Genomic DNA, 144,179 nt, shown 5'->3' on the forward strand with positions numbered 1-144,179 from the left:
TGTGATTTTAAATCTAGCTCTGGTTTTTCTGGTGTGTTGGTTTTGGATGGTGCCATATTGCCTTTATTTCTGTTGGTAATGTTCTTGCATTTGCCTTTTGCTATCTGGTTATCTCTGGTGTCAGCTGATCTTGCTGTTTCTGACTGTGGCTTATCTGTCCTACAAGCCTTTGTATCTGTACTCCTGGGATTCCGGTTCTCTCTGTGCACACTCCTATGTAGGCACTCCTGAGAAATCAGCTCTCTTGTGGTGGTGTTTTTGTATGTACCTCTGGGGTCCAGGATCAGCTCTGCACTCTCGGGCCTCTCCACAGTCCTGGGAGGTTAGCTATCTCCCTGTGCTACCTGGATATGGTGCTCTGTGGCAGAGGATATTCCCCAGCCAGAGACAGAAACTGGAAGGCTCTGGCCAGAGGTTTCTAGATGGGTTCCTCTGAGCAGCAGGGGTAGTCCTACCTGTGCTCTCAGGCCTCTCCACACTCCTGTGGAGGGACCAGGGATTGGTGGTGGAAAGCTCAAAAGGAATGGAAGGGGAGTGGTATTCGAGAGGGTGGGTGTTTTGGTGGTTGATTGGTAGGGAGTCCAGCTGGGCCTCCAGCAGCAGCGCTGGTAATCCAGATGTGGGAGGGTCTTCTTACCAACTGTTCTGAGTGCAGCTGGTTCTCTAGGATGGATCAGGAGATGGAGTCTTCACTGGAGCAGACCAGCCAAGAGTCTCAAACTTTAGACTTTTAAACTGTTGGGACTGTGATAGACTATGGGGACTTTTGAAGTTAGACTAAGTGTATTTTAATATTATGATATGAATACAAGCCTTTAAGGGCCAGGGAGTGGAATGTGGTTGTTTAAATAAGAATGGTCCCTATAAACTCATATATTTGCATGCTTGGTCATTATGGAGTACGAGTAAAACTACTTGACAGGGATTAGGAGGTATAGCTTTTTTGGGGTACCTGTGGCCTTGCTAGAGGAAGTGACTCCATGGGGTAAGTTTTGGGGTTTCAAATGCTCAAGCCAGGACAAGTTTCTCCTTCCTGCTGCCTATGAATCTAGATGTAGAACTCTCAACTCCTCCAGCACTATGTCTGCCTGCATGCATTATACTTTCTGTCATGCTAATAATAGACTAAACCTCTGAAACTAAGGTAGCCCCAATTAAATGCTTTTCTGTGATCATAGTGGTTCTTCACAAAAACAGAACATTGACTAAGACAGCAGACACGATAATGTATAGGGCAAGTCTGTCCATAAAAAAAACCTGAGCATAGTGCAGTCTCACTAGCAATGTATTTGTTTTAGTTTTATCAACATCTTGAGTAAAACATCTCTTAATTTATGGGTTTACAGCCACCCTCTTTTATAGTGATGGTATCTCACTGTCAATTTGATCTGGACTTTGCTATTTATATTAAACATTAGTACTTTATTGGCATATGTTTCTTGACTGAATACAATTCAGACCTGTTGCCCATCTTAGATTGGGTTACTTATTTATTCCCTGCCTTTTACCTCTTGGAGGAAAAGCCAGTCTTAAATCTTAAGCTATTATTCCCTTGCATTTAAAAATTGCCTTAGGATATTTTCCAAAGTAAAACATTTTCATTGTTTGCTTTTTTATAAGATTCAGAAAAATGAATTTGTGTTGTAGAATTCTTTCCCATTAGAACCCAGAGTATTCTTCTAAATTTAATTTGGCAAAATCAATTGTTTTCCAAAGAAGAAACAATTAATTTCTTCAAGATGAAAGTTAACTTCAAAAAATAAAAGGAATAAAGATGACACACATAGCTGCTAGTTCTTCTTCTTTAGAAGCCATAAGAGGAACAGAAGGATGTCTCTGGTATTTGTGAACATCACCCATTGACTTAATTTGACATTAGAATATAGAGACATGTGCATCTATGTAGTCCTATTTAGTTAGGGTTTTTTTCAGTTTGTTAGACTAATTTCTGTGACTTTTATGTATTTTATTTTTAATCTCTTAATTATATCCCTTATTCATCTCAGTGATTTTAAAATGCTGTTTCCTATCCAACAAAAATTTGAAAACTGGTGAGCTGGAATTGTGATTAGGATTAGGCTGAATAGTATCTGATTAAGGGCCTGAGGACTCTCTTGAGGATGTGTTAATGAGTTTGAGCAAAGGGAACTGGTGACATTTATTTTGGCTCTTAATCTTTACAAACAGAGATGTCAGATTTGGACTTGAAATACATTCTTTGAACCCTTGCTCTGCCTTTTTGATTGATTAAGAACAAATCAGTCCAATTTAAAATTCTTTAAATGTGGCTAACAATTCATTAATCATAGAAAAATATAAAATATCTCTAAATCACATAGTAAATTATATATATCACATAAAGAAGCTTATCAGTGTCAAACTGTCAAGTGACTCTGATAAAATTTGAGTGTATGAAAAACAAAAACTGTTTAGCAATGAAGATTGTTATTCTCCAATGAGATATGAGTCTTAATAGGTGGCACAGGGGTGGACAGGACTGGTAGTAGGTGCTTGATTGGTAGGAGGTAACCCTGATAGAAGTGGCAATGGGAAAGGCCTTCCAAGAGACCAGATAAGAAAAATTTACATATCTTTGGACTTGATGTCACAAGTTGTGCTGGAGGAAAATTTCTCTCAAATGAAGAGAAATCATACTTCATGCTGGAAACTTACCCAAGTTCTTGGAGATGATAAGGCATGGGTTTCAGAAGAGAACATTCCACCACCATTTAAAACAAACATTATTCCTATCAAACAGCCATAATTCTAAATATCTTTTCTCACACCCACAGATAAATATAACACTCAAAAAGGATGTCTTTGTAACTAATAGAGAGTATTGCAAAAAACCCAACTGATTAAAATATGGAGAACAACTGATTGTGGAGTGCTCAACCCCAGTGAATAAACCTACAATCCAACTTCTGTACCTAAGGCTTGAAGAAAATAATAGAAGGGTGGACAGGATGATTAAAAGAGCCCAGGAAATCTGCAGTGAGATTTGTCTTCTGGAAATGAGAGTGAAACTTCACTCAGAACCTCAACAGTATGGCTGCTTAAACAAGCTTGAATAAATACAACACCAATAATTATGCTAACATGGAAGAGAGAAGTGTCACAGGGACCCACCCCTAAACAAAGAACAATGGATAGTAAATAGCTTCCAAGAGGAAAAGAATTAGTATAAAAGAAAGCTTGTTGGACTCTGGAGAAGAGAGTATGTGTAGAGAAAGGGAAACAGAGAAGGACCCCCCCCCCAAAAAAAAATAAGAGGAGAGAGGAAGAGAGAAAGAAAGCAGGCAAGAGGCTTGCCAGGGACAATACAAGAGAGAAAGAGATGTATAGAGTATGGAGAGAGAGAGAGAGAGAGAGAGAGAGAGAGAGAGAGAGAGAGAGAGAGAGAGAGAGATGGAGGAACAGAGGGAGAGAGAGACTGAGAAAAGAGAACTTTCTTATATGCCAGTTAAGCATATACCTGATTGTTGCTGTTGGGCTGAACCTAGAGGAAATGCTAACATTCCTCCATTTTGGTTTAATCAAAAAGGAGGAGCTAGATAAATGAGGAATTAGAAAAAGGTAAGGCAGAAACGGGGTCTTCATGTTCTATAAATACTTTCTGCTGACTTTGGGGCAAATGTTGTGTCTTCTGGCAACCTAAGAAAATTGGGATGGAGATGCTGGTTAAGTCATGGGAGAGCTGACTGTTTCATTGCTGTCTAGTGTCTGTGGGGCCATCTGTAGGTAGGAAGGTGCAAGCCCAGTAGGATCATTTGTGAGAGTAGACCAGAGCACCTGTGAGTTCCTTCTCTGAAGCTGTCCTGGATGCATATTTTGATGAAATGCCTGAACTTGGCAAGATGTTGAAAGACATATACATATTAGAGGCAGAAAATAAAGTTAAGTAGGTTCAGCAATTTGTAACTCATAGTTTCATGGTATTGGTGGTTAGTGAAGGTGAGTCTCCAATCCAGTGAACAGGGGAGAAATCCCACCCTGTGGAATAGGCAGCAGGTAGGGAACTTGTCCTATTGGTTGACAGGGGTACTTATCCAGATGGAGTCTATTTGATCCATGATAGATTTGAGTGGTTTTCCTAGAGCTTTTTAAGTTTAGAAAAGCGATAAATTTGTAAGAATCTATTTCAATTTAAAAGTATCTTTGGCAACCTGCTTTTTTGGTCTGTTCAGGTCACCATCTGTTGTTGCCCTCAAGCAAGATGGCATGAAGGAAGGATTTATCACAAAAAAGATGGTTGGCAATCATGTGACTGCTCTCTAGGAAGATGGCAGTGGGGCTATAGCTCTGCCTTTTCCAGCCCTTAGGAAAGACAGTAACCAGTCTTGTGTTGGTTACGTCCCAGGATAGAATGTCAAGGGATTTAATATTACCTGAGCATCGATTTCTAATTACTATATTGGCCCTGGACTTTAAAAACATGTCTGACTTTGAAAAGGGTGAGCAATATTTTTAAAAATCCGTGAAAGAACAATAGATCAGTATGAAATAATTTTAAGTTTATATGTTTAAATAACATCTAAAAGGAATAGCATTCATTTATACAAGCATGCATTGGCTATGTGCTAACAAAGAAACAGATGACTGGAAATACATTAAATTATTTTAAATTAGCTGTTGTTAATCTGAATAGACCTCTATGATTGAAATTTTATCATCATATAAGAAACATTTTAAATCAGGGTTTAATTGTATTTATAGCATGTTGTAGAAATATAACTTTTAATCTTTATAATCATATGAAAATCTTTATTAATTTAAAATAAGAGCTGTATTATTTTCTTAGTCTAAAAGGAGATTTTAATAATAAACAGTTAAATCTAAAAGGAGATTTTAATAACAAACAAATAAACAGTATCAAGAAGTTTTATAATTGTTATTTTATTTTTAAAATATTTAAATAAAGGCAAGGTGGAGAGAAAAGAGGGATAAAAGACATTTAGGAAATAGAAGTTTAAGAGCAGGCAGAGTAAGTTAAGTATAACAGTTTTTTGGATCATTTGTCTGTGGCAGTGAGAATTTGGAAATCAGAAATAAAATCTGAAGAGAACTAGTGGAGAATTCCAACGCTTGCAGCCATGTAGCCAGGCAGTTAGAGGGCAAGAACAGAGGCCCAGCCAAAACGCAGTGAGGTATAGGAGCTGGGGGTGAGCAGGTCCATATGGGCAGGCTGAGAGCCATACCATGTAGAGGGAATGGGCCTCAGTAGAATTTAGAATTAAAGCACAAAGAAATGATCCATACATCTTAGGGGTAGTTTGATTGGGACCAAGCAAGAAGAAATAGTGTTTAGAGAAAGAGAGAGAGACTTGCTGATTTCCTTTTCCTGATCATTAGTATTATTTATAGACATTTTATTGGAAAGATGAATGGACTGAAGTTTTGTTTAAGGAGCCATTCCTGTGGATGAGAAAGGAGACATAGACAGTTACTACAGCTGAGTCATAGGTTTTCCCAGACCCAGAATGTACAAAAACTGGACACAAGATTTTCAGTGGGTCAACACAACTCAACGGGCATCAGAAATTAGCCTGGCTAAGCCTGGGTCCCTGTGCCTGGTACCAGGACTTTCAAAAAGGCAGAGGTGGAGAGTTGAACTCCAGAGACAGGTTTTATCTATGGGGAAGATATAAAGATGAGGATAACAGAAAGAGGGGCAATGGCTCAGCAGGGCCTAAGGAACTACAAATTTGCTTTGTAAAGAGAAAGGCAGGAAGGGTCACAATGACGCAGGAGGGCCTATGAGGATAGGTGGAATGGATTGGAATCAGTCTTAAGAGCTGTGGCAGAAAGCAACAGAAGTGCACTGGACATTGAAAAGTCCTTTGACTCTGGGAGATGCTAAAAAGACCAAAAAGGCTACCTAGTTGTTGTTAGTGGGTGAACTGATAAGTGAATGATGAGCCCAAAAGCATAGTTGTAAACATCTGAGTCTTTAGGCTCCATTGTTGTGTCATCATTGCTGTGTGGTGGAAGGGAGGGTCTGAGTGGGTCCTATGCCAAAATGTTCCCTCAAAGAAATCAGCTGAAGGGCAAGAGACTTTATTGGGACCTGGAGAAGAGGGTAGAGGCAGAGAAAGAGGGACAAAGAAGGACAGAGAGAGGGAGAGAGAAAGACAGGAAGATGCTGTCCAGGGACATATTGGAAAGAAGGGGAGGGGGAAGATAGGAGAGAGGAAGAGAATTGAGAAAGAGGAGAGTTTTCTTATATGTGAGCCTAGAGGAAATGCTAACATATAGGTAATGATAACAAAGAAAAAGATGGAGTAAGGTAATGGATTTGGGGAGGGTTTAGAGGGAGGAAAGGCTAGTCAGGGGGCAAATGGTATAATTATATTTAATTTTGAAAAAATGAAAGTCCAGGAAAAAAGTTGGAGGATAATTGATTTCAGGCTTCAAATATGATCACTATCAAGACTTTATTTTACCATTTTATTTCTGTGTATACTATTGAGAGCAGTTGTTTGCCATGAGATGAGATAGACTAATGTATGTAGAAAGGAACCTGTTAAAAATATTTGTCTCCATTCTCTTTCTAGAGATGAAGAGGAATATGTTGGTGTTGGAGGAGCTTATAGAATAAGGGTTGGGAGCCCACGGACTAATCATCTGCTTGCTTGACCAGGTTCCATGGGTCTCTTTGAGCTAACATAGACAGGTTTTCCACCTTCTCTGCTTACCACAGCTTAACTCATCTGGAACATACCTATGGATTTAGGTGTCCCTGAATCTTGCATAAGGATCTGCCTTAGTAAGGGTTTCCATTGCTGTGAAGAGACACCATTATCAATGTCTAATAAATGGCAACATTTAATTGGAGCTTGTTTAACAGGTTCAGAGGTTTAGTTCATTATCAGCAAGGCAGAGAGTAAGGTAGCATTCAGGCAGGCATGGTGCTGGAGATGTTGAGAATTACACATCTTGTTCTGAAGTTTAACAGCACAAGCCCAGCATCCTTAGGCAGCTAGGAGGAAGCTCTCTTTTCCTACTCCCAAGTGACATACTTCATCCAAGGCCACACCTCCTAATAGTGCCACTATCTGGGTCAAGCATATTCAAACCACTCAATGGCCCCTCTAGGATTGTTCAAACACATGAGTCTATGAGGGCCATACCTTGTTATAACATGAATAGAAATACACTTAATCAAGCTTTCTATAGTCCCAATAGTTTACAGCAGTCTCAACAATGTTAAAAGTCCAAAGTTGAAAGTCTCTTCTATGTTCATCCAATCACTTAACTGTAATACTTATAAAATCAAAATAAAAAAGCATATCACATACCTAAACATCACAGAATATGCATTACCATTCCAAAACATCCTGGTAAAGGAAATACTGGACCAAAGAAGGAAAGTGAGAAAACCAGCAGGTTACACTCCAAACTCCTCATCTCCATGTCTTTTGTTAAAGTGCTTTTCAGATCCTCAACTCCTTTTATCATTGTTGATTGCTGTTAGGAGATATGGAATGCAGCAGCAACAAACTTTGTTCCCTTGGGCTGATTCTACTCCCAGTTTGCAGCTTTCCTCAGAGGGTATCCCACAGCTCTGACATTTCTAACATCTTGGGGTTATCTAAGGCAGCTTCAACTTCACACCTTCTTATTCCAGTGTCTAGGGTCCAGACATGATCTTTTGAACTCCTCTATAGGGCTTGGGTCACTTCTTGAGCTTATAGGTTGGGGTCTTCTGATTCTACAAGGCTTCATCAGAAGCCTCTTATAGGCACCTTCTATGGTGCCAAATCTCAACTTCTTTGCATGACCCCTTTAGTTCTGGGCTGCCAACTACAACTGAGGATGTTCTTTCCTGGCCTCTCAAAGTACCAAGCCTCTCAGCTGTTCTCCATGACCCCTTCATGCCTTTAAAATGAGTACCATCTAGGTAATTCTTACACATTACCAAGTCCAGCTAAAACATGATGTACAACCCTGGCTCTCTCTGGAATACAGCTTCTTTGTGCTCTCTGAAAACACTTCACAGTTTTTAGTTCAGTGATGCTATCTCTTCTTAATTACCAACCATTTCTTAGCTCCAGCTAGCCAGCATCAATTTCTCAGTAGTCCCTTATATTCTTGATTCTAAAGCCAGAGTCACATGGCAGAAGTTGCCAAGTTCTGCTGCTTGGTGGGGCTGGAACGTGGTCCCCCCTGTTCTATTGCATTATCACCAGTTTTCTGTTTTCAAACTCCTTCTCTGCCTATGCTTAGATGTTCTGGAACTTGCTCTGTAGATTGACCTTGAACTCAGAGTTTTGATGGCCCTGTGTTCTGAAAGCTGGGATTAAAGGCTTATACTACTATGCCCAGATCTTAGCTATTCTCTATTTGGAACTTGCTTTCTACTAGGCTGGCCTTGAACTTAGAGACTTGCCTCTGTCTCTTGATGTATACCACCTTTTCTTGGCCACTATTTCTTATATTCCAAATCAAAAGCCTGTGTCTTTCAGCGTCAATATTTGGATCAAAAAGTACCCTCCATTTCTGGACTGTAGTTCATTCCAGATTAAAAGTTTAAATGAAAACAATAAAGAGGTAATAATGCCTAACATGATATAACTATTCCTTGTTCAACTGAAAACACATAAACAATAAACTTAGCTAGGTGCATCTTGCCCTGAAGTCAACACTCCCTTAATCTGTTTATCTCCCTGAAGATAGGATTCATCTTCATTCTATTTCCTGGTACCCAGTTATTCTTTGAACTATATATTTTTAACTTTTCCTTTTGAAGCTTGCTAAGCTTGATCAAAATTTTTGTCATGAGACCTAACCAGAGGACAAATTCTATAGGGGGCTTTTCTGAGACTTCCTTTGTCAATGAAGTTAACTGAAATTGCTTCACCTTAGTCCTAGATAGACTTTCAAATAAGAGCAAAAGGCAGTCACATTCTTGACCAAAATATCACAATTCAATATTACTGAATTCGCTTCTAAAACCTCTAGAAGCAGCTTCCACAGTCTTTCATATTCCTACGAGGATAGGCGATTAAGCCCCACTTGAAGCATTCTACCATTTTCCAAATCCAAAATCCCCAAATCCACATTTCTCCAATCAATCACATGGTCAACTGAGCCTATTGCAGCAATACCCTAGTCCCTGGTACCAACTTCCATCTTAGGGTTTCTATTGCTGTGAAGAGACACCATGACCAAGGCAACTATTACAAAGGACAACATTTAATTGGGACTAGTTTGCAGGTTCAGAGGTTAGTCCATTATCATCAAAGGAGGTAGCCTGGCAGCATCGAGGCAGGAGGAGCTCTGGAGGAGCTAAGGGTTCCACATTTTGTTCTGAAGGCAAACAGGCATCCTCAGACAGCTAGGAGGAAGCTCTCCTTTCTCAGCTCCCACAGTTACATGCCTATAAGGCCACAGCTCCTAATAGTGCTATTCTCTGGGACAAGCATATTCAAACCAGCACAGTATCAGAGAGCTTCCTTCCATGCCAGGCTACATCTTAAAAATGAACTCTACATCATCTTAATATCTCAAATGGTTTGTCAGCCAGTAGGTACCTCAGGGAGACAGGAGAAAGAAACAATTTAATTGTTCTGTGGACATTTTTTGTAACTCTTTGAAGATTTACAGGTACAATTACTACCTGTAACTAAGGATTAAGACAAAAAACAGGTGACCAATCAGGTATATGTTGGTTGCAGTGAAGATATAGAGTAATTCAAATTCACAAACGAGAAAGAATGTAAGAATTTTGAATTATATATTAATTTAGGATTAAGTTAATAGTTATATATTTAATAACAATTAAACTAATATAATTAAATTCATTGGGAACATGCTACTTTAGTTATATTTGTGTTGTCATTTATGTGTCGGACCCTTGTGGGTCATAGCTCAAAGTGTTTTACCATCTCTAAGGATCAGTTCATTTCTTTCATTCCGATGTAGATAAAGGATGAAACCTGATAAAACTAATGTTGGAACTTGCAGTTGCTTCTTTATGATTGCCTTTTCTTTTTAAATGTGTGTGTGTGTGTGTGTGTGTGTGTGTGTGTGTGTAGGGGCTGCATGTGAGTACAGATGCATATAGAAGCTATAGATGTCAGATCCTGGAGCATGTTGAGGTCCCTGACATGGAATTAAGGTCCTCATCAAGAGCAGTGCACACTCTCTTTACTGCTCAGCTGTCTCTCCAGATCCCCAGGTCTGTTTATGTGATTGCCTCTCTATTGCTCTTCATTTCTTCTAATCACTTTGCCTATCAGTATCCGATAGATGTCACTACAAATATACACTGCAGCAGTTGGGTGAGCTGGCAGTATGTGTATCCATCTCAGTTCTAAAGATGAACATATTGTGGAATGTTTCTGGAGGTGGGGGACACTGGGGATGAGAGAATCTCAGTTGACTTTTGTCAGCATATTTCTGTGGAAAAACAAAGATTCAAGGCTTATTTCCTGTCTAAGGAGTCACAGTAGTGACTAGAGAATACAGGTGCAGCCTGAGCTGAGTGAGAGCTACAGCAATGACCTAGTGAGTGTTACAGGCTAGCCGGCAGAATGGAGAGCAGATGGGATCTGGCTTCTGCATTCCACCAAGGTGCTCTGGGGGCAGGGCACCTGGAGCTTTGTAGCAGAAGGCAACTGCCACTCAATCTGTTAGTTTCAAGCCAGTTCAGGCAGATGCAGTTCTACGGCCATGGCAGGGGAGTTCTCTCTTGTGCAAAGAGAATCTTTCCTAAATTATGGAGAGTTAGAAGATGTTCAGTGAGGCCTCAAATTTCAGAGATGACCTCTGGGGAAGCATAGTGAGATTTTCCTTCACTCAGGGCATAGAAACAACGGTCTATTTTCTTTCCCTTGTTTTGATGTGTGATCAGCTAGCTATCTCTTTAGAATATATGTTAGAATTCAGTATGAGTCAGATGAACATTTAAGTGATGCTTTAGTCATCTAAGTTATCTGGCAAGAGAAAAAAATGATGTCTAAAGAGAGAACACTTAAAGCAGTTTTTAAACTGATACATTAAAAAGGAAGCTTGTGTGTATTATTGCAGCAAGTATAGTTTTGACTTATTCATGGTGCCCATTTGTTGAGATAGGTTAAGCATATTTGTTATCTCTAACATTTATCTTGTCTATGTATGGAAAGCCTTCAAATTCTTTTCTTCTGGCCATTTGAAATCAGTACTGTTTTCTATGGACACTGTAGAAGCAATGCTTAATCAGAGCTTCAGTATCCTATTTACTGACAACATATTGCCTATTCACCCACAATCAACACTTTCAGGCAGGAAAGATGGCTCAGCTATTGAGAGCACTGGCTGCTCTTTCAGAGGTCCTAGGTTTGAATGCCAGTATCCACATGGTGGCTCACAACTGTTAGGTTCAAATGAAACTCCAATTTCCCAAACTCAAAAAGGCACCCATTGAGTTCAACCTGGACTATAGAGTTTCTGATTATTAGATAAGAGCCAGCATGCCTCAAGAACTTGTGAAACTGGTTCCTCTCTACCGAAGGTGTTATTTCCCTTTTGGCAGAAGGAACATGTGGCTACCCACAGTGCCTATCAGTCTATCAGAGCACATGCTGGTCTCCAGGCTCCCTCCATATCCTAAGCACCTATCACATATTTGAAAGTCCATCCTAACCCTTCTCACATCCTCAATTGCCCTAAACTCACCCCAGCTCACAGGCTTCTTCCCCCTAGCTGCTCATTTTCCTTATAACTCAGCCATTCTTTCTGTGGTTCCCCACACCCCCTCTCTGATCTGCTCTTGCCTCTCTCACTGTGCTTTCTCTACTTTCTATCATTGGCTATCCTCCCTTTTCTTGTACATAGCCCTGGCCCTGTTTAGTCTAATTTATGTAGTAACCAACTGTAACTCCAGCTCGAGGGTATCTGATACCATCTTTCGGCCTCCTCCAGCATGGCATGCATGTGTTACATAGACATACATGCAGGCAAAATACCCAGATACATTTTTTAAAAAGTCTTAAAAAATCAGCAATTCCCCACAATCCCTACCTTTGTTCCTGTCACACCAGTCAGCCTCTGAAAACCACAACTGTTCTCTTGATTTCTACAAACTTAACTTTTCTTTTTTTTGTTTGTTTGTTTGTTTGTTTTGTTTTTAAGACTTAAGTGCATTGTAATAAGTGTATGCTGCCATTCTGCTCTGTTTCTTAGTAAAAATTCAAAGTTGGCTACCAGGAGCAAATCAATCATGGTATACCAATAAAAACATACAGCACAGCTAACTAAGATGGGCAAGGAAAAGAGCTGCTTTTTTTTGTTGAATAATCTATTTATGAGAATACTCTATCCCAAATATTTGCTCTTTTAACCTTATACTGTTGAGGTTGGTCTGTTGGTATGTTAGTCCTATACCTTAAGGTCTAGTTGCCTACATGTGAATTCTCTCTCATTTACTAGCTTCTGTTGTACAAAGAACAAAGTTTTAAATTAAGGAACAGTTGTTCTTGTTCCTTAATTTAAAACTATTAGTTAAATAAAAATGATGCAGTCAATGTATGTAATTAATGGAGGGATTATAGGTAGGCTGGTTTTGAGTTACCTGACTGGGGATTGGAGGAACAGGGAGGGTGGGGAAAGAGGAAGAGGAAGAGGAAGAAGAGGATGCCATGCGAGGAGATAGATCATGAGCACATGGGCAGGAAAAACGGCACGTATTTGGGATACACCACTGGGGAAGGAGCCAGGCCAGCAGTTAGAGAACTGGATTAGGGGTAATTGTCAAAACCAAATAAAATAAGCACAGTCCGAATCTCATTGATTTCTAAGCTGGACAGGGATAAGTTTACATTGGTTCAACTACTTTGCAGTAAAGTTACTGTCATTTTGCTTTGTTTCTTTTTCAAATATATGCTGTCAAGTGAGTTGCATTTCTTTTTTTTTCCTTTTTTCTTTTTTTTCTTTTTTTTTGTTTTTTTTGTTTTTGTTTTTTTTGTTTGTTTGTTGTTGTTGTTGTTGTTTTCGAGACCGATTTTCTCTGCCCTGGCTGTCCTGGAACTTATTCTGTAGACCAAGCTAGCCTTGAACTCAGAAATCCACCTGCCTCTGCCTCCCAAGTGATGGGATTAAAGGTGTGTGCCACCACTGCCTGGCGTAAATTGCATTTCTATTTACTTACTATTTTTTTAATCTATTCCATGATGTGTACCTTCTAAGATACTTTTAATTTCTCTGAGATATTTTAAATTCAAGAATTTCTTTTCCAGCTTTAAATTGCTTGTGTTAATACTAGGGTACACTCATAGAGAAATGGATACTTTCCTGTGTTTTCTTCAAATTTATTGTTTCCCCCAAACAGCTGTATTTACCTTTTTTTAACTTAAATAGTTTTCATATGGTGTATGTTGACTCAATTCTTTCTCCTTTTCCAAATCCTCCTGAGATAGGCTAGGCTGACTGCATGGCAGGCTTCAATAGGAAGTTCAGGAGACTAGGCCTAAATCTCTGTTTCCAAGAACTCGGCAAGTCCAGGCAAGTGCAGGCAAGTCCAGACAAGTCAACCAGACAGATAGACAGACAAACAAACAAACAAACAAACAAACAGGTCTCAGGCAGCCAGTGAGAAACTTCCCTGCCATCTGAAGCTGTACTGCCACCTGGCCTGACAGGTCAGCAACAGTTTCTAGACTTCCTCAGCAACAGTTTCCAGACTTCCCCACAACAGTTTCCAGCTCCCCCAATACCCAGTTAATGGTTCTGGAATGTCCCTAGAGAGAGCCAACAGATTAAGATAGAAGTCATCTACCCTTCCCTAGAATTCCCCTAATGTGCTTTAAATCAGGTCTTTGAGTTCACTGGGGTGCCTCCATCTTGGTAGATGGTAGACCCCAGCGTGCTGGACTTCTGAAGAAAAAAATGCTCTTTGCTTTTGCATACTATTTCTTTGCTTTTGCATACTATTTGAGTCTGGGGTATCTTTTTTTTTTTTTGTGAACCATAGACCCTTACACTCCTAGTAATTCCTTACCCAAATTCATGTCCATTCTCTTTATTTAAAAACTAGTTGGCAAACAAATGAAAGCCAAAACAAGCCCAAGAAAACAAATAAAAAGCATGCACATACAAAATAAAATAAAACAAAAACAAAAACATGGAATCTGTTTTGTATTTGTCAATTACTTCTGAGCATGAGGCCTTCCCCGGAGTATGCTGCTTTTAACCATATAGACTTAATATAACTCCATTTAAGTAGCCCTATTTTCCTTTTGTTATCAAATATTAATTACAAAAAGCTTCTTGGTTAGAGATGGCAGCCCTTTGTCGCCTGTCCCCTCTTCCAAACTGGGTTTTTGTCTGGTTTGAACTTGTGCATAGTACTTTTGTGACATTATAGACTCTGAGTTCATGTGTATCAGTTCTGTTGTATCTGGAAAACTGTTTTTCCTTGAAATTGGCTAACACATTTGGTTCTTACCATCTTTTTTCCCTTCTTCCATACAGATATCTGAGTCTTGAGGGAAGAATGTGATAAAGAAATCCTATTTGGGAATAAGTGTTCTAAAGCCTCTTGTTCTTAGTACATTGTCCAGATGTGACTCTATTACCATCTATTACTATAAGAAGCTTCTCTGCTGAAGGAAGAGCAATGCTCTAGTCTGTTAGTATCACATGTCATTAAGAATCCTTTTATTGCTGTGTCATTTACTAGAATAATAGTAGGTTTTCCTCTGGGCCTATGATCAGTCTAGTCTCAGGTTCTTGGCCTCATTAATAGTTGGAGAGATGAGTTCCATCTCATACAGCAGGTCTTAAATCCAATAAAAAACAAAGAAAGAAACCAAACTAGCTTGTCACTACTGTATGTTTGTGCCTTCTTAGACTTCTAAGAAAGTACAGGTTTAGAAAATGAAGACTTTTAGGTGCTGTTTCAGAGATATAAAAGAGGATGTTGTAAAAACTGACAGTAAAATGATTTAGCTACTCTCAAATCAGGATCAGATGATTTAGACTAATCCTTAGCTGTGGTTCTGGATTCCCTTTGCATCCCCAGGCACTGCTGTAAACCAAGTGGGTAAGGGTGGAGTGATCTGAGAATGGATGATGGGTCAGCAGGATCCTAGTCCAGCAGTGAATCTGGTGAAAGAAAGCCTTCTCTAAGGATTTTAAAGCTACAGCTCTTTTACAGTCTGTGTGCGTGCACTTTATTTGTGGTGAAACAAGGTATATGTACCTTTTAGCATGGGAAGGGCTTCCTTTTAGGGTAAAGTTTCAAGGGCTGAAGCTTAAGGTTCTGGGGATACCCCATTTGCATGGAGAGTCATTCCAGGAAGTTGAACCTGTAATTTCTGCCAAGGATTATATGCCATGCCACAGGTAAAAGACTGGGGTTCAGGCTCCCCAGATAAGGCAGTGAAGAGGAAGCCCTGCTAAGAAAAGGAAGTCCTCCATTTTCCATTGAGCTCTGAAAAGCTCTCCAAACATGATAGACTATAATCTTAATAATGAGGTGCAACACTTCTTGAATGATTAATCTATGTGTTCAATTGAACTTGAATCTGACTCCCAAATAAGAAGACTAAACAAAATTAAGGCACAGATGCCAAACTTTAGGTTGCTTTTTTTTTAATCTATTAGATCTGTGACTCAAATGAGGAAACAATGTTTATTAGCAAGATTTGTTTCTAAGGGGCCTCTGTAACCTGACCAATATTTTAGTGTGTGTTTGGGCTCACAGTGTAGCTGGCATTGACGTAGAGTGAAATACAAGCCTCTGTAACCTACAAGACCTGACAAATATTTTATGGTGTGTTTGGGCTCACAGTGTAGCTGGCATTGATGTAGAGTGAAATACAAGTCTACAAGTTAGGTTCAGGTGTTTGCCTCATGCCAGAAAACTTCTAGAGTTTCATTTGTAAGCACAGGCCTGACCATGCCAATATTGCTAGATACTGAGGTGGGGGAGTTGGACGACAGTGCATTGAATGTGAGTATCAAAACTATTGGTGGGTCACAATACAGTGAAGAAGAGCACAGGTGTACTTCTCAGTCTAAAGGCTGGAATTTGTGTCTGAAACTTGAGTCTAGCTCACTTGCCTAGATGTCTATACCTGATGCAGAACTGTTTACAAGATTTATCTTTGAGTCTGGATTGAGCCTATAAGTCTGTAGCTTCTACCAGGTGCTAGAATAAAAGGTCTTACCATGTGATGACTGTCTGTGATCTTCAAGACTAAGCCCCGTGCTAGCTAGCCATGTATATACTGCCTTTTCATTTTGACTCCTCATGTTGGAGCAAGGGAAATGATGGTCAGTAGCATGGCCAATAACTTAGATTCCAGGCGCTATCCTGGAAATAGGGATCAAAAGACTTTTCCAAGGACTGGAATTTCCTATAGCACATCTGAGATTGTGTTTCAGCTCTAAGGTCTTAATACTCTCTCCCACTCTGGAATGGAAAGCGACTTCCAAGTATAGATGCATCGTCTTTAAATGGCATCTTTCTGGGTGTCTAAGGAATCTTTTTCTTCCCTACCTGTGTTGAATGCATGGTGAAAATAGGAGATATTGAGCACATCAGAATGAAACAGACTTAACCCCTACACTGATCACCATGGAGAGACATTCAGGTTTACCTCAGGTCTATGTAGACTCAAATGCCATCTCTACTAAAAAAATTTTGAATGTATTGGCTATGTGTCAGTAAACATTGATGTTACAAGGTCATTTTTTTCTACATCTGGTGCACTGCTATACTGAGAGGAAACAGTGAATTCCTTATAGAAGGAAGATTAAAATTATCTGAGAGATGGCAAGGTGGCTCAGTTTACTAAGAGTATTTATTGCTTTTGCAGAGGACCCAAGTTCAGTTCTCAACATCTACAGTGAGGTGACCTACACAACCTGTAATTCTACCTCTAAGGGATTATATGTCATCTTTTGCATAGTATTAAGTACTGTCCTGAAGGTCATGACATTCAACATGTTTGCTGAAAAACATAAACACAACTTTCACTCATGGTCTCATGCTTTTTCTAATTGTCATGGAGTCATTGACCTTGGCAGGGAAAACATCTCCTGAAGGAGGAACATAAAGTAAATTATGTACATTATTATACAAACAAGCCCTACATACACAACAACCATCTGCAGTGGCTATTCAGGAGTCATATCTTGACATAACTAATTTAGCTTATCTGCTGGGTTGGGGCAAAGTATTTCCATTTATGGATAAGATATCTGTAAGCAAAAAATAAATATGATAAATTGTACCACTTTGTGAAAGAAGAGTACAAGGCATATATTTTCATGAACATTATGGCAACTTAGTTTTTATTCTGCACCAACTTTCTTCTCTTTTATTAAAAATCACTATCATACAATAAAGAAAACATACCACTATATATTTCAGTAAAGGTGATTCTTCAGAATGGTAGGGTTTGTGCTTCTTGATATAGGCATCATTAAGATAAAAAGATCCTTAAATCCAAAAGTGAGTTTTGGCAATTTTGAATTTTGAATCTCCACTTGAATGAAATGGTGCTGAATCAGCTTTCAATTGTAATGAATGATCTGAACAAACTGAATACTTTAATCCAACTCAAGATAATTATTCTAATTTCATTTCTGTTTTGGTGGTATATAAAAAAAATCCTAAAATATAGTGACTTAGGCAAGAAAGGAGTTGATTTAAGCTTATGATTTCAGTTTGTATACTGTCATTGTGGAGAAGTCAAGGCGGTGATTTCAATAGCTAGTCATATTACATTGGCAGTCACAAACACTCACCTTTTTGCTAGTGCTTACCTTGATTTCTTTACTACTATACATTTTAAGACTCTTTCCTAGGAAACAGTGCTGCTGCCTGTGTTGTTCTGAGTCATCCCATTTCAACTAACTTAAGACAATCCTTCCCTGAGACATACCCACTGTCCAACTTAATGTAGACAATGTTATATTGAGACTCCCTTCCCAGATGACTGACTATACATTGTGTATAGTCGACAATTAAAGATGACTGTCACACTTACAGTCTCAAATTTTCTGTAGGTTATGATACGGCTTACTTATTTGCTCAAACTTTGCTTGGCAGAAATCCAGGGTCATTATGATAAAGGAAGCATCTCTTCCCAGAACACATGGGTTTTCAGTTAAGCTCACTGGTCATTGGCAGAATTGATTTCTATAACTTTAAGTAGGACTAGGTTTCTATTCCTTTCTATCAGCTAGAGTATTTCTTTTTAGGAACTAGAGTCGAGCGGAACATTTGCAGAAGTGTGTTCTGTAGGTGGGTCTTGGAGCATGTGACTTTCTTCCAGGTCAGTTAACTAGAAATTGACTCTCGGACCTTTAATTACAAGCTTAATTAGAGAAAACTATTTTTAATAGCTTATAATGATTGTGTCAGACACAGATAATTGTATTTTAAGGCCATCTGACCTTGGGTTCAAATTACTTGTCACAGTCATTGAATAACTAGGAGAAGGCATGCATAGTCGGAAAAAGAAATCTTAGGACTACCTTGAGATTTTTTTTTTTTTTTTTTTTTTTTTTTTTTTTGCTTAATACAGTGATCAAGAATGAAGCAAAGTTGGCTTTTCTTGCATTCCCTGTACAGAGTCTGATGTTATTTACCTCTAAAATTTGTTGTAATTAAGGGGCCTCTAGAGCAGCATTAGGTACAAATGCCTTTGAGGCTATACAGTTCATATGGCTCAAACACAGCAAGTACATTCTTAGTGGTGGTAACTACATAAAGCTTGGAAGTCTTCCAATTGCTTCAACCACATATAATTAAAAATTGAAAATATAACCTCAATTCCAAGAGAAACTGTCCAGTCTCATGTGACAATTATGTGAACAAAGATGTAATGCCCCCCTTTTTTTTATGATTTGAGGGTTCTCCTGTTGCATGATACTGTGGTCTTAATATATTTTGTATACCCAAAGGGAATATTACGACTGAAGAATTTGTGTCCAGGGTGGGACCTTTGGGAAGCAGAATCTGTTTTCAGGTCTTTATGTAAATAAGCATGGAGGAGAAATTATGTGATTTCTTTGGTAGTTTTCACGACAGGGTTGTTATAAAGGATCAAACTTGCATTCACCCATTCTATATAGCTCTCTTCTTATTTCAACACATAATCACATGCTTACTCATACACATGTGTTTATCATGCTGTTGCCAGAGAATGGAGCTTAAACCACTGTTGAGCTCTTGAATCTCCAAACAAATGGGTTAGATCAGCCTCTTTTTAAGTAGCCAGGGTCAGGTATTTCAACAGAGTAACATCAAGCTGATGAATGTATAGCCCTGTGTAGGTCACCTGATTTTGACATTCTTCTACTTTCCAAGGTTCTATTTTTGATAGTCTTGGAGAAGATAAGGAAGTGAGGAGAACAGAGGGATCATGTTTTGCTGGGGGCGACAGTCTCAGTAGTGTCAGGGGTTCCTCTCTAACTGATTACCATGGCTTCTATAGACATTCTAAAAAAGGTTTCCTCTGCAGTCTCATGTAGACTCAAATACCAACAGGTAGCTCTACTTTGTAGATCTCTTAATAAGGTGAAATAGTTTATCTTGACCCTTTGACGTAGACACCTAGGTCAGCCTCTAGCAACGTTGAAGTTCATTTGTCAGCATTAAACTGATTCAAGATTTTTCTCTTCTACTGATCATCTTTCAAAGTAATTTGTAGGTGTCTTCCCATGTCTTAGATAATAATGTCAATCATGTAACTTTGCTAGCAATTTGTGTGTAGAATCATTTTTTAAAAATCATATCTAACGCTTGAATTCTGATGTAGTTACAGTTTCTAAGGTTGTTTCCCACTTTCTCTTTTATTGAACTGGTAACATTTTATATGAGTATTTAACTTTATCTTATAAATCAGACTTGATGTGTCAAAATTAATCACAATCTTTTCCTACTTTTCAACAATCTGACAACTGTAAATGGTTGAAGTAGTGCCTGTCCTCATGCTTCAAACAATAAAAGGAAATAATTTACAAGTCAAATTTGATGTCTCATAGTCATGTTTAAAACTATTCTTAGAATTGTCTAGATTTACAAGAAGTATAGTGGGTAGAAGAAAATGAGAAAACTCTTAGCAATACAATGATGAAATTCCACCTAAAGAGAAAAAACAGCTCAGAGGAATTGGCTGGGGGTGAAATTATTTTGACTATCCAATTTAATGTCTACAGTTTTGAGAATTATTGCTATTCTCAGTTTGTAAACAATATTCTACGATTCAGAAAATTAAATTACTTAATGAAGGAATCCAGCTTACAAATTTGAAACTGAGATTTGAACAAAGGGACTGTTGGTACTAAGCCAGAGTGTTTACGCTGCTTCCTTTTGATAATCTAATATATATGTTTGAAGAATTTACCAATAGGAAAAGGATATGTTACTAGAGGTAGTGTTCATTTGCACATATCATCATCTGAAGTTCATGTAGATATGAAAGTGCTTATATAACTGCTTAGTATGTATACCATTTTTTTATTTTCATGATAAATTGAAAGAATATAGAAAACAAGGAAATACTTTCCAGACCTTCATGAAATCTATCTTCCTTCTAAACAGAATTTAATTGAGGTTTGTAAAGTGGGAACAAGACAACTTTAAAAAATACTATTTTGAAGATTCCAATCCTTTCAGAGAAGCACTTCAAGCACATTTAGCTTCCAGGCAGCTAGGATGAAGGTATTAAAGCCACCCCCACAGTGACACACCTACTCCAACAAGGCTACACCTTCTAATAGTGCCACCATCACATTCTACTCCCTGGCACCCAAAGGTCTGTTCAAATGTATGAGTTTATGGGGACCATACCTACCCATGAGATAATAAAAACTACCTTTAGTCTAACTTCAAAAGCTATAGCAGTCTTAGCAATGTTAAAAGTTCAAAGTTCAATGTCTCTTTTGAACTATAACCTCTAAATCAAGAGGAAAAACCTGCTGGGTGAACTCCAAACTCTGCATCTCCGTGTCTGATGTCCAAGTGGCCTTCAGATCTCCTTTTCCATCTTTGTTGACTGTAAGAAACTTCTTTCTCCTGGGCTGGTCCCACTACTTAGCAGTTTTCCTCAGTAGATAGCCCACAGCTCTAACATCTTGAACATCTTGGGGTCTCCAAGGCAATTTCAATGCTACAACTTCTTTTTTCAATGTCTGAAATCTACACATAATCTTGGCTCCACCAAAGAGCTGGCATCACTTCTCAAGCTCTGTCCTCCGTAACACTCTAGGCTCAGGTTCATCTATTCCACTGCAGCTGCTGTTTTGGGTGATCATCCCATGGTAATGGCATCTTCAATATGCTGGGGTTTTATGCTATAATTAGGCTTCACCAATAGCCTCTCATAGACTCTCTTCATGGTGCCAAACCTCAAGTCATTTGCATGATTCCTTCAGTCCTGGGCCATCAACTGTAACCAAGGCTGCACCTTCACCAATGCCCTTCCATGTCCTCTCATAGTGACAAGCCCCAGCTTCTCATCATGACCTCTTCAGGCCTTCAAAACCAGTATCACCTGGGTGAGTCTTTCACATTACTAAGAACAGTTGCAGCACAAGTTGCAATCTTGACTATCTATGGGTCCTCAGGTAGTACTATATCCAATTTTCTGAGAAAGCATCAAACTGATTTCCAGAGTGGTTGTACCAGGTTGCAATCCCACCAGCAGTGGAGGAGTGGTCCTTTTCTCCACATCCTCACCAGCATCTGCTGTCATCTGAATTTTTGTTCTTAGCCATTCTTACTGATGTGAGGTGGAATCTCAGGTTTGTTTTGATTTGCATTTCCCTGATGACTAAGGATGTTGAACATTTCTTTAGGTGATTCTCAGCCATTAAGTATTCTTTGGTTGAGAATTCTTTGATTAGTTCTGTACCCTATTTTTTAATAGGATTATTTGGTTCTCTGGAGTCTAACTTGAGTTCTTTGTATATATTGGAGATTAGCCCTCTATTGGATATAGGGTTGGTCAAGATCTTTCCCCAGTCTGACAGTGTAATTTGCCTTACAGAAGCTTTGCAATTTTATGAGGTCTCCTTTGTCAATGCCTGATTTTAGAGTATAAACTATTGGTGTTGTGTTCAGGAAATTTTCCTCTGTGCCCATGTGATTGAGGTTTTTTCCCACTTTCTTTTCTCTTAGTTTCAGTGTATCTAGTTTTATATGGAGGTCCTTGATCCACATGGACTTGAGCTTTGTACAAGGAGATACATATGGATCGATTTGCATTCTTCACTGTATTGACTGACAGTTGAACCAGCACCATTTGTTGAAAATGCTGTCTTTTTTTCCCACTGGATGGTTTTAGCTCCTTTGTCAAAGATCAAGTGACCATAGGTGTGTGGGTTCATTTCTGGGTTTTTAATTCTGTTCAGTTGATCTACCTGCCTGTCTCTGTACCACTACACTACTCTTCCTTCCTTCCTTCCTTCCTTCCTTCCTTCCTTCCTTCCTTCCTTCCTTCCTTCCTTCCTTCCTTCCTTCCTTCCATCACTATTGCTCTGTAATACAGCTTGAAGTTAGGGTTAGTGATTCCCCTAGAAATTCTTTTTTTACTGAGAATATTTTTTGCTATCCTGGCCTTTTTCCCCCCAGATATCTTGGTATGATCCTAACAGAACAAGTGAAAGATCTGTAAAACAAGAACTTGAAGTCTCTGATGACCTCAAAAATCTTCTTTGAAATCAAAGAAGACCTCAGAAGATGGAAAGATCATCCATACTAATGGATTGGCAGGATAAATATAGTAAAAATGGTCATCTTGCTGAAAGCAATCTACAGATTCAATGCAATACCCATCAAAATTCCAACTCAATTCTTCATATAGTTAGAAAGAGCAATTTTCAAATTCATCTGGAATAACAAAAATCCCAAGATAGTGAAAACTGTTTTCAACAATAAAAGAACTTCTGGCATAATCACCATTCCTGATTTCTAGCTGTACTAGAGAGCAATAGTGATAAAAACTGCATGGTATTTGTACAGTGATAGGATGAGGGTCTTAAAGCCCACACCTACACAGTAACATACCTACTCCAGCAAGGCTACACCTACTCCAACAGGGTCACACTCTCTAATAGTGGCACTGCCTGGGCTGAACATATACAAGCCATCACAGGAGACAATCCTGCAAGGTTTTGAAAAAAGAAGATTTTTCTTCATCAACAAGAGGTAGTTTTATTACTGCCAGCCCAGGTGAGGCAAATTATGTTGAAAAGACCTCCTCTGGGCATTTCTCAAACCTAAAGGTGTAGATGGTAAGAATGATTGGCAGAGTGCTTTATAAGGTGACCAATGATCTAGTGTTGCCACCCTATGTCCAATATTCGATAATGTCTCATAGAATGGAGATGCTGGAAGCTTAACTGGGTCAAGAAAGGTTATCCTAGTGTAGAGAATTGGGTAATAGCAGCTCTAGGAACTGTTTGACGTTGAGACAGCATGTACTAGGATGCACATGTTAGTTGGGAGGACTGCATGGCTCCACAAAATTTTGGAGCAGTCACTCTTTAAACTCTTTTGTGTTTGAAGTTTAAGGCAAATTGATTCAATCTTTTTTTGAAAAGTTTGATTTTATAAACCTTATACAGATATCCTTTACCATTCTTTGATAAACTGAAGACAGATTTAAGGAAGCAAAAGGGATCAAAATATAGTGTTCATTTAATTAATCATCAAGCCATTATCAAGGACAAGGCTGGGCTTTCTTTGGTCTTCAGAGAATCAAGATGACAGGATCCAATAACTATTCAAGAGCAAACAGGTTAAAAGTGCACAATAATAATGTAGGGACCACTCTGCTTATAGTTCTATCAGTACTAATCTGTTAGCTATATCATCACCCATGCTTGTGCATGTGCACACTCATGTGCATACAGGCCCACAAAAAATAACATAAACACACAGATATATTCTCTCCCCACTACTTTACTCTGGCAAATGCAGGAGAACCTGTACTTATGATAATCAGGAATAATTGTTGTTCCAATTAGAATTCTATTCTAATCTAAGGAAAACACATTTCTTTCATGGTCAAACAGTTTTGTCTTTACTGCACTTTGCAAGTAGAAAAGTGTTAGGGGATCTAGTGACACCATGTATCCTGGACTAAAAGAACATTTCGACAACAGAGGTGATAAAAGTAACAATAATAGAAGCATAGTATACTTTATTTCATAGTATATTTATTATGTGAAGTGAGATGCAAAAAAATCATATTTCAAAAAGTTTTAGGACAACAGTAGCTAACCAGTTGAATTTTAAGCATCAGTATTTTAAGCATCCATTAGAAAACCGACTGTCAAATAGGGTTGGGGTCTTTTGTCAAATCATTATCTTTCTATCAACATGACCTTCCATCTTTATTTGGGAACAATGTCCAAGATATGATAACTTTCTTAAAGAAGTTATTTTATGATCTTTGTAGACAGACATGATTCCATAACAGTCATACTTTGCATTTTGAATATTACTGTTTCTCCATTGATTAAACATTGTATTTCATTTTGATCTTTCTTAGTGGATGTACACAAATGGTTGTCATGTTGAAAGAATTCCCAGGTGATATTTAAATTCATATGCATTTTTCAAAAGTACACAGATTTCTCTTATGCAAAAAACAAACAAACAAACAAACAAACAAACAAACAAACAAACTGGTGAACATCAAGATCTCAGTAGTTCTATTCTCATCACAGGTAAACTGGCCAGACACAGTCATTACTCAGTGTCTGTACGGTTGCTTAGCCTTTGTCCATTTCTCAGGTGTCAGGAGATGATTTATTTCCTAATCTGAACAGGAGTTACAGATGATTGTGAGCTGCCGTGTGAGTGCTAGAAATCAAACACAGATTCTCTGGAAGAAACAGTACATGCTCTTAACCACTGAGCCATCTCTCCAGCTTCAGCAGACACAGACTCATAAATGCCAACATCAGTTCAATTTTCCCCCCAGGAAAATATACTAGGAACATTCAAATGTTAGGGAATATATGCATATTAATATTATTCAGAATAATATTCACCTTTTGTGAAAAGTTGTATTTGTAGTTTTTGAAATGAATTCTTCATCAAGGGGCAATTCTCATATTTCCATTCATGTCATTAGCCCAGCAACTAGCTAATAACACTTTTTAGTGTCATGGAGCCAGTGTCAAGTTGAACTAACTTTTAACAATGTCAGTCTCTGATCTTTATTCAATACATAATTTTCCTTGAGAAGAAATTAGAAAAATTTGATCAGTTTCTTAAGAAAAACTGTGATAAACTGGGTATTTCTGTTCCAAGTTACCAGTAGTTGGATAATGTTACTAGCCTTGGTGTTATTCTGTGCAGAGTATCAGTGTCTTTCTTAAGGAACTCCCAACTGTCTTATTATTATATCTTACTATAATTTGTTTTCAGTTCGATCTCTTATTTCTCTTTGGTCTGGGCACACAGTTTTACTAATTTCATGAGAAGGCCCGTGTTTGTCTCTTCTTTGAGTCACTATGCACACTAGAGAAATCCGGAGATACTTCAATAAAAGTGTAAGCTTTCTGTCAGGCTGTGCAAATAAATATTGGTAGAAGCCCAAATTCAGCTTTCAAAATAGAAGTGGTTTTTCTCAGTGTGTGTGTCATTTCCAGATATGGTTCTGGACTTAGAAAATAGCATTAATATCTCTGAATCTGTTCAGATACCAGACTCTGAGATGCTAAATAGCCTGGGATTTTATGACATGTAAAAACTGCCATTTGGGTTAAGGAAGAGCATTTATATTTTCAATATTAATATATGCAAAATAGGAAAGTCATGGAAAGATGTAGCTATTAATTAGTTGTTTTGTCAATAATTCATTCAAATTAAATTCATTTTGTGTGAACATCTATTTGAATGTGCTATTTACATTTGGCTATATACGTATTTTATGTGTAGAAAATGAAAATACATCTTAGTTAGCCATTTTGAGGCTTTTGATTTATTATTTCTTTGTTCTGCTTTTCTGCAACTGTTTAAAGAATGTTGATAATTCATACAAGGTATGTACACAACCACACTCATGTATGTACATACTGTCACACAATTAACACAGAGCATGTGTGAGGAATGTAAATCAACCCAGTGGTCAAAGAACTGACCTTACTTGTGACTAATGGCATATGAAATTAGCTCTGGCATATTTAGTAACATGCCAATGTACCAACCACTCCATTCAGCCTTTGTGGTAAATCTGCTGGCAACTCTTATGATGATAAAGAAACAAAACATAATTATGCCCAGTTCCTCCTGACTTTATACTGAAAGAATCAATTCTGTCATTGAATACAAACATACACACTTTTGTTGATTTTATTAACTTTCCTGCACGTACCTACTTGGTGATAAGAAATAGCCTTTAAATTAGCTTTATCATTCTATTTTTGTCTACACATAAAAGTGCCAAAGCAATCACCCACAGACTCTACACACTTACAGAATGTATGGATGTACCACAACCAGCTACAGTATTATCACACATTACTACAACAGAGGTAAATAAATATAGAGATTTAGTAATTGCTACTTGAGAGTTTTCCTTGAGTTTTCAAACATGGTTGACTTTTCTTATATTTAATAGCAGGTATCTGTAGATCGCCTTATAACAAGCCATATTAATCTCTCCTCTCTTTTAAGGACAGAGATGCAGGTCTAGAATACTGCCATTTTCCAGTGTATCTGAATCGTTTAAAGACATGATTGAAAGTGAATTATGCCAAGATGTGGCCTAAAATGAATACTAGTGAGCCTACACTGAAATCATCAAGATTGCCTTTGGATGAAGACCAGTGCCTTCTGCCCAACTTCACAAAGTGTCTTCAAATGCCCTGTGATTCAGTAGAAACTGCTTAACTACTTAGAAGTTTTTCTAAATAAGAGATATGTTATTTTAAAAAAAATAACAAAAATAAGTTCTAGCAGCAATGTAAACAAAACAAAACAAAAAACAACCTCAAACAAAATTATAATTTTCCCCCTACTTGAGGGAAAATCTCTGATGACATTTCCACATTGAAGAGATCTAGATTAGACCTTCTTTCCCATTTAACTCTCTCTTTCATACACATAGATCATGAGATAATCTCATCATAATTACTGTTTTGTTGATCATCAGTGTCTTTTCCTGAGGGGCAAAATATATGACTTAATTCTCAATACTTTACAGCCAATTAACTTTGAACTTGAGCACAGAAAGACACTTGATGAGTAGTTAGTGTTCAGAAGTCATCTAAAACATTCTCTGAGAATTGTTCAACATTATTTGAGATTCTTTTGCTATAAAGGGATGGTGTTTTAGTACTTTTTCATTTGGGAGCCTGTTTTACATTGCTAAGTCTTGCAATCCACTAGGCTGAGTTAAGTTAAGTGAATTGTATCTAGCTGCTAGTATCCAGGAAGAGAAATTTTTGTAAATTCAATTGTTTTGACAACGTTTCTAGTTGAAGCTGATTTGAGTTTGAATCAGTGGCTTCTCTTCTGTCATGGTTGGCATGAGACATGGGCTAATCTTTGCTCATGGTTATTGAGCTGCTACTTCATGTGAGGCATTTAATCAGGCTTTCCAACAGAAAGCTGAATCTGTGCTTCCATGTGCCCTCTGAGCTACCGCCAATCTTCCCAGAGTAAACTATAATTACATAATGTGTGATTACAGCTGATGCACTTGCTGGTATAACTGCCTCTTTTTGGCATGATATTGCTTGGCTTTAATTTCATAGTCAACAGTTTTTATTCTCAAATTGGTTTCTGAGATATCTGAGTCTTAGAAAAAAATGTTTAAATGACAACTTCTTATGCCATTCTGGTCCCCACTGTTATCTTTCTGAGTCCTCAGTTATTTGAATGTCCTTTATAATTGCTGTCACCTTGAATTTTTAATAGTAAGTCTTTTCCAGATTGTCTTTTGTTTGTATATGCACACAGATGGACTGGAGTTACTTGGAGAGAGGTTATTCGGTTGTGGCAAGTGAAAGCTGAGCTGGTGAGTGTTCACTGTTAAACATAGCAACATATCATTGTGAGGCAGAAAATCTCCACTCCAATTCTTCCTTCATGTTCTTGGTTATTGCAAATCAAAAATTTGATTTCCTTAGGCAAGGAATACTTTCTGTTCCAAAAGTAAGATAGTGTTCGTGGAAGTCTGTTTCAGTATTTACAAAGCTATTTTGCAAAAAAAAATGTTCAACATTGTGTGGTTCTTCATGAACCTGCATGTCTGCAGGTATGCCTTTCAGAATCACTCATCAGTTGCAGAATTTTGTTAGGGGAGGGTATGGTCCCAAGGATGGCAGGAGATTCCCAGAATGCAAGTTTCATTTGCCATGGAGTAGCAGCTGACCTGCATTCAGAAAGAGCCAACCAAAGAGGCTGCCCACACATCAAGGGACACTGCTAACAGAAAACAAAATGTTCAGGTATAATTGTGATACAGTAGGTACTGACATGGGCAGAAACAAGGTTTCTGATTAATTGATTCACCATGTTGACAAAGCTGTGGCAGTGACAATGTCATCAGCTTGCTTTAAGATATTTCAGAGTTCAATGTCACCACACCAGGGAATTCACAAGCTTATTTTTCACACACCACTAAGAACAAAGCAGGAGAGAAGAGACAGCCTCATCTCCATGACAACCTTGTAGATAATTAGTACATCTTAGTCTATATAAGGCCATGATTGGCCAGTATCCAATAAGAACACATAAACTATACACAAATGTTATTCTAATATGTTGTTTTCTTTATAGTGATCTGAAATAGTAGACAGGAGATATGATGACTTATGTTACACTAGAAGGGGATCTTTAAAAACCACTTTCACTGTACAAATAAAGGGAAACTGATTTCTCACGCATTTTCAGTGAATATAACAGTGAATACAAAGAAGGCTGTACAAGAGACATTAAAAGCATACTTTCACATATCTCCTACTAATAAAAGTGGACATCCCCTAGTGTTCTGTTTTTGGTGTGGTATATACATCATGGCCAGAATAATGAAGCAAAACAGTACAAACTGGGAACAGCAAAGCCCCAAGACTTTGAGATCCAGATAAACTACAACATTCTTATCCTTATCTTTCTGTGTTAGGATTCGGGTTCAAAGTCCAGACTTTAAATAGAGGACACACATGCACATTCAGTCCAACTTCAGCTTTATACTCAATCTATAACATGAAATACAGATATCCAAAATAAGGCGTATTGGATGATTTTGATTTGGAAGAATAAAATAATTGTATCCAAGATCAAATTCCATTCAATATAGTTGAACTTGGCATGGAAGGAAACATGAATCTGGTTTTCAATGATTTCATCTTGACATACATACACATGGGTTCAGATTAATTTTGACACAACAAAATATTCATTTTATGCCACTGATTCAAAACAAAAGTTGATCAATATTTTACTTTATGTTACATAGGTGGCCATGGCATCAAAACCAACTAATTAAAAATGATGTTCTTATAAAATCATTCACAATAAACAAATTACAATGGAAGCTAGAGTGTTTGTCTCATGGTCATAGAAACAGAATAATAACAGTTTAAATAAGAACTCTAGTATTTCTTGGTAAGTGGTATAACATCGTTAAATTGTAAATGGTGAATGAAATACCAGACCCTGAGTTCCACTTCCTTTATTACTGATGCCAGAAATATTTTCTATTTATTTTCTATTTATTTCATTAATAAAACATTTACTACCTATATTTCAAAATCTAAGATGTATTAGGAAGGTATAAATGACATGTGAAAGAAATTAATGATGTAGATTTTTGGGTAGGTCAACTCAAAGCCCCAGATCTGGGCTTCAGTGATATCTGAGCTCTACATTTTCTATGAACTCTTGGGGTATATAAAAGGGCAGGTCCTGCTGATCCAAGATGAATGATTCCCATGACACAGGACAACAACAGGATAACCAGGGGGAGTCCCAGTGAGGAGCCAATACTGATGGTATCACAGAAGCCAGAGACCTTGAACCAGACCAATGACACATTGCTATAAACATTTGCAAGTGAACATGTGTGTACAGAGAGACATACTGTGGGACACATTGTGCCATACTACAGTTTTCATGATGAGATGGTTTTTATGTTTTGTTTTATTTTGTTTGTGTGTTTGTTTGGGGGTGAGATTGCAAGGGTAGATAGATGGCAGTTATGAGAGGAGATGAAGATGAGTCAACTGGGTACATGATGCAAAAATCACAAAGAATCAATAAAACGTTTTTAAAAGAAAAAATTAATGATAGACATAAATAACTCTTAAACCAGTGTATGTCACAAGACAAAGCAAGAAGAGTGATAGAGTGATATCACTCTATCTTGGCAGATAGAGTGTTCCAGGACAGCCATTGTGTGCCTACTTGGATGAAGAAGACAGGAGGTCTCAGTGAAATCCTGAAGGTTGGATTATGTGTCATGGGCTTATGAAAAGGGAAAGCTTCAAATAGGGATTTGTACTTGTACAATTTGTAATTGTACTATGTGAGTGTCTATGGGTAGGTACCATAAAATAAACACCTGATCAGGTTTGCCGCTTAATGTATACATTTGGAGAGGCAACTTCCATGGATGTTTCTAAAAGCTCTCAATTCTGTAGGATGAAAAAGGAAAAAAGCAAAGATCTATTTGTACCATTTTGTGATGTTTATAGAGTCTTTGTACAAATTAAATATTTAATTCTGGTATCAAAGAAAACCAAATTTATTAATCAAATATTTCTTCTTAAGGTTTTGCTTTGAGAGGCACCATACCAAAATGAGCAGTTTTGATTTCCTGAAGTTGGGAAAGATGCTTACAACTTTCTCAGGCTTAACAATCTATGTATTGCATGTTTAGTTGAAATCCACAAACATTATTGCTGCTCAGAACTGTCTTTTCTCTCCTATTAGACCATAGGAACAGCTTGTTGTAGCTCTTTGCAGGAAAGGATTCCTAGGGCCATCTGGAGTGGACCCTGTGGACAGCTGCTCTTGTGTATGTGTATGTGGGGAGTGTGCTTGTGTATACACAATATGGGTGCTGACATGTGACAGAAGGCATGGGTGTGTGTAAGATAGGAGACAGATAAAATCCCTGCACGTGTGTCTGAGACAAATGAGTACTTAGATTAAAAGAGTTTTATACTAAATCTCTAATCATTAGTATAACAATTTGATCAGTAATTTGACAGTAATTCCTACTTTATAAAGCATCCTTAATAGAAGCCAATTAGTAAGAAGCTGAAAAATGTGCCTTATTAAGAAATTCATTATCAGTTCCAAGTATAACACTGTAATTATCATTCTCCAACTTGGAGAGTACTGTCACTGTGGCTTACTTATGCAGCTACATACTCAGTTAAATTGCTCTTGTAGAAATCAAACGCAATGTAGCTCAGGATTTGGAACTCAGGTATAATTCTTATGTTTTTAATCTATAAAATAGAAATAAACTTTAAAAAGCCAAAATAGATGTGTGGCTGCACCACTGATATTTGAGTCTCTAAAGAAAAAAATGATGCATGGCAGGTCCTCTTTTCTAGCTCATCAGGAGTGATTTTAGCAAAGGCTGTTGCTCTTTCTTCCACAGCTAAGTCTGAAGTGTTTACTGCAACCTTCAGATTAGCATTGTCTAGACCATGAATGCTCGGAGGAAGGCCTTCCCTCAGCCTGGGCCGTGCTCCTTCTCCATCCTATCTCAATGCTCCAGCTGCTGCCACCACCCCAACTCGGTGTGCCAAAGATGTTCCCATGGCTGTCTAACCTTTTGTAGAAACCGGTGAGGGAAGATGGCCAACCAGCGTCCAAACTATAATTTCATGAAGATCTCTGAAGTATAACAGCATGCCACTTGAAAGCAATAAATCTGAAGGAGTCTAGATTGTGCATTTATGCAAATCAGAAACTGTTAGCAGAGGACACACTTTCAATACAAAATTCACTGTCCTCCTTAGTTTCAAGACTCCAGTCACAGACATTCCCTCTAGTGTAAGAAAATACCATTTTAATGTGGCCCGGAGCACAGAGATGCACTTCCGCTTCCAATGCAGGAAGATGTACACATAGAAGTTCACGTTTAGTACAGGGAATATTCATATTTGGAGGAATAGCTAACTTTTCTAACAAGAACTTGTTCACATTATAACTGTTAGCTTTAGATGTATATAGCCAGTTCATATTTTCATATATTTTTGAATATTTTCATTTCATTTTATTTCTTTCAGGAATAACATACATTTTTCTCAACTTTTCACATTAAGGTTCTTATAAGCTACTTAAACTTTTATGGTACTAGCATTCTCTTGTAGTACTACTATCCTCTTGTGGTACTAGCAACTTTTTGTGGTACTAGCATCTTTACTTCAGTAATTCCAGAAATTACCAGTGTTACTAATAGCTGTTTTTGCTAGTTTTAACATAAGCAGGTTTTTTTTTTTTTTTTTTTTACTGGAAATAACACCTAATAGACTGAGGTGAAAATACCAACTGACTTGTGTGTAATAAAAATGTGTGTATAAATGATAATGGATTAAAAAACCGCAGCGACAACCATTTCTTCTGAACTCAGACTATCTGCAAACTTTGCTCTGCTTCTGGTATTTTATCAGTGTGAAGCGGCATTTTATTTGTGGAGAACCCAACAATTCGTAATAGCTAATTTTTAAACTTAATCGTTGCGTTTACTCTTAGTCTCTCAGAAAACAATGACAACAAATTCACACCAAAACAGAAATCCAAACTTCTAAGCTTTAACACGAATAGACACAAGGAATACCACAGCTCATACACCGGTGCAGTTCCCTTTTAGTCCAGCACAGAGGACGGGGCAGGACGGACACAGCAGTTGGGACGCCGTAAGTTTTGCAGCATGGACTGCAGAACACCCTGTTGTCTCCCTTTAAGCTTCTTACTTGAAGAAGAATCTGAGGAAATCGATCTTCGAGTCTGGCCACTTTGTGTTTTAACTAACTTCTCATGTTCCCTAATTTGTCTTTGTAAATGGTTCTGGATGGCAACTCCCAGGGACTCTGGGTCCAAGGAAGCACCGTACACTTCCCAGGTCATGCCCTGGTCATCCCACACCACCTCCCTCACTTGCTTGGACTGTTTCAGCTGCAGCTTGGAGTCCGCACCCAGCTGTTTCTTCTTCTCTCCAGGGGTGAGCCCCACCTGGGCAGCCGCAGCTGTCACATTGAGCTCCTTCAGGAACTCGCTGACCCGGCTGCCCCTGCGTGGGCTGGCCTTGACTGAGCGAGAAGGGGTCCTCTTACCAGAGCCTGGGCTCGAGTCACCTGTGCCATCTGATGGCAGGCTCAGACTTGCGACTGTCTTGGTCTGCTTGTGTTCTTCCAAGGCGTTCTGTTGGCTCTTCCTCCCTGGGGAGGGTGCAGGACTGACCTCTGGTCCTTCCCCTTCATTTCCTTGAGATTTGGGATTTAGCAGTAGGGTTTTGGCATCTAGGGTGTTGGTGCCTCCAGGTGCCTGGTCCTTCAGGATAAGAGGAGAAGCAGGCTTCTTGTCCTTTGCATCTCTTTTATCAGTGGGGTCCAAGCTCTCAGGGGTGTGGTCTTTCTTGGCTCCTCCAAGGGAGTTGGATGGTTTGCAGCCTGGCTCTGCTTTGTGGTCATTTGTAGTTTTCACTACAAATTCAGGTTCCCTGGGTCCAGAGTTCCCCAGCCCCTGGCTTATCTCGGCTTGACTCCCTGCCAGGAGGGAAATCTGGCCAATGGGGCTAGCTTTCTGGGAGTCAGGATTCGTACCTGCAAGTTGTCTGGAGGTTGCCTCTTTGCTTACTGAAGACCGATGGTCTTCCTCTGTATCCGGGTTTTGGCTGGAGGCCACATGGATCAGTGGAGATTTACGGCCTTCAGCTGGTTGGTTGGCTGGTTTGTATCCCCCTTTGAAAGCTGCAGGAGTGGGAACAACTGCCTGGATATGCACCTGTGGTACAATGCTGGGGCCCTGCCTTGCCTCCTGGGGGTCTACCATGCTGTTCGATAGTTCCAACTGGTGGCTTCCACTGCCCTTGCTATGGCAAATGACTCGCAGTTGCTCCTGCCCATTCTCCTGCTCCGGTGCAGGATTTTCCTTCAAATATGCAGGGAGGATACTGGGGCTGGTAGAGACAGACCTGCTCTCTACACTTGCCACTGCCTGCACCTCAGCATCTTGCCAAGCCCTGCCAGGGACCTCCTTAGCCTCGCTTTCAGCTTGGCAGGTCATCGTACTGGCTTCTTTGAACCTTGACGCTGGATGCTGTGCGGGCAGCAGTGCCTGCCTTGCCTCTGAAGAACATGTGGCCTCTCTGCTGGTGAGGGGGGTTAGTGGAGGATTTTCTGACCTTTCAGCTGTGCTGTTCAAGGCAGTGGCTGAGGGCTCTTTGTTCTCTGAGCATCCTCCTGTGGCTGGAGATTCACTGGACACCACTGTGGTGTTATTGATGACTTTCTGCCCTTCCCCCTCACGTCTCTCTGCAGAAGGGGATGAGTGAATCCTCATTGCTGTATCTGGAGTCTGTACAATTATTGCCTGACTGTTTTCTGCAGAAGGAAAATCACAGTGTACTTCATTTTTGTTGCGGCAACAGGTGACCCTGGTAGGTTTCTCATCGTTTGAGTTTGCCTCTGAGTTCACCAAGGAATCCTCAGGTACTGGACAGGTGCTAGTATTTGGTGGGTCACTTCGGATGTCATGGTGACTGGGCTGGGCTGCAGACATTAAAAATGGCGCAGATGTAAGTTCCTTTTCTGTAGTAGTATTCAGACCTGGTGCTGCTGACTCCTTGCTTCCTTGAAGCTTGGAGGCATCGGGAGTTTTCTGTTCAGGAGACACTTGCTCTGCTTCATTGAAGACACCAGGAGATGCCATGTCTTGCTGGCTGGACTCATGCATGCAAGCTTGCATCAGGGCCTGAGCAGCTGCATTGAGCCTGAGGCCGAGTTCTGCAGGAGCATTGCCAATGCCGCTAGCATTTTTATCTGGCTGAGTTGGCTGTGGTGAGACACTCTGCAGCTCTCCTGGAGACTCTTCCTTCCCTGAAGCTGCCACTATTGAAGCTTTTGTCACCCTCAGAGGGTCAGGTACAGTCCCCATGGAACCTCTCTCCACGAGTACTCAAGTGTCTGTTCCAAGTATGCTTTCCACTGGGAAGTAGTCGAAACTCAGAAGGAAGGCACAGGGATGAGTCCTTGAATGAACTGGCCTGTGGAATCAAGAAAGCAGTACCATTAATATGCTTACCTTTTGGGGAAAAAAGTACAGAGCTGCCACTTTTATAAGATCACATAAGCTCATTTTCTACTTGAAACTAGATTGATGGTACAGGCAAGTCTTCCCAGACCTCGAAGGACAAAGGCAGGAGAGTCCCAAGTTCAAGTACTGCCTGGGCTAGAGTACAAGTGGAAAGTTGGCCTGCACAAGGCAGTGAGACTCTATCTTAAAAGGTAAGAAAAAAGTTTAGAGGTGTAGCTCAGTATCAGAGCAGCTTCTAGCATGTGCAGCTGATATAGGTTTAATCCCTAGGACTGAAAAATGGATAAGCATATGGTAACAAAATGACATACAATTAGAGACATACAACAACAACAAAATGTCTCTATCTGGTTTTCTACTTGAGGTAGGAAAACTCCAAAAATAATTATTCTTGTTGTTGTTGTTGTTCTGTTTGTTCTTTGTTTTTGTTTTTTGTTTTTTTTTTAATTTGTTTTCTTTTTGTTTGTTTGATTTTTTTGAGACAGAGTTTCTCTGTATAACCCTGGCTGTCCTAGAACCCACTCTTGTAGACCAGGTTGGCCTCAAACTCAGAAATTCGCCTGCCTCTGCCTCCCAAGTGCTGGGATTAAAGGCCTGTGGCCACCACTGCCTGGCCAAAATATTATTCTAACTGTACTAATATTATTTTGAATGATTAGTTTCTGTTTACATTCCAGTGCTATTTATTAAATGAGTTTTTAATATGACTACCTTCCATGACTATTTTTGAAGTCATGATTGGAATCTGACTTGTCAGAATCATAAAACCCTGCAGTGCTACTGGAACTAAATCTGTGACACACTGAGTAGGCCCTACAGTGATTGAGAATCTTTGCAAATAGAGTATCCAGAAATGGGTCTGGATTTAAGTGGAATTTTAGTCTTTGATGAAAGAATCATTTCAAGTCTGCTAAAGAATCTAAGAGAAACTGCTAATAAGTTATCTAGGAGGAAAGAAAAGGAGGGTTTGTTTTTTTAATTATATTTAAGATAAAAAAATCATAGATGTATGTATATAAACTAGAACATTTAAGTGAAACACATAAATAAAAGTCATGTAAAATTAAAATCTAATAACCATCTGTATAAAATAGGGGAAGCAATAATATGTGTTTATGATAAAACACAAATTAAGAAAAAACAATAGATAGCTAGATGAAATTTAAGATTTTTGTATATTACAAATATTCCATATATATATAATTACAGAGTTGAGAAAAAGGTTGAAGAAATTGGAAGTCATTTGAAAAATATCTATATTACACCAAAAGCCCTTAAAAATGTCAAAGGAACTAAATTTGTTGAGAAAGTGGGTAAAAGATTGAGAAAACACATTTAACAAGGAACCAATGAGCTTAAGACATGAAGGGCTAGTTAGTTTATCATCAGATAAATGCACAGTGAGATTTAACTCTGTACCAACTCTGCTTGCAAAGGCAGTGGTGCAGGAAAGACTACAAACAGTTGTAGGCCCAAAGACACCTTGCTCTAGCTTTCTGAGGGAAGCAGTCTTGTTGTTAAAGCACATCCTTGGCTGGATGAAGTAATCTCTATCAAAAGAACAGTAAATTGATGAGTGGCATGCTCATTCAAGTGTTATTTGTGGAATCAAAACCCACGGGGGAAAAGGGCTAAGGGAAGGAGTAGGGAGTATTGAGACAAAGTCCACCATGATGAATATATAACAGAACCATGAAAATGAAGGCAGAGCAGGGTTTCAGCATCTCCCTTGCCAAGAATTTTCTCAAATATGGCTAAATTTGTAAATTAAGGCAAAGAAAGGAGAATATATATTCATTCATTTTCAGACAATAACCAAGTACTTCTTATGTATATGGACCCATAGGTTTGCAGAAGAGTACATAGATTTTAAAGTCATTTAGGATGAGACCCTCTAAGTGTTAAATGATAAGACATTTCAGGGTTGGAGAAAGAGAGGGAGATAGATGAACTAGTTGAAACATGCTGATTTAAAGCAAAATGTATTGTATGTGACCTAGATATATACCTATGTAAAATTTAGGAAGGATAACTAGGCATAAAGGCATGTAGATAAAATAATAAATTATAAGTTAGTGGTGTCTATATTTAAATTTATCTTTCTCAGAAGCAAGTGGTTACTACAAGCTAACCACATAATTTTTCTGGACTCCCAATTTATTCAATGGAACAACTGACCATATGATGTCTCCAGGTTTCTCAAGCTGTACCATCTAAGAACCCTGCTTCTTTGCATAGGTTACACAATATGATGACAGATACTCTCTTAAATGAGGCTGCAGACTTCAGAGAGGAGACAAGTCAAATCTAGTTGGGCCACAACGTTTTGGATGAAAAACATTACCATTTTTTAACAGTCAAAGGAGTATTTTTGGGTTTTTGTTTTTTCCTAAGTTTTGGTGGGTATTGAGCTTAATTATGTAGATATAGACAGTCTCACACTGGAAAACTCACCATCAAATGGTCAGTCAAAATGCACTTTGCAGAGAAACTTACCTCTAGTTGTTTATTCTAGTCCACTATCATATGAAATCTAAGAACAAATCAAACTTGTTTCTCTAACTGTTCATATGTGTGTGTTGTATACTTATCCATCTTCTGTCTACACATTGATACCGTTTCTCTGGGTTGCCCTCTTCTACTGTTTGTCACTGGAGTGCCACCATGGGCAATACCACAGCTGCTTCTTTCTTCCCACTCCTACATTTGTATTTGCTGTGCCATTTCTCTAATTCTTTACTCCACCTCATCCTTTGAAAATGTCCTCTGTTCTGCAATCCCCCCTTTGAATAGCATTTCCTACCTGAAGACCTCAAAACCTTTTGAATTATGGTCTTTATTTTAAAAAACTGTTCTCAGGGTGGTCATCTTTGTTCTTTGAATTGTAACTTTCACATTCCACTTGTTCCTTATATTAATGTCTCATTTCTTCGTAGATATTTTGATCCCCAGGAAGGCATGAAGGAGAAGATGGATTATTTTCTGCTCCCTCCACAGGATAGAGGGCACTGTCTTGTACCTGAAAAAAACGTCAACTGATGTTGTTTCCCTGTAAAATGGACATTATTAAAGATCTGCCCAATGCCATAGTAATGAGATATTTTAATTCTTGACTTGAAATATTAATGTAAACATACAAAGTATTGTTTGGGGAAGTAAGAAAATGATGGTATCTTAGTTATTAAACTGTATGTGTCTATAATCCACACTTAGACTATTAAAGTTTGGACACCTGCTATGAAAAGCTGTTAAGTCCCATAAAGCTGAGAGAACAGCCTGTCTTCTGTGTTATGTGGCTGAATCCAAAAATGAGTGTGCCAAGCAGAATTGTAAAACAGGAATAGCTTGAAGTTTATTATCTAAAAGTTAAAAGACTTCGGTAAAAAAGAGCTCACATTTCAGAAGTCATTGTGTTTTTTCCATTTCCTACTTGCAGTGTCAGTTAAGTACTGAAATGTGATTCCTTTCATCACTTTTGTCAATAGAGGTAGAATTATTTATCAATTTAAGATTAAAGAGCAAAAGACAAAATTGATCAGCTAACAAATGCTAGCCCCAAATCGCTTTTTAGTAGATAAGCATCAATACTGGTCTCCGATAGAACTGCTAATAGGGATATCATAGCATCCGAGCTCTGAAATGTTCACTGCCTTCTTTTTTCCCCACCATATGATAGAATCTGCAGCCTCTACTATACCAGATAAAGAGACATTAAAGTGAATGTATGTAGTTTTATCATTACCGGACACTTGGGAGAGTGAAGTAGAGGGTTTTGAGTTCCAGGTTAGCTTAGAATACAGGACAAGGTCTCAACAAAGCCAAAGAAAACAGACAACATCTATGTTCCCATAAAATACAGCTCCTGGATAGAATTAATTCCTTCTATAGTGCCTCTATCTCCCTTCCTCTTCCTGGCCCCTCTTCCTCTTCTCCTTCTTGCTTTCCCCCTGCCCCCCTCTTCCCTTCCCATAATCTTCCTTCACTTTCATCTTTGCCCTTGCTTTTATATTCTTTCTTGAATGAAAAATATCTACTTTGTAGTTATTTCCTTCCAATAATTAAGAGTTAATTGAAGTATTATCTTCAGGAGGTTGGGCAAGGGAAAGTTCTAAGACTTCCAAAACAAATGAAATTTAGAAGTTTCAGAACTTAGAAAATTCAGGAAGCCTAGAAAGCTACAAGGCCCTTCATCAGGAAATGAGAGAAGCATTTGCTAGGGAGAGGAGACTCTGCAATGGATCGGCTGACATGTTGGTTGACCAGGGCAGTACAATGATACAGAGTCATCACCACACATGGGGTTTCTAGTTATACATGTTCCTCTAAGTCAACCCAGAAGCCTCACTGGCTCATCACATTGGATATGGATAAAATCTTTTATTTTCTCTGTTGCCTTTGCTTTATGCACAGATGTTTGTCCTTGTATCTCCAGGTAAATTCACATAAAATGCAACTCAAAAAATCCAGATTTTGCTTTTGCTTTTTAAAAGATGGATATTTTATTTTAATTGAAATAAATTAAATAATAAATAATATAAGTATATCATTTTCTTCCATCACTTTCTTCCCTCTAACCCTTCCTGTATTCTCCCATGTCATACCCCTCCTGTAACTCCTCCCATGTCACACTCCTCCTTTGTTACCTCTCTATAACTCCTCCCATGTCATACTCCTCCCTTACTCCCTCAGGTCAGATCCAGCTCAAATCCTCCAAGTCCTGTGTCCAATCACATGGTGTCTTCAGCTGTAGAGACAATCAACCAGCTAAGGGCACAGGAACAGCCTGTATGTTATGACACTCTCATGGTCTTCACCCTGACCAACAACTTGAATAGAGGTTTCTCAAGTTTGGTCCTAAAGTATTCTTGTTAAATGGTCTATTGTTCATTGAGAGGAGCATTCTCTATCTAATTGTAAGCTACACACACACACACACACACACACACACACATATACACACACACACACACAGAGAGAGAGAGAGAGAGATTACAATCAGCCTCAGTCACTTTCCTTTCCTCTTTGTTCTGTGTAGTCTCTTTTATCGAGGCCCCCCTTCTTCATTATGCCCATTCCCCCTAAAACATCTTAGTGGCCACAGGCATTCCAAATGACAGACAGGGTCCTTGGTGCCTTCTTGATATACGTTTAGGGTAGTCCTCTTGGCTGAGCCTGAGGGTTTTGTTCTAAGTGCTGACAGAACAGATATTCCTGCCTAATTACTAGTCTTCTGAGGATGGCCTGACCTTGATCCCAGAAAAAGATGGACTTGAGACATCCTCTCTGGATTCAGAAGTCCGTTTCATGTGCAGCTCAATCTGTGTGCTCAGGTAAGTAAGAGCTTCTCAGGGCCTTAGTTTCAGTACTGATAACAAATGGTCTCTTTAGACATTTAGTGCCAAATGCATGATCTTTCAAAAGCCAAAATGATTAAGCTTTAATTTGTGTTTGTAAAAAAAAAATTATTCTGATAAATGCTAAAAGAATGTGCTACATGAAAGATGATTAGACTGGACTCACATCCAAGTTGCACAAGAATGTGTAGCAGCAATTTGTTAATTTAGCCAGGCAGCAGACTGAAGCAGGGAAGGAGGTCATTGCATGTAGATGTAAAATTAATACCAGGAGACAACACAGTAGAAAGATTTCTGTTAAGTGTAGAGAGCCTTATTGAGGTGCCATGTCACCCGGCAGGAACTTGACATCGACCAATGTGAAGCTCTTCTCCCAGCCTTTGAGTGGGAATTCCTGTGCTAGTCATAATCCCCTCCACCTAGGGTGGAGAGCTCAGACCAAGGTGAAGCCCATTGTTCTTCAAGGACCTGCAGTTTCCTGAGAAACACTAGCCACCCGTGGAGCAACTGAACTGGTTCTGCTGAGAAGCTTCCAGCCTTTGGGGGAAGGGTTTTTCTCACCTATAAATTTGGAGTCCTCCATTAAACTTTGAGACCTTGAGCAGCAGGTGTTGTCTTGGTCTTGATCTCTTTTCACTGCCTTCCTATACATGCCCAGCTTCCCTTCCAGGTAACCCATTCGATGTAACTGCGGGCAGTTACAGTTAAGCTACCTATGGTTGTTGCTGAAGGAAGGTCCAGCTGATAAGATAGCAAGAGACAGGGACTTTGTCTAAACTTATTTAACTCTGTAAGTATAGCTGAAAGCTGAAAAGGAGTCTGGAGGTTCCTGAGAAGTTTCCTGAATGAGAGCCTTTGTCATTACAGCAGAAAATTCAGATTTTCATACAAGATCCTGTAGCTTTAGGAATTCTCTCTGAACTAGGCATCAACCATGAATCTCAAAGTCTCTGGAAGCTATTCCGTCTTCATGTATAATGTAAAGTGTACCCACAGCAATGGCCAAAACAATGAAACCCCTCTTCTTAACCAGTGGGTTACAACCCTTTGGGCTCACATATCAGATATCCTGTATATCAGATATTTACATTATGATTCATGACAATAGTAAAATTACAATTATGAAGTAGCAGCAAAATAAATATTTGGTCAGGGGTTATCAAAAGATGAGGAACTGTATTAAAAGGTTGGGGACCACTGCTTTACAGGAAGGAGATTGAGGCTAAGGGTTCATGAACGACTGCAAGGCTGCATGTCTATAATTCTTGTTTAATTGAATTTTAATGAATGCTCAGAAAGAACACAGAAAGCAAACACAGACAGACAGACAGACACATACACATATACACACATACACGGAATAGAACAAAACAAAGGAAAAACTCTAATAACTACACACAAGAGAGGAACCCTTTCTTTCGGAAGTGGCTCCCAGCACTGGACAAATAACACTGACTACAGTGTCATCCTAATTGGTGACCTTAGAATAAGGAAGGCTCTCAGATTCCCTACACCTCCAGTGTTCATTCCAGAAAACAATGGGTTCCCTGAATACACCATGCCCCCGATTTTTCTAACAGACACCTACTCTTAATAAGGCAGGCAGCAAAGTGCCTTAGCCCTTTGTTAGGTGTTGAATCGTGGGAAAAACAGAAGATAGGAAGAGCATAGCAAGTCCAGGATGTTGACCAACAGGATGACACTGGTAGGCAAGATGAAGCCAGCATGCCTCAGGCAGTAATGACTTTTGAGTACAGCAGAGTGGCTGAGTCCCTGGAATGAGGCTTGGCCTAGGCGGTGCCTCTTTAATGATACAACCCAGTATTATAGGGACCTGGGGAAGCACCTCAGCCTTCAGTTCTCTGACATCTGACTTTTAACTTCAGGTGACTGAGACAGGAGGTGAGGGACTAGCAGTTTCCTGGCACCCACTCAGAAAGGTTTTCTCATACCTTTCCTGTTAGCCTTTGCCTCTGTCATTAGTACTTACAGCTGATCTCATGCTGCCATGCCTGTCTCTGAATTTTGGTGATTGCAGCTGAGCTCATTTAGCTGTGCCTCACTCTATGTCCAGGTGATTCTACCCACAAAACACCCATGGTCTGCAGAGTCATGCATCCTTTCTTCATAAAGACCACAGTCCTGCACTAACAGCTTCTTAGCTGAACACCAGATCTTCCCTCTGTCATGTGGCTAAAGTGCATCCAGAAGCAGAAGAGAATGGGACTGCCTGACCAAGAGGATGGATGGCCAGCATGGACTCACTTTACAGCAAAGCTGATGGCTTCAGTAAGATGCTGATGAGGAGCAAGATGCATCCTTTCCACTAGTTATCTTAGTTACCTTGTATATGCTTTCTAGCAGAATGAGACAATGGCCTTAGGTGTTGCTGAAGTCTGTAGAAAGTGGGACTTGACAAAAAAAGGGTGATGAAGAAAGTATAAAGACCTCATCTTCCCCCCTATCAAACACAATTTGAACATGTATCTTAACTGCCTAACAGGTTAGACTCATTTTGTAAAGTACAAAAACGATTTATTATTTCCTATATTCCAAACATGAGCTAAAGTTACCAGAAAAAACAAAGCAAACAAAACACCCTATATTTGTTGTTAATGACTCTACAAGGCTGACTATAACCTGTTAGAAACTTGAAATGTTGCAGATTCACAACTAACTTATCTTGGGCTATTTAGAGTTCCCTGCATTGCCATTACATCTAATCACTGTACTGACCTAACATCTTTATGACTCTCAGGTAAAATCTTAGCTTGCATTGCCCCTTAAAGCAAAGGTTGTCATCAGATACCATATAAAATCCATAAAGACCAATGTATATTATAAATACCTTTACGATTTTTCTATTAGTTGTTCATATAGCCATTCTATGTTGGAGAACATCATTGGGACAACCTAAACCCATGTTCCCAGACCATGGTCACTCATTTCACTCAGAGTAAACCATCTCTTAACTCTTTTTGAATAGAGAACTATGTTTTCTTTTGGTGCTCTGCTTAATGTTAGACCACAAAGGTGACTGGCTTCCATGGGATGACTCAGTCAACTGGTGCCAAGTACTGACATGAGTCCTTTGTGACCAGCCATCTTTGATGTTTCTTTAAATGGCAGTTGGGGGAGTTCTTTCTGGAGACAGTTTCCCCCTTCAGTTTGGTCAGTGGCATGTTGGCTTATTGGGAGCTGGTTCTTAGATGACATCTGATTTGCTTTAGCACATTTTTATCAGAGATTTCATATAAGAGTTTTTGTCAGGACCCATTTCCTCACATTTAACCCTTCTCTCCTGCTGTTCTTCCAACATCCAACTTTGTTCCATCTCTCCTCTCCTGGACAACTCTGCCCTTTAGTTTAGACATCCTCAGTGAATAATCATAAGGATACCAAAGAAAAGACTCATCTTCTCTCCAGGGCACAGGATGGAGAGGTCAGAGGTAGCTCTTCAGGATATGTAACAGTTTCAAAAGAAGTCCAAGGAAATAGCTCTTTACCAACTATTTCTCCTGAGGACCATTCTTCTGCCTAGACAGCTCATCTTTACAGATCCTCAGAACAGCCTTTCTAAACACAAGGTGTTTACATGCACAAGTGTGATGCTGTGTGGGAGACCAGGAAAAATGGATAAAATTTTTATAATTAAAGTTACACCCATGTTAAAGGTCCTAGACAGGTGACTACAATATAAAACTGCAGGGAGCCTACAGTCAAAATTATTTTGGGATAGCTTCCATCATCTCAGAAACTAAGATCATCACTGTCCAGCACCTGAAGTCCACAGCTGAGAGTTCTTCACTTAGCTGTAACTCACATACCCCTGTCCTCATCAGTGTAAATGGCTCCACTTATGTTGTACTTTTGGTCTATGACTAATGTTCATGCAACTACGTCCACATTGGACCTCATCATGCAGGGAAGTGTGAATCCATATCCTAGGGTATAGTCACTCCCATTTAGCTCAGCATAAAATAACTTCTGTTCATTCTAAGAAAAGACCTGTTTTGTATCCACACTGATACTTAAGGGGCACACGTTTAATCCTAAGAATAACCCCTGAAAACTGACTGTCCTGCTCTGAGTTCCTCTTTGCAGATGGAGATCCGAGGCAATGGTATTTAGAGTAAACAATTCATACCAGATTAAAACCCAGAGAACACATATGACTCCAAAGTCCACACTGTTTGCTACTTTTTCATGGAGTAGCTAAACCAGGGCAAGTGGTTGAGTGACCAAGGCAAGAAGCATTATCTGAGCAGTGACCATGGCAAGATGACTAAGCCTGAGTGTGTTTCTGTTATGCTTGCAAGTCATGAGAGATACCAGGATTAGTTAGCAGAATATTGGGACATGGCAAGGCCTCTTCCTGAGATTGTGCCTAATCCCTCTTTCTTATGACAAGGATCATAACCTGCTAGAATAAGGGGGTGCTTTGTATGTAAGATATCGTAATATGTTTCAGGGAAAGATGCAGACAGTGCTTTTAGCACTTTCCACATCCTTCAGCTTAGGAAAAAGGGCCAGGGTACAATTCTGCATAGTAATGTCTCTGACCTCCTTTGAAAGTCTTCCCATCATAGCACATAGATCTTCTCAGAGGCATCAGGAAAATGTCAATAAATGGAATTTAACTGCCTTAAAGAGTATGGTAGACCTTGAGTAAAGGATTAAAGCAAGCACAGTTTAATGTGACACTTAGAAGCAATAGTGGTTGTTATTATTACTTTCAAGCCAATATTTAATCTTTTGGTCAAAACTTGCCTATAAAGAAAGGAGGCTGTGTGTTTAATATGGCTCAACATTTAAATACGTTTACTACATGTATTCTCAAGCTTTCATCTAATGATGGTCATTTCGAAGAAAGGTTCTGTTCACCTGAAATCAGCACACCAGTAAGCCCTCTCTTTTTAGATCAGTAGGACATGAAGATGTTTGAGCCTTTTATCAGTAAAATCAAAAGCTGATGTTAGTACCCTTGAAGTATCTACCTGTGGATTCCCTCATGGCTAAATATAAAAGCCGTATTTAAAAATTCCCAAAGGAAGATGTTTGTTTTTAATTTGAACTCCTGAGAATAACCATTTGGAACATTTATAGTTTCTGCTTGCACCTTGTGTAATCAAGAAGACACTTAGCATTTCCTTGCTTTGCCAGATACTTATGGGTTGCTGTTTTTTTTTTTTTTTTTTTTTTTTTTTTTTTGCTTCTTCTTCTTTTGCAATTCAGCTTTGAAGTACTTGTGCTGTAAGCTTATTTTAATTGCAAAGATCATGTATGGGGGGAAATCTCAGGGCTAAGCAGTAGTTAAATAACAAGCTAATAGAAGTCAACCCAGCAGTCTGTATTTGCATTTTTGCATTTGCATTTTAAAATCCCCAGTTAGATATGATCAAAGCTGCTACTCATCCCGATTTTCTGCAGGATATATTTAGCAGCAGTGAAACACCATTCAGCTTTCTGCACAACATTCTTGCCCTTGCTTCTTGTCCCTTCCTGACCTTGTCGGTCCTGCCTTTCCCCCTGGCTTCCTCATCACTGATCCCCAACTATCCATGTCTCTATTAAAATGAAGGCCTCACCTCAGCCTGCTTTCCTTTTGGCCAGGTCATCTTCCAGGAGTGAAGGTGAGCACCTCTGTGGGCAGAAGATTAGGGATGATTTCTGACTTTAGCTCTGGTTAAGCAAGTTCTTCAGGTTCCCATGATCATGGATGACTGAGAAAGTGTCTGAGGACTACAGTGGTGGTGATTGAAAGAGATGTGCAAAGAAGCAGTGCAGCTGGGGAGTCCAAGGACTCTCAGAGTCCCAGAAACTCCAGTAGAGACAAATGGCAAATGGCCCTGGACTTCCGGATCCTTCTGTGGCTCTGCCTCCTCTTTGCTTTGTGTGTCTGAAAGAAGAATCTGGGATGTTCTGTTCTTGAGAAAGATTATGGGACGCTCTGTTCTTGAGGATGGGTAGGTTTCTTTACTAGAGGTAGAATTCTTGGTGTTTGGCCTGTGAGTTGAGATGACAGTTAAATAGATTTCTTTTAAAAAGGAGAAGGGGATAGGGAGGAAGAAGAGGAGGAAGAGAAGGGAGGAGAGGAGAGGGGAGAGGAGGGAGGGGAGAGGAGAGGAGAGGGGAGGGGAGGGGAGGGGAGGGGAGAGCAGAGGGGAGGGAAGGGGAGGGGAGAGGAGAGGGGAGGGGAGGGGAGGGGAGGGGAGGGAAGGGGAGGGGAGAGGAGAGGGGAGGGGAGGGGAGGGGAGGGGAGGGGAGGGGGAGGGGAGGGGAGAGGAGAGGAGAGGAGAGGAGGGGAGGGGAGGGGAGGGGAGGGGAGGGGAGAGGAGAGGAGAGGAGAGGGAGTCAGTATACTAGCAGACACAATCTTGCTTTCGTGTTGGTAAAACACTGCTAGGCCTCAGAAATGCAAGTGTGCTTTGCTTCTGTCTTTTAAGGAGATTTAATCCATTTAAAGAGACAAGGCAGCCTCAGTCACAGGCTGTAAGTGAGCACAACAGCACATGATTAAGTAAGTGACTTACTGCTGTGCAATAAAGTGTACTTTATAGATTTTCAGGACAGCTGAACACCATTTCTAATTCAAATGATGACTCCTGTCACCACTCTGAAAGTTAAGGAAAAACAAGTCTAAAGAAAAAGGGGCATTTCAGCTCAGGAGAAAAGAGGAGTAAGTGGAAATGGAATGGGATTTGACCAAAAGAAAAATAATCTTTAAGTCAAAGACAACCAGGTAAGGCTGCTAGTATTTTTGCATTCCTTTAATAATCCGAGTGCCTGTCTGTGCCACATATTCAGGGCAAAAGTATAAACAAGGTGCTCATGCTTGTGAGGGGCTCTCAATTCCTACAAATCATTGACAACATTGGGACATTGAAAGAGAAAAATAAAACAAAACAAACAGAAACAAAAAGCCCCAAATGGACCACAGAAGTGAATTTAGTTTGTATTTTGACACATACTTCACACTGAAGAATGAAGATCTTTGCAAGATGTATTTTCTATGATGAAGGGAAAGCAGATACTTTAGGAGACTCTTGCACTAGGGATGCTGTGTACTTCTTTTAGGTGAAAGGTCTTCATGCTATGCATAAAAGGAGGCTGAGCACTCCTCTTTAGTCTCCTCACTGGATTCAGTGAGCCTAGCCTCTGTGTGGTGACAATCTAGATCAGTAGATTTCAGCCTTCCTAAGGCTGAGACACTTTAAAGCAGTTCATAAAATTATTATGTTGCGAATTCATAACTGTAATTGTGCTACCATTATGAATTCTTGTTTTGTTTTTTTGTTTTTTCTTTCGAGACAGGGTTTCTCTGTGTAGCCCTGGCTGTCCTGGAACTCACTCTGTAGACCAGGCTGGCCTCGAACTCAGAAATCCGCCTGCCTCTGCCTCCCAAGTGTGCGCCACCACTGCCCGGCACCATTATGAATTCTAATGTAAAATTCTGTTATGTAGGATATATGATATGCAAACCCTGTGAAAAGGTTACTCAACCCCAAGGGATCACGACCCACAATCTGAGAAACACTGATCTAGGCTGTCTCCAGGAGCTGTTAGATAACTTTGAGGAGCAAAGGTGAGTGTAGTCTGCTTTAATGGCAAGAAACAACTCTGAAAAATATAATTTACTCCAGCTGGACATGAATCAATGCTTGGGTGGGCTATCTGGACAAAGACAGTGTTCTGATAGCTGATATTCTGCCTCTGAGAATTTAAGTTAGGACAACCTGTGAAGGGAAATCTTTTTAAAAATATAAAGGCATGTGAACTATGGCTCAGCAAGTCTACTTTAGGTATTTACTTTTAGAAATTGTCTAATGTATATATGCACCAGGTTATTTAGTACATGAATTTGGAAGCAATCTAAATGAGTGTGAATTGGAAATTCTTTATATAAGGAGACATATTACATACAGTGAGTATGCTATACTGAGTAGCACATCTCATGAAGACAGCTTTATGTACTGGTAAAGAATAATTTCTTTAATACAATTTTAAGTAAAATGACAATTAACAAAATGAAAATCTAATAATAATTTTTAAAAAGGTCAAGATAAAGTGTGTATTTGGAGTGTGACCATTTCTATTACAGGGTGGGGATAAGCATCTTTGTTCACATATACAGGAAATATTTCTACAGAGATAAATAAGAAATTGATCAGAGCAGTAGACTAGATGCCAAAGGTCAGGGTAGGAAAATATTTTTCCTAAGATGTTTTATATATTTTGAACTTTAAAGTATGTAGATATACAAATCATTCAAAACCAATAAAATATTTTCAAAGTTGGAGTTCACATATCCAAAATTGAACATGTCTGTATTCTGTAGGATGTCTATTACAGGAGAGGGTTTGTAGTACCCTGACACTTAACATACTTTCTGCTTGCATTTTGCTTTGTACAGAGGTCAAGCTGACCATCCAAGTAGTAAAAGGAAGTCATAGTTTCTTTATCTTTCCTGGATATCTACAGGCTCCAGGCAGTGAAAGCAATTTTCATAGTCCACCACTAAAACAATGCTGTTTACAGTGATGAGTGTGAGGTTTCTAGATTAATTCTTTCTTGAGCTACTTGTGCCAGACTGCTCTTGTGCTGGCAGTAATTACTTCACATGGTTTTAATGTAAAGGTATGGCTCATATAGATTATAACGTGTCTAATGGGAGGCGGGGAATTTCTAATTCCATGTCTAGAGGGGTACTAGACATTATTGGGAGCTGGCAAATAAGTACTCACAACACATTTGTTTGTTCAAATACTTTGGAGACAATATTATTTGTAAATTGATTTATATAAAATTATTAAAAAATTAAGTAGTCTTTTCAGATATCATTCTATTTTGGGGAGCAGCTGCATTTGCACATTCACAGTTTTGTGATAAATTCATGAGGTGCCTGTGAACATATACAGATATTTTAGGTTGCTACAATTTTGTATAATGCTGATGATTAGTTAGGGGTTATACTATGACTGGTTAGTTTCCTTCCTCCTCTGACCCCCTGTACTTCTTCCTTTGACATCTACATTTTGTTGATATGTCCAATATAATTTATTTAAAATATGTTATAATAGTGTAAGGCAAAAGTGTAAATCATGATGCTGTTCTCATTATTTCTTTTGGAACAACACAGTGTGCTTTGCATCTAAAATTATGCAATGGGGTCTTGGTAACTATTCTAGTATTGGGAAAAGACACCATGACCAAGGTAACTATAATAAAATAGAACATTTAGTTAGGGCTTGCTTATAGTTTCAGATTGTTAGTCCATTATCATTATGGAGCATGACAATCTATAGGCAGGAACTGGAGAAGTAGTTAAGAGCTACATCCTGATCCTTAGTCAGAGAGAGGGAAGGAGAGACAAACAGACTGGGTTTTGGGGAATGCTAGCTTGGGCTTTTGAAACCTTAAAGCCCACCCCAGTGGCACATGCCTGACAATGAGACCACTCTGTCTAATCCTTCTCAACTAGTGCCACTCCCTGGTGACTAAGCATTCAAATTGATGAGCCTATGGGAGGCCATTCTCAGTCAAACCACCGCAAAAGGTTTTGTAGAAAATTCAAAATCTTAAGGACGTTTCTTGGTGAACTCTAACACATACAGTTATGGTTCCTTTGTTGAAGGCACGAGATAGAGATCAAGCAGTTGAGCATCTGAGCTGGAGTCAAGGGAGCATGCTTCTCAGTCTCAATTTGTCAGAAGCTATGTGTCAAACTTTGGCCTAAGAACTGGTTTAATGTACTTCCAGCACAAGGATTGGGAAAGGTACTCCATACCCATAGGTTCTACCAAGAAGAACCCAGAGGAGTCCTTCCAAAATGGCCCTGGACTCCCAACAGCTTTGGAAGCCTTGAAGAGTCTTACACTTCTTTCTGGGTACAAAAGCAGAGATGGTATGTCATAGGATTTCTGACTTCCTAGCATATCTAGTGTATGCTGTCATTTCAACATCCCTGTTGGGGCAGGGAGCTGTTGGGTTTTATGTTTATTGATGGTACATTAATAACAAATCTAGCTACTCCCAGGGGGAAAAAGAACAACATCAAAACCCAAACCAAAAACATAAGAGCAATCAGACCCTATGATACTACATCAAGGTGAATTAGCACTGAACACCACAGCTACCATTAAAACTGGCCATTTTAATCCTGACCAGTCAGTTACGAGAGTCTCTCCACCATCTTGGACCTCAGGCACCAGAGAAATCAGACAGACTGAGGTATGCAAATATAACCCAAGGCCAACATCGTGGGGGTCTAAGCCCAACAAATGTTGGCCTGCACCCAGACCCAGGGCTATTCCGGGGGCCATTGGTGTGCCAACCTGGCCAGGACATTGTTAGCCTAGAAGACTCTCCTGGCACTTTCAGGGAGCACGCACACACTCTGCCATCCTGGCCACCTAACAGAACCAATTAACAGTCATAGCCTGAGGGGAACTTTGCTCAGGCCTTAGCCTGCCAGGCTTTTGCCTAGACTCAGGGCCTCAGCAGCTAGGCTAGCCTTGTGTACACCAACCCAGTTTGGAGATTGGGTGCCCAACAGAGTGACCAGCACTCGGAAAAGGTCCTGCAACATAGACCATCAGCATTCACTGAAGGAGCAAACGGGCACCACCTGGTTTACACAGACAACCTGGGGCAAGGCACACTAGGGCTCCAAGGGCACCCAAGAGGAGGACAGCACATCAGCAATCTGTAACAGGGGAAATCCAGCCATCCAGTGTTGCAGAAATAGCCCTAGAGCCTCACAGGAGGCACAAATACCAGCCAGAGACAAGACCAACTAACGCCAGAAATAACAAGATGGCAAAGGGCAAACGCAGGAACGCTACTAACAGAAATCTAGGCAATATGGGAGCGTCTGAACCAAACTCTCCAACATCAGCAAGTCCTGGTTACACAAACACATTAGAAAAACAAGATTTAGATTTAAAATCACTGTTCATGATGCTGCTAGAAGAACACAAAAAGGAAATAAATGAATCTCTTAAAGAAATACAGGGGAACATGAATAAGCTAGAAACCCGTATAATGGAAACACAAAAATCACTTAAAGAAATTTAGGAGAATAAGGCTCAAGAGATAGAAGACAATAAAGAGAAACACACACACACACACACACACACACAAACTTAAAGAAATGCGGGAGAAAGTGAGTCAAACAGCAGAAGTCATGAAAGAGGAAACACAAAAATCTCTTAAAGAATTACAGGAAAACAAAAACAAGCAAGTGAATGAGTTAAGCAAAACCATCCAGGATCTAAAATCAGAAGTAGAAACAACTAAGAAACCACAAAGGGAGACAACTTTGGAGATAGAAAACCTTGAGAAGAGATCAGGGGCCATACATGCAAATATAAACAACAGAAGACAAAAGATGGAAGAAAGAATCTCAGATGCTGAAGAAACCATAGAAACCATTGACTCAACAGTCAAAGAAAATGCAAAATGCAAGAAGCTTATATCCCAGAACATCCAGGAAATCCAGGTCCCAATGAGAAGACCAAACCTAAGGATTATAGGTATAGATGAGAGTGAAGATTTACATCTGAAAGGGCCAGCAAATATCTTCAACAAAATTATGGAAGAAAACTTTCCCAACTTAACGAGAGAGAGATGCCCATGAATATACAAGAAGCTTTCAGAACTCCAAACAGACTGGACCTGAGCAGAAATACCTCTCATCACATAATAATCAAAACCCCAAATGTACTAAACAAAGAAAGAATATTAAAGACAGCAAGAGAAAAAAGCCAAGTAACATATAAAGGAAGACCTATCAGAATCACACCAGACTTCTCACCAGAGACCATGAAAGCTAGAAGATCCTGGGCATATCTCATGCAGACTCTAAGAGAACACAAATGTCAGAAAAGACTACTATACCCAGCAAAACTCTCAATCACAATAGATGGAGAAACCAAGATATTCCATGACAAAACCAAATTTACGCAATATCTTTCTACAAACCCAGCTCTACAAAGAATAATAGGAGGAAAACTCCAATACAATGAGGGAAACGACACCCTGGAAAAAGCAAAGATAGTTACCTTCTTTCATCAAACCCAAAAGAAGATAACAACTCAAATATAAAAATAACATCGAAAATGACAGGAAGTAATAATTACTATTCCTTAATATCTCTTCACGTCAATGGACTCAACTACCCAATAAAAAGACATAGACTAACAGACTGGATAAGGAAACAGGATCCTACATTTTGCTACATACAGGAAACACACCTCAATGTCAAAGACAAAAACTACCTTAGAGTAAAAGGCTGGAAGACAAATTTACAAGTCAATGGTCTCAGGAAACGAGCCTGAATAGCCATTCTAATATCAGATAAAATTGACTTTCAACCTAAAGTCATCAAAAGAGATACAGAAGGACATTTCTTGCTGGTCAAAGGAAAAATCCACCAAGAACTTTCAATTCTGGACATCTATGCGCCAAATGCAAGGGCACCCTCGTTCGTAAAAGAAACTTTACTAAAGCTCAAAGCACACATTGCACCTAACACAATAATTGTGGGTGAATTCAAAACTCCACTCTCATCAATGGACCGATCAGGAAAACAGAAACTAAACAGGGACACAACAAAACGAATTGAAGCTTTGGGCCAATTGGACTTGACTGATATTTATAGAACATTTCACCCTAAAACAAAAGAATATACCTTTTTCTCAGCACCTCATGGTACCTTCTCCAAAATCGACCATATAATTGGTCACAAGACAGACCTCTACAAATATAAAAAGATCAACATAATTCCATGCCTCCTATAGGATCACTATGGAGTAAGAGTGGTCTTCAATGGCAACAAAAACAACAGAAAGCCCACATACACATGGAGGCTGAACAATACTCTACTCAATGACACTTTGGCCAAAGAAGAAATTAAGAAAGAAATCAGAGACTTTTTGGAATTTAATGAAAATGAAGGCACAACATACCCAAATCTTTGGGACACAATGAAATCAGTGCTAAGAGGAAAACTCATAGCCCTGAGTGCCTCCAAAAAGAAAATGGAGAGTGCATACACTAGCAGCTTAACTATACTCCTAAAAGCCCTGGAACAAAAAGAAGCCAATTCACCCAGGAGGAGTAGAAGACAGGAAATCATCAAAGTCAGGGCTGAAATCAGTCAAGAGGAAACAAAGAGAACCATACAAAGAATCAACGAATCCAGGTGCTGGTTTTTTGAGAAAATCAACAAGATAGATAAACCCTTAGCCAGACTGACCAAAGGGCAGAGAGAAAGTATCCAAATTAACAAAATTAGAAATGAAAAGAGGGATATAACAACAGAAACTGAGGAAATTCAAAAAATCATCAAATCCTACTACAAAAGCCTATACTCAATACAACTGGAGAATCTGGAGGAAATGGACAATTTCCTAGACAGATACCAAATACCAAAATTAAATCAGGACCAAATAGATTATCTAAACAGTCCCATAAACCCTAAAGAAATAGAAGGGGTCATAGAAAGCCTTCCAACCAAAAAAAGCACAGGACCAGATGGCTTCAGTACAGAATTCTATCAGAACTTTAAAGAAGACCTAACACCAATACTCTTCAAACTATTCCACCATATAGAAACAGAAGGAACACTACCCAATTCCTTCTATGAAGCCACAATTATACTGATACCAAAACTACACAAAGATTCAACAAAGAAAGACAACTTCAGAACAATTTTCCTTATGAACATCGATGCAAAAATACTCAATAAAATTCTTGCCAACCGAATCCAAGAACACATCAAAACGATCATCCACCATGATCAAGTGGGCTTTATTCCAGGGATGCAAGGTTGTTTCAATATATGGAAATTGAACAATGCAATCCAATACATAAACAAACTCAAAGGAAAAACCCACATGGTCATTCCATTGGATGCTGAAAAAGCATTTGACAAAATTCAGCATCCTTTCATGCTTAAAGTCTTTGAAAAAACAGGAATTCAAGGCCCATACCTAAACAAAGTAAAAGCAATAAACAGCAAACTGGTAGCCAGCATCAAACTAAATGGAGAGAAACTTGAAGCAATCCCACTAAAATCAGGGAATAGACAGGCCTACCCCCTTTCTCCTTATCTTTTCAGTATTGTAATTGAGTTACTAGCTCGGGCAATTAGACAACATAAGGAGGTCAAAGGGATACAAATTGGAAAGGAAGAAGTCAAACTATCATTATTTGCAGATGATATGATAGTCTACTTAAGTGACCCCCCCCAAAAAAAAAACTCCACTAGAGAACTCCTACAGCTGATAAACAAACAACTTCAGCAAAGAGGCAGGTTATAAAATCAACTCAAACAAATCAGTAGCCTTCCTATACTCAAAGGATAAACAGGCTGAGAAAGAAATTAGGGAACTGACACCCTTTACAATAGCCACAAACAGTATAAAGTACCTTGGGGTGACTCTTACCAAACATTTAGAAGATATATATGACAAGAACTTCAAGACTCTGAAGAAGGAAATAGAAGAAGATCTCAAAAAAATGGAAAAACCTCCCATGCTCATGGATCGCCAGGATTAATATAGTTAAAATGGCCATTTTGCCAAAAGCAATATAAAGATTCAACGCAATACTCATCAAAATCTGAACTAAATTCTTCATAGAGTTAGAACGACCAATTCTCAAATTCATCTGGAATAACAAAATAACCCAGGATAGCTAAAACTATTCTCAACAACAAAAGAAATTCTGGGGGAATCAGTATCCCTGACCTCAAGCAATACTACAGAGCAATAGTGTTAAAAATTGCAAGGTATTGGTACAGTACAGGCAGGCAGATCAATGGAACAGGATTGAAGATCCAGAAATGAACTCACACACCTATGGCCACTTGATCCTCGACAAAGGGGCTGAACACATCCAATGGAAAAAAGATAGCCTTTTCAATAAATGGTGCTGGTTCAACTGGAGGTCCGCATGCAGAAGAATGCAAATTGATCCATCCCTGTCTCCTTGTACTAAGCTCAACTCCAAATGGATCAAGGACCTCCACATAAATCCAGACACTCTTAAGCTCATACAAAAGAAACTGGGGAAGACCCTTAAGGATATTGGTACAGGTGGAATGTTCCTGAATAGAACACCAATAGCTCATGCTCTAAGATCAAGAATTAACAAATGGCACCTCAAAAAATTACAAAGTTTCTGTAAAGCAAAGGACACCTTCAAAATGACAAATCGGCAACCAACAAATTGGGAAAAGATCTTCACCAACCCTACATTAGATAGAGGGCTAATATCCAATATATACAAAGAATTCAAGAAGTTAGACCCTGGAACATGAAATAACCCTATTAAAAATGGGGTACAGAGTTAAAGAATTCTCACCTGAAGAACTTCGGATGGCAGAGAAACATCTTAAAAATACGCTCAACTTCATTAGTCATTAGGGAAATGCAAATCAAAACAACCCTGAGATTTCACCTTACACCAGTCAGAATGGCTAAGATTAAAAATCAGGAGACAGCAGGTGTTGGAGAGGGTGTGGAGAAAGAGGAACACTCCTCCACTGCTGGTGGGGTTGCAAATTAGTACAACCACTCTGGAAATCAGTCTGGCGGTTCCTCAGAAAACTGGGCACGCTATACCACTCCTAGGCATATACCCAGAGGATTCCCCAGCATGTAATAAGGATATATGTTCTACTATGTTCATAGCAGCCCTATTTATAATAGCCAGAAGCTGGAAAGAACTCAGGTATCCCTCAACAGAAGAATGGATGCAAAAAATGTGGTATATATACACAATGGAGTACTATTCAGCCATTAGAAACAATGAATTCATGAAATTCGTAGGCAAATGGATGGAGCTGGAGAATATCATACTAAGTAAGGTAACCCAGTCTCAAAAGAGCAATCATGGTATGCACTCACTAATAAGTGGATATTAGCCTGGAAAAATGGAATACCCAAAACATAATCCACACATCAAATGAGGTACAAGAAGAATGGGGGAGTGGCCTCTGGTTCTGGAAAGACTCAGTGTAGCTGTATAAGGCAAACCCAGAACAGTTAAGTGGGAAGGAGTGGGTGGGAGAACAGGGGAAGGGAAGAGGTCTTATGTGACTTTCAGGGAGTGAGGGACCAGAAAAGGGGAAATCACTTGAAATGTAAATAAAAAATATATCGATTTAAATAAAATAAAAAAAAAGAAATGGGAATGTAACATCAAGCACATACCATGCTACAGGTATCCTTATAGCCTGCAAATTTCATAGATCTCATTTAAACTCCACAATAATCCTAAGAGGTAATACTAATTGACTCATACTTTATAGTTGACAAAACAAATTCAAATGACTTCATCAATTTGTCAAAGTCAGATAGCCAATGAAGAGTTTTGTTGACTTCCACCCACCTTATTTCCCACCTCACTAATGTCATACCAGCAGAGGAATATCAGGATCAAAGAACAATGCAGGCGGCATGACATATGACTAAAACAACAGTCCTGGCAATTAGTGGAAAGAGCAGATGTGGAGGCAACATATCTGAACTAGTTTCCCTCATAAAGTCCAGTTACCTGAGCTAATCAACTCTGAGGAGGAAAGGCTTGTTTCATGGGCTTTAGTCCCATGTCACTTTGCTCCCCTGCTTCTGGCCTGGTGTATAGTGTATGTTGAGACAGAGCATCATGATAACATGTAGTGGGTGAAGCATCTCACCTCATGTTAGACAGGATGCAGACAGGGACAGAGAGGAAGAGGAAGGGTCAGGGACAAATGATAGCATTTGAAGGTACATTCACCCCCAGTGATCTATGTACTCCAACTCTGTCCCACAGCCAGCCTACAAACCCCCTTACTTATAAACCCATCAATGGATTAGTACACCAAGGAAATTACATGCCTCCTGATTTAGTTATCAGTTAATAGCAACACTAGCTGGGGATCAACTTTTCGGTACATGAGCCTTTGGGGAGAGACACTTCTTATCTAGATTGTAGCAATGCATTGCAAAAAAGAATTATGAGAACGTTTGCTGAATGTGGTAGCATGTGGCAGTGATCCCAGAACTTAGGAGACTGACAGGAGGATTAGGAGTTGGAAGCCAGCTTTGACTGTACAGTGACATTGTCTAAAATATCCCAACCCCAACTCTTATCCCAATCCAAACCAAAACCAAGCAACCACCACCCAAAATCTATAACCCCCAAAACCAAACCAAACAAAAACAACCCCCAAACTTAAACCAAACCAACCAAAAAACAGAAAATCAATCCACAATAGCAGTATCAAAAATAATACTCACAACCAACCACCAACCAACCAACAAACCAACCAACTAAATTAACCAAAAACCAAAGCTAAGAGAGACTTCCACTCCAGACTTAATACTTGTGTTCTTAAAACTCAGATTTTGAAATCGTATTCCTTGAATGAAGTTGAATTATTAGATCCTAAGGGCACAGTCCTTAAAAATGGGATGTTTGAACTTATAAAAAGGATAGATTTTTCGTAAGTTTTTATGCCATGCTAGCATATAGCAATAGGACAGGTGCTTAGAATCCAAGAAGATTCTTCATCAGACTACCAGTCTGTGGTGGTTTGAATATGTTTGGTCTAGGAAGTAGCACTATTAGGAGGTGTGGCACTGTTGAAGTAGGTGTGGCCTTGTTGGAGGAAGTGTGTCACTGTGGGGGTAAGCTTTGTGACTCTCATCCCAGCTACCTGAAAACAGTCTGCTCCTGGGTTCCTTGGATGAAGATGTTGAACTCTCAGGTTTTACTGCATCAGGCCTGCCTGGATACTGCCATGTTCCTGCCTTGATGGTAATGGACTAAACCTCTGAACCTGTAAGACAACCCCAATTAAATATTGTCCTTTATAAGGATTGTCTTGTTCATGATGTCTAGTAAGACCCTAACTAAGATACAGTCTGTCTGTACCTTAGCAAATCCCTGTTCTTTAAGTTTTTCTAGGATCATGGTTCTTACCACACCAGCCCTAATGTATTCAAATAGAAATCAACATGTGAAGAAGCATGATGACAAAGACCAAAACCTAAAGATTGAACCTGTATCTTGATGAATGTTTGCAATATGAAGGATTCTAATTAATGATAGAAAGGATTGTCAAAAGAAGTTGGGCAGGGTTGGAATTCATGACCCAGCATGGCAACTGCTAATGCTGTTACTGACAGGGTCACACTGCCATAAAATTCTTGAGCTTTTCCTATTTGTGACTCCTTTTGTTCCATGAATGTTTTGCTTGATCCTATAGTATACAAAGGAAGCATACAACTCAAAAGTTACTGATAGATTTTAAAGATATTTATTTCAAAACAATTCTTTGGTTTGCATAAAATATATCACTTGTTAAAGAGTAAAGCAAATTTGCATACTGATGTTATGAAAATCCTTGCTTCTTTACATAAATAATTAAATCTTGGCTGAATATTTGCCTCTACTGAATACTGAGTATTGTTTTTCAGAAAGATCTGTACTTTGTACAATTGTCAATGCTAGAATCTTTCTTCACATAAGTATATGATACAAAATGGCAGAAGAATATTGGGGGCCATTTCAAAAATTGCTATAAAATTTGTTAGAAACTCAAGCCAAACTTAACTAAACAATTTTTAAATAAAACTTAATTCAGAAACTCAAATAGCAGCTTAAAATATTTTTAAATATTTATTATTTTAATTTTATGCATATTTATGTTTTCTGGAATGTGTATATGCATATGTACCATGTGTGACTCATGACCAAACAGGTCAAAGGAAGGCATTAGAGCCCCTGGAACTGGAGTCACAGATAGATGTGAGTCTCCATGTGGGTTCTTGAAACCAAATTCAGGTCCTCTGGAAGACTAGAAAGTGGCCGTAACCTCTGAGGCATCCATTTCTGCAGCTCTACTAAACAGCAACCTTAAAAATCAAACATTCCAATATGACAGGATCCAAAGATATACTTTGACCCAAGCTAAGGAAGCAAAGTTAAAACATACCTTATAAGACTTTATGTTCTGAAATTAAAGCATTACATTTCTGTAATAGGCCAAATGTTCTATATAGAGTAATACCAATTCAGTTCATAACACAGTGTCTTGAATTGAGGCTGCAGTATTTTAGGCAGCATTACTATTACTGTGTGGTAGGACAGCGACATACATACACTGTGAGCTCAGAACTAAGGCCACAATGTAGTTGTGCTACAATATTAAAGAATACTTTTAGAAACACCCTGGTTGCATTACAGGTTTGATTTCAAATTAACTGTACTGTGGCTATTTTCCCCTAATTTCTATTGAAGTTTATAGACCATAGTGTATCTGCCTGTCTCACCACTCTACAGTCTGCAGGTCTCCCAGGAGATCTGCTATAGGCAGGGCAACAAGTAAGACCACCACCCACCATTTGGGATCTCCAAGGAGCGCAGCGGATGTGAGGCCCTTCCTCTCTACGTAAACCCTATCTTCCATCCTTCTGCACCTCTGCCAGGCAGACTGGCCTGCCTGCCCCTCTTATCACCCATAGCCTGCTAGTCTCCCAAAGTATCTCTTGCAGCCAGGGACACAGGTCTCTCAAGAGAGCTGCTGCAACCAGGGTCACAGGAGGCAAGCTCCAGAGAGAGACACAGAAGCCAATATTTTTGGCACCATCAGAACCAGTTCTTCCACTACAGCAAGCCCTGGATACCCCAATGCACCTGAAAAAGCATGATTCAGACTTAAATCCCATCTCATGAAGACAATAATGACCTTTAAGGAGGATATAAATAACTCACTTAAAACTCACACAAAAAAAAAAAAAAACCCCACAGGCAAACAGATAAAAGCCCCTAAAGAGGAAACAAATAGATTCCTTAAAGAAATACACAAAAAACCCAGGATAGCTAAAACTATTCTCAGCAACAAAAGAAAATCTGGGGGAATCAGTATCCCTGACCTCAAGCAATACTACAGAGCAATAGTGTTAAAAACTGCATGGTATTGGTACAGTGACAGGCAGGAGGATCAATGGAACAGGATTGAAGATCCAGAAATGAACCCACACACCTATGGCCACTTGATCCTCGACAAAGAGGCTGAAAACATCCAATGGAAAAAAGATAGCCTTTTCAACAAATGGTGCTGGTTCAACTAGAGGTCAGCATGCAGAAGAATGCGAATTGATCCATCCTTGTCTCCTTGTTCTAAGCTCAAATCCAAATGGATCAAGGACCTCCACATAAAGCCAGACACTCTGAAGCTAATAGAAAAGAAACTGGGGAAGACCCTTGAGGACATCGGTATAGGGAGAAAGTTTCTGAACAGAACACCAATAGCATATGCTCTAAGAGCAAGAATTGACAAATGGGACCTCATAAGGTTACAGAGTTTCTGTAAGGCAAAGGAAACCATCAAGAGGACAGATCGGCAACCAACAAATTGGGAAAAGATCTTCACCAATCCTACATCAGATAGAGGGCTAATATCCAATATATATAAAGAACTCAAGAAGTTAGACTCCAGAAAACCGAACAACCCTATTAAAAAATGGGGTACAGAGTTAAACAAAGAATTCTCACCTGAAGAACTTCGGATGGCGGAGAAGCATCTTAAAAAATGCTCAACTTCATTAGTCATTAGGGAAATGCAAATCAAAACAACCCTAAGATTTCATCTTACATCAGTCAGAATGGCTAAGATTAAAAATTCAGGAGACAGCAGGTGTTGGAGAGGGTGCGGAGAAAGAGGAACACTCCTCCACTGCTGGTGGGGTTGCAAATTGGTACAACCACTCTGGAAATCAGTCTGGAGGTTCCTCCGAAAACTGGGCACCTCACTTCCAGAAGATCCTGCTATACCACTCCTGGGCATATACCCAGAGGATTCCCCACCATGTAATAAGGATACATGCTCTACTATGTTCATAGCAGCCCTATTTATAATTGCCAGATGCTGGAAAGAACCCAGGTATCCCTCAACAGAAGAGTGGATGCAAAAAATGTGGTATATCTACACAATGGAGTACTATTCAGCCATTAGAAACAATGAATTCATGAAATTCTTAGGCAAATGGATGGAGCTAGAGAACATCATACTAAGTGAGGTAACTCAGACTCAAAAGGTGAATCATGGTATGCACTCACTAATAAGTGGTTATTAACCTAGAAAACTGGAATACCCAAAACATAATCCACACATCAAATGAGATACAAGAAGAAAGCAGGAGTGGTCCCTGGTTCTGGAAAGACTCAGTGAAACAGTATTTGGCAAAACCAGAACGGGGAACTGGGAAGGGGTGGGAGGGAGGACAGGGGAAGAGAAGGGGGCTTACGGGACTTTCGGGGAGTGGGGGGGGGGGCTAGAAAAGGGGAAATCATTTGAAATGTAAATAAATTATATCGGAAAAAAAAGAAATACATGAAAGCACAAACAAATAGGTGAAGGAATTGAACGAAAATGTCTAGGATCTAAAAAACGGAAATAGAAACATTAAAGAAATAACAAAGGGAGATAACCCTGGTGAGGGAAAACCTAGGAAAAAGATCAGGAGTTACCGATGCAAACATCACCAACAGAATATCTGAAATAGAAGAGAGATTTTCAGGAATAGAAGATACCAAAGAAGATATTGACACAATGCACAAAGAAAATACAAAGCAGAAAATGTTCCTAACTCAAAACATTCAAGAAATCCAGGACACAATTTTAAGATCAAATATGAAAATAATAAGAATAGAAGAGAGCAAAGATCTCCAGCTCCAAGGACAAGGAAACATTTTCGGCAAAATCTTGTAATAAAACTTCCCCAACCTTCTCCAAAATTGATCATATAATCGGTCACAAAACAACCCTCAACAGATACAAGAAGACTGAAATAATCCCATGCATCCTATCAGATCACCACACTTATGGACAGTCTCCATGTCCAGCAGGTGATGGCCAACACAACAGGAACTGAATGGTGTTTTTGTGCATTTTTGGTCTCATATTGCTTTGTGTGCCACTTATATTTTTAATCTTACTGGTCTGTTGTACATACACCATGATTTCCGATTATTTTGTGTTTTTATTGGTCTCTCTGTCTCTGTGTGTGGGTGTGTGTATATGTGTTTCTTGCACCTTTTCATTTTTTGTGTGAAAAATCTGGTTTATTTGTTTTATTTTTCTGGTTGTTTTCTAGAGATAGAAGGAGGGGGAGGGAGGCATGGAGTGGATGGGAGGGGAGTAGGGGAGCATTTGAATGGAAAACCTGTGATCAGAATAAATTGTGTAAATTTTCAATTAAAAAATAATTGACCATGGAGGGGAAAACTTGCCTTATCCTCAGAGTGGACTTGAAACTTATGGACTCAAGTAAGTGTCACATGTCCAGGCTCCCAATGATACCAGTTAAAGTTTTCCTTTTTCTTTCTTTTTTTTTTCTTTTCTTTCTTTTTTTTTTTTTTTGTTATAGAATAGAGTTTATTCAGGGCAGAGGAAGGGAGTTAATGTGGTAGTGGAGGCAGAGAAAGGAAGAGAGAGAGAGTAGAGAAGTGGAGGCAGCCATGACCACATGGAGAAAGGGGGAGGGGGAAGAGAGCCCAAGAGGGGCAGAGAGGTGAGAGTGCCAAGAGGTGAGAGAGTAAGAGAGCTAAAGTTTTCTTTAATAAAAGAAAATGTATATCCTAGAGATGGCACAGGCATTTGATAATTTAAGGAGTAATCCTACTTAAATATTAACAAACTCACTTATACTCGTCTCTCAACAGATTAATACACAGACACATATCTAGACATTGATAAACACATATACATACATATACATACAAACCCACATACACATACATACAGTATAATCAATGCTCATTTCTGCAGTTTGTAAATTTCTCTAAGCAACCCTCTCCATCCCAAGGCACATTGCTGTGGGCTTAAGTTAAACACCTACCTTATTTTCTCCTAAACCCCTTCCTGTCATGTCACATAGAAATGACTCCTGTCTTTTAATCTTACTTTCTTTTGTGTATCCTGACCTTTGAAAGGATACGTCATTTGTCTTAACAGAAATGTAAACTTATGGGCAGGATAATTGTCTTAATTTCTACCAAATCAATAAAATACCCAAACTAATAACTTCCCCAATTTAATAACTTGAAAGCAACTTACCAATCATTGACTTATCATTGAAAGGTTAATTGCTATATGTAAACCATAACTCTGAAGATGTAGACAGTCATTAAAATTACATAAAACAAAAAGTGGGAATTATTTGTAACTAGTATCTGATTCAAAATTAGTCACCAAAATAGTTTATGAAAGAGCTTGTTTCATCTTACATAATTTACCACTACAGCCACCAAAGGAATAGAATCTATCTTAATGACAATAGAAATCTATTATTTTTCATTTTCTTGTCTCTTTTCCAACATTATACACTAAAAATGGCACATGTATTTGATAATTTAAGTAATAAGCCTATTTAATAATAAACTCAACAATACTGACCTCTCAACAAAGACACATTTCTAGACATTTATATACACATATGCATACATATACATGCACACTGACATACATATACACATACATACAGTATGATCAATGATCATGTCATGCTAAGTACTTATTCTGTAACTTTCACAGTGTAAAATATTTCATTTTGATTTTTAGATGAGGAAGTTAGAATAGAGGAAAGTGATCTGTTTCAAACTTGAAAATGAAAATGTGGACTGATTCATGCTGATTGCCTGTCTTCCTATAACCAAGGAAGCAGGCTACATGACTGAAGGTAGAAGATGAAATGAGACAAATGTTTGGGCAAGAGAGAGGCCCACCCACCACCATGTGGTGCAGGTGGGTGGGTGCCACTATGACGGATGAGCAAGTGTGTGGTAGAGAGATGGGAGAGAGAAAAGCAGAACAGTTTGTACACTAGGAAGAGAGGCAGAACTGGATATATGCAAAGGTTGTGAGGATCAGCTTGATCTGAGTAGCCTGTGCGGCCTCCTAAGGACATGGTGATGTCCTGGTCTGTGGTGCCAATGAGGGCCATGTCTGAGTCCATGGCCTTAGAACAGCAGGGATCTTGCAGATATCTGTAGCCCATGTTATCACCAAAAGCAATGGGAACTTCCCTGGTCTTGGCTCCCACTTAGGACCATTTTACTGTCTGAGGGCTGTAGAAAGCTGGCCCTACTTCTGGTAGGCTTTAGCACTTCAGGGAGCTGGCCCCATCCCTCCTCTGGGCAATGTGTGAGAGCTGGCCTTGAGAGCATGAGAATGGGTAAGCTGGTCCTGTTTCCCTGATGGCCAGAACAAAGTGAGAGAGATGGCCCTGGTGTTGCAGGTGCACGAGGGCTGGTGGAGTGAACAACTCAGGTGCTACACAGGCCCAGATCCAAGGCTTTGAGTTGGTTTTGCCCCAACATCTACCCCAACACTGAACTGCTAGAGGACATGAAGGGGGCCAGTCCTGCAGAAGCAAAGCTGCAGGATCTCCATGACATAAGGCAACAACAGGATGAGCCCTGGTGAAGGTTCCAGTTTTGATAATGTAGCAGAAGCCAGAGATCTTGAATCACACCAAGGACTCATTGCAGTGAACATTTGCAAGTAAAACTGGGCAAACATGTGTACTGTGTGACATACGATGACTCAGCGCAGCTTCCACAGTGAGAATTTTGTGTTCTTTTTGTAGGGAGGTTGCAAGGGTAGAGGGCATGTGCAGAGGGATGGGATGGTGAGTAGGATTGGGGTGCATGATGTGAATTACAAAAAATAAGTAAGTTAAAAGACAGAACAAAAGATTGGACAAAAGAGATTGCATTATGTATTCAAGTGCCCATATTTACTAACCAATGATGGTAATTCTACACTGCAGTTGGTCTCATCTATGCAGTAGTTCTTTTGTTTATTAGATATTTTCCTTATTTATATTTCAAATGTTATCCACTTTCCTGGTTTCCCCTCTGAAAACACCCTATTCCACCCCACTCCCCTTTCCCCTGCTCACCAACCCACTCACTCCTGCTTCTCTGTCCTGGCATCCCCTTATCCTGGAGCATCGAGCCTTCTCAGGACTAAGGGCCTCTTCTCCTTTTGATGCCCAACAAGGGCATCCTCTACTACATATGAAGCTGGAGCCATGGTTCTCTCCATGTGTACTATTTGGTTGATGGTTTAGTCCCTGGGAATTCTGGGGGTACTGGTTGGTTCATATTGTTGTTCATTTCTTAAGGATACCTGGGTAATTTTCACAGAATATGATGATTACGATTTATTGGCTTAATATGTGTTAAAAATTCATTATATTATTCCAGGTGCGTTATAAACTCTTACTATATCCATAATCATCTCTGTTGAGCAGGAAGTAGAGTATGGCAGTGGACAATTATCCAGAAAATTTGACACATCTTGTTTCAAAGGATGGAGTGTAATTTACCTCTGGATGCATACTGACTTGATGAATGATTTTTTTCCTTGAAGATAGAGCAATGGAAAGTGTGCTATTTGATTTCCAGATTTAGGGTGACAAGAGAGCTTCCATCTCTGTTTTTGAGCCATTAATTCTTGGGGAATTCAGTACCATGTTATAAGAACACAGGTAGTGAATTCCCAGAGCAGTGAATTCCCAGATCTCTGAGTTTACCACACAGAATCAGCTCTCCCAGGCCCAATTCAGTACTGAGATGACTAAATTTCTTGTTAACCCCTTCTTCACTCCTATTTTTGCTCATTATTATTGATGTTCAAATGAAATATATTACCCACCCCTTCCCACTTCCCTGTTATGGTATTGCCCTATACTGCTGCACTGAACCACTCCTCTGTTCTTCTTGGACATCATTTGACACGTGGATTATGTCTTGGATATTCCAAATTTCTAGGCTAATATCTGCTTATCAGTGAGTGCATACCATGATTGATCTATTGAGACTGGGTTACCTTACTTAGTATGATGTTCTCCAGCTCCATCCATTGGTCTAAGAATTTCAATAATTCATTGTTTCTAATGGCTGAATAGTAGTCCATTGTGTATATATACCACATTTCTTGTATCTATTCCTCCGTTGAGGGACACCTGGGTTCATTACAGCTTCTGGCACTTATAAATAGGGCTGCTGTGAAAATAGTGGAGCATGTATCCTTATTACATGATGGGGAATCCTCTGGGTATATGCCCAGGAGAGGTATAGCAGGGTCCTCCGGAATTGCCATGTCCAGTTTTCTGAGGAACTGCCAGACTGTTTTCCAGAGTGGTTGTACCAATTGGCAATCCCACCAGCAATGGAGGAGTGTTCTTCTTTCTCCACATCCTCACCAGCACCTGTTTTCTTCTGAGTTTTTGATCTTAGCCATTCTGACTGGTGTGAGGTAAAATCTCAGGGTTGTTTTGATTTGTATTTCCCTAATGATTAATGATGTTGAACATTTTTTAAGATACTTCTCAGCCATCTGAAGTTGTTCAGGTGAAAATTCTTTGTTTAGCTCTGTACCCCATTTTTTATAGGGTTATTTGGTTTTCTGGGGTCTAACTTCTTGAGTTCTTTGTATATATTGGATATTAGCCCTCTGTCAGATGTAGGGTTGGTGAAGATCTTTTCCCAATTTGATGGTTGCTGATTTGTCCTTTTGATGGTGTCCTTTGCCTTACAAAGAAACTTTGTAATTTTATGAGGTCCCATTTGTCAATTCTTGATCTTAGAGCATATGCTGCTATTGGTGTTCTGTTCAGGAACTTTTACCCTGTGCCCATGTTCACAAGGATCGTTCCCAGTTTCTTTTCTTTTCTTTTTTTTTTTTTTTTTTTTTTTTTTTTTTTTTTTGGAGATTATCTGTGCACGTCTGATATGACAATAGTATTTCTATGAAATAGGAATGCAATCCTTCTTTTTTTTTTTTTTTTTTTGTTTTTGTTTTTTTTTTTTTTTTATTATTATTCGATATAATTTATTTACATTTCAAATGATTTCCCCTTTTCTAGCCCCCCCACTCCCCGAAAGTCCCGCAAGCCCCCTTCTCTTCCCCTGTCCTCCCACCCACCCCTTCCCACTTCCCCGTTCTGGTTTTGCTGAATACTGTTTCACTGAGTCTTTCCAGAACCAGGGGCCACTCCTCCTTTCTTCTTGTACCTCATTTGATGTGTGGATTATGTTTTGGGTATTCCAGTTTTCTAGGTTTATATCCACTTATTAGTGAGTGCATACCATGATTCACCTTTTGAGTCTGGGTTACCTCACTTAGTATGATATTCTCTAGCTCCATCCATTTGCCTAAGAATTTCATGAATTCATTGTTTCTAATGGCTGAATAGTACTCCATTGTGTAGATATACCACATTTTTTGCATCCACTCTTCTGTTGAGGGATACCTGGGTTCTTTCCAGCATCTGGCAATTACAAATAGGGCTGCTATGAACATAGTAGAACATGTATCCTTATTACATGGTGGGGAGTCTTCTGGGTATATGCCCAGGAGTGGTATAGCAGGATCTTCTGGAAGTAAGGAGCCCAGTTTTCGGAGGAACCGCCAGACTGATTTCCAGAGTGGTTGTACCAATTTGCAACCCCACCAGCAGTGGAGGAGTGTTCCTCTTTCTCCACACCCTCTCCAACACCTGCTGTCTCCTGAATTTTTAATCTTAGCCATTCTGACTGGTGTAAGATGAAATCTTAGGGTTGTTTTGATTTGCATTTCCCTAATGACTAATGAAGTTGAGCATTTTTTAAGATGCTTCTCCGCCATCCGAAGTTCTTCAGGTGAGAATTCTTTGTTTAACTCTGTACCCCATTTTTTAATAGGGTTGTTTGGTTTTCTGGAGTCTAACTTCTTGAGTTCTTTATATATATTGGATATTAGCCCTCTATCTGATGTAGGATTGGTGAAGATCTTTTCCCAATTTGTTGGTTGCCGATTTGTCCTCTTGATGGTGTCCTTTGCCTTACAGAAACTTTGTAATTTTATGAGGTCCCATTTGTCAATTCTTGCTCTTAGAGCATACGCTATTGGTGTTCTGTTCAGAAACTTTCTCCCTGTACCGATGTCCTCAAGGGTCTTCCCCAGTTTTTTTTCTATTAGCTTCAGAGTGTCTGGCTTTATGTGGAGGTCCTTGATCCATTTGGATTTGAGCTTAGTACAAGGAGACAAGGATGGATCAATTCGCATTCTTCTGCATGCTGACCTCCAGTTGAACCAGCACCATTTGTTGAAAAGGCTATCTTTTTTCCATTGGATGTTTTCAGCCTCTTTGTCGAGGATCAAGTGGCCATAGGTGTGTGGGTTCATTTCTGGATCTTCAATCCTGTTCCATTGATCCTCCTGTCTGTCACTGTACCAATACCATGCAGTTTTTAACACTATTGCTCTGTAGTATTGCTTGAGGTCAGGGATACTGATTCCCCCAGATTTCCTTTTGTTGCTGAGAATAGTTTTAGCTATCCTGGGTTTTTTGTTGTTCCAGATGAATTTGATAATTGCTCTTTCTAGCTCTGTGAAGAATTGAGTTGGGATTTTGATGGGTATTGCATTGAATCTGTATAGTGCTTTAGGCAAAATGGCCATTTTAACTATATTGATTCTGCCGATCCATGAGCATGGGAGGTTTTCCCATTTTTTGAGGTCTTCTTCCATTTCCTTCTTCAGAGTCTTGAAGTTCTTGTCATACAGATCTTTCACATGTTTGGTAAGAGTCACCCCAAGATACTTTATACTGTTTGTGGCTATTGTGAAGGGGGTCATTTCCCTAATTTCTTTCTCAGCCTGCTTATCCTTTGAGTATAGGAAGGCCACTGATTTGCTTGAGTTGACTTTATAACCTGCCACTTTGCTGAAGTTGTTTATCAGCTGTAGGAGTTCTCTAGTGGAGTTCTTTGGGTCACTTAGGTAGACGATCATGTCGTCTGCAAATAATGATAGTTTGACTTCTTCCTTTCCAATTTGTATCCCTTTGACCTCCTTATGTTGTCGAATTGCCCGAGCTAGTACCTCAAGTACAATATTGAAAAGATAAGGAGAAAGGGGGCAGCCTTGTCTGGTCCCTGATTTCAGTGGGATTGCTTCAAGTTTCTCTCCATTTAGTTTGATGCTGGCTACCGGTTTGCTGTATATTGCTTTTACTATGTTTAGGTATGGGCCTTGAATTCCTGTTCTCTCCAAGACTTTAAGCATGAAGGGATGCTGAATTTTGTCAAATGCTTTTTCAGCATCCAATGAAATGACCATGTGGTTTTGTTCTTTGAGTTTGTTTATGTAGTGGATTGTATTGATGGATTTCCGTATATTGAACCAACCCTGCATTCCTGGGATAAAGCCTACTTGATCATGGTGGATGATCGTTTTGATGTGTTCTTGGATTCGGTTGGCAAGAATTTTATTGAGTATTTTTGCATCGATGTTCATAAGGGAAATTGGTCTGAAGTTCTCTTTCTTTGTTGGATCTTTGTGTGGCTTTGGTATCAGCGTAATTGTGGCTTCGTAGAAGGAATTGGGTAGTGTTCCTTCTGTTTCTATTTTGTGGAATAGTTTGAAGAGTATTGGTGTTAACTCTTCTTTGAAGGTCTGGTAGAATTCTGCACTGAAGCCATCTGGTCCTGTGCTTTTTTTGGTTGGAAGACTTTCTATGACTCCTTCTATTTCTTTAGGCATTATGGGACTGTTTAGATGGTCTAGTTGGTCCTGATTTAATTTTGGTATTTGGTATCTGTCAAGGAAATTGTCCATTTCCTCCAGATTCTCCAGTTGTGTTGAGTATAGGCTCTTGTAGTAGGATCTGATGATTTTTTGGATTTCCTCAGTTTCCGTTGTTATATCTCCCTTTTCATTTCTAAGTTTGTTAATTTGGATACTTTCTCTGTGCCCTTTGGTCATTCTGGCTAAGGGTTTATCTATCTTGTTGATTTTCTCAAAGAACCAGCTCCTGGTATTGTTGATTTTTTGTATGGTTCTCTTTGTTTCTACTTGATTGATTTCGGCCCTGAGTTTGATGATTTCCTGCCTTCTACTCCTCCTGGGCGAAATAGCTTCTTTTTGTTCCAGGGCTTTCAGGTGTGTCATTAAGCTGGTAATGTATGCTCTCTCCATTTTCTTTTTGGAGGCACTCAGGGCTATGAGTTTTCCTCTTAGCACTGCTTTCATTGTGTCCCATAGATTTGGGTATGTTGTGTTTTCATTTTCATTGTGTTCTAAAAAGTCTTTAATTTCTTTCTTTATTTCTTCCTTGACCAAGGTATCATTGAGTAGAGTATTGTTCAGTTTCCACGTGTATGTGGGCTTTCTGTTGTTTCTGTTGCTATTGAAGACCACTTTTACTCCATAGTGATCAGATAGGAGGCATGGGATTAGTTCGATCTTCTTATATTTGTTGAGGTCTGTCTTGTGACCAATTATATGGTCGATTTTGGAGAAGGTACCATGAGGTGCTGAGAAAAAGGTATATTCTTTTGTTTTAGGATAGAATGTTCTATATATATCTGTTAAATCTAATTGGTCCAAAGCTTCAATTAGTTTCATTGTGTCCCTGTTTAGTTTCTGTTTTCCTGATCGGTCCATTGAGGAAAGTGCAGTGTTGAAGTCACCCACAATTATTGTGTTAGGTGCAATGTGTGCTTTTAGTTTTAATAAAGTTTCTTTTACAAAAGAGGGTGCCCTTACATTTGGGGCATAGATGTTCAGGATTGTCAGTTCTTCTTTTTGTATTTTTCCTTTGACCAGCAAGAAGTGTCCCTCAGGGTCTCTTTTGATGACTTTGGGTTGAAAGTCAATTTTATCTGATATTAAAATGGCTACTCCAGCTTGTTTCCTGAGACCATTTGCTTGTAAAATTGTCTTCCAGCCTTTTACTCTAAGGTAGTGTTTGTCTTTGACCCTGAGGTGTGTTTCCTGTAAGCAGCAAAATGTAGGGTCCTGTTTACGTATCCATTCAGTTAGTCTGTGTCTTTTTATTGGGGCATTAAGTCCATTGATGTTAAGAGATATTAAGGAATAGTGATTGTTACTTCCTATCATTTTTGACGTTATTTTTTAAATTTGAATGCTTAACTTCTTTTGGGTTTGATGAAAGGTTACTATCTTGCTTTTTCCAGGGTGAAGTTTCCCTCCTTGTATTGGTGCTGTCCTCCTATTATCCTTTTTAGGGCCGGGTTTGTGGATAGATATTGGGTAAACTTGGTTTTGTCATGAAATATCTTAGTTTCTCCATCTATGGTGATTGAGAGTTTTGCTGGATATAGTAGTTTTGGTTGGCATTTGTGTTCTCTTAGAGTCTGCATGAGATCTGCCCAGGACCTTCTAGCCTTCATAGTCTCAGGTGAAAAGTCTGCTGTGATTCTGATAGGTCTTCCTTTATATGTTACTTGGCCTTTTTCTCTTACTGCCTTTAGTATTCTTTCTTTGTTTAGAACATTTGGTGTTTTGATTATTATGTGACGGGAAGTATTTCTGTTCTGGTCCAGTCTGTTTGGAGTTCTGTAGGCTTCTTGTATATTCATGGGCATCTCTCTCTTTAGGTTAGGGAAGTTTTCTTCCATAATTTTATTGAAGATATTTGCTGGCCCTTTAAGTTGTAAATCTTCACTCTCCTCTATGCCTATAATCCTTAGGTTTGGTCTTCTCATTGTGTCCTGGATTTCCTGGATATTTTGGGTTACAAGCTTTTTGCATTTTGCATTTTCTTTAACTGTTGAGTCCATGGTTTCTATGGAATCTTCAGCATCTGAGATTCTTTCTTCTATCTCTTGTATTCTGTTGTTGATATTTGTATCTCTGTCCCCTGATTTCTTCCCAAGGCTTTCTATCTCCAAAGTTGTCTCCCTTTGAGTTTTCTTAGTTGTTTCTACTTCTGATTTTAGATCCTGGATGGTTTTGCTTAGCTCCTTCACTTGCATGTTTGTGTTTTCCTGTAATTCTTTAAGAGATTTTTGTGTTTTCTCATTCATGAGCTCAGCCTGTTGACCAAAGTTCTCCTGTATTTCTTTAAGAGATTTTTGTGTTTCGTCTTTCATGACCTCAGCCTGTTGAGCAAAGTTCTCCTGTATTTCTTTAAGTGTTTTTTGCATTTCCTCCTTGTTGGCTTTTGTATTCTCCTGGATTTCTTTCAATGATTTTTGTGTTTCCCTTGCAAGGGCTTCTACCTTTTGATCCATTGTCTCCTGAATTTCTTTACGTATGACCTCCATGTGTTCCTGTACCAGCATCATGACCAGTGATTTTAAATCCAAATCTTGTTTTACTGGTGTGATGGGGTATCCAGGACATGTTGGTAGAGGAGAATTGGGTTCAGATGTTGCCATATTGCCTTGATTTCTGTTAGTGACGTTCCTGCGTTTGCCTTTTGCCATCTAGATCTCACTGGTGTTAGTTTATCTTGTCAGTGCTGGACTCACCAGTGCAAGCTGCCCCTTCCCAGTTGGCCTCTGGTGCACAGCTTACCTCCTGCACTGCTTGTAGACAGTGTGCTGCTGCCCAGGCTGTTCAGATCCCAAAGCAGGCACCCGAAGGCTCCCGCTGGGGCCCGCTGGATTCACTGGAGCACACTGACTTCTCCCAGCTGGCCGCCCGGAAGCCCAGCTAGCCACTTGCAGGACTTGGAGATGTAATGCTGCCGCCCAGGCTGATCTGGATCCGGAAGCGGAGAGAGTAGAGCTAAGGCCTTCTGCCTGAGGCCTTGCCCCAGATTGTGTCTGTGGAGCAGATGGAGCCCGTGTGCACTCCCAGGGAGTGCCGATGGTGTATGCTACTGTGACCTCCCCTGAGTTCCGCTCACTCCGCTGGGCAGCCGATCTGCCAACCGGGCTATCGCACACAAGGTTAGCCTGGCCGCCCAGTCCCTGAGTCCAGGCAAAAGCCTGGGAGGCCAAGGTCCGAGCAAAGTTCCCCTACGGCTTTGACTGTTAATTGGGTTTGCCAGGTGACTAGGATGGCGGGCGTGTGCGCCCGCGCTCCCTGAAAGCGCCGGGAGAGTCTGCTTTGCTAACAATCACCTGGGCGGGTTGACTCACAGATGGCCCACCAAGCCGCCCAGTTCTTGGGGTCAGTCCTGTGCCTTTTGGGGCCTGGACCCCCGCTTTGTTAGCCTTAGGCTATGCCTGTTACAGGTCTGCCCGCCTGAGCTCTCTGTCGTCCTGCAGGCAAAATGGCGGCGGCGCGCTCGCAGGCCTGGGCAAAAAACCTCCTGGTTGGGTTGGCACCCCGATGGCCCCCCGACCCGCCCAGGGCCTGGGTGCAGGCCAACGCCCGTCGGGCTCAGACCACCGCGGTGTTGGCCTCGGATTATGTTTGTGTACCTCAGTCTGTCCGATTCCTGGAGTACGGAACCAAGATGGATCCTCCTCTCCTGTCTGGTGGGAGGCCGAGTTCTGAAGTGGCCTCCTTGCAGGAAAGGCGCCGCACAACTGCAGCTGCTTGCTGTCCGGCTGGTCAGCGAAGGTCAGTGGTCGTGGGCGCAGGGCCTAACTGGTCCCTGTGACGCCTTGGTTCCACTGCTGATGGCCCTTCAGCTGGAGCAGCCACTGCTGCCGCTGCTGCCGCCGCCGCCGCCGCCTTCAATCACGACCCCCTGTTTCTTTTCTATTAGTTTCAGTGTGTCTGGCTTTACTTGGAGGTCCTTGATCCACTTGGAGTTGAACTTAGTACAAGGAGATAAGGATGGATCAATTCGCATTCTTCTGCATGCTGACCTCCAGTTGAACCAGAACCATTTGTTGAAACGGCTATCTTTTTTTCCACTGGATGTTTTCAGCTCCTTTGTTGAAGATCAATTGGCCATAGGTGCGTGGGTTCATTTCTGGATCTTCAATCCTATTCCATTGATCTGCCTGCCTGTCACTGTACCAATACCATGTAGTTTTTAATACTATTGCTCTATAGTATTGCTTGAGGTCAGGGATACTGATTCCCCCAGAATTTCTTTTGTTGTTGAGAATAGTTTTAACTATCCTGGGTTTTTTGTTATTCCAGATGAATTTGAGAATTGCTCTTTCTAACTCTATGAAAAAACTGAGTTGGGATTTTGATGGGTATTGCATTGAATTTGTATATTGCTTTTGGCAAGATGGCCATTTTAACTATATTAATCCTGCCAGTCCATGAGCATGGAAGATTTTTCCATTTTCTGAGGTCTTCTTCCATTTCCTTCTTCAGAGACTTGAAATTCTTGTCATACAGTTCTTTCACTTGTTTGGTTAGAGTCACACCAAGATACTTTATATTGTTTGTGGCTATTGTGAAGGGTGTCATTTCCATAATTTCTTTCTCAGCCTCCTTATCCTTTGAGTATAGGAAGGCTACTGATTTGCTTGAGTTAATTTTATAAACAGCCACTTTGTTGTAGTTGTTTATCAGCTGTAGGAGTTCTCTGGTGGAGTTTTTTGGGTCACTTAAGTATACTATAATATCATCTGCAAATGGTGATAATTTGACTTCTTCCTTTCCAATTTGTATCCCTTTGACCACCTTATGTTGTCTAATTGCCCTAGCTAGTACCTCAAGTACAATATTTAAAGACATGGAGAGAGGGGGCAGCCTTGTCTAGTCCCTGATTTTAGTGGGATTGCTTCAAGTTTCTCTCCATTTAGTCTGATGTTGGCTGCCGGTGTGCTGCATATTGCTTTTACTATGTATAGGTATGGGCCTTGAATTCCTATTCTTTCCAATACATTAAGCATGAAAGGATGCTGAATTTAAGACAAATATTTTAAAGAGATGACTAAAAGTTAAATGACTCTGAATCAGACAACAAGCCTGGAGAAAGAGGAACACTTCTCCATTGCAGGTGAGATTGCAAACTGATACAACCACTCTGGAAATTGGCCTGGTAGTTCCTCAGAAAATCAGAAATAGTTCTACATGAAGACCCAGTCATACTACTCCATAGCATATATCCAAAAGTTGTTCCATCATACCACGAGGACACATGATCCACTATGCTCATAGCAGCCTTATTTGTTATAGCTAGAAGCTGGAAACAGCCCAGATATCAGTCAACTGAAGAATGCATATAGAAAATGTGGTCCATTTACATAATGCAATACTATTCAGCTACTAAGAATGAAGAAACCATGTATTTTGCAGGCAAATGACTGGAACTAGAAAATATCATTTTGAGTGAGGTAAGCTAGGCCCAAAAGGGTATAGTATATACTCACTAACAAGTGAATATTAGCCAAGAACTACAGAACACCTAGGATATAACCCACAGACCATAAGAAGTTTAACAAACAGGAAGGCCCAAAATGACAATGCTTCAACCCCACTTAGACGGGGTAAGAAAATAATTATTGGTGGCAGAGGGAGGGGGAACCTAGGTGGGAGAGGAGGGGGGAAGGAAAAAGGATAACAGGGTCAGGTATGGGGGCTGGACAGGAATGACAGAAGTGGACAGAGGGCCAGCAGAATGAATGGAAATATGCAGCTTCAGGGGTTGTGAGGTGAGTGTACCAGAGACCTGGGAGGTGACTGTCAGGACTCAATGGGATGGGGTAGGTGGCTTAGTTGAAATGCTCAACAGTGAGGAGAGGGAACTGGAAGAATACACCTACAGTAGATAGAGAGGGCCGCAAAAGGACAGGGTTATAAGACAGTTAAAACTTCTGACCCAAAATTGTTCCTACCTAAAAGAACTTCAGGGACAAAAATGGAGAAGAGACTGAAGGAAAGGTGGTTTAGTGCCTGCCCTAACTTGGGATCCATCTCATGTCAGGTACCAAGGCCTGACAATGTTACTGATATTATGATACAATGGCCCTCCTCTGAGATGCCCAACCAGCAGCTGACTGAGACAGATAGAGATATTTATACCCAAACATTGAACTGAAGTTGGAAACCCCTATGGTTGAATTAGGAGACAGATTGACGAAGCTGAAGGGGAGGGCAACCTCATAGGAAGGCTAGAAGTCTCAACTAACCTAGACCCCTGGGAGCTCCCAGGCACTCCCAGGACATATATAGCACACATAAAGCAGAGGATTGACTGGTTTTTCCTCAGTCAGAGAAGAACCTAATTCTTGAGACACCTGAGGCCCCACAGAGGGGGAGGCCTGCTGTGTGTGTGTGGGGGGGGGTTGTTACAGGGGGTAGGCGGAATGGGATGAGAAACTCTGGGAGGTGGGGACCAAGGGACCAATGGCTGAATTTGTAAATAATAATAAATAAAATCATTATGAAAACAAACAAAAACAGAAAAAGAAAACAGGTTGAGCAAGTCATGAAGAGCAGATCAATAAGCAGTACGTCCCCATGGCCTCTGTATTAGATCCTACCTCCAAGTTTCTGCCCTATTTGAATTCCTGTCCTGACTTCCTTCAGTGATGAACAGCAATATGGAAGTGTAAGCCAACTAATTCCTTTCCTTCCCTGCTTGATTTCTGATCACGGTTTTTTCATCACAGCAATAGAAACCCTAATTAAGAAATTTGTCTTCTTTTTGTTTTATTAAATTTTATCTAAAAGGTTCTAGAGACTCCAACAGAAACTCTTAAAACTGATAAGTAAATTTAGTAAAATGATAGTGTATAAAATTAGCCCCCTATCAGTAGTCTTCCTGTATACACTGATGACAAAGGTACTGGAAAAGAAATAGGGAATTGATCCTATTTATAAGAGCCTCAAAATTTAAAAAACAAAAAAACAAAAAAACAAAAAAACCCATGACATTTTGGAATAATAAACCAAAAGAGTGAAAGACCTCTATAATGAAAACAGGGAAGAAGGAAATTAACGAAGACACTAGAGGATGGAAAGGTCACCCATGCTCATGGATCTGAAGAATCATATTGCAAAAATGGTCATCTTAACAACACAATCTACAGGTTCAATGTGATCTTAATAAACATTCCAATGCCATTCTTTGGAGAATTTTTAATGTTAAAGGTCATATGGAAGTGCAAAAGATCCCAGATAGTCAAAGAATACTGAACAATAACAACAAAATCAGTCTCCAGAACAATCCCCATTCCTGATTGCAAGTTATTCTTCAGACTCACAGTAACAAAAATAGCATGGTACTGTTATAAGAGCAGACATATAGGCCAATGAAAATTGAATACATATATTCATGCAATAACAGTCACCCAAATCTCTACAAACCATATCAAAAACTCTTTTTGGAGAAAAGACAGACTCTTAAGCAAATGATGCTGGGAAAACTGACTAGATAACACACTGATGAGCAATAGTCTAATTTCTCCTCCTACTAATTCCTAATCATCAGTGATGCACAGTTTCTACGAAAATTACTCCAGTTGTATCTAGGTAGTTTAGAATAGGGAAGAACAATCAGACCTGTAATAACTTTGGAGGTATGAGCAATAAGGCAGACACTGCACTCTCCTTGGAACTTTTGAGTGGACTCCTTTATGCGTATGCATACTGGGTTGTGCATTATGGGTAAAATCAAATGCATCATGGGAAGGGATGTGCACTGTGAACAAGAGCTTTCCTAACTTAAATCTGTCAATAAAAATAGAGAAGTAAGCAAATTATGCACTGTATTGATTACTTTCCTGTTGCGCCCTGACCGAAAGCATGGAGAGAAGAAAATAATTTATTTCCTAATGGTTTCAGAGGGACAGTGGCTGGCCATGGCAGGAGGAACAGGAAGCAGGCTGAACACATTTCATCTGTACACAAGAAACAGCAGCAGGAACAGCAAACCGTCAGGAACAGAAGCCTTCAAAGCTTACCTCCAGTGATGTACTTCCTCCAGCAAGATTGCCCCTCTTAATGGGTCTATTGTCCCCCCCAAACAGCATGACCAACTGGGGTCCAAGTCTTCAAAGACATGAACCTCTGAGAGACATTTATTATCCAAACATTTACATACCTCTTAGCAACTAGCTTTAGGCTCCTTAAAAGAAGTTAGTTAGTGATTTGGGACCCTTGAGTACTCTTACTCAAATAAACAACATATTTTGAATGTACTATCACCTTGCTCTTAAATACTTTTCCTTGCTACATTAGAATTTTTGTGTACTTATTTCAAGTCATTGAGTGAGAAGCCAAGAACCCAGAAACAGCTTACATACCATTATAAAATGGTAACATTTTATAAATGGACATGTGTCTGAAAACTCTGCAAGGCTCATCAACTGACCAGAACCTCAAGGAGGTAGAGATTGAAACGTTGCAGGTCCATTGCCTAATTACAATTTATTTTGAGCCATCTTTAGCCCCTTAAAAAGCTTTTCCTTTCCCTTCTCTGTGTCAGACCTAACATCTGTGACTAACAGAGAAAAACCTTTTATAATTTAATATCTTAACAAAACCTTAGTTTCTATCAACCAAAAGTCTGTCACCAAACAGCCTCTGAAGCCTATATCTGAGATTTCTTAATTGTGCTGTAATTGCCTTCTTAATGTTTCTGCTAATGTCCTTGAAAAGGGCCTTTATTCATATACCTTTCTTTGTTCTGTTATTAACAATTAACTTCATGAAATTGCTTCCATGTTGAAGCATGGAATTTGGGAAACCTGTGTTCCTGGGCCATTGTCATTCATATTTGGATCTAAAGTAAACTATCTCCCTTCCTGTGTAAGAGGAGAGATATGTTTTTGTGTCCAGAGAAGTGCTGGATACAAGAAGACAGGAACAGATCCAATTGTCTTTGTAAATTATGTAATCTTAATTTAAAATGAGACACATTTGCTGCATGATAGTCTCACTTAGTTAATGCCATAGAAAAATTATATAAATATGTTCCTAAGCCAAAAACTCAATTTAACCAAAATGCTTAATTGTATCACTAATTCAACTATCACTAAGAAATAAGGTTTAATCCCCTGAAAGCTACAGTCATGTCAAATCAGAATTTTACAGTGATTGAAAGCATTTTAAGAGTAGAATATATCATCAGAGCAGTCCTAACCACCAACCTCTGAAACTTCTAGAACCCCCATTAAGTGAAAACTCACTCAGTGATCATAAAAACACCCTGTTGTGGATTCATTCCAACAAGCACTGCCCTATGTGAAACACTGCCCTAACTTGTGCCCATTATTTCCACCTTATATGTTATGGCCTATGTCAATTGCATTGCATCTTCCTTCCTGATATTTCCAATTGTAGTTTTGTTCAGCCCAGCTAATTAAGCACCCAGAGTTTACAAACTCCTGAAGTTGGCACTGACGACAAAATAAATGTAGACTCTGATCTCAAGAAGAGTGGTTAAAATAAGCAAGACAGGAGTCTAAGAAAAGGTTAATTACCAAGTAGCCAAGGCACACAAGGGAGGGGTGGTTGAGGTCTAAGAGGGTAGAGAGCATGAAACTAAGGGATAAAGTTGAGCATGGAAGGAAGAATACTGCCCAAAGAATCTACAACACATAAAAGCATGGTGAGAAAATGGTTAGCAAAGAGACAACTGAACAGTGCTTTTGAGTAAGTGACTAGGTTAGTTTGCTTACTTATTGTACCAGAATTTTTGTCATTATTTTAGAGTGTATGCATTCTTATAAAATGTCTACTGTTATATAGCATGTGATATCCCTAAAGCAGCTCAAACATCCCCATTTACCACATTTGATTGCCTCTAGAGTCCATGCTGTGGTCCATCAGTCTTTCATGATGCTGCTTCATGAGAAGATGAACTAATGAAACACTTTTCATAACATATTCCTATTGAGAAGTGGTCCAGACATGTAATTGGATTAATTCTTATGGTGCCAGGGATGCTTTTCCAGAGAATGAACTACTTGTAACTCAGCATAGAGCTTTGGGAAGATTAGAAAGTAGGAAGCTTAGCGAATTGAACGTTAGTGGCTGCAGTGCCTTTATCTGAGAAAAAAAGTGGTAGACTTGGATGAGTTGGATCAAATATAAGAGTTAACTGGAAAGCTTTGAATAATGTAGATTATTGTGCACATTCTCCCAATTTTACTGAGTTAACTTCTGTACTCACTTGCAGCAGCTTCATATGGAAGCCAACATGGAAGTTCCTATTTCTCTTGTGGAATCTCTTTGATCAAAAGGTCTCATGCTGGTTAATAGTCCCTTCTTTCTGCCAAAAGTCTACTCGTGCATAAGGGCAAACTTCCCTTTGAAGGCCTACTAGCTCTGTTCTACATCTTCTAGATTACAATTCAGGGCAACAACCATTTTATTTTAGGGAGGAAATTAAGTAGGCATTACCAAACACTGAAGACTTACTTTCCATAAATACACACAGACTCGAAGTTGAAGCCCCCAAGACCATCTGCTGAACTAAGAGTTCAGATAGATCAGCTGGCTTCCTGTGCCAGCATCAGCTAGGAAACATATTTCCTGGCTTCTACCTGCCAACATGTATCTTGAAGCTTTCTTAAGCCCTAACTACTCATTCTAGCAGTGTCTTCTGCCTATATTCAAACTGGGATTTGGCTGTGAGACAGAGCAGGCACCTAAGTGGTTGATGTGCAGGAGTTTGTATAGAATCTAGATGCAGAATTCATGGGACTTTGTAGAGACTGGGGCCACCTGGGTCAGTGAAGTTATGGGGAAGGTAGACTAGTGCATCTCAATGTTAGCAATGCCTTTCCCAAATTTTAGTCTTTCTAGAGTATTTGCCTTCCAGACGAGCTTTCTTAGTTGACTAGATCAATATGGAGACCAGCTAAAGACCAGGTGACTGACATCCTAGCCTGAGAATGTTGAGTATTTAAAGATGAATAGATTTGGGTGGCAGTTTCATATCCAATATGTCTATTAAGGCAGGGAGGGCACAAGGCTTATTGATGTGTGACTCTCTCTCTCTCTCTCTCTCTCTCTCTCTCTCTCTCTCTGTCACACACACACACACACACACACACACACACACACACACACACACACACAGAGAGAGAGAGACACATTTTACTTTTCTCTCCCTTTCTCTTTCTCTCCTGCCTTCTTGTGAGTGTTTTTGCATTCACATAGAAAGCATGGTGGGAATGCCTTGCTCTAAGAGTAAAGCAATGGCTTTGCATAGGAAGAGGTTTCCATTCCAAGGTAATTCAGGACCCTTGATTTGAGTAATAGCACAAAGTGTGGATATCTAGTTATAAACTCCTGATGATGCCTACATTATCCCAGTCAGGAGAGTCTAACCAGTACTCAAATAATTGTATATGACCAGAGCATATGGGCGCGCAATGCTGGATGGAGTTAACATATCTTTTGACCTTGAACTGTGTAGAATATTTTGGAATAATGAGAGAGGGGCAGAAATAAGAAAAAGAAAGAACACAGAGAATGAGGCAAAGGGCCAGCTTTCCTTTCCGTCGAGAACAGTGAACAGTTGGGTAAGATTTGCTCTGGCAGTTCTGAGCTGTAGCTTACAAAACTCTAATGACATAGGCTCTGGAAGATTCAGAGTCCTCTCGATGCAAACAGCCCTGCCAAGTGCTGCAGAAGAAACTCTGGGTATTCCATTCTTTGTAGTCTTTACCTTCCCTTAGTGAAGCAGACCTCTGTGTCTCTCCTTGTCCCCAACCCTAGCAATGACAGAACATAATGACATCACTAAAGTGCAATCTGGGTTTCTGATGTGTTAATACTTGATCCCATATTTTCTTAAGAAATGTGATTGATAAAGCTTGTCTGCCTTGGTGATGTTAATGGAGAAGCTGGGGAGGGGGCAAGGGTTTTATATGTAGTGTTCAAATCCATAATAATAATGTCTATAATTTAAATGTAGGCCAAGGACACTTAATTTCAAAGGATAGTTCTGTGAGCTTTATCTACTCAAGAGAATTGAATTTCAGAAAAAATTTTGGCTGAACTCAACAACAGGAAAAGGCAAAGATCTTTTCTCAGAGCTATCTTGTTTCTCTACCAGGCACTGAACTATTTAGGGAATCTTCTTATCTGAACAAGGAATTTTAAATACAACAATAATTCTGTTAAAATTATTGATAAAAATTATATAGTCATCACCAGAATAACCATGCATAATTTTGTTTTTATAATATTTAGTTTTCCCTTATTTTGTAGCCCTGGTGATACTTAAATCCCTTAGACTATCTTGATGAGTATTAAGGCTTTGGCTGATGATATTCTAAAATATTTTCATGTATTTTAAACATACTTATAGAGCCCTTTTACTTACTCTGTCACTAATTACTTATATAACCTAAAATTTGATTTCACCTTTGTTTAGTATTTACATAAGCAAAAGTGAAACAATTCCTTTTAACAATCTAGTTCCCCTGCTCTGGGCCCGTGACCTAAGCAGACCTTAGGCACAAAGTCTACAGCAAGTACCAAAACACCCAAAGGAAGCTACACTCCTAGGCGCTTTTACATGCCCAGGATTCCAGGAACTTGGTCAAGTCAGGATCTCAGGGGGCCAGAGGCAGCTTCACTCTCAGTAGCTCAGACACACCCAGGATCTCAGAATCACAGGCTCCCAGAATCACAGGATCACAGAGATAGCTTGAATCTGAGGAGTTCTGACACTACCAGGATCACAGGAAGAACAGGCTCCAGTCAGATGTAGCAAGGGCAGGTAGCACTAGATATAACCAGATGGCAGGAGGCAAGCAGAAGAACATAAGCAACAGAAACTAAGGTTACTTGGCATCATCAGCAACCAGTTCTTCCACCACAGCAAGTACTGAATACTATCGCACCAGAAAAGCAAGATTTGGATATAAAATTACTTCTCATGATCATGATAGAGGGCTTTAAGGACATAAATAGCCTTAAAGAAATATAGGAGAACACAGATAAACAGGTAGAAGCCCTTAAAGAGAAAACACAAAAATCCCTTAAAGAATTATAGGAAGACACAAAACAGGTAAAGGAAATGGACAAATCCATCCAGGATCTAAAAATGGAACTAGAAACAATAAGGAAATCTCAAAGTTAGACAACCCTGGCGCTAGAAAACCTAGGAAAGAGATTAGGAGTCATAGATACAAGCATCACCAACAGAATACAAGAGAGAAGAGTGAACCTTGGGTGCAGAAGAAATCATAGAAAACATTGACTCAACAGTTAAAGAAAATGCAAAATTCAAAAGTTCCTAACCCAAAACATCCAGGAAATTCAGAACACAATAAGAAGACCAAACCTAAGGATAATAGGTATAGAAGAGAGTGAAAACTTTCAACTTAAAGGGCGAGAAATATCTTCAACAAAATTATAGAAGAAAACCCCTTTAACCTAAAGAAAGAGATGCCCATGAACACACAAGGAGCCCACCAAACTCCAAATATACTGGACCTGAAAAGTAATTCCTCCCATCACATAATAATCAAAACACCAAATGCACTAAACAAAGAAAGAACATTAAAAGCAGTAAGGTAAAAAGGTCAAGTAACATATAAAGGTAGGCCTATCAGAATGATATCAAACTTCACACCAATGAAAGCTAGAAGATCCTGGGCAGATGTCAATAGACACTAAGAGAACACAAATGCAAGCCCAGGCTCTTATACTCAGCAAAACTCTCAATTAGCATAGACAGCGAAAACAAGACATTCCATTACAAAACCAAATTTACACAATATCTTTCCATAAATCAAGATCTACAAAGGATATTAGATGGAAAACACCAACACAAGGAGGGAAACTACACCCTAGAAAAAGCAAGAAGGTAATCTTTCAACAAACCCATACAAACATAATTCTATCTCTAACAACAAAAATAACAGTAAGTAACAATCATTTTCCTTAATATCTTTTAATATGAAAATTAATATTTGATATGTGAATTGTTTCTTGGGTATTCCAAGCTTCTGGGCTAATATCCACTTATCAGTGAATGAATACCATGTGTGTTCTTTTGTGATTGTGTCACCTCACTCAGGATGACATTCTCCAGTTCCACCCACTTGCCTAAGAATATCATGAATTCATTGTTTTTAATAGCTGAGTTGTATTCCATAGTGTAAATATACCACAGTTTCTGTATCGATTACTTCATCAGGGGACATCTGGGTTCTTTCCAGCTTCTGGATATTATAAATAGGGCTGCTATGAATATAGTGGAGCATGTATCCTTATTACATGTTGGGGAATCCTCTGGGTATATGCCCAGGAGTGGTATAGCGGGGTCCTCTGGTAGTATTAAGCCCAGTTTTGTGAGGAACCGCAGGATTGATTTCCAGAGTGGCTGTACCAGCTTGCAAGCCCACCAGCAGTGGAGGAGTGTTCCTCTTTCTCCATATCCTCGCCAGCACCTGTTTTCTACTGAATTTTTGATCTTAGCCATTCTGACTGGTGTGAGGTGAAATGTCAGGGTTGTTTTGATTTGCATTTCCAGATGACTAAGGATGTTGAACATTTCTTTAGGTGTTTCTCAGCCATTCGATATTCCGAAGAAGGAAGGAGAGGCTCCTGATCCTAGAAAGGCTCAGTGCAGCAGTGTAGGGGAATACCAGGAAAGGAAAGTGGAAAGGGGTTGATAGGGAAAAAGGGGAGGGAAGAGGGCTTATGGGACTTTTTGGGAGGGGGGATTCTGGAAAGAGGAAATCATTTGAAATATAAATAATGAATATATTGAATAAAAATAATTAAAAAAAGAAAATTAATATTACCAACATATCATAATCGATTGAAATTCAAATATATGAGGAATTAGAAATTTGTTGGCTGTCACCCAGTGGTCTCTCTAATTTGGTAATTGGAGAAATAAGTCCAATATTGTACAATCTATATACACTTTCTGTTTATTTGTATGTGACAGTGTCTTGCTATGTACCGCATAATGGTCTTGAAATCATACTTCTCTTATCTCAACCTCTCTATAAGTAAGATTTGTTTATTTGATGTTTTTTCACTATACTATGGTTTTGAGAACAGCTTACATATTTCAATATTATTTATACATCCAAAAGTAATGTAAACAATTTGGGAGGTGGCTTATATGAGAACAACAAAGAGTGAGACTGAATGTTTTGCTTGATATTTATAATTACTGTATCAATTTGAAGAAGATGAACTTATAAGTTTCTCTTTTTCTGAGATGAATGCTTTTCAAAATCATCACAGCCAATGAACCAGAATCTTGCCCTCACCTAATGTCTGTGCCACACTCCAGGAAGAATCATTGTTCATTGGAACAGTTGATGAATGACTCCATCTTATTACACACCATTTCTTAACTGTTCCCTGTGGGCTGAGAATAATGCCAATCACTCATGTCAAATAGCTTTGACCATAGCAGGAAATCTGTATCCAAATAATTGGGCCTACAGCTCATTCTTTTACGCAGCAGAACTGTTAAGTCTTAGCTTAGCTTACTATGGAGGTAAAAATCATTTGGTGATATGAGGGAAATTGAAATACAGCCTTATTACAATAAATTCCAATGTCTAAAAATTGTTCTTATTTTGGGGTTGTACTACAGTAAAAAGCAAGATTTTAAGCTCTATTAAAAAGAAAACAAAACAAACAAACAAACAAACAAAAATCTAGTTCTCTCTCCTATGTTCCTGTGCAGAAGATATAGGTCATATTTCTCATGGCCTACCCTCCCTAACTATCTGCCTATAGATCCAGGGGAAACAGAATCAAGACAAAAGCCAGGGAAGCAGGTTCTTAAGGCCGTGATGAGAGAATGGAGGGGAGCTTATCATTCTCATCACCCCATCACCTAAATCCTTTCATCAATGTAAAGTCTTCAGATTCAAAGTTCTGTAGCTGCAGCCCAGTTAGCTCTGAATGGAGGAGCTGTAGTACTCTTAACTGACATCTCTGGGATGGTAGAACACAAGCAGAAAGAAGAGATTCCTTGGCAGTACCCGGAAGTGCTACAGACAAATAAAACAAAACCAACAACCAAACAACAAAAAGCATATCTACAAAAGGTGGGCAGTGAACAATGGCCAAATATGGAACAAGAAAGAAACAATTCTAATTTCTGATAATAACAGTAGCAGTTGTGTAAGAAACTCTGGGCTGCCCGAAAACATGGCCCCACTGTAGGAGATCTCCATAATCCTCCCTGATCAACTTTGCAGCTATTCTATTATACTCCACACCCACACTTGAGTAAGATGATAGCACACTCAAATTTCTTTTTTTTTCTTTTTTATTATATATATTCTTTATTTACATTTCAAATGTTGTCTCCTTTCCTGGTTCTCTGCCCCCTCCCCTGAAAATCCTCTAACCCATCCCCCTTCACCTGCTCATCAATCCAACTACCCTTGCTTCCCTGTTCTGTCATTCCACTATACTGGACATCTAGCCTTCTCAAGACTAAGGGCCTCTCCTACCTTTGATGTCCAACAAGGCCATCATCTGCTGCATATGCATATGGAGACATGGGTCCCTCCATGTGTACTATTTAGTTAGTGGTTTAGTCCCTGAGAGCTCTGGGGGTACTAGGTGGTTCATATTGTTGTTCCTCCTATGGTGCTGCAAACACCTTCAGCTCCTTGGGACCTTTTTTCTAGCTCCTCCATTGGGTACCCTATGCTCAGTTCAATGGTTAGCTGAGAGTGCCCCCCTCTATATTTGTCATGCACTGGCAGAGCCTCCCAGGTGCCAGCTATATCAGGCTCCTGTCAGCAAGCACTTGTTGGCATCCACAATAGTGTCTGGGTTTGGTAACTGTATATGGGATGGTTCCCTAGGTGGGGCAGTTTCTGGATGGAATTTTGGATAACAAGGGAAGTCTTTAAGAACCAGTGTGGCTACTAATTTTTGTTTATCTCTGACTCCCACACAATTCAACTTCTTGAAGATACCACAATCTCTTCTCTATGTTTTCCTGAAATCACTTCCAAATCTTGTTTTCTTCTTTGGTCAGTCATCAGTTCACTAAAATGGCCTTGATAAATGATTAGCTAGCTTTTGTTAGAACAGATATGTTCTTTTTACTCATCTTGTGTGAACTTCCATGGAACATTTGCTATTTTGGCCACTGTCTGTACTAATTAGCTTCATGCCAACCTAGAGTCAACCTCTTGAGACAACCTAGAGTCCTTTGAGAAGATGGAAAGTTGAGAAAATGCTTATGGACAAGCTTGTTGTGTATTTTCTTTAGTGATGGTTGATATAAGTGTTCCTACTCAACAGAAGAAGGTACAATCCCTGGGCTTGTGGTCCTGGGTAATATAAGAAAACAGGCTACCAAACCATGATGAGCAATCCAGTAAGCATAGTCTGTGTATCAGCTCCTACCTTGAGTTTCTGCTTTGACTTCACTTAGGTGATGGACTCTACCCTGTAAGGTGAGATAAACCCTTTCTTGCCCAGATTGCTATGGTTCTGATGATTTATTACACGAACATAATCCCATGACACTCTCCTTCTGGGATGTGCTTTAGCTGTGGTATGCTCTTATTTGGTTTTCTTATCTTCTCTATGGAAGATTCTTTAATTTCATTCTTTAGATCTCTTATTCCTTGTCAGTTGGTTTCCTAAATGCTGCCATCACGTAGAAGTCTACTATTTTCATTCCATGCATTCCATTTAGAATTCAGACCATTTTCCTGGCCACAAATATCTAATCTCTCTCCACTCAGAACATCCACTAATCTCCCAAACTGGAAATTTTTATTTAGTTGTCTTACTGGTACTCTGTTAGAATATCCACATAACATCCATTTTTACTGTGATCACTTTCATCTCTTTTAATGAGATTTTATCTTCTTATTCAAGCCAGAAATGTCAGAGCTATTCATGTCTCACTGTTTTTACTCTATCCTTCTAGACACTGAGTCTTACATATTTTCGTTGTAATATAGCTGATAACTGTCTTGTATAGACTCTTATTATTCCTTGCCAGAATTATTTCAGTGATTCCTTAAACTCACCCCCTCCTATCTTTACCATTCTCTACTTTTGTTACAACAGAGCATTTCTAAAATGCAAATTAGATCAATGGCACATTCATTTCAGGATGGAATTCCTGTTCTTGATCATGGCACACACGTATGTGCAAATGAGGCTCTCCTTATTCCTTATGTCTCATTCTTTTTTTTAGAGTTCCCAAAGTTTTTCAACTGGACAATTTTAGAAGGATCTATGGTTGCTCAAGTGTAGCAATCATTGTTCTGACTTCATCCATGCTGCTGTCTGTTTCCTAAATGTTGTCTAAGTGCGGTTAAATTGTATCCTTTATATTTTTGGTCTACTTGTGAGTATATTACTTGAACATATTTTTTTATAGATATAATCAACTTAAGATAAAAATCATTCTGGGTTAGGATTTATTTGAATCTAGCATGAACAGTATATAGACACATGGGAGAAAACTTACCAAGACTAAGATAGACATTAGAGCAGTATGTTGACAAGTCACTGCCAGCCAGCAAAGCCAAAACAACATGGCTCAGTTTCTCTAGATTATTAGGACAGAATAATTGTGTGTTATCTGATTTCAGTGTTCTATCTCCAAAATACCAACAGGTTGTACTGACTCATTTCATTACTAACCTCAAGGCAACTCAGCATAGCCTACTATGGGAAAATGCCTCACCTTGACCTATCCCAAGTCCTAACTCAGATGTCCTTGTCCTTTCAATGACTTTGTGTATGGCTCGATGAAGATGTACTGCTACCTTCTTATTCACTTTGGCCTTTATAGTTCAATGGTGAAGTCAAAGGAAGGAATGAAGGGGGTCTTGCCTGGCATCTTCAGTATATTGTACAATGTGGGCAAGAAAAAATGACAAGAGTACAATTAAGGTTTTGTGAGTTCAACTTGACTCAGAAGAAGTGTAATTTTACTTGCATTTTCCTGATGACTAAGATTGATGAACACTTTTTAAAATATGTCTTTGCTATTTATGTTTTTTCTTCTGGGAATTCTGTGCTTAATTTCATAGCTATTTCTTTTCTTTCTTTGTTTGTTTCTTTGTTTGTTTCTTTTTTTCTTTCTTTCTTTTTTTCTTAGTCTTTAGTATTTTGGTTCCGTTTATAGTTTAGAAAATAATTCTCTTTCAGATATATAGCTGGCAAAGATTTTTCTGCATTATGTAGACTCCTTCTTTAGTCAATCAAAAACTAAAAAATCCTTCTTTAGTTTTCTTTGCAGTACAGAAGCTTCTGAATTTCATTGCTGGTTTTGTTTCCTAGGTGACCAGAGTTCTATTCATAAAGTCCTTACCTGAGCTGATCTCTGAAGTGCACTCTCTGTTTTTGTTTTTTTTTTTGTTTGTTTGTTTGTTTTTTGTTTTTTTTTTTGATAAGTTTCAAAGTTTCAGGTCTATCATTGAGATCCACTTGAAGTTATTTTGTGTGAAGGATGGGAGAGAGAGAGAGAGAGAGAGAGAGAGAGAGAGAGAGAGAGAGAGAGAGAGAGAAATCAAGTTTCACATCTAGCTATTTATTTTTTTCCAGAGTAATTTGTTAGAGATGCTATCTTTTGTCCGGTATATATTTTTGGCATCTTTGTAAAAATCAAGTGGCTACAGGTTCATAGATTTATATCTGGGTCCTTGAGTCTCTTCCACTCTTTATTGTATCAGTTACTGTGTTAATACCATATTCTGTTTTGACTACTATGACTCTGTAATATAACTTAAAATCAAGTATAATGGTACATTTATTAGTGATTTACTGTTCATGGAGGGCAGAGACGATAAAAGAGACAATCAGAAAGGACATACCTATTTTATTAGATAACATATTTAATTGGAATTATTGTATGCAGGGTATTTTGTTTATCCTGGAAGCCTTAACAGGCCAAATTACGAGGCCAATGCCATGTCTGAGATAGCACTACTCAATGTGCTGGTCAGAGGTGTCCCAGAGACCACTGAAAAATACAAGAAGTGGCCATTGCTTTTGGTTGCCCACCAGAACTTATAAGATCCTATGTGTAGTGATAGATACTTGTCACAGAACAAGGAAAAACCAATACTGGTATTAACCAGGGTGCTTCCCAGCTCTCACAGTATCAGAAGGTATTATATGGTTGCTGTGTAGAAAGGAAGTCAAAACCAGTCTGAACCACAATAATAAGTAACATGGAGTCTTAATTACTGTTTTATTGCTGAGAAGAGACACATGGCTAATCCTATTTGTGGAAGAAAACATTTAATTGGAGGCTTATTTACAATTTCAAAGAATTAGTTCATTTGCAACATGAAGAGGACCATGGCAGACAGGCAGGTATAGTGCTGGAACAGTCACTAAGAGCTTGGATCCTGATTCATATGATGGAGGCAAAGAGTGAGACTGAGCATGACATGGGCTTTAGAAACAATCAACACCCACCCCCAGCTACAAAGCTTCTTTAACACAGTCACACCTCCTAATCCTTCCTTCCAAAGTACTCCACCAACTGAGATCCAAATATTCAACTATATGAGCTTATGGGGGTGGAGTATTCTCATTCAACCCACCACACATGGCAAGATATACTCATGGGTGCAACAGTGCCAGGAAGATTTTCGGAATAACTAACCACTTTGTAGATTTAAAGCCAGTTCTGCAGAAGGAAACGCATACCTTGTACTGTAATGTTGGCCAAGAAGCCATGGTTGGGGAATTCAGTTCATTGAAAACCTATATTAAAAGATAACAAAAAAAATGCTGGAAGGAACTCATATTAGTAATTAAATGAAAATCTTGAAAACAAAAAGCCCAAGAAGAAATAACATCTAAAAATAGTGTATGAGAAAGATGGAAAGAAATAATCAAAGTTAGGGCTGAAATGAATAAAATATCAGCAAACAAAAAAGAAAAAATATAAGGAATCAATGTAATAAAGAGATGGCTCTTGGGAAAAAAAATCAACAAGATTGACAAACTCTTAGTGATTTAAGCCAAAATATAGGGAAAGAAGATCCAAGTTAATGAAGTTAGAAATGAAAAGGGAGACATTGCAACAGACACTGAGGAAATGCAGAAAATCATGAGAATATACATCAAAAATCTATATTATATCAAACTGGAAAATTTGTAGGAAATGGATAATTTTTTAATTGCAAATTGTTCTTTAATTAAATAATGCCATTCTCAAGTGATATAGAAAGTCATCTTGACAGAATTACTTTTTTGTATAAATATTCATAAATTAAAAATGTCTCTAGATATGCTAAAGAGCTGCAAATCATACCTTACAACAGCAGCTTAATGCCTATTTTTAAAAAAGCACTCAAATCCTCTTCCATTGAAAGCCATTTATTTCTCTGGTGTGAGTAAACAAGATCACTGAGACACTTGCCTCGTGTATCTTAGAACAAAGCAAATAACAACTATGCATATGCATCTTAAATTGGGGAGACCAAAAAAGTTAGGACATAACCATCTTTTGATGCAATAAGAAAATAAATAAAAATTAAATACTGTCATCTGATGTTTGGTATTGACAAATAAGTAGGCATCAATTTCACATATGAAGGACAGCAGAATCTCTTATTTTTTTAAAAAATTGCTCAATATGTCATATATTTGGGCTAACGACCTTTAGAGTAATAAGCATTTCCTTTTTGCTTAAAGGGATATGATAAAATCACCATCAAGCTGCTATGGTAATTAATTTTTTTTTAATATATGTGACCTAACAAAGTTAAACCAAGATGAAACAGATAACTTAAAATGACACATAATCCCTAGGGACATAGAAGAATTAATTAAAAATCTCCCAAAGAAGAACTGTCCTTGACCAGGTAGACATAGCATAGAATTCTATCAAATATGCAAAGAAGAATTTATGTAAATTCTCCTGGAATTATTCCACAAGATAGAAACTGAAGGAACATCTGTTTCTTGTTACAAGGCCACCTTTATCCTGAAACCAAAACCACACAAAGATTTAACCAATAAAAAAATTTACAGACCAATATTTCTGATGAACAAAGATATAAATGTTCTCAATAAAACACTTGCAAACTAAACACATAAACACATAAAAAGTTTATGCACTATGATCAACATAAAAATGCAGGGATCATTCAACATACATAAATCGAATTACGAAGACTATATACACAGAATGAAAAACAAAACCAACCAAACGCACGCACACAAAAGCAAAAACGCAAAAAAGCAAAAAACAAACAAAAATCCTGACCCAACAATCTTATTTGATGTAGAAAAGCTCCTTGATAAAACCTGGCATCTTTTCATGACAAAAGCCCCAGAAGCTGTAGGTATCAAAGGGACATATCTTGACATAATAAAAGTAGTTTACACCAAACTCACAGTGAATATTATCCTAAGTTGAAAGAATCTCAAAGCATTTCCATTAAAATCAGGAACAAGACATGGATGCCCACTTTCTTGATAGTAACTCAATGTAATACATGATGTCTTAACTAGAGTAATAAGTCAAAGAAAGGAGACTAAGAAGATACAAATAGGAAAAAAGAAGTCAAAGTTTCTTTCTTTGCTATTGACATGATATTATACATAAAATACCACAAAACTCAAGAAAACATTAACATCTGATAAACTCTCAGAAAATTAGTAGGACACAAAATAAACACACAAACATCATTAGTCTTCCTTCATACAAATGACAAATGTACTATGAAAGATATTAGGAAAAAGTATCTTTTACATTAGCTTACCTTTGGAAAGTACCTTTGGATAGTTCTAATCAATCAAGAAAAAAAACCTTGTATAATAGTCTTTAAAACATTAGAGAAGGAAATTGAATAAGACAGTAGAAAATGAAAAGATCTCCCATGCTGACCTATTAGCAGGATTAATAGTATGAAAATGGAGATCTTAATGAAAGCAACCTACAGATTCAATGCAACACTCACTAAAATTCTAACACAATTCTTCATAGAAATTACAAAAGCATATTCAACTTCATATGAGAAAACACACTCACCCACATGCACATACACATGCACATGTACACATACAACCAGGCTACATAAACATTCCTGAATAAAATAAGAACTGCTAGAGGAATATCCATTCCAGATTTCAAGTTGTATTAAAGAGCTATAGGAATCAAAACAAACAGCATGGCATTGATATAAAAACAGAAATAGTAATTTATGGAATAAAACTGAAGACCAAGACACAATCCTGCACAACAAAAACATCTGAGTTTTGACATAAATGCCCAAAATAGAAACTGGACAAAAGACAGCATCTCCAATAAAGGGTGTTAGTCAAACTGTTTGACAGCATATAGAAGAATGTAAATGGATGCACAGCTATCACTTTTCACAAAACTCAACTCCAAATGGATCAAGGACCTGAATTCATGACCAGACACACTAGAATATGATTGGAGAGAAGGTAGTGAATAGTCTTAAACTCATTGCCACAGGAAATGACTTTCTAAATAGTATACCAATAGCACAGATACTACAACCAACAGTTTATAAATAGGACTCCATGAATCTGAAATGCTTCTTTATCACAAAGAATAGCATTCAGTCAAAGTGGCAATCACTGAATGGGAAAGATCATTATCAACTATATGTATGAGAGAGGGTTTCTATATAGAATATATAAAGAACTCAAACAATGGAACATCGATTAAAGAAGTAACCCAATTAAAATACAGGGTATAGACCTAAACAAAGAGGTCTCAAAAGATGAAACACAAATGCCTGGGAAACACTTAAAATTGTTCAATATCCCTAGTCTTAAAATAACTGTGAGGTTTTATCTTATCCCTGTTAGGATGTTGAAGATCAATTAAAGAAATGACAGCTCATGCTGGTAAGGATGTGGAGAATGGAGAACATGCATTCATTGGTGATGAGAGTGCAAACTTGTAGAGCCATTATGGAAATCAGTGTGGGGATTCATCTAGAAGTTGAAAATCAATCTACCTAAAGATCCAACTATACCATTAAGACATATAAACAACAGGCTCTATATCATACTATAGAGATACTTGCCAATTCATTTTTATTGATGCTTTATTTATAATAGCCAGAAACTTAAAACAGCCTAGATTCCCTAAACTGATGGATGGATAATGGCAATATGATAAATTTCCCCAGTGGGATATTATTTAGCTCTTAAGAAAAACAAAAATTAATGAAATTTGGATGTCTACAGATGGAGCTAGGAAAAATTATCATCCTAAAAGAATCAAGATCTTAAAATAGAAATGTTACATGTTTTCTCTTATATGTGGATGTTAACTTTTAAGCTATTGAGATGTATGCTTCAATCTGAATAATCACAAAGGTCAAGTACTGATTAAAGGAACAGTGGGAGGAAGGGATTGATATTCCAAGCAAAGGAAAACAGAACACAGTGTGATAAGCAGATAAATGTGAAATGGAATAGAATTAAATGAGGAGGCAGATGGGAGAGAATATGGGGAGGGACATCTAACACTAAAGGCCTTTTGAAAAACTATAAAGAAACCCACTATTATAAAAGTTTCTTAAAATATATGTAAATAGGCATGACAGAAATTTAAATGGAGTCACTGTTCAATGGGGGGGGTACATCTCATACTAAAAATCTTATACCACTAAGTAAAACTTTCCATGCCATGAATTACCTACATCTTGTTGCCTAAAGGGGTCCTATAGACCTCCAACTCAAATATCATATCGCAGGCTATTGTCAAGGCTTTCAGTTGATCTCTAAACCTGATAATAAAGCCATATTGGTGAAAACACTGTTTACTTATATCATCAAACACAAAGAAATCAAGCTAGTATCCACCCAGAAGTTTAACTCCTACTAATTAATATTCATACTGTTCGAAGGTACTCTGCAGACTTCTATACCAAATAATAATAATAATAATAATGATAATGATAATGATAATAATGATAATAATAATAAATTATTATAAATTAATAATAATAATATCTTCTAATTGTAAACCCTGTGACTTAGAACAGTGGTCTGACTGCAATAGTGACACAAATATTATAGAAGTAACCCACCAACTTTTTAATTTAACTTAAGGTTTGCTCCGTGAAAATTCTTGTCACTGCTAAAGTCACCACAAACCTGATCATGGGCCTGGGAGAAAACCCACTACTGCTATTATGCTAAAACAACATGGCAATAAAAGGACTCAGTGATGTACCAATATACTCTTGGTGCTAGCATCACTCAGTCCTCATCAGAGAAGCCTCTTCTTGAAGCAGATGAGATGCACTCAACCTTAAATGTAATGTCTATAAAAAAACCTCCCTTCAAAGATCAGGGATCGATGCAAAAGGAGAGGCAGAAAGGCAAGGTGGTGACTGACTCCAAGGAAACAGGGTTTTCTAGACACAAGGTTGATGCTGACATGAACTCACAAATACTGTTAAATAATACACAGGTTCAAACAAGAAATACTTCCACCACTGACAAGGGGAAGGGGATACTAAGTCTCACCCCTAAACAAGAAACTCTTTGTAATAGGTATCTGTTAGAAAAGGGAACTCGGTTTTCTCCAATGGACTGGGTATATCAACCATACTGTAGGTCATGTCTTACAAAATGGACTCCATGTTTTGTTTTGTTTTGTTTTGTTTTGATTTAGGGAGTGAAGTGAGAGAAAGAACATGATTTGTGGTAGGTAAGGTATTAGTAGAGAAACATGATTTGTGGTAGGTAAGGTAGTAGTAGGGAAACATGATTTGTGGTTGGTAAGGTAGTAGTAGAGAAGCTGGCCGATGCTTGAGGAGGGAAAAACATGACCAAATATATTATGTATGTGCTAAAGAGAATTCTCAAAAGATGGATAAAATGGATAAGGAATATCTCAAAAAGTGTTCAATACCATAAGCAGTTATGACAACCAACACTGTTGGTGATGTGAGAAAAAGGGTAATTCACCCTCATTCACTTTTTCCTGATATTTAAAACTAGTACAGCTGTGGACATCAGTGTGGAGAAGGAGCAAAGGCTAAAAGTAAACCTACCATATAACCGAGCTATATTGGTCTTTGGCATAAGCCCAAAGAACTGGACATCCTACACCATAGATATTCTCCTTACCTTGTTTATTGCTTCTGTATAAATAATAGCTAAGAAGTGGGAGCCATCTATACGTCCTTCAATACATGAATGGAGAATGAAAATGTGTTATGCATATGTGGACTATACTTCAACCATGATAAAAAAAATAAAACGATTCAATTTGCAATTAAAATGCATAAAGCCAGAAAATATTTTATTGAGTGAAGTAACTTGGACACTAAAAGACAAATGCTTACAGTTTTTATTATTTTTGACTTTCAACTCTAAACCTTTAGGTATAACCAGATATAACTGCAGAAGCCAGAAAAGTCAAAAAAGGGACCATGGAGGAGGAGGCAAGGAACCTTAGAGGATATGCAGGGACATGAATAGTTGAAAGGGTACAATGAGAAAAACGGGGGACTTTAAACAGGAATGGGAGCAGGGGACAACACAGAGGAAAGGGAAGGAGGAGGGAGAAGGGTGTTTGAAAACACTTTAGAAAAATATTATTTTGCATTTACTTAAAAATACATATAGAAAATATATAACTGTATACTACACAGGTTAAATGAATTATACCACTTGATGTGGTCTTATTCCCTACAAGAATCTATCCAACAAGTCTAAGAGACTATCTAACAAAACTATCTCCAGGGCCAAGACTGCGAAGCCTCCCTTTGAGTTGTTGGTCATGAGAGACTCTGAAAACAATATGGGCTGTGGTCATTGCTCATTGTTGTCATTCTGAACTTCACAATATGACCTTACTGTTGAAGACACCCCATGCTTCAGCTGCAGGACTTAGAGCAACCAAGCTGGAACCGACTTTGAAGCCTCATCCCTGATGATTAGCTCTCAGAATATCTTGAAGGTGCAATGCAAGTTGCCAGGAGAGAAAAATCAATAAACATTTTTACCCATCTGTATGGCTTAAGAACCACAATGGCTAGCACAGCAAAGTAGCACCATACCACAGGGACAACAAGGCTATTACAGGAGTAACCATCAGTTATTTACTTACACTTAAGACTTATGTGGTAGGAGGTAATTCATGCTTGTCGCTTTACACAAACAAACTGATGAGATCATGGACCCTAGAGAACCTACTATCATCACTTTCTTAAACTAGTATAATTCCTAACTGCATCCAAAATACCTATCCTGAAACCCACAAGTAAATGTAACTCTTACTAGTCATCAAAGAAGCTTCTTGTCGCAGAAGATAAGACAATTATAGAAATCCATAATTAGACAAAATGCAGAAGGCAAATGGTCATAGGGTGCTAAATATTAATTTATATAATACAAATCCTACATTTAGGGCTCATGGAACATTGTGGAAGAGGAGGCAGAAAGGCTCTAAGAGCCAGAGGACTAGGATGTGTGATGGGAGATTGTGTCTTCTATCTATGACAGGCAACTGTGGATGAGGGAACACTCATAAGGCCTTACATCTAGATGACTAACAAGGCCTGCTATAGAAGAAGAGTCAGTCTTTTCCAGGGACAAGACCCCTAATAGGTTATTTAATTTAACCTATTGTCAGAACTGAACACATATACGTACTAGCAACACAAAATGAACATATTTGAGTGGGGAGAAAGAGGGAGAAATGATGTTAATACCTGTATGAATATGGTAGCACATGTATGTCATCCCAGCATGTGGGAAGTATAGATGGAAGTCAGTTTGTAGTCATTCCCAGCAGCTTGATGAGCTTGAGGCCTACTTGTGTGACATGACACTGTGTCTCAAAATAATGATGATGATGATGATGATGATGATGATGGTGATGATAATAATAGTAATAATAAAAGTAATAATAATAATAATAATAATAATAATAAAACTTCCCTAACCTTAAGAGAGATGCCCATGAATATACAAGAAGCCTACAGAACTCCAAACAGACTGGACCAGAGCAGAAATACCTCCTGTCACATAATAATCAAAACCCCAAATGTACTAAACAAAGAAAGAATATTAAAGGCAGTAAGAGAAAAAGGCCAAGTAACAAATAAAGGAAGACCTTTCAGAATTACACCAGATTTCTCACCAGAGACCATGAAAGCTAGAAGATCCTGGGCAGATCTCATGCAGGCTCTAAAATACAAATGTCAGCCAATACTACTATACCCAGCAAAACTCTCAATTGCCATAGATGGAGAGACCAAGATATTCCATGACAAAACCAAATTTACACAATATCTTTCCATAAACCCAGCCCTACAAAGAATAACAGGAGAAAAACTCCAATACAAGGAGGGAAACTACATCCTGGAAAAAGCAAGATAGTAACCTTCTTTCATCAAACCCAAGAGAAGATAACCACTCAAATCTAAAAATAACATCAAAAATGACAGGAAGTAATAATCACTATTCCTTAATATCTCTTAACGTCAATGGACTCAACTCCCCAATAAAAAGACATAGACTAACAGACTGGATAAGGAAACAGGACCCTACATTTTGCTGCATACAGGAAACACACCTCAGTGTCAAAGACAAAAACTACCTTAGAGTAAAAGGCTGGAAGACAATTTTACAAGCAAGTGTTCTAATCACCTGCGGAGTAAGCAAAAGCACTCATGACACTTTTTAAGCTTGCATACTAATTTGGACTGGAAATATAGCTCACTTCTAGAACAGTTGCCTAGCATGCAGGAGGACCTAAGTTAACTAAACAGCACTGCAAGGAAATTATATATACTCATGCATTTATTACTTTTACTTTCTAAAGTCATTGATGTGTATCTGTTGTGGTTAATATGCTTACATTTATCAACTGAATCGTGTTGAGCTTTAAATGTTGATCTCCTGGTCAGAGAGACAGACAAAGCTAAGATTAAATACAAAGTTATTGACTCACTGTGGTTTCCTGTTGCCCAGAATTGAAGAACTATAAAGGAAAAGCTAGGTGGATGGAAATGGGGTGGAGGCTAGACTCTCACTGGGAGTTAAGGCTGGAGGCCCACATCTGTTATTGGTAGATATCAATGCTATGCTAAAAACAGGAATTAATTACAGAAATTATTACAAAGCTGCATTATACCTTGAAGTGAGCAAAAAATTTATGAAATACTGTTAAATAAAGGACAGAATAAAATAATAAAGAAGGAAGTTTAACAAAATCACAATAAACTCTGATATTAAGAACACCAATAGGCTGATGTCCTAAACATGAGATCACATGACTGCTTCAGGTATAAAAGTGCATCAGCTTGTGCATCAGCAGCAGACAAGATGTTTATGCCAATTTACTTGAGAGTATGTATTTTCTAGATAAAATTTTATTGGAAACTGTACAATATTATTTTTTCCTGTATGTATGAATATGTGTGCATGTATATGTGCACACGAGTGTGTATATATATGCATGTTCATACATGTATATGTGGGGTAATTATATTTGTTTATATGCATGTTTGTGTGTAGGTGTATATGTGTGCATTCTTGAGTATATGCTTATACATATGTGTCTATATGTGTGTGCATGCATATGGTACATATATACATGTGCATGTATATGCATGTGTATATGTATGCACACAAGTAGGTGTACATGTATATACATGCATGTGTGTAAAAAGTGTCTGTGTGTGCACATGCAAATGTGTGTATGTATGTGCTTACATGTATGTGTGGATATACTCAACTATGTGTATACATGCATGTGTGTATATGTGTGTGTTTCTGTGTGCATGTATATACATTCATGAGTATATGTGTATGTATGTATATGTATATGCATATATAAATGGTGTATATGTGTCTGTTTGCATGTATGAATATGTGTATTTATGTTTATGCATATATAACTGTGTATCTATGTATGTCTCTTTACATGTATGTGTATATGCATACAAAAGTATGTGCACATGTACCTGTGTGTGCATATGAGTATATGTGTTTCTACATACATATTTGTGCATATGTATGTGTATGTGGATACTCTGTATAAATGTGTATATATGTATGCATATTAATATATGTACATTTGTGTGTATACATGCATATGGATATGAATATGTCTGTGTGTGTATATGTGTATGTATGAGTATGTGTGTATATGTTTGTGTGTATATATGTTTATGTGTATCCATGTGTAGGCCAAAGGTAGACATCTTCTCCAACTTACTATTTTTTAGATAGGGTCTTTCACTGAACTTCACTTTCACTGGTTTACTGGTTGGCTAGGGTCAGTCCTGGGATTATAAGTGTGAATTCTTGTGCTGGCTTTTGATTGGAGTACTTAGGATATCAACTCAGGTTTTCATGCTTGCATAGTAAGTAGTTTCCCAGTGTAGCCATCTTCCTGGTCCTGGGGAGGGTCCATATTTTTTAATGAGTCATTTATGCATATCATACTGTACTATGCTGGGAAAAATCAGTAGAGAGCACAGAACCCTATTTCTTGTAGAGGTTTCTCATAAGGAACTTCAGATATCTGGAGTATTTGCTACATCCTCACTGATTTCTTAGTTGCATACTATTTTTTTTTTAAATGTCTGATTTAAGAGAAAAAATAATTGATGGTCCTGGAAGAGAGATGCTTTCCACATCATTTCCTAGCAAAGCAAACAGGCTTTTGTTCACATCAAAGTAGAGATTCTCAGCCTCTTGGGAGAAAACAATGCAAAAGACAGGATGGCATTCCTGGACTTCACTCATGCATAGGAAACTGTATTTGTTCATGCCATGCAACATTCTGTTTATCTTTTCTCTTTGCTAATTATTTTGAGCCATTTTTTCCTTCATAAATGCATGCTCCTGTCACTGTCAGGAATAAGTTTTAATACACACTACAAAGGGAAGAAGAAAGCTGCTCTTACTTCATGTAACTTGATGGGATTTGGCTTCAGCCTGGTTGAGAGAAATTTGGTTTTGCAAACAGGGCATTTTCAGGAGAGCTGCCAAAAAACAACATGCTCTGACAGAACTACATAGTCCTTCTAAACTATGGTGAACTACATCATTTTACCCTTTAAAGGTCAAGAGATGTTAATATATAATAAATTTATCTGTGATTTATTTTTTGAAGGCAGCATCACACAGAACCACTATAAGGTCTAGTTTGCAGTTTTTAAAGTCTCTGAAGGCTGGGAAGATGAGTGTGCCCTTTGAATGACAGCCTAGTAACTGCTCCTACTTTTATGCCTACTGTGTGTTGAGCTGTACTCAGTGCTGTATCTTATTTCCTTTCCACAGCAAGTCCAACCATATGCCTAGTTACAATGATGTCCAGGCATCATTTTGCCATGGTGACCCCTCCCTTATACTCCCTCTCACTGGTGGAGGACCTCTTTGTGGCTTTGATCTCAAGTTCTTCTCTGACTCTGAATTCCCTTTGTGAAGACTCCAGGTTCCTGTCCTTGGCATCCACCTATATAATGGTGCTGGCTGTCATGCTGCAGCTTGAGGCCTCTCCCTTGATCTCCTGTTGAGCTCTCCACCTACTCATATACCACAAGCAGCATCCACCACTAGATCTAGTGATGTTCTACTCACAGACTCTTGCTCTTGGCATCTCTAGTTCTGTTAATGATATCACTGTTTTCTTTGCCAATTTGGTGGGTCTGGTACCCTTTCTGTCTCTAGTCGTGATGTCATCAATACCTGTCTCATCTCTGCCAGAAGCATTTATAACTTTGTTTTGTATAGTAACAGATGAGACTCATCTATCTTGGCATAGATCTTACCCCATAGCCTTCTTGGGTTCTCCTCAGACTTCCATATTGAATTCACAGATACCTATGCCGTCACTGTGTTGTATTGCAGTGCAGCAGTCAAATGAAGAACACTGCTCCAGATCTTCTCTCCTGCTCTCTAGGTAGAATACTTGTGTGACTGCTGATCCCCAGACATGCCTGAGGTTCAGGTACTTCACAGTCAGCCTCATAATCATGGCGTCAAAGGAGATCCTGTTGAAACCATTCTGATCCCATTAGTCTGAGCCCAAAAACCACTCCTTACGGTAAAAAAGCTGTAGTTGTTTATGGTACTGCCAACACTGCTTTGAAACGCCGTTTCTAGTAATCTGCTTGTCCTGCTGCCAACAAGAATCATTCCACTTTTCAAATGTGGCAGGGGTCTGGCTTGTACTCCTCAGCTCAGGGTCTGTCACAAGGGTTACTTCCCTTGACTGTGCTGGTCCTCCCAGCCTCCCTCCATCCTACCCATCCCCAAGTACTAACATATCAATTGTACACAGAGCCTGGAATGTATAGGAAAAAAAGAGACTGGCAGGGGAAAAAATCACTTCTTAAAGAGCTTAGAATTACTGAAATGCCAGTGTGTGAAATAATCTTCCCCTAGTCTATCTCCATTGCTTCAATGAGGCAAGGCAACTTTGTTATAGGATTTGCCTTAATCTGATTGGATGATAGTTACTGAGGCCTACATCTTGCTCTACTGCTGGGTTAGAAGGCTCACATCTTATCAGGACTATAAATAGCTTATCATTTAGCCTTTAGGAGACAAAGCATAACATTATTCACAAGTATACAAAATGGGAGGGCATCCTGCTCTTATCTGAATGTGCATGTAGACCAGGCATGCCCAAATTATAGACACCAGGAGATACACTGAACATGATGCTCATATACCTGTTCACCAGAGCAGTAACATGGTGCTACATTAGTCAATGGAACTGTTAGCTCAAATCTTATGTCTATTTTAATATGGTAAGGATAAGCATTTTCTCCCAATGACTCACATTTCTGGCCTCAGAACTAAGAGGATAATGCTATACTCTGGGCCACAACTCTAAACTGGGTTTTATTGTTTTTAATAATGAAAGCAATTCACACACAGCTATATTTACTCTTTTCAGGAATACATGTCTATAATTTCTCACAAATACTTAATTATGACTATTACCATAAACCAAAGACCAGATAGTTCTTAATTGACTGCCTTTTTTTTTCTTTCTGATGTTCAATACATTTTGAATAGAAATCATGTTTCAAATTTGAGTTCAGGTCTTTGTCCAGGCTAATGGAATGTAATATTCAACTCTCCTAAGATTCTGAGCAGCAGCAGGGAGCTACAGGTCAGTGAGCTGTGTGAGAAGGGCAGGAAACAGCCAGTCCTGTACATACTCTATGTTGTTAAGCCACAATAGCTGCTCACTAAAACCCATGTCACCTAAACACATGTCACCCTAATGCTGGTTTAGCATACATAGATCTTTATAACTGCATGGAAATCTAGGCTTTGCTGCAGTCTCAGGATGTCAGGTACCTACTAAGACCATAAGAGAGCCCCTGATGACATTTTTTTGCTGCTCTTTAAAAAACCCTTGACATCATAAGCATAAAGTTTTGACCCATAACATTTCTACTTCCATACTAACGCCACACTCAGTGTTCCCTCCCTCTCTCCTTGGTTACTTCTGTTCTCTCTAGTCTTTTTGGGTAAGAAGCATTCTTTAGTTTTCCTGCACATATTATGTTCTGCCTCTCCAGGCAAAGTAACTGGCAAGTGATAGGTATTACAAGAGTGTATCTATGTTAGCAGAGGAGATGAACACATTCACCCACACAACTGAGGCTTACACTGTTGCCAAATTTTACCTCTTTGGCATGGCAAACAAACAGATTTCAACTAAACCCTATACTATCGTCGTTTTTTCAGGGGGTTTCCACATTTTCAATGGTTTTCATGGATTCTTGTTTAAATAATATAATTTATTTACTTGTTTTAGAAAGGAGAAAAGAGGATGATATAAATGAAATGTTGGAATATTTCACTGATGGATTTCCTGGGCCTATAGCAAAGATAAAAGACACACTAAGTGGTGGCAAAAGCAAGCTGAGGCTGTCATGATGTGTTGGATGAAAAAGTTCTAGTGAATTTACCATTGTATATCATTGTAGCTATTTAACTTCCATGATGATTTCCATTAAATGTTTCCCGTTCAGAGTATGTGATGAGTTATAACATATTTTCTATGCATGCCCATTAAAAGTTATCACAGTGGTAGGAAAGATGGCTCAGTAATTAATACCACTTGCTGTTCTTGCAGAGGACTCAGATTAGTGCCCAGCACCCACATGGCAGGTTCCAAGTCTGTAACTACAGTTCCAGGGGATTCAATGGCTTACTTTGTCTTCCCTAAGCAGTGCATACATGAGATACTCATGTAAATGTTCAGGCTAAACACTCATACATAAACAAATAAACCATTAAAAATTACGGCAATACAAAATGAGATAGTATAAAGTTAGAACATGTCATTTCATTTTTACCTAATTTTTTTTTGTGTGTGATGGGGGCTTAGAATATGCTTCTTCCCTCTCTTTACATCAAAAAATATTAGACTTGGGCAGAGGAGATGTCTCAGTGGTAAAAATGTTTAAGAGGACCTGAGTTTGAACCCCTAGCATCTGATGTAAGTATGAAAAGTCATGCATAGCCACTGTAATTCCAGTATTAAAGGGCAACAGGTGGATGCTGAGATCTTACTGGACAGAAGTCCAGAGAAAACTGTGAACTTCTAGTTGAGTGAAAGACTCTTCTGAGAGAATAGAGTGCCTACCAACAGGGGAAGGCAATGGATACCCTGCTTTGGCCTTCGCATGCATGTGTACCTGCACAGTCAAGGGGACACACACACACACACACACACACACACACACACACACCAAGAAATGAGCTGAGGAACTGGGAACCTGGTTTATTGCCAAAATAGTTCGTACTTAAAAAGCTCTCCATAGAAGGGAACGGTGGCACAGACTTATAACCATAGCACTCAGTATGCTGAGGCAGGGAAAATGCAGTAAATTCTGTACAGTCTTGGCTACAAAGGAAGCCTAAGACCAGCTTGGGTACATAGTAAGCCTTTTCTCAAAAATATTCAACCAACCAACCAATCAACACACCCAAACTACCAGACTTTACTAGTTCTTTCTTTAAAATATTTTCCAACATCATACTATTTTCAGTCATGCTTATTAACTATAAAATATAACTTTAAAAATTTGGAAACAAGTCCAATTAATTGGGTATATCACAGTGTGTGTCCAGTATAAGTAAACTAATTCTGCTGTGGCTGCTTTGTTTTCTTTGTCTAAATGCTTACGGTTTTACTTTCTTTGTTAGGGTTTTACTCCCGAGAGGCAGGATCTTCTTTTTATTTTACACTCTCCACACTGGCACGTAAGTAAGTCCTTACTGAACATAAGTTGAATCAGTTAAGTACAAAACTTGGCTTCCTGTTGTTCACAGAAGAGAGCAGCAGTGTGCATGTTGCCGGCAACCACAGCGACCTGAGTCTGCTCCTGCTCTTCTCGCTACTGCTCAGAAACTCTAGCAGGAAACCACAGCTATTTCCCCCTCACCAATTCAAATCACAGGAATTGCCAGCGCACTTAAAGCAGCTGTGACACAACACACATGCTCCTGAAAATGTATGGTGGTGCTCAGAAGCCTTGAAACATTCAACAATGCTTTCTGAGGGCAAATTTCCAAGGAAAATACATTCCTAATAATTGTTACGCTACTAATCATTTATTTAGGGGTAATTTACGTGAACAAACACTCAAATACTACTTGAACCTAGTTCCTATCTCTAAGTAGCTGATTTTCAAAATTCCAAGAAAACAACATGCTAAACATCCAGATCTGACTCAGATTTATAAAAAATCTCCAAGTGAATAAAAGCATACTACCTTTTACCCCCCTAAGTCAGTACTCATTTCTGCCTTTGTGTCTAAAGTAGCTTCAGAGTCTCTGTGTCTAGCTATGAAAATAGAGCTCCTTTGTCTAAGCTCATAATACTGCCCTTTAGAACACACCTTGAAGTTTGTGATAGGAGTCTCTGCAGTGCAAGTTATCAATGAAGGAACTTCCTACCTAAGATCTCTAAGCATCCAGGAAGGACAAAGAAAGGATTATGGCAAAAGGCCAATGTTTTCAAGAGCTTTTTATTTAGTATGAATGGCATATGGTCACACTCCCAGAAGGCTGCAGACAGCAGCAAAGAGTTTGTTTCAGCTTTCCTGTGTCCCTATTACCTAAAGGACTGGTTTCAACCCTCCTAATGCTGTGACCCTTTAAAATGGTTCCTCATGTTGTGGCGACCCCATCCCACAAAATTATTTTCATTGCTACTTAATCACTGTAATTGTGCTACTGTTATGAATTGTAATGTAAACATTTGTGTTTTCTGGTGGTCTTCAGTGAGCCCCGTGAAAGGGTCACTTGACCCACACAGGTTAGAAAATGCTGCCTAGACATGAAAGTGCCGTGGGGCATCTCCATACATACAAATCCACCTATAAGTGAATGAAAGCAAGCTTGCTGCTGAGCAGAAGGGTCTATGTAAGAAGGGGTTATATTGGAAAACGTGGCAAGGGCACTTTAACATCAGGAACCTGAAGCAAGGCTAAAGAAGAACCATGGAGGGTCGACCAGGGAAAAGAAAACAGGCATTGGAGCTAAGATCCCCAGGAGGAGCTGAATGGACACTGGGTCGCAAGGCTCACATTGTGGCCTCCTCAGCCATGTCCATATTTCTGTCCAAGTTGCATTGATCTTCTCATATGTGCTACTTATCTAAATCAATTTTAGTCAATATTTTTATTAAGTAGACTTTAGCTGCTGATCTGTTTAAATAGATCAGCCTCCACATAAGGAATATTAGCTGTGAAATCACCTCTCTTTCCTTCCAGCCACATATTTTTATTTTTGTTTTGTTTTTGTTTTTTGTTTTTTTCAAGACAGTTTTCTTTGTGTAGCCCTGGCTGTCCTGGAACTCACTCTGTAGACCAGGCTGGCCTCGAACTCAGAAATCTGCCTGCCTCTGCCTCCCAGAGTGCTGGGATTACAGGTATGCCCCACCACCGCCCGGCCCAGCCACATATTTTTAAAAGAGATACTCATACTTCCATAACTGTTACACTAAGAAGTATACTCATGCCAACTAAGTTTGTGTCACAGGTCACTCTTGAAGCCTCCAGACATAGCAGAGCACAGTCTTCTGCTACCACCTCCTGGAATAGAAAAGGTTTTGACTTATAAGAGTGGTGAAGGACTGACCACCAGAGGGTGAGGGGAAGGACAAAACCACCCCAGAAGAGAATTCCTTCAATTTCTTCCTTATTCCTTCAATTTCCTGGGAAAATATCAGTGATGTTTAAAATTCGTTTATTTTCATCTTCGCAGTTGACAGAGCTCGGTATGTATCACCTCACGACTGCACCAGAACCGCCGTTTGGGCGGGCTTGTTGAAGTAGCTCACTGAATGTGTCAGGCCATGGCTCGGTAATGAGTGCCACCAAGAGCGATAAGGAAGACCTCAGCGTTGCTTGCCACTGGAGTTTAAAGACTGTTGTCAGCCTCCTGTGCAAAAAATGTTCAGTCTTCAGTTTCACATAGAATACTAGGCTAGAAGCTATCATAGGCCATTGCTTAATGTTTCTGAGTAATGAACGTCTAACATTAAAACATCAACCTCGGAAACACCAGTTCTATAAATAGTTCCCGAGTCCAAAGTCCACAGCAAGTTCAACAGTGACACAGGCCTGGCTTTTTCTTGCTGTTCATGTGGGTGTTCACGTGCTTGCGCACATGTGTACACTGCCCGTGCACGTGACATGAGGGACTGCACTTAGTTCTGCTTTTGAGAAACAAAGAAATGCTGTTTGCTGAACATATGTGTTACCTGGATATTCTGATAAAGTCATGTTTGCAGGATTTATTACCTATACAATGATTTATGGACTTAAAAGGCTCTTCCTTGAGCTTACCCATTGACTCAAAACCATATTTCATGATGATTTCAGAAGTTATCCTATTTATTTTAAAAGTGACATGAAAAGAAATCCAGCTTGAAAGAAAGCTGTTTATAAAATCCGGCTTAGTCCTTCCTATTGATAATTTCTGAGGGACACTGTGACATGGCTTTGGAAAGCACACAGCTTTGTGACTGCGTGACTGAATGTAAAAAGCTTCCTCCAGTAGTGTGTGGAACCTCTTTCCTCATTTTGAAATTTGAGGTTTCCTGAGAAAGGGGTTCAGCAGAGTACCATTGACAGGAAATCTGAAAACATTTTGAGGGTTGTATGAGCTGCAGTCTGTTGTCTCCCTCATATTTTAATAAGTAGATGGTTGGGTCTCAGTGGGAGAGGATCTGCCTAGGCCTGCTGGGACCAGATGTCCCAGGGTGGGGTGGTACACAAGAAGGGGGGCTCCCCCTTCTCTGAGAAGAAGAGGAGGGGCAATGGGGAGAGGGATTTGTTAGCCTGAAAGTGGGAAGAGAGGAGTGCAGGGGGCCTTGACAGGGGGTGTAAACTGAACTAAAAAATAGGGGAAAAAGTGAAAAACAAAACGTAGATAGTCAAAATGTAACACACCAGAGTTCTCCTACTGCCTGGAGCCAGCTCTGCAGAGTGCCTGCAAGGTTCCTTTCACCCCTGGTCCCTCCTCACTCCATCTCACATCTCCCCCACAGGACTAATTGCTCCTTCACTACAGACTGGCACCCTGCCCTTTAACCTCCTCTCCTGCCACAGGGGTGATAAGGCCAGGCACATCCCTCCTAGTTTAGGTTCAAAACAGAATCAGTCACCCTGGGAAAGTCCCAGAGGTCAGTGGCAAGCATTATCACTTCCTTTACCGTGGTTGTTGACTTGTAGAGGAGGCCCACAAAAAAGGAGGAGCAGCACCAAAAGGGTGGTTGGGGGTTGGGGAAGGGAGTGGATCTGGGACATTAAGGAGCAGCAATTTGAAGCTGGTTGTCTATGTCTCCAGCATTCTGGCAGGGAGCCCCAGTAATGGGGTTCTAAGGTGGAGATTATTTCCTAGTCTTAAAAACCATCCAAACCAACAGTCTAGCAATGGTTTGTCAGAATAATGAGACTTCTCTAATGTCTGTTATATTATTTATAACATTAGCATCTCGATAATGAAATGAATTCTGCAATAACATCGCTCTTGCTTCTCTTACTTCTAGTTATTTTCTTGAAATTTCACTAAGGCTGTGACAAATTCACACCAGAGAGATTTTTTGTGCAATAGCCAGCCATCAGCAGAAAGAAACTGGAAGGGTGCTTTTGCATCTGTCTCATTGTTCTCACTTGGCCCTCTTTCTTGATTTCTACTTTTTAGGTTGACCTACCAGGGAAGAAAGGAACCAACATGTAGATGAGGCCAACATGCAGCCAAACTGACTATGCACAGATGCAAACTTTAATTACTGGTGCCTACAGGAAGGAAGCGATATGAGGAGACAGAGGAGGGATGCTTTCTGTCAGGCTGTAAGAGGAATTCCTGAGATCTCGGCCAGGAAAATGGTCCATGGTAATGTTGGCAAATCATATAATCAATTATCAATAGTAGTATTCCAGGAGTCTGGGGGAATTACTTAAATGCTTAGACTATTTCTGTCAACTCTAGATCCCTAGCAGACAGTGCGGACTCAGTATGCTTTGACTAGTGACCTAAGGAATTGTATTTCCTCCAATCAGAGTCTTCCCTAGCCACATTTTAATAGCCAGCTCCAGAATAATTCCAGCAATGCTTTTCTTTAATATATAAAGCAGAAGAAGATGACACATTCTTAGTTCATCCCTCCTTACATTTTTACTCCTAGAAGCCCTCCGCTCAGAAATCATAAAACCCACAGTGACAGTCTTTTAGTCAGCCATTATTGCAGTTTCAAATATTAAAAAGAATCACTTGGAGGTCTAGAGATCATTTTTTTCACCAAATATTACTTTTTGTATTACTTCTTATTAAGAAAAAATAACCCTCTCTGAAAAATTTTGTCACTCATGATTGTCTACTTGTTATCAATACATCTCAGAGAGCTTGGCACCTTCATTTGCATGCTTCTTATGGCCCAAGGAAATGCGATTTCTCCAGAGAGCCCAGAGTGGATATAGTATTGTGACCTCTATTCCCTTCAAATGATTCTATTCTCAGCACTGTGTTTTTCGCATGAAGCTGCCGAGGAACCAGCACTTTTAGGATTAATAATTAGATGAGAAGATGTTTTTAGAAGTAAGGTAGGAGGCCTGGTGTGGGGGAGGCTTGCAAAGTGTTCACAAGAAAGTCAAGTTAAGAAAGGATGAGACCTATTGAGGTAGCTTTTGCTACTTAAATATTGGCCTGAGATTAGCATCCTGTTGTCTCAAAGAGGTGCATTTTACTCAGGAAACAAAGCCCTAGGTTTGATTCCCATTACCACAGAACATCTCGTCATGGTAGTGTATACATTTCCCCAACACTGCATGTAGAGGCAGGATGGTCAGAAGTTCAAGGTCATCTCCAACTACACAGCTGGTTAGAGAGCAGCCTGAGATACAGAAAACCCCTTCTTAAAAACAAGCAAACAGAATAAGCAGAAGGGCATTTGTCTTTCTGTGCAACACAAACTCATCAATGCTGACAAAAGTCACCTCATCTTTATACATATCAGTAGCACAATTCTGCCATCCAGTGTCAACTGCATTAGTGATGAGCTTTGGAGAAGAGCTGTACGCACAACTACATATCATCGTAGAGAGCATATTTTAGTCTTCAAGACCCAGTCAGGAACTTAGATATGTGCCCATGCTACTCTTGGGAGTTTAACTCCAACACCCCTACTCAAAAGACTAGGACCGGCTTTCAGAAGGCTATGCAAATATGGCATATAAACATATAATGCATTTAAAATTATGTAAAGCAATTCAAGATAAAATCTGAGACTTGGCTCTTTTCAGAAGAAGAAAAGATAGTTACTGTAAAAACTGATAATGATTTCAATTTTAAGACAGTTAAAACAAAGCAAGCAAGCAACCACATGAAAAAAAGAAAGCTCTGTTAGTAATAGACTAGGTCAACTCAATTTGCATTCATTAAGCTTTTATATAATCTACATATTTTGAAGATGGAAACTTTTTAAGCTTACCAGTTCATGGTAGTTAGCTGTATGTAGGATAATTATCTTTCTGCTCTGTTGAGACATGGAATTTTTGTCCTATGGTACGCTAGGTACATTCAGTACAAAGTTCTAAGAGCTGTACCTATGAGTTCTAAGTAATTTCAGAATAAAGTGGAGGGGTTAAATACAAGTGACTTATAGAAAACTTCAAGGTCAGAAAGACAGTAGGTGGACGTGGAGACTGTAATAAAGCTACAGTGCATGCATCTGTTTTGTGCCAGTCCAGAGACTATGGGCCAGCATTTCGTGATTTTATAATAGATCTCAACCTTGACAAAAAGCAAATACCTTGACTGTGGGCTACGATGCTTTTGCTGGGTTGCAGACTGAAGGGTTTCAGTTTCTAAGCTGGTTAACTATGTCCCCAAGCCTTAGACCCATGAAGTGGAGATCTCGGGAATGCTTTCTTCTGTTCTGAGAATCTGAGAAGAAATCATGGACAGGTGGTGGGGATTGCAAAGCCATTTGGCACTTTTGCTCAGAGCTCAGCATCTATCTGCCTAACTGACAGATGTATCTTCTCTGACTTTCAGATTGTCTGAAACCAGTATCTAACTATTTACTTCATTTGATTATCATTTTTAAGGGGAAATAATTTATAGAAGAGTTTTCTAAAGGGCATGCTCCAATAATGATGCACTAAGCATATGTTCAAACAGTCACACTATAGATTCAACTATGTCATACCCAGTGCTGAAGAATCAAGGGGGATTTGTGGGAATAGCCAAGCATCAACCTATGACTGTGCACACTGAGAAACTGACTTGGAGGAAATGAGCATTTATATATAAAAGCTGCACAGCAAAGACAAAGACCAAATTTGAACCAAGTAGAACTCACGATAAACAGCACGTGCAATTTTGAACAATTTATAAAAGCTTATCATGGGAAAGCACATTCTCATCGTAGGCTCACACAGAATGAGAACAACTAGAAATGCTTGTTTTATTCAGTATCTCTCTTCTACAGGGCCACCATTCAGAATGAAAATCTGGAATCAATGCCAAATTCTGCAGTGTGGCAAATTTGTATAGTGTACTCACTAAGATCAGGGTATGGGCAGAGCTAGTTACCACTTCAGAAATCAATGGTCCACAAGTACAGAAACAAATGTGTTCTGATTATGCAGAAAATAGAGTTAACACAAGCACTCTATTCCCTTAAGGATTGCATTTAAGCTAAGTTGTATACACTATAAAAAATTCCCATTGACACAATATGACTTCTTAACATTTAGTCTATTCATAATCAGTAACCCTGAAAAAATAATAAAGAATATATCAACATCTTGTGCCTCACAAACCAGATTTCCCACTTCGATGGTTTGTTTGCAATTCATGCTTAGAATATATTCTCTGAATCTTCCATTCTCTTTATAAAATTGTTAAATGCAACTGTGAATTTTGAAGGAGGCTTGGAGTTCTGATAGCTGCTACTAAATCAACAACACCAGGTCCAAGAGATACCTGTGGCTTAGACTTCTTCTGCTATCTTTCAAATGGATTTCTGGGTTCTGAAAGTGTCATGGCTGGGAATCCTGCCTATGGCAAACTTCCTAGCAGTAGCAAGCATGATATGCATCCTCTTTAGGATTCAGGAATTAAGCATTCCAAACAGAAGCTCTAGATTATCCAGCTGGTCTACATAGTTTTATTGGCACCTCAGATCATAATGACCAAGGTGGTCTGCAGTATACTCAGCTGGGGCCACACAATGTGTATAGTATACAGATTCTCCCCATTTCTTCCATTTTCTCCCAAGGTTTCATTCTGAATTGTAGTTCAGCAGGAGACAAATAATGAATAAAACACAGAGATATTTTTCATTGTTCATCTTCCATTTTACCTTATAATAAGAAAGTTGGACTTAAGTTCATTCTCAATTTTAAAGGAAAAATGACATAATTAGGCTCTTCTCCTTCCTCCAAGAAGGGGACTCTAACAGTACACACACAACGCGTGTCTCCCCGACTTCCCTGTCAGCCTCACCCTGTGCCTGGGCTCGAATGTGACTGAAAAAAAAAACCCACTAACTTCACAGACCCCCTTTGCAGCTTTATAATTCTCCAAAATCTTTTGGAATATACACATACACATACAAACACATATACAGAGATTTCTAAGCTCCACCTCTGGATTTGGTATTAGGAACCAAAGGGTCATTTCACTTAGCCCTCATGCCATGGGTCAGCTATTACTATCTACAATTAATGGTCTGAGCTTAAGTTATGATGGGCTTCAAGATAAGGCAATTTAATGACAAGCTTGAACACTGGAGTGATATCACTGTGTTGCTGACTCTAACATATGCCCAGTGAAAAAGTTGTGAGTGGTTTTCTCACTGGGATTCGGTACACTAAGTCATTTAAACTGTATGATTATATATACATTTCCTCATGAAATTCAAGAATGCCTTTTCAAGTCAAATGCAGCCTTCAATATTATCATCCTAAACCTAACTTGAATGTTTAACTTGATGGCTTATTCCTAATCTAAACACTCTACTATAGGAAAGAAAGATGAGCATGCTGTCCAGAATGGAATAGGAAAACCCTAAGTTTTTATATTTGACTCCAAATCAATGAATTCCTGCTGCTGAGTCTGTGGCCTGGCACTGTTATTCTGAATAAAGGCACAGCATTATTCAGAAGGGCTCAATACTACAGTGTGGTTTTATTCCAGAGCAGAGACAGCAAGAGCTTGGAGAAATTCAAAGAGTTTTCAGAGGCTCAAAACCTTTTTACTCTGACTTTTCTCCCAGGATAAGCAGTAGGCCACCTACAGCAGAACATGCAGATGATCACAGCTTTTTAATTTTTAATCTTTATTGCACTTCATTGATTAATTGATTGATTGATTGACTGGTTAAGTATGTGGAGGAGGCAGGGTGGACTCTCTGGAGGTTCTCTCCTTCTAGCACGTGAAATAAAACCCAGATCATGAGGCTTAGCATCAAGGGCTTTTATCCACTGAGCCATTTGGCCAAACCAAGAAGTTCACACAAACATATCTAAACATTACACTAAAATGACAGTGAAAACACAAAACAACCAAAGGAAAGAAAATCCAGCCTATGCTGTGCTTCTGTTTGGTGCTTGTGGATGCTAAGTGCTGGTGCCTGGCCTGGGATTCGGATCCTGATGGGTGCTTGCTTTTTGAACTTGTGACAATCACCTGACCAGCCCCTGCCCCTCTGTTCCAGTGATTCTAGCTGTGTTCTGAGAAGTGAGTCACGCTACACTGTGGTACATCTTGTCAATAGTCAGTAGTTCAGTTATCATATTCAACTGAGTCCAGGTACAACCAGGAAATGATGGCAATAAGAAAAAAAAATGTCAGGAAAGGACGGAATCATGCTGTCATGGCCATTCTCACTAGATTTTCTTAAAGTAGAAGTATTAAGAAAATAAAAAATTAAACTCAAAATAATCTACAACGTAAAATGTTCTCTATATAGAAGTAGAGAATAAGATAGCAGTTGCAGGGCAGAGAGGGGGAATAGCAAGCTGAAAAGCCAATGGCATACAACCAAAGGAAAGCTCTAGGGCAAACGGCATACACCTGAAGACCTAGGAAGAATAAATTTAACGATCTGGGGCACCACATGAAGCCTGCCTGCTGTTAATAGCAACCTGCAGTATTCCAGAGTTTTGCTAGATTAGTGAGTGCCGCTGTTGCTAGGCAGGGTGGCTTAGGGATGGAAAGCAGAGAGTGAGAAGTGGGTAGCTGGGGTGTGATTCATGAGTGGATGGTTTCTCTGTAGTAAATATCTATTTTCTACCTGTTTACTTACCACCCTGGTCTCACCGCCCACTCAATCCAACCACCATTCACCAATATACTCAAACTCTGTTTCCTTGCTGAAGCTTCTCAGATGAAATGCACACCAAGCACCACCGTGCCTTCTGGATTTCTGTTGACTTACTTAGTTCTGGGTTTTGCCTTTTCAGTGATACAGCTCTGTTGCTCAGAATAGTGTGTAAAAGCCTGTCTGTGGCTCTCTTACTTCAACTGCTGCATCTTGCAAACTGGAAGCCTCTCTATCATCTAAAGCAGTAACACCTAGACTACTCAGGACATGGGCAACAGGAGGCACACACTTACACACCATGGTTCATTATGTATGTACATGCAAACAAACCATTTAATAGTCCCCTGGGCATCATCTGTTCTTGTATGTTAGCTTGCTCTCAGGTATATTTAATAATCAAAATACTGATCACCTGCACTAAACAGATTCCATAGCCATTTGGTATCTGAAAACTGAAATATCCAAGTTTAGAAGGTTACTTACTGATGACTATGGGGTCGATACAACTATATCTTTCACTTAAAAGTTATTGAAAGCTTTCATATGTCCTCTGTGCCCTCTTTGCTCTATTTCCTAGAGTTAATTGTTATTTGTTGATGACATTTGCCTTTTGGAGTAATTTGAGATATTGAAATACTTTGTGTAGTCACTAGTGTCCATACTTTATCCCTGAGTTCTGTTACCATAAAAATAAGATTGGCAAGCTGGATGTGATAGTGCATACCGTATAATCACTGAACTTGAGATGCCGAGGCAGAGGGATTGTGAGTTTAAAGGAAGCTTGTGCCACAGAGCAAGTCCATGTCTCAAAGCAAATGAGTAAAGAGGTAAGAAATACAAGTTAAAAATGAAACCAGGATAGGTTTTCTGAATTTCTCAAAGTCATTTCTATAAACTCAATCCGTCTCCCTCAGTTACTTCACTGCACGCAGAGTAGCCATGGACACTGGGGAGGAAGCATCTGAGGCACAGGAAGTCGTGGCTTACCCAAAGGCCTTTCTCTCTTCTGAGCAGACAATTGCAAATTAAGCTAACTATCAATTTGTACTTCTTCGGAGGAGGATATAATGCGGGTAAGCACAATCGATCTAGAACAGCCTCAATATGAATGGTTTCATTGTCTCTAAACAGAAGGGCTTCCTGAAGGCTGAGGTAGAAGCCATTCTGGACTGAGCTTGGGGATAGACTCTGCTTCCTTCTTTCTCCCCATCTTTTACCTTTATGTACTCACAGGATTGCTTTGCTGGGCCCCTGCTGACTTAAAGCCCTTCCAGCTCCTCTTACCAAGGCAGCAGTTTTCATTGTTCTGGTTCTTGGGAAACTTGCCATGTGCCCTCATCAGACTGGCTTCTGAAGCTCCCCACTTTGGCTGTCACTATCTGTCTCTTCATTAAGTAAGCTTGGACCATGTCTTATTTATTCTTCTATTTCACATCTAAGGGCCATGCCTTGCTCATTGAGATTCATGTTGATTGGCACATAAAGGAAGGAAGTGGGAGCCATGGAGAGCCCCAGTGCAACTGTGGAGAGAAGTATGTCTCCCTCCCGTGTCTGAAGCCAGTATTTTGTCATCCTGATTTCATCCCTGGTAGTTAAAGGCTTCCCTGTAAGTTGCAGATCTGTGACAGAACTCAAACAATGAAGGATAGTGCTATCCAAATACATCTTTGTCTAGTATATTTCAGGCATAATCAAGAAAATTTTAGAAGAACAAATAATTATGCTGGGAAAGTCTTTTCAGGCAACCAAACACTGACATTTTAGTGCATCCTGTTGGAAGCTCACTTTTTCGCCAACCACAGTCTGCCTGATACAGTTGGAATCTCAGCCCTCCATCTTGTGAAGGTGTCATGCTGTGCCCGCCATGCTGTACCCACAACGGTAATTGGTGGTTAGGTGACACTGACACATCACAACAGACAAGGGTGTCTCCTTGAGTTCCTTGGCTGTTTTTGAAACTCCTTTTAATGATTAAACATCTAGACTGGTGATAGCAGTGGTGATTACTACATTGGTTTCCTGTTTACCATCAATACAGTCCCTCCACTAAACACATGCACAAAAGCACACATGTGCACACTCACAGGGCACACAAACTTGACAGAAATCAAACACATTCTCTGCGACTCTGTCAGAGAGCATTATCTCTGCGTACTCTGGCCATTGGAGGACAGCAATAGAGAAGACTTTCTTCTTTGCCCTGTGATTCATGTATCTTTATTCCCACCACTGTTACTCAGTGAAGGCCGGTGGTGAACACGATGGAAAGAAAAGAATAGTTTATAACTGGAAAAATAGGCCCATTCAGGACAAGTATGCTCAAAGCATTATCAAGGTAAAATATGCAGAAGCGCCAACAAGAGCAAACAAAAACCCACGCAAGAGCTGTGTAAATATTTCATGAAGCTAAGCCTTAATCACTCTCTCCCCAAATCTTTCTGGTGGTTGTAAACACTTCAGTTTCTTCCAGTCCTGTCATGACCCAGATTCCATGAAAATAATAAAATGAAAACATAGACCTATGAACAAACTTGTTGTGAAAACGGAAGGAAGCGAACACCTTCATAAAGGTGGCTCCCAGTCGCATGGCTGGCTAAAGCTCCTTTCTTCCCTGCCCCCTCCTCCCCCTTCCAGGCCCTTGCCTTTCCCTCCCCTACTCAGCAGCTCTCACATCATCCCAACCGTGAACTCCCTACATGCCACCAGTGACCTCGCTTAACACCCCTTCAAAAGCCCTTGAACCCTGCTGTGCCTCGGCTGCCTTTCCTCCACCCCAATCTTCTTGCCAGTACCCAAGTCTCTCCTCTCTTTCCTTCCCTTTTACTGTGTACTGGATGAACAGTTCAGGCCTCTTCTATAATGTACCCGGAGAAGGGTTTATCACCTCTAGTGGCTACCTTGATTTAATGTGGTTCCAAAGTTCACCTCTAGACACTGAACGTGCTCTACAACGACTTCCCTTTATCATCCTCAGTCCGACCTTCCTCGTCTCACCCTTCCGACCTCAAGAAGAAATATATATGCAAATGTATTAATAAATACATATACATACACATATAATCGAGTATATTCTATAGGACTAAGTTTTTACCTTACGGCAAATAACCATATGCAAATAATAAAAAGGCACACACACACACACACACACACACACACACACCCTTCTTCGAATATTCGATGTGTGCATATCCTACTGTAGGATTCCCAGTTCAGAAGCATCAAGGGCTTCTCTTTTTTACCCTAGAGCTTAAGGGAGCAATAACCTTGCAGAGAAATACATCACCTGCAGGGCGCATGGCCCTCCTGAGAAACAGGATGGCAGCCTGGGTTGGGGACATAAGCAACAGGCAAACGATCCACAAACAGAACGAGAGACCTAATTCCTCCTTCACCAGCACAGGCACATTGCCAGGCTCCTGTCTCTAAGGCTGGCCACTGGGCCAGGTGGCCGCGGGGGCGGCTCCTTTCAGGCTACAGCTTGCCTACCTGCTCCGGCGGGGTGTCCCCTGCTGGGCCGGTGTCTGTGCTGTAGCAGGGTTTCCAGTGGTTCCCAGCCCTGGCTCCGCCACACCGCTGCTGGGTGACTCAAGCGGTCAGCTAGGAGCCAGCTATGCGCGATCCGGAACTGAGATTACTATTCCAGGAGCTGAGGCGTCGCTGGAGCGGGGCGGAGACCCGCAGCTTCACCGCTCGGCGCGGAGCCAGCAAGGAGGTGGAGTTCACGTGCGGGCAGATCCGCGCCAGCGAGGCGCGCCCCTTCGCGGCCGCCAGGCCCAGCCGCCCAGTCCCGACTGCAGCTCCACCGACAGCCGCCTCCTTGCGAGCTCCGCCCCAGCCAGCCCTCTGGCCCTGCTCAGAGAGCCTAGAGCCCTCAGGGAGCTTAGAGGACTGGCTGGCTGTTCTTCTGGTGCAGGGGAAGCAGTGACAGATGGAAAGTTAAGACTGAGATTAAGGAAAAGGGCTGGGGACCCAGAGCGACTCAGCAGGAAGTCTGGCCCTTACTCTCTCCAGCAAATCACTATACCCACTGTCTCTGTATAGAGTAGGTGGCTCCTCATAAAGTCACGTGCAGTGATATGAAAGCAAGCAGACAACGGGCATTTAATATGTTGTAAAATGGACAATATATTAAGTAATTAGAGTTATCACTGCAAAATGTTCGGGTCCCTCCCCTGCATCACTACCTCCAAGAGTATAGATGGCTTTGGCCTCTCTGAGCTGCTGCTGCAACTCTGTGAAGTCTAGTGAGCCGCTGTAAATGCTGCTAAATAACACCACAAGAACTATTATAACTGAGTATTTGTCTGCAAAATTTGCAGCTATAATTCTCACAACTACTTATTAAGGGGGTGTTACTCCTTGTTTAGAAACTTTGCTTGTAGTAAGCAGCCTGGCTGGCATTCAAACCTCTCCAAGATATAATCTTTCAGCTACTACTCAGGGCTTACTCAGGGATCCTGTTGAGAAGATGTTTGTAGCAGCTTTGGGATCTGAGTTTTTTAACAGATTCCCACCCAGGTCATGCTGAACAGCCTCTGTCACTGGGCTGGGGAGTTTAAATACATTTCTTTGGTGGTGATTGTGAATACTTCCTGAAGGTGGATTAAGACAGATTTTCAGAATTTATATCTTGGCTCTTGAGCAAAGAAGTGGAAAGCAGTTCTCAAGTTTCCCTTTGGTTGGAAGAAAAATGAAAAGGTTGCTAGTGGCCCTAGGTCACCCCTGAAGTAGCTTTCTCAGAAGAGTGGCTGGAGCGAAGGCTGCTGTTTCCAGATTCTTAGCCTCTTAACCAAAGGACTGAAAGTAAGGGCTCATACTGATTTGTAAACAGAACAAGATGTCTTTGTTTGGTGGGAAGTGGCAGTTTGGAGTCCTAGAGGGACCACTAGTTCAGCAGACCACATGAGTAAGAGTACCCAAGCCTAATTATTGTTTGAGACTTCCTTTAGTAGGCTCAGTAGAAGAAAGGTCTGGTTACTAAGGGGCAGGATTTGGGTGGCTATTTTGATTGATAAATAGGTTTTATATTCACTTATTCTACAGATTATCTTTTCCCATAATACACATTATTTCAATCATATACACACTCAGTTAATACATAAGCAAAGTCTTTTCAGCCATGTAAGGTAAGACACAGTGACAGGTCTCGGTGGTCAAGGAGTACATGCGGTCTTTATTCTGCCTTCCGGCTGCACAGAGTGAGTCCTGATGCTTCTGCTCAGATTCTTTCCTCTGCTGATGTTTCAGATTGTTAGAAATTTCCTTCAACTTTAGCACTCCCTGGAAAATCATTCAACAAACGAGTATGGGCAAGGAACACTCCCTATGCAGAGGACATTCAGGGTTATGGCCAGTACAGGACACGGAAGATTTAGACACCAGAGTGATTTTTGGATGCTGTTGGAATTGTATCTTTAGCAACACAAACTTTCTCATACCTCTGTCCTCAATAACACACAGATACAAGAGAAATGAAGCCACTGCAAACGCAAACAAATCAGTGTGCTGGCAATCCAGTCAGAGAGAATAAAGATAAGCCAAAATATCAGACACAATAATAAGTGTTACTGAATGCCTCTTACACTCAAGCCATTTATAGACAGGACCTCGTGGTGTTGTGTAGGATGCAGGATTTAGAAAAAAATGAAAACTTCTAAAGGTTTCAGAGAGAAAGATCAGAGGTGACAGGTGATGACCTAGCATCAGCTAGTGGTACTCTTTGGAGAGTCTGTTGATCCTTTGAATCACAAGTCCTTATGGACAGCAGGCCTTGGGGGTGACAGCTTGGTCCTGTTTACAATTGATCTCTCCTTCCTTCCTCTCTCAGGGTTTCTATTGCTGTGAGTAGACTGACCACAGCCACTCTTATAAGGAAATATTTAACTGGGGATGGCTTACAGTCCAGAAGTTTAGCTCATTATTGTCATGGTGGAAGAATAGCAGCATGTAGGCAGACATGTACTGGAGAGGTAGCTGAGAGTTCTATATTCAGATTGGCAGGAAGCAAGAAGAAAAAGTGAGCCACTAGTCTCCTGAAACCTCACAGGTCACTTCTAGTTCTACACTTCCTCCAACAAGGCCATTTGTACCTCAACGATGCTACACCTCCATGATGTCACTCCTTATGAGTCTATGGAGGCCATTTTCATTCAGACCATTAGGCTTTCTAACTCACCAAGCTTTGCTCAGGCTGTGCTCCAAACTCCTATCACCCGAGACTGAAATGCCCCTCCTGCCATGCTTTTCTAGCTGTGGGAGACTTCACCCTCTAAACTGTGAGCCAAAATTAACCTCTCCTGCCGTAAGCTGCTGTGATCACATATACAAGCAAAGTCACTAGGGTGGGTTTTATGCATCCGTTTGTTGCATGTCTGCCTTGTCTAGTTCTGTGGCTTGTATGCGTGTTTACAGTTATGGTTCTGTCACACAAACACTGTCCAACACTAAAAAGGTCTGAAATTATTTGTTAAATGAATCATTATCCTTAATTTACTAATTAGAAAACCACTTTCTGAAATATTCAAATGACTGTAAGGTTAAATGGGGCCCTGTGTTTGTTCGAGTTGTGACTACGCTTACTCCACGCCGGTGCCAGGTGTGTGCTGGGCTATGGGGAAGCCACAGGTCACAGCTCCTGAGGTAGGAAAGCACGATCTGAGGTCCTAGTAGCTGGCTCAGGTGTCCTCAGGTCTTCTAAGATGAGGTCTGGGCTGTCTGGTTCTCAGACTCTTGGGTGCCCACTCAGGCATTGCTGGATGCCGTGGAAGAGCTGAGAATGGAGTGGAGGCCCTTGGGCTGCAGCCCTGGACCAAAAGGAAAAAGCGGGAGCTCTGGCTAGGTCCCACTTGGATAGAGTCCTTGGCTTGTTGGCAGGGTGGTTGGCTTGGCTTGGTGGTTGTGACTAGGATCACAGAGAGCCTTGCACAGGAGACTAGATGTAGCTATATAGGTGAAGGCCTTATGGGTCCCATGGTGGATCCCAGTGAATAGAGACAGTCCATGGTTTTAAGGCATTTATTGCCAAGGTGGGATGTGGGTGAGTAAAACCATACCCTACTTCTCAGGGTGGGCCTGAGGTTAAATACCTTTTGCAGGGAGGAGTGTCTGGAAGGGGAGTTTATGGGCTAAGCCTCCAGGCCTTTAGGTACCTCATTAAAATGGTGATCTGTCTTGAGCCAGTGTGACCTGTGGTCATGTCCTCTACCTGTGAAGGGGCTTGGGGTATTATCCTGATGTTGCTGATGGCCACAAAACTATGAGGGCTGCAACCTCCTAGTAGGAGCCTAGTGTCCAGGAATCAGGCAAAATACCTGCAGTCCCTTTAGGGTCATCAGGGTTTCTAACCTTAGCTCAACCAGGAACAAGACTGCCTTTCACAGTCCTACAAATGAATCCCCAAAAGTCTGTGAAGGTCTATGGAGGAATGGGCTTGCTTCAATCTCTTGAAGAGAACCTTGATATTGCTTCAATAGGAATTTATCTTCCATTAAAAAGGGATAGTGAAGAGGTACTCACAGGAATAAGGTAGTATACTTAAGGCTTGTGTTGAAGACAGTCTTAATATTGCTTGACTACCATACTGGGTCTGTCCTAGCTGTCTTCCTTCCTTCCTTCCTCCCTTCCTCCCTTCCTTCCTTCCTTCCTTTCTTCCTTTTTTCCTTTCTTTCTATTTTGCTTGCTTGCTTTCCTTTATTCCCTTCCCCTTCCTTCCTCCCCCCTCTTTCTTTCCATCAATTTGACATAAATGAGGGTCTTCTGGGAAGAGGGACCCCTAATTGAGTGACTATCTACATGAAACTGGCCTGGGGTGAGTCGCTATCTTTGTCCCCAGCTAGTGGAGACAGGCCACCCTAGGTACTGAGCTATCCTTAGTGTAAGACCTCGGGGGACGCAGAGAACCGAGCTGCGAGCTGCCGCCTGCACCTAAGAACTGGGAAAACAGCCTACCTCCATGGCCAGCTAGACACGGGTACTCTGCCCTGCAGAGAAGGCGGAGTCACCATCTTTGTTCCCAGCCAGACAAGAGAGGCCACCCCAGGTACTGAACTATCCCGAGTATAAGACCTCAGGGACACAGACAACCGAGCTGCAGGCTGCTGCCTGCACCTAGGAACTGGGAGAGCAGCGATTCCTCTGAAGGCCAGCCTGATGCAGGTACTCTGCTCTGTGGAGAAGGTAGAGTCTTTTTCCACAGCCAGACAAGACAGTTCATCCCAGTACACCCCAGTTCACAACTGGGTACTGAGCTATCCCGAGTGTAAGACCTCAGGGGACTCAGGCAACTGAGCTGCTGACTGCCTCCTGCGCCCAGGAACTGGGAGAGCAGTGGTTCCTCTGTGTGCTAGCCAGGCATGGGGCCTGTGCCCTGAGGGATCCCCCTGCCATCTTTGCTCTCTGACAGAGCAGACAGGCAGTACCAGGTTCAGTCCACAGAGACAACCCAAGCATAACATTGCTTGGGGCAGGACACACTAGGGCACAGAAGAGGAGGGCAGCACATCAGCAATCTGTGACAGGGGAAACCCAGCCATCCAGTGTTGTAGAATTACCCTTATGGGCTCAAAGGAGGTTGAAGCTCCAGCCAGTGACTAGACCAACTAACACCAGTGAGAAATAGATGGCAAAAGACAAACATAGGCACATTACTAACAGAAATCAAGGCAATATGGCAGCATCTGAACCCAATTCTCCATTAACAGCAAGTCCAGGATACCCCAAAACACCAGAAAAACAAGATTTGGATGTAAAAGCACTGGTCATGATGCTGTTACAGAAACACATGAAGGACATAAATAAATCTCTTAGAGAAATTCAGGGGGAAATGGATCAAAAGTTAGAAGCCCTTAAAAGGAAAACACAAAAATCATTAAAAGAAATTCAGGAGAATATGGGTCAAAAGATAGAAGCCAATAAGGAGGAAATGCAAAAATCACTTAAAGAAATACAGGAGAAGTTTGATCAACAGGCTGAGATCATGAAAGAGGAAACACAAAAATCTCTTAAAGAATTACAGGAAAACACAAACAAGCAAGTGAAGGAGCTGAGCAAAACCATCCAGGAACTAAAAACAGAAGTACAAACAACTAAGAAATCACAAAGGGAGACAACTGTGGAAATAGAAAACCTTGGGAAGAAACCAGGGGCCATATATGCAAATATAAACAACAGAATACAAGAGATAGAAGAAAGAATCTCAGATGAGGAAGATACCATAGAAACCATGAACTCAACAGTCAAAGAAAATGCAAAATGCAAAAAGCTTGTAACCCAAAACATCCAGGAAATCCAGGACACAATGAGAAAGCCAAACCTAGGATCATAGGCATAGATGAGAGTGAAGATTTACAACTTAAAGGGCCAGCAAATATCTTCAATAAAATTATGGAAGAAAACTTCCCTAACCTAAAGAGAGAGATGCCCATGAATATACAAGAAGCCTACAGAACTCCAAAGAGACTGGACCAGAACAGAAATACCTCCCATCACACCATAATCAAAACCCAAAATATACTAAACAAAGAAAGAGTATTAAAGGCAGTAAGAGAAAAAGGTCAAGTAACATATAAAGGAAGATCTATCAGAATCACACCAGACTTCTCACCAGAGACAATGAAAGCTAGAAGATCCTGGGCCGACCTCATGCAGACTCTAAGAGCACAAAAATGCCAGCCAAAACTACTATATCCAGCAAAACATAGATGGAGAAAGCAAGACATTCCATGACAAAACCAAGTTTAACCAATATCTTTCCACAAACCCAGCCCTACAAAGGATAGTAGGAGGAAAACATCAATAAAAGGAGGGAAACTTCACCCTGGAAAAAGCAAGATAGTAACCTTCTTTCATCAAACCGAAAAGAAGATAACCAATCAAATGTAAAAAACAAAATCAAAAATGACAAGAAGTAATAATCACTATTCCTTAATATCTATTAACATCAATGAACTTAATTCCCCAATAAAAAGACATAGACTAACAGACTGTATACTTAAACAGGACTCTACATTTTGCTACATACAAGAAACACACCTCAGTGTTAAAGACAAACACTATCTTAGAGTAAAAGTCTGAAGACGATTTTAGAAGCAAATGGTCTCAGGAAACAAGCCGGAGTAGCCACTCTAATATCAGATAAAATTGACTTTCGACCTAAAGCCATCAAAAGAGACACTGAGGGACACTTCTTGCTGGTCAAAGGAAAAATACATCAAGAAGAACTTTCAAATTTGACCATCTATGTGCTGAATGCAAGGGCACCCTCATTTGTAAAAGAAACTTTACTAAAGCTCAAAGTACACATTGTACCTAACACAATAAATGTGGGTGACTTCAACACACCACTCTCCTCAATGAACCAATCAAGAAAACAGAAACAAAATGGGGACACAGTGAAACTAATTGAAGCTTTGGACCAATTAGAGTTAACAGATATATATAGAACATTTCATCCTAAAGCAAAATAATATGCCTTTTTCTCAGCACCTCATGGGACCTTCTCCAAAATTGATCATATAATTGGTCACAAGACAAACCTCAACAAATGTAAGAAGATCCAAATAATCCCATGCCTCCTATCAGATCACTATGGAGTAAAAGTGGTCTTCAATAGCAACATAATCAACAGAAAGCCCACATACACATGAAAACTGAACAATACTCTACTCAATGATACCTTGGTCAAGGAAGAAATACAGAAAGAAATTAAAGACTTTTTAGAATTTAATAAAAATGAAGACACAACATACACAAATCTATAGGACACAACGAAAGCCGTGCTAAGAGGAAAACTCATAGCCCTGAGTGCCTCCAAAAAGAAAATGGAGAGAGCATACACTAGCAGCATAACAACACACCTGAAAGCCCTGGAACAAGAAGAAGCTAATTCACCCAGGAGTAGAAGACAGGAAATCATCAAACTCAAGGCTGAAATCAATCAAGTAGAAACAAAGAGAACCATACAAAGAATCAACAAAACCAGGAGCTGGTTCTTTGAAAAAATCAACAAGATAGATAAGCCCTTAGCCAGACTAACAAAGGGGCACAGAGACAGTATCCAGATTAACAAACTTAGAAATGAAAAGGGAGATATAGCAACAGAAATGGAGGAAATTAAAAAAAATCATCAGATCCTACTAAAAAGCCTATTCTCAACACAACTGGAGAATTTGGAGGAAATGGATAATTTTCTGGGCAGATATCAAACACCAAAATTAAATCAATATAGAATAGACCATCTAAACAGTCCCATAACCCTAAAGAGATAAAAGGGGTCATAGAAAGTCTCCCAATGAAAAAAAAAGCATGGGACGAGATGTTTTTAGTGCAGAATTCTATCAGACCTTCAAAGAAGATCTAACACCAATACTCTTCAAACTATTCCACAAAATAGAAACAGAAGGAACACTACCCAACTCATTCTAAGAAGCTACAATTATGCTGATACCAAAACCACACAAAGATCCAACAAAGAAAGAGAACTTCAAGCCAATTTACTGTATGAATATTGATGCAAAACTACTAAATAAAATTCTTGCCACCCAAATCCAAGAACACATCAAAACGATCATCCACAATGATCAGGTAGGCTTCATCCCTGGGATGCAGGGATGGTTCAATATAAGGAAATCCATCAAGGCAATTCACTACATAAACAAATTTAAAGAAAACACCACATGATCATTTCATTAGATTCTGAAAAAGCATTTGACAAAATTCAGCATCCTTTCATGCTAAAAGTCTTGGAAAAAACAGGAATTCAAGGCCCATACCTAAACATCATTAAAGCAATATACAGCAATCCGGTAGCCAGCATCAAACTAAATGGAGAGAAACTTGAAGCAATCCCATTAAAATCAGGGACTAGACAAGGCTGCCCTCTCTCTCCATATCTTTTCAATATAGTACTTGAAGTTCTTGCTAGAGCAATTAGACAACATAAGAAGGTCAAAGGGATACAAATTGGAAAGGAGGAAATCAAATTATCACTGTTCACAGATAATATGATAGTATACTTAAGTGACCCAAAAAACACCAGAGAACTCCTACAGCTGATACACAACTTCAGCAAAGTGGCTGGTTATAAAATCAACTCAAGTAAATCAGTAGCCTTCCTATACTCAGAGGATAAACAGGCTGAGAAAGAAGTTAGGGAAATGACACCCTTCACAATAGCCACAAACAATATAAAGTATCCTGGTGTGACTCTAACCAAACATATAAAAGATCTGTATGAGAAGAACTTTAGGTTTCTGAAGAAAGACTCTAAGAAGACCTCAAAAAGTGGAAAAATCTGCCATGCTCTTGGATTGGCAGGATTAATATAGTTAAAATGACCATCTTGCCAAAAGCAATATACAGATTCAATGCAATCCACATCAAAATCCCAACTCAGTTCTTCTTAGAGTTAGAAAAAGCAATTCTCAAATTCATCTGGAATAACAAAAAACCCAGGATAGCTAAAACTATTCTCAACAGTAAAAGAGCTTCTGGGGGAATCAGTATCCCAGATCTCAAGCAATACTACAGAGCAATAGTGTTAAAAATTGCATCGTATTGGCACAGCAACAGACAAGTGGACCAGTGGAATAGAACTGAAGACCCAGAAATGAATCCACACACATATGGTCACGTGATCTTCAACAAAGGTGCAGAAAACATCCAGTAGAAAAAAAGATAGCCTTTTCAACAAATGGTGCTGGTTCAATTGGAGGTCAGCATGCAGAAGATTGCGAATTGATCCATTCTTATCTCCTTGTACTAAGCTCAACTCCAAGTGGATCAAGGACTTCCATGTAAAACCAGACACACTGAAACTAATAGAAAAGAAACTGGGGAAAACCCTTGAGGACATGGGCACAGGGGAAAAGTTCCTGAACAGAACACCAATAGCTTATGCTCTAAGATCACAAATTGACAAATGGGACCTCATAAAATTACAAAGTTTCTGTAAAGTAAAGGACACTGTCAGAAGGACAAAACAGGAACCAACAAACGGGGAAAAGATCTTCACCAATCCTACATCCGATAGAGGGCTAATACCCAATATATACAAGGAACTCAAGAAGTTAGACCCCAGGGAACCAAATAACCCTATTAAAAATGGGGTGCAGATCTAAACAAAGAATTTTCACCTGAAGAAATTCGGATGGCTACGAAGCACCTTAAGAAATGCTCATCATCATTAGTCATTAGGGAAATACAAATCAAAACAATCCTAAGATTTCACCTCACACCAGTCAGAATGGCTAAGGTTAAAAAGTCAGGAGAAAACCGAACAACCCTATTAAAAAATGGGGTACAGAGTTAAACAAAGAATTCTCACCTGAAGAACTTCGGATGGCGGAGAAGCATCTTAAAAAATGCTCAACTTCATTAGTCATTAGGGAAATGCAAATCAAAACAACGCTAAGATTTCATCTTACACCAGTCAGAATGGCTAAGATTAAAAATTCAGGAGACAGCAGGTGTTGGAGAGGGTGTGGAGAAAGAGAAACACTCCTCCACTGCTGGTGGGGTTGCAAATTGGTACAACCACTCTGGAAATCTGTCTGGCGGTTCCTCTGAAAACTGGGCACCTCACTTCCAGAAGATCCTGCTATACCACTCCTGGGCATATACCCAGAGGATTCCCCACCATGTAATAAGGATACATGTTCTACTATGTTCATAGCAGCCCTATTTATAATTGCCAGATGCTGGAAAGAACCCAGGTATCCCTCAACAGAAGAGTGGATGCAAAAAATGTGGTATATCTACACAATGGAGTACTATTCAGCCATTAGAAACAATGAATTCATGAAATTCTTAGGCAAATGGATGGAGCTAGAGAACATCATACTAAGTGAGATAACCCAGACTCAAAAGGTGAATCATGGTATGCACTCACTAATAAGTGGTTATTAACCTAGAAAACTGGAATACCCAAAACATAATCCACACATCAAATGAGGTACAAGAAGAAAGGAGGAGTGGCCCCTGGTTCTGGAAAGACTCAGTGAAACAGTATTCGGCAAAACCAGAATGGGGAAGTGGGAAGGGGTGGGTGGGAGGACAGGGGAAGAGAAGGGATCTTATGGGACTTTCGGGGAGTGGGGGGCTATAAAAGGGGAAATCATTTGAAATGTAAATAAATTATATCGAATAAAACAATTAAAAAAATAAATAAAAAGTCAGGAGACAGTAGGTGTTGGCAAGGATGTGGAGAAAGAGGAACACTCCTCCACTGCTGGTGGGATTGCAAGAAAGTACAACCACTCTGGAAATCAGTCTGGCATTTCCTCAGAAAACTGAACATGACACTACCGGAAGACCCTGCTATACCACTCCTGGTCATATACCCAGAGGATTCCCCTGCATGTAATAAGGACACATGCTCCACTATGTTCATAGTAGCCTTATTTATAATAGCCAGAAGCTGGAAAGAACCCAGATGTCCCTCAATGGAGGAATGGATACAGAAAATGTGGTATATTTACACAATGGAATACTACTCAGTAATTAAAAACAATGAATTCATGAAATTTGTAGGCAAATGGTTGGAACTTAAAATATCACCCTAAATGAGGTAACCCAATCACAAAAGAATATACATGGAATGCAATCACTGTTAAGTGGATATTAACTAGCCCAGAAGCTATGAATACCCAAGACACAAGTAGCATATCAAATGACTCCCATGAAGAGATAAGGAGAGGGCCCTGATCCTGGAAAGGCCTGATCCACCATTGTAGGGGAGTACCAGGACAGAGAAAAAGGAGGGAGGTGATTGGAGTATGGGTGTAGAGAAGGGTTATGGGACATATGGGGATGGAGGAACTGGGAAAGGGAAAAGCGTTTTGGAAAGTAAACAAAGAATTTAGAAAATTAAAAAAAATTTAAAAAAGAATAGAATAAAATTTAAATTCCCTTTACTTGTGCAAAAAATAAAAAAGAAAGAAAAAGAAAAAAAAAGAAAGAAAAGAAACTGGCCTGAGGGCAAGGCTGTGGGACATTTCATTGATTAGCAATTTATATGGGTGAGATCAGCCTACTGAGGGAGGTTATACCCCTGAGTAGGTCCAGGGTTGTATAAGGAAGCAAAACGAAGAAGCCATGAAAGGCAAATCAACTATCATGATTCTCTGTGGTTTGTACTTCAGGACTTGTTTTAAGTATTCTCTTTGAGTTCCTGCATTAAGTTTCCTCAGTGATATAAAAAAATAAACCAAATACCCTATCGTCCCTTGAGTTGATTTTGGTTAGTGTTTGTTTATAGCAATAGAAAGTAAACTGAGACAGAAATTGGAGGCAAGAGTAGGATATTGTTGTAATGACCTGACCATAATTTTAGTTTTAGTTGAAGGGTATATTTATGTGGAAGATTTTAGAGGTTTTGGCAGGAAATGTCCACTGGGTGCTCAGAGCATCCTGAGTTATTATGAGTGTCTGGAGGATAAGAATGTTGAGAGAGGTTTAGACAATGGAGTCCAGACTCGTGAAGATTCAGAGGGAAAGTTTGAAAAGTCTTTCAAAAGCAGTATTGCTCTATTGATATGGTATATTTGAAGTGATGATCTTTGAAAGTGAAACCAGTGTTTCATTGAGATATAAGATGTTCATCAGCTGAGGCTGACAAATTAGATGTGAGTAGTCAGAGACCAGTGTCATTGAGGCTAATCTGGAAACTATTTCCTTTGAGTCAGGATGCAGAAGCTATATGGTCCAGTGTAAGGCTAAGGCTCACCTCAAGCTAAGAGTAGAACTTGGCAAAAAATACTTAAGAGTCTCCTGCATGGTACTGTTTTTGAAGGCATGGAGGATTCCTGGAGTGTAGCTGAGGCTTGGCACTGTGAGAGATGCTGGGGTGGGGCGAGTATTTGTAAAGGTGCAGCCTTTGTTGCAGTAGAATCTTCAGCATATTTGAGATGCCAGGACCATGGAGTGAACACTAAGAACACAGTAGGTCTGGAGTGAAGTGGCCCGAGCTTACCAGGATACTGAGCTGCAGTATATGATTTAAATTTCTAGATTTTGCTTTTATCTGATTGTAGTTGTGCCCTGATTATTTCCTCTTGAAATAAGAAAGTTTAGAACTTGTTTTTGATATAAGTCAAATGTTAAGAAATATAATGTTTAAAAAGATCTTGGACTTTTAAAATGTTGGCCTTTTAAAAGACTCTTAAAAGTTGGACTGCATTTCGTATTGTGATAGTAATATCATCTCCTGGGGACAAGGAACGATTATAGTTGAATAGTGATGTATTTTTGAGTCAAATTGGAAAATGGCCAATTTGTCTGTGAGGCATTTTCTTGATTAAAGATGGATGTGGGATGACCCAACCCACTGTGGGTGCTGCCATTTCTTGGCAGTTGTTCCTGAGTTTCTTTTTGAGTTTCTGCCCTAGCTTTCTTCATTGGTGAACTGTGACATAGAAGTATAAGCCAAATACTCTATCCTTCCAAATGTTGTTTTTTCTCAATGTTTTGTGCCAACGAGAGAAAATAAATAAAGACAAGTACATTTTGAATTTCCAGAAATCCATGACAAGTACATAAATCAGGCTTTCTGCTTATTTATTTCTTATGCCCCTCTTTTGCGATTTACCTTTTCTCCCTCATTATCCTTCCTCATTTTCTTCTCTCCCTCCTTTCCTCTTTATTAGCTTCATGCTGCCACAAGGTTATAACTGAAACAGCTTTAAAAATATTTATTTATTATTATATGTAAGTACACTGTAGCTGTCTTCAGACACACCTGAAGGGGGTGTCAGATCTCATTACAGATGGTTGTGAGTCACCATATAGTTTCTGGGATTTGAACTCAGGACCTCTAGAAGAGTGCTCTTAACCACTGGGCCATCTCTCCAGGCCCTCTGAAACAGCTTATCAAGATAAAAACATTTATTCAGTCAACAACTGAAGGCTCAGATCAAATTAATTTGATGAGGGCAGCAAATATTAATGGTGGGAGCAGATGTTGAAGTAGGTAATTTTGTGCCTAGCCAGGGAGCAGAAGAGAGGGTGTAGCATGCTTGAAGCAACCCATATTTCCTCTCACATGGCCCTATCCCCCAAATATCCTGTTATCATTTACAACTTATACCTTGGAATCTACAGCTTTTACACATACAGCTTTGGGTCACACATCCAATTTCTTAGCTGCCTCAATCCTCTTTCTTTGATACCAAATAACCTCTCCCAGAACAATTTTTTTGTGGGGTTCAACATTTTGTTATTTTGTCACTGACCTATTGCCACTGGAATACACTTGATGTGGGCTCTCTCAATGGAGTGAATAACTGACCCTCGGATCACTTCTTCTTCTATCGCCCTTTACCTTGCTGTTCCTAACTCACATTTATTATTCTTATGCTAATTACTATTGCATACTAGTATATCATTCTATGATACCATGCATTAACTTTTCATTGTGTTCAATCTTACTCCTCACAGAAATGTCCGTTTGTCATGATTACTTGTGTTAGAAAATTTCTGAAGAAATTATTGAAATATAGAGAAAGAGATTTACTATGAGGAACAGGTTAGAGGTCAAGAAGTCTGCCATCTGCAAGGTCATGAGGCCCAGTAAATCTACTGGTATATTTGCAATTCAAACACCAGAAGACTGAGAACCAGAGTCCTAATGTATTAGGGAGTAGATATCCAAGGTCAAGAGAAGAGCTACTCTCCCCTTTACTATTTTCTTGTTCTATTTGGGACAACTGAAAAATAAATACAGAAATATGCTCTAGCACACCATGTCAATTTATGCAATGGTAACTGTTCACACAAAGAATGAAATGTTGATATCTATTCAAAATGAAAATTAACAAAGCCATAAAAATTTCCCAATATGTCTATAAAAAGATATTTAACATAACTACATAACTACAAAGCACAGTGAAGCACTTTCTCCATCCACCAGAATGCCTGTGTGGTGGCTTGAGTAAGAATGTCCCCCCTTCCCACCTCTGCTCATATATTTGGAATGCCTTAGTTACCATTCCACTTAGTGGAAGTGGAACTCTGATAGGATTAGAAGGATTAGAAGGATTAGGAGGTATGGCCTTGTTCAGAGAGGTGTGTCACTGAAGGTGGGCTTTGAAGTTTTAAAAGCCCATGCTTCTGTCCCAGTCCCATACCCACACTCCAGCTTGAGAATCAGAATGTAGTTTTAAATTGCTTCTCCTACACAATTCCTGCCTTGTCTGCCCTACCTTCTACCATGTTCCCTGTTTTGACAATAGTGAACTAAGCCTCTGAAACTGTAAGCAGGGCTCCAATTAAATGATTTCTTTTTTAAGTGTTGCCTTGGTCATGCTGTCTCTTCAGAACAGTAGAACAGTGACTAACACAGTCTGTGATAGAAAATAGAAAAAAAAAGGATTATGAACGATAGAAAAAAGAAATAATTGCTGGTATGGATGTGGAAAATTGGGACACCCATACTGATGAACTAGGGACATGGAAAACACTGGTGGGTTTCTAAGAAGATGAACCTTAAGTTATCAAATGACCCATTAGACATAAGAAAATGTATATTAACAACAGCATTATTCATAGTAGCCAAATAGTACAAATGCCTGCAATATCCACCAGTTGTGGATAAACAGATAAATAAAATGTGAAATGATATCTGTAAATTTAAAAGAACAAAGTATTGATAAGTACTACAAGCTAGGGAGGGGTTCCTTGGAATTAATATGATAAATGGAGAAAGTGAAACATGGAAAAATATCACATTACAGAATTCTATCAATAGAATTCTATAAAAAGCCAAGGTTAAGAGGTAATTCAGACAGAAAGTATATGAATGATTGCTTAGAGCTTTGGGAGAGACACAGGAATAGAAAGAACATCTAACGTGCATGAGATTTCTCTAAAAGTAATGAAAATATTGATGAGTACACAGGCCAGTGTATGAACTAAAATTACTGAGCTGTATACTTCAAATGAGTATATTGTTTGATTTATGAATGATATCTCAATACATGTTTGCTTTTATCATTTGCTGAATTAGTTCAGCTTTATGGAATAATTCTATAAACCCTTAACTCCCGTTGTCATAAGGTTGAGTTTGCAGACTATTTTTGTGATATCTAACTCTGTTTACTTGATGCATTATTTGCGCAATGACCCTTCTGCCATGTATGTCAGTCTTTGGAGATACTGTGGTTTTTATGCTTGTGTTTTATATATTTTTTTCATTCTGAATAAATTCCATATACTTTGATTGTAGTTGGAGTGAACCAAGAGAACTAATTTTGCAAACTACAAAGCTTAATGTAGACCTATGGTAAACTTACACAAGTATTACATCCCATAGGAGCCTGCTTAAAATATCCATCCAGTCAAGAAGCTGGCCCTTTGTTCTTTGTTTTTGATGGGTCTACTACAGTATGCATGATAGAACTTGTTTTGATGTAGAACTACGTAAGTTTCTAACAGAAATGTATGCTGTCCCATCACAAAATAAAAATAAGCCAGAAATAAATTGAGTAAAATATACTTGTAGTTTAGTAATAGGTGTGAAAAATTGCAAAAGAAATTATGTAGACATTCAGTGGTTACGTCAGTGTTAGTAAAGACTGAGTTATGAGCAGACTTGCTAAACAAGTGCAGGGTTGATTGATTTATGGAAATGCTCTCTGTTCCAGATTGGTTAAATTCAGCTAGTTTCTAATGAAACTATTTAACTCAATGCGACATCTTACACTGTGCTGTAGAGAGTTGGTGACTTTTGTGTTGTAGGAAATGGAAAATCTGGTGTGTTTAGTGGCTATGTTTAAATGGCAGGGAATTCTGGAGTGTCAAGGATAAGGTTCTTTGTATCCTGTTCTTCAAATTGCTCACTACACAGAGCATATGTACCCATACAGGGAACTGTAATGTCTAAATAAACAATAGAATTTTGTTTTTAGAGATTGAATTTATCCCTGATAACATTAAATTTGTAAAATATGACCAGATTTTATGAAAATCCTACATATGTGAAAAGTAAGTAAAAAAATCTTGTCCTTGGATTGGAAGGTTTGGCAGTTAAGAGTACTTGCTACTCTTCTATAGGGCCTGAGTTTGGCTCCCAGTGCTCATATCAGGTGACTCACAATTATCCATATTTCCCCATTTCGAGGACTCCAAATCTTTCTGTAGCCTTTGGGCACACACATAGGGCATACACATGGCATATATATGCACGCACATAGACATATACACAGACACATACACAGGACATACAACATCCATACATACATGACATACACACATATATTACACACACATGGCACACACATATTCACACACACACACAAACACCAAAAATAAATAAAAAAAATCTTGTCCATTTAACAAAAGCATTTTTCTAATTACTTCTTAGATGATCATTTCAAATTATTATTTCTAGGAGTAACTTGTATAATCATTCATTTATCATGGAAAATCAACCTGGACTTTTGTAAGAAAGCCTATTATTTTTCCTTGTACAAATAATGTTATAACTATACTTGGCTTTTCTGATTATGAATTGAAAAATGAAAATGCTTTAGTTTAAAAATTAACAACATATCATAGAAATGAATGCCAAACTATTTATAGTTACTTAAAATATAATTATGTTTAGAATTTTATAAAATGATGTAAATAAGATGCATACATACATTATTTAGGGATTCTCCATGAATAACACTAAGGAATTTGAACTGTACTGAATTATGTAACTTATTTAAATAGAGCATTATAGTTTAATAGCCCTTGAATTAATTATACATAATATAATGAAAAACTTTCTTTTGCCTTTGTATGATTATAAAGAATTTAGGAGAAATTGTGTCTTACCATATTGTTATAAGAACTGCCTAGGAACGAGAGGCACCTTAAGAAGTGCTCAACATCATTAGTCATTAGGGAAATGCAAATCAAAACAACCCTGAGATTTCACCTTACACCAGTCAGAATGGCTAAGGTCAAAAACTCAGGAGACAGCAGGTGTTGGCGAGGATGTGGAGAAAGAAGAACACTCCTCCACTGCTGGTGGGGCTGTAAGATGGTACAACCACTGTGGAAATCAGTCTGGCGGTTCCTCAGAAAACTGGACATGACACTTCCGGAGGACCCCACTATCTCCTGGGCATATACCCAAAGGATTCCCCAGCATGCAATAAAGACACATGCTCCATTATATTCATAGTAGCCTTATTTATAATAGCCAGAAGCTGGAAAGAACCCAGATGCCCCTCAAAGGAGGAATGGATACAGAAAATGTGGTATATTTACACAATGGAATACTACTCAGCAATTAGAAACAATGAATTCACAAAATTTTTAGGCAAATGGTTTGATCTGGAAAATATCATCCTAAGTGAGGTAACCCAGTCACAAAAGAATACATATGGAATGCAATCTCTGATAAGTGGATATTAATTAGCCCAGAAGCCCTGAATACCCAAGGCACAAATCTCATAACAAATGACTCCCATGAAGAAGTATGGAGAAGGTCCTGATCCTGGAAAGGATTGATCTAGCATTGGAGGGGAGTATAAGGACAGAGAAAAAGGAGGGAGGTGATTGGAGAATGGATGGAGAGAAGAAGGTTTATGGGACATATGGGGAGGGGGTGATCCGGGAAAGGGGAAATCATTTGGAATGTAAACAAAGAATATAGAAAAATATGTATATATATAAAGAACTGCCTAGGAAAGTTTGACTGAATAAGACATTACTTACAATTACATGAAAAACACAAATGCACTGGGCAATGATAGCATTAAGTTGAATGCTATGATAATTAGTCCTGTTCTGCTATGCAAAGGTACCTAGTTGTTAGTGCCAAAGTTAACCTGTAATCTGCACTCTCCCAAGGACAGGCAACACCCTGCAATGCTGGAAACTTTTGTTCATGTAAGATAACACGAACTTCAATGAATAAAGTTGGTTGTTCCACCTGCACAGGATGTGCCTGAACACATATATGTGGAAGATTCATAGGAAGGAAGTACATCAAGATATACGCTTGCATCGTATTTGAATGAAGGTTGAAAGTGGAAAATATATAACCTTGTGAGTTTGCATTTATAAGCAAGCACCTGTCTGGGCAATGTAGTTCATGGGTATTTTATCTGGATATGGTACTGGATAGTGTCCATATTCCTGGCCAGTAATTTAAAAAGCTTGCTTTAATTGGATCATCCCCCAACCCCACAAAATCCCTGTCTCCTGGGTCCTTCAGTGCAATATACCTCCATCTCACCTTGCTTTGTCAGATATTTTGCCAATGATGGGACAACTGGCTGGTATATCAGTCTTTGGGGGTAAAGTCTTACATATGTTTCAAACTCAGCAAGAATCTAAAAGTAGTCAAATTAAAATAAATAAGAGAAGGAATAAGAAGAAATGAGCCAGTAGAAGAGGATAATAGAAGAGGCAATACAAAATGTTACATAAAATGTTAATATATTTCTACCCTGTGTTTCTTATAAGTCAGCAGCCAAATAAAATTCCCAAGCCTTCTTAGGAGTAAGTAAGATGCATGGTTAAACAAATACGTTCTGATCAATGCCCTGAATTGGAGGTATGTATAACTCCTCAACCCTATGTTGTCTGCCTTGTAATCTCTTCCTTGTGTTGGTCAGATTTCAAGGCAAGGGAAAATCATGACTCTCTTGCTGACCAAATGGAAGACCGAATATTAAGTAGAACTATTCACAATAAAAGTTTTATAAGCATAAAAATTAATTATGCTAACCCACCACATTTTTGGAATTTATTATGAAAGCCAAGAACTCAAACAATAAACATTAATGGTGATCAGGGTTTAGAAAGAGGTATTTATTGAGCTAGATATTTTAATTCCTTTCCTATTACTACTACTACTACTACTACTACTACTACTACTACTACTACTACTACTATTACTACTACTACTACTACTACTACTACTACTACAACTTTTTTATAGTCCAGTTGTTATTCCCCTCCCATTCTGCACTCATCCCATTCTCTCATTGCCTGGGGCCTCACGTCTCTTGAGGGTTAGGTGCATCTTCTTTCACTGGGGCCAGAACAGTCATCTGCTGTATATGTGCCAGGGTGGTAGTGGGGAGCTCATATCATCTGGTGTATGCTGCCTTGTTGGTGACTCAGTGTTTGAGAGATCCAGTTTAGTTGAGACTGCTGGTCTTCCTATGGGGTCACCCTCCTCCTCAGCTTCTTCTAGTTGCTACCAAATTCAACCAGAGGGGTCCCCAATTTTTGTCCATTGGTTGGATGTAAATATCTGCATCTGACTCTTTCAGCTGTGTACTGTCTGATTTTGTGTGTCAACTTGACACAGGCCACAGTTATCATTGAGAAAGGAGCATCCCTCGAGGAAATGCCTCCATGAGATACAGCTGTAGGCATTTTCTAAGGTAGTCATCAAGGGTGGGAGGACCCCATGTGTGTGGTACAAACCCTGGTAGCCTTGGGTTCTATAAGAGAGCAGGCTGAGCAATCCAGGGGAAGAAAGTCATTAAGGAACATCCCTCCTTTGCTCTATATCAGTTCCTGCTTCCTGACTAGATTGAGTTCCAGTCCTGACTTCCTTTGGTAATGAACAGCAATGTGAAAATGTAAGCTGAAAAAAACCTTTCTTCCCCAACTTGCTTCTTGGTCATGGTTTGTACAGGAAAAGAAACCCCGACTGAGACAAGCTGCTTGTTGGGCCTCTTGGAGGGCAACCAGGCTAGGCTCCTGTCTGTAAGCACACCATAGCATCAGTAATTGGTGTCAGGCCTTGGAGCCTCCCCTTGGATCTCAGTTTGGGCCTGTCACTGGACATCCTTTCCGTCAGCTCTTCTCCATTTTTGTCCCCACAGTTCTTTTAGACAAGAACAATTCTGGGTTGGAGTTTATGACTGTGGGATGGCAGCAATCTTGATTCTGTGTCTTTCGACTCGGGGAGGACTCTACAAGTTCCCTCTCCCCACTGTAGGGTTAATTTCTTCTCTTTTCTTCAATCTTTGGTAAACTTTAAAGAAGTAATATGGCCCTAGGAAATCACTATATATTTCTATTTTAAGTAAAAGAGAGATAGTCACCTACTTTGTCTTAATGATACTGACCATGGTAGACATTAGATCAAGGCTGTCTAGAATTGTAAGTTATTGTAGGTAACCTCCACCTAAACTGACATCCAAAGCTTCTTCCTGCCAATTCCAGAAATGAGCAGAGCTGTGTAAGAAGGAACATATAACTATATATTACAAAAACTTACAATGGAACCACTTTCTTCATAAATAATAAGATCACCCAGGTGTGGTTTTTCTTTTCTTTTCTTTTGTGTGTGTGTTTATGTATGTGTGTTCACTTGACAGAAGCTAGGGTTACCTGGGAATAGGGACAAAAATTCAGAAAATGTCTCCATCCGATTGACCTATATGTAAGTTCAATTGTGATAATTTCATGAAAAATTTGAGTGATACTTTTCCTTCATCCTCATCTTGTATATAAACTGTGCTTTAGCAGAGTTATTTTTTCTTTTTTTTATTTGATATATTTTTATTTACATTTCAAATGATTTCCCCCTTTCTGGCCCCCCACTCCCTGAAAGTCACATAAGCCTCCTTCCCTCCCCCTGTTCTCCCATCCACCCCTTCCCACTTTCCTGTTCTGGTTTTGCCTTATACTGCTACACTGAGTCTTTCCAGAACCAGGGGCCACTCCTCCATTGTTCTTGTACCTCATTTGATGTGTGGATTATGTTTTGGGTATTCCAGTTTTCCAGGCTAATATCCACTTATTAATGAGTGCATACCATGATTGATCTTTTGAGAGTGGGTTACCTCACTTAGTATGATGTTCTCCAGCTCCATCCATTTGCCTAAGAATTTCATGAATTCATTGTTTCTAATGGCTGAATAGTACACTCCATTGTGTATATATACCACATTTTTTTGCATCCATTCTTCTGTTGAGGGATACCTGGGTTCTTTCCAGCTTCTGGCTATTATAAATAGGGTTGCTATGAACATAGTGGAGCATGTATCCTTATTACATGCTCGGGAATCCTCTGGGTATATGCCCAGAAGTGGTATAGCAGTATCCTCCAGAAGAGACATGCCTAGTTTTCTGAGGAACCACCAGACTGATTTCCAGAGTGTTTGTACCAATTTGTAACCCCACCAGCAGTGGAGGAGTGTTCCTCTTTCTCCACATCCTTGCCAACACCTGCTGTCTCCTGAATTTTTTAATCTTAGCCATTCTGACTGGTGTGAGGTGAAATCTCAGGGTTGTTTTGACTTGTATTTCCCTAATGACTAATGGAGTTGAGCATTTTTAAAGATACTTCTCAGCCATTTGAAGTTCTTCAGGTCAAAATTCTTTGTTTAGCTCTGTACCCCATTTTTAATAGGGTTAATTGGTTTTCTGGGGTCTAACTTCTTGAGTTCTTTGAATATATTGGATATTAGCCCTCTATCTGATGTAGGGTTGGTGAAGATCTTTTCCCAATTTGTTGCTTGCTGATTTGTTCTTTTGAAGGTGTTCTTTGCCTTATAGAAACTTTGTAATTTTATAAGGTCCCATTTGTCAATTCTTGATCTTAGAGTATAAGCTATTGGTGTTCTATTCAGGAACTTTCCCCCTGTGCCCATGTCCTTACACGTCTTCTCCAGTTTCTTTTCTATTAGCTTCAGAGTGTCTGGCTTTATGTGGAGGTCCTTGATCCATTTAGAGTTGAGCTTAGTACAAGGAGATAAAGATGAATCAATTTGCATTCTTCTGCATGCTGACCTCCAGTTGAACCAGAACCATTTGTTGAAAAGGCTGTCTTTTTTCCATTGAATGTTTTCAGCTCCTTTGTCGAGGATCAAGTGGCCATTGGTGTGTGGGTTCATTTCTGGATCTTCACTCCTGTTCCATTGATCCTCCTGCCTGTCACTGTACCAATACCATGCAGTTTTTAACACTATTGCTCTGTAGTATTGCTTGAGGTCAGGAATACTGATTCCCCCAGAATTTCTTTTGTTGTTGAGAATAATTTTAGCTATCCTGGGTTTTTTGTTATTCCAGATGTATTTGAGAATTGCTCTTTCTAGCTCTATGAAGAATTGAGTTGAGATTTTGAGCTGAGTTATTTTTATAGCTACCAGAAACAGTTTAAACATTTTCTACACCGAAATGTTCCTCCATATTATTTCTGCTCTGTCTTTGAGAGGTGTCAATTTACTCCAGTGAGTACTGCTCCCTCCTTCTTTTGTCTGTTTAATTTTTTTATCAAGCTATTTATTTAATTTTACAGTTGAGCATATACTATCTTTCTGGAATTGTTTTAAGTGCTATGAACTCACAATTGACTCTTTCAGCTCTCATGACGCTTAGAAATATAAAATTTGATTTTACTGTGCATTTTTAAATACTTTTGCATTTTTAAAACTAGGTTTTATTGCCATGTAAGAAACTGCCACATATTATTGGTTTGAAACAACACAATGTGTTCCCTTTAGTGCTCTGGGGTCAGAGCTGCAATAACACAGTGTTCAGTGAACCAAGTTTGATGCTTCACTATGCTTTTAGAAGATTTATTATAACTTCTCATTCTCAGACTTCTGGGAAATCCATATATATATATATATATACATATATATATATATAAAAGAAAAACTTATATTATATATATATATATATATATATTTCAGAGGTGAATATGATCTCTGTTTGCCCATAAATTTTGTAAAGATGAATATATTTGTCAAATTCTTAAAGTCATGCAGAATCATATTTTTCAAAACTACTTTAATAATGGTTTTTAAACATTTCAACCTTCCTTATAGCCCACCAACCAAAGATAGGGAAGGAAAATGGCTAACAGGACAAGGGGGATATAAATCTATTTAGTAGTTTCTTGGGGCATTTCCAATCTTCATTGTCTAAAAAACACCAAATCTCAATAAGTAGAAGCACCTCAATTCAGAAGAAACCTATAGGTTCTGTTGATCTTCATGAGTTCACTGAAGCTGTAAAAAGCAGCTGGCACACCACCAGAAATTCTTTGGTGAGCTTCTTTTTATGAAGTCACAATGAGTGAAGGTCAGAGAAGAAAGCAAGGCAAACCAGTGTAACAGAGACATCACCAAACCAATTGTTTCCAGAAAATATCACGTGACATAATTGAGTCTCCAATGAAATCAGAAATTCCCACTTCAAAGTCATTTTAATTTTTGTTTAATCAAATATTTAATACTAAATTTATTATTTTTAATTCATAAAATGATATAAATTCTCTGCTCTATTAATTGTACAACTCTGTTAACATGCATTTATGTTGAAAGGGTGGTAATTAGTGTCAATAGTGAGCAAACTATGTTCCTCAGACCAACTGTCTTAGTCAGGGTTTCTATTCCTGCACAAACATCATGACCAAGAAGCAAATTGGGAAGAAAAGGGTTTATTGAGCTTACATTTCCGTGCTGCTGTTCATCACTAAAGAAGTCAGGACTAGAACTGAAGCAGGTCAGGAAGCAGGAACTGATGCAGAGGCCATGGAGGGATGACTTTAATGGCTTGCTTCCCCTGGCTTGCTCATCCTGCTCTCTTATAGAACCCAGGAATACCAGACTAATGATGGAACCACCCACAAGGAGCCCTCCCCACTTGATCACTAATTGAGAAAATGCCCCACAGCTGGATCTCATGGAGGCACTTTCCCAACTGAAGCTCCATTTTCTGTGATAACTCCAGTCTGTGTCAAGTTGACACACAAAAACCAAGCAGTACACCAACCTCCTGCTTTTGTATATGGAGATTAACAGGCTTTAAGACATGGGCAGCTTTGACAGATACTGCTAAGGAAGTCTGACCCTTAGTGCCTTATCTTGTGCAAAAATGTTTGCTAACAGCACCAGTGCCATAAAGGCCTGCAAATGTACTGTCTTGGAGGGAAAGGTCTCTGTGCGTTGCTTCACTAAATATGGACTTTTTTTTTTTAATTTTTTTATTCGATATAATTTATTTACATTTCAAATGATTTCCCCTTTTCTAGCCCCCCCTCCCCGAAAGTCCCATAAGCCCCCTTCTCTTCCCCTGTCCTCCCTCCCACCCCTTCCCAGTTCCCCGTTCTGGTTTTGCCAAATACTGTTTCACTGAGTCTTCCAGAACCAGGGACCACTCCTCCTTTCTTCTTGTATCTCATTTGATGTGTGGATTATGTTTTGGGTATTCCAGTTTTCTAGGTTAATAACCACTTATTAGTGAGTGCATACCATGATTCACCTTTTGAGTCTGTGTTACCTCACTTAGTATGATGTTCTCTAGCTCCATCCATTTGCCTAAGAATTTCATGAATTCATTGTTTCTAATGGCTGAATAGTACTCCATTGTGTAGATATACCACATTTTTTGCATCCACTCTTCTGTTGAGGGATACCTGGGTTCTTTCCAGCATCTGGCAATTATAAATAGGGCTGCTATGAACATAGTAGAGCATGTATCCTTATTACATGGTGGGGAATCCTCTGGGTATATGCCCAGGAGTGGTATAGCAGGATATTCTGGAAGTGAGGTGCCCAGTTTTCAGAGGAACCGCCAGACTGATTTCCAGAGTGGTTGTACCAATTTGCAACCCCACCAGCAGTGGAGGAGTGTTCCTCTTTCTCCACACCCTCTCCAACACCTGCTGTCTCCTGAATTTTTAATCTTAGCCATTCTGACTGGTGTAAGATGAAATCTTAGGGTTGTTTTGATTTGCTTTTCCCTAATGACTAATGAAGTTGAGCATTTTTTAAGATGCTTCTCCGCCATCCGAAGTTCTTCAGGTGAGAATTCTTTGTTTAACTCTGTACCCCATTTTTTAATAGGGTTGTTCGGTTTTCTGGAGTCTAACTTCTTGAGTTCTTTATATATATTGGATATTAGCCCTCTATCTGATGTAGGATTGGTGAAGATCTTTTCCCAATTTGTTGGTTGCCGATCTGTCCTCTTGATGGTGTCCTTTGCCTTACAGAAACTCTGTAACCTTATGAGGTCCCATTTGTCAATTCTTGCTCTTAGAGCATACGCTATTGGTGTTCTGTTCAGAAACTTTCTCCCTGTACCGATGTCCTCAAGGGTCTTCCCCAGTTTCTTTTCTATTAGCTTCAGAGTGTCTGGCTTTATGTGGAGGTCCTTGATCCATTTGGATTTGAGCTTAGTACAAGGAGACAAGGATGAATCAAT

The 144,179-nt window shown here is 39.4% G+C and overlaps 1 protein-coding gene across 1 annotated transcript; it reads right to left on the reverse strand.

Moving 5' to 3' along the window:
- Positions 1 to 24,139: 24,139 nt before the first annotated feature.
- Gprin3 (GPRIN family member 3) lies at positions 24,140 to 118,857 on the reverse strand. The gene is made up of 2 exons (XM_052173833.1): positions 118,503 to 118,857; positions 24,140 to 35,183 (listed from the first exon to the last, which is right to left on the reverse strand). Exon 2 carries the CDS (start codon positions 35,072 to 35,074, stop codon positions 32,786 to 32,788), a length of 2,289 nt encoding a protein of 762 aa, XP_052029793.1. The 5' UTR covers positions 35,075 to 35,183; positions 118,503 to 118,857; the 3' UTR covers positions 24,140 to 32,785.
- Between the last annotated feature and the right edge of the window lie 25,322 nt (positions 118,858 to 144,179).

This window comes from Apodemus sylvaticus, chromosome 2, assembly GCF_947179515.1.
Source record: "Apodemus sylvaticus chromosome 2, mApoSyl1.1, whole genome shotgun sequence".
Classification (NCBI taxonomy): domain Eukaryota; kingdom Metazoa; phylum Chordata; class Mammalia; order Rodentia; family Muridae; genus Apodemus; species Apodemus sylvaticus.

Coding starts and splice junctions, on each gene's coding strand:
- Gprin3 (XM_052173833.1), bottom strand. CDS start 35,074: ATGGGGACTGTACCTGACCCTCTGAGGGTGACAAAAGCTTCAATAGTG.